Source organism: Elephas maximus, chromosome 1, assembly GCF_024166365.1.
Source record: "Elephas maximus indicus isolate mEleMax1 chromosome 1, mEleMax1 primary haplotype, whole genome shotgun sequence".
Taxonomy (NCBI): Eukaryota; Metazoa; Chordata; class Mammalia; order Proboscidea; family Elephantidae; genus Elephas; species Elephas maximus.
In genome coordinates, this window is record NC_064819.1 from 55,211,157 (window position 1) to 55,355,335 (window position 144,179).

Genomic DNA, 144,179 nt, shown 5'->3' on the forward strand with positions numbered 1-144,179 from the left:
CCCACTACTCTGTCCCTCAAAGTGTTTAATTGTGTTCAGGAAACTTCTCAGCTTTTGGTTTAGTCCAGTTATGCCGACTTCCCCCTTTTTGTGTGTTGTCCTTCCCTTCACCTAAGATAATTCTTTTCTTCTATCTAGTTAATGAATTTCCCTCTCCCTCCCTTTCCACCCTTGTAACCATCAAGGAATGTTTTCTTCTGTTTAAAACTTTTCTTGAGTTCTTGTAATAGTGGTTTCATACAATATTTGACCTTTTGTGACTCACTGATTTCACTCAGCATAATGCCTGCTGGAGATATTTTAGTTAAGTTGGTTTGAACATAACATTATTATCACCATGAATCTAATTTTCAGCTTTAAGTTCCTAGTTCTTTGAGGAAGTAAATGTGGAGGAGGTAAGGGAAGCAGGAATACATTTTATAAAATATTACAATAAAAGCTTAGAGCTGACCTTTATTTTGTTGTTCTTAGCTGCTGTTGAGTTGGCCTTCCCCAGGATTGGTTGTGGATAGGACTATTGTGATCCACAGGGGTTTCACTGTTTGATTTTCGGAAGATCGTCACACCTTTCTTCCTAATCTATCTTAGTGTGGAAGCTCTGATGAAATCTGTTCAGCATCATAGCAACACACCAGCCTCCATGACAGCTGGATGGTGGCTGTGCGTTGAGGAATTGAACTTGGGCCTCCTACATGGAAGGTGAGAATTCTACCACTGAAACACCAATGACCTCAGGTAGGTGTTTAATATGTTGTTAAAACTTTATAATGAACAGTTAAGGAAATTACCAACAAGTAGCAAAAAGTAGGGGGCTCATCAGAGATTTCAGTGTAGATTTTGTCTTCATTAAGTGACTGCCAAGAAGAAACTTGAAATTTGAATAGAAGAGTACTCCATTATTGTCCCACATCTGGTTGTTGCTGTTTACACATCTTTGTTACCTTCCTTAACTGGGTCATTAGCAGTTCAGCAGGTATACATGGAACCCTTCTGTTTCATGGTCAAAACAGAATTAGAGGCCAAGGATAGTGATAACTAATTTGACTGTTTTCTTTCCATGACGATATCTATTGCCTTGTCTTGACTTATAAGCATAAACTGAAAAAATAGGAGTTGTGTGGTTTATATGAGAATAATATAGAAGTTATTGCTATTATTTTGTTGAGAAAAATGAACTTTGTACAATGTATTTTAATCTACATGTGATTTTTTTTTTTTTTTAAGCAAGCTATAAAGCAATCTTCTTCATGGTAGTAGTTGCAAAATTCTTTTTTTTTTTTTAATAATTTTTATTGTGCTTTATGTGAAAGTTTACAAATCAAGTCAGTCTCTCACACAAAAACCCGTATACACTTTGTACACACTCCCAATTACTCTTGCCCTAATAAGACAGCCTGCTCTCTCCCTCCACTCTCTCTTTTCATGTCCATTTCGCCAGCTTCTAACGCCCTCCACCCTCTCATCTCCTCTCCAGGCAGGAGATGCCAACATAGTCTCAAGTGTCCACCTGACCCAAAAAGCTCACTCCTCACCAGCATTCCTCTCTAACCCATTGTCCAGTCCAATCCACGTCTGAAGAGTTGGCTTCAAGTGTCCTGGGCCAACAGAAGTTCTGGGAGCCATTACCACAAGGTCCTTCTAGTCTCAGTCAGACCATTAAGTCTGGTCTTATGAGAATTTGGGGTCTGCATCCCACTGCTCTCCTGCTCCCTCAGGGGTTCTCTGTTGTGTCCCCTGTCAGGGCAGTCATTGGTGGTAGCCAGGCACCATTTAGTTCTTCTGGTCTCAGGATGATGTAGTCTCTGGTTCACGTGGCCCTTTCTGTCTCTTGGGCTCGTAATCGCCTTGTGTCCTTGGTGCTCTTCATTCTGCTTTGATCCAGGTGGGTTGAGACCAATTGATGCATCTTAGATGGCGCTTGCTAGCGTTTAAGACCCCAGATGCCACTCTTCAAAGTGGGATGCAGAATGTTTTCTTAACAGATTTTATTATGCCAATTGACTTAGATGTCCCCTGAAACCATGGTTCCCAGACCCCTGCCCCTGCTACGCTGACCTTCGAAGCATTCTGTTTATTCCAGGAACTTCTTTGCTTTTGGTTTAGTCCAATTGTGCTGACCTCCCCTGTATTGTGTGCTGTCTTTCCCTTCACCTAAAGTAGTTCCTATCTACTATCTAATTAGTGAATGTTCCTCTCCCACCCTCCCTCCCACCTCTCGTAACCACAGAAGAATGTTTTCTTCTCAGTTTAAACTATTTCTCAAGTTCTTATAATAGTGGTCTTATACAATATTTGTCCTTTTGCACGTAGTTGCAAAATTCTTAACAAAATATTGGCAAATTAAGGCCAGTAATATATGAAAAGAATAATATACTATGACAAAGTAGGATTTTTCCCAGGAATGCAAGGTTGGTTTCAAATCCAAAAATCAATCAGTGTAGCTCATCAAATTGACAGAATAAAGGAGCAAAACCATAGGATCATGTCAATAGATGCATAAAAAGCACTTGACAAAAAACCCATTCATGATTAAAGAACAAAAAACCTCAGAAAACTAGGAATAGAAGGGAACTTCAGCCTGATAAAGGCTAGCTATAAAATCCTACACCTAATATAATGGTCAACGGTGAAAGACTGTGTGCTTCCCTTTAAAATTGGAAATAGGACAAATGTATCCACTCTTAAATATTGCACTAGAGGTCCTTGCCAGTGGAATAGGGCAAAAAAGCGAAATAAAGTCTGTCTTAGTTATTTAGTGCTGCTATAACAGAAATACCCCAAGTGGATGGCTTTAACAAAGAGAAATTTGCTCTCTCACAGTCTAGGAGGCTAGAAGTCTGAATTCAGGGTGCCAGCTCCAGGAGATGGCTTTTCTGTCAGCTCTGGGGGAAGGTCCTTGTCATCAATCTTACCTTGGTCTAGGAGCGTCTTGGCGCAGGGATCCTGGGTCCAAAGGATGCACTATTCTCCTGGCTCTTTTTTCTTGGAGGTATGAGGTCCCCTTGTCTCTCTGCTCACTTCTCGCTTTTACATCTCAAAAGAAATTGGCTTAGAACACAACCTAATCTTGTAGATTCAGTCCTGCCTCATCAACATAACTGCCGATAATCCCAACTCATTAACATCATAGAGATAGGATTTACAACACATAGGAAAATCACATCAGATGACAAAATGATGGACAATCACACAATACTGGGAATCATGGCCTAGCCAAGTTGACACACATACTTTTGAGAGACACACATATTTTTGAGGAACACAAAGACCATGTTTGTGTAGAAAAGTCTAACGAATCTGTAATAACTACAAGAACTAACAGGCAAAACGAGCAATGTTGCAGGGTACGTGGTCAATATACTAAACTTGATTCTTCCGTGTACTGGCAGCAAACAACTAGAAAATAAAATAAAAACCAATTCCATTTATAACAGCAATTTTAAAAACATAAAATACTTAGAAATAAATTAAACAAAAAACATGCAAGACCTCTACACTAACAACTGAGATAAAGCAAAAAGATATATAGCATATTTATCCCTAAATAAAGGGAGATAGAAGCCCCAGTAGTGCAATGGTTAAGTGTTCAGCTGCAAACCAAATGACAGTTTCAACCCACTACTGGCTCCGAGGGAGAGAGACCTAAAAATCTGCTTTCATAAAGATTACTGCTTAGGAAACCATACGAGGCAGTTCTGCTCTGTCACATTGGGTCTCTGTGTCGGAAACAACTCTACGGCACCTAACAACAACAACAACAAAAGGAGAGAGAGACCATTTTCTTCTTTTAAAAATAACTTTTTTTTAAATGATAAAAGTAACAGGTTTTCATTAATGACGGCTCTGAAAATAAAATATAAAGTAAACAAGAATTACTCATGATCATACACCCCCTGGTTAAGTGCCATCGAGTTGGTTCAGACTCCTACAGACCCTACACGACAGAGCAGAACCGCCCCGTTAGGGTTTCCAAGGAGTGCCTGGTAGATTCCAACTGCCAGCCTTTTGGTTAGCAGCCGAGCTCTTAACCACTGTGCCACCAGGGCTTCTATAACCTAGAAATCACCAAAACTGACATTGAGGTTGTCTTTCAAAATACAGACACATAGGTAGGTAGATGGATGGATGGATGGGTGGGTGGGTGGATGGGTGGATGGACAGACCAATGGATGGACAGATAAACGATACCTAAAAATAGAAATATCTATATAAAATTTGTATTATGTATTTTTAACTTAATATTAATTTGCATGTAATTTTCCTTTCACAAAATTCCTTGAGAAAAAATTCTTTTTGTGTGTCATATGACAATATTTGCTTTCATTTCAACATGTTTTCATCACATTTGTAATTGCATTTTCTGAAGATACAAATTTTAACTGCAAAGCTATGTCCACATTGCACTTCCAACAGACATCTAGTTCTGGGGTATCAGCCAAACTCATAAAGGCTGTCTTTCACGGAAATTGCCCATCTCACAATCCCCTATCCAAAATGTAACTTTAATGTTAAACAAGCATGACTCAGTGAAGTAATCATGGAACAAATTTATTTTTGTCTTCTACTGTTACTTAAAGTTTATTTTGTGTGCTTAGTTCTTCCCTTGTCCCTGATGAAATTTAGGGCAGGTTGCAAAATAGAGAATTACAAAACTACATTTAAATTTCCTGTTAAAAAGAACCACAGAGCAGTATCCCAGCAGCCACATTTGCAGCAGATTATTTATTCTATGGCCGTGATTGACTGCTCAAGGTCTGGCAACCTGATCTAAGATTTCTCACTCAGGAATTTCAGAATTAAGTCCAAGAGGAAATGTATCCCTTCACATGGCCTGCTACTAGAGCCCAATTTGCAGACCAGAGGAAGTCATGCTTCAGAGAGAGAGAAAAGACAGAGGGAGATGGAAAAAAGATATGACATGAACAAAGAGCACTTCCTGGATGCTGTCAGCTTTGCAAGTTGCTGGTTCCACTTCCTCCCTGTTGCATTTCTGCCTCTGGGTTCTGTGAAACCCCCCAATCACTGTAATATCCAACCTTCCCCTTTGCCCCCCAAGATGAGTTTCTGTTAAAGAGAATCAAATAATACAAAATTGAATATGGCTTGTGGAAGGTTTACTCCTGTAAAGAAGCAATCCTATTTACGATGTGTATATTCTTAGCTTTACTCCTGGAGAAGCCTTATCTCGTCTCTTAACCTATGGGTCCATTTCAGCTGCAAATTTATAGTGTTCTTGCTGCTCCTCCACTAAGGGTGCTGAACGTAGAGTAACCAAGGTAATCGCTCCTTCCTTGAAGCTTTAGTGTGAAACATTTATGCCTATCCTCTTGACTTGGGATTTGTCATGGATTGAATTACGTCCCCCCAAAAATGTGTGAATCAATTTGGCTGGGCCGTGATTCCCAGTATTGTGTGGTTGTCCTCCATTTTCTGATTGTAATTTTCTGTTAAAGAGGATTAGGATGGGACTGTAACACCCTCACTAAGGTTGCATCCCTGATCCAATGTAAAGGGAGTTTCCCTAGGGTGCGGCCTGCACCAGCTTTTCTCTCTCAAAAGATAAAAAGTAAAGGGAAGCAAGCAGAGAGTGGGGAACTCATACCACCAAGAAAGAAGCACCAGGAGCAGGGTATGTCCTTTGGACCCAGGGCTCCTGTGCAGAGAAGCTCCTAGTCCAGGAGAAGATTGACGAGAAGGACCTTCCTCCAGAGCCAACAGAGAGAGAGAGCCTTCGCCTGGAGCTGACGCCCTGAATTTGGACTTTTAGCCTACTTTGCTGTGAAGAAATAAATACTTCTTCGTTAAAGCCATCTACCTGTGGTATTTTTGTTGTAGTAGCACTAGATGACTAAGACAGAATTGTACAAAAACAACTTGGATAACTGGTGAGTGCTTAACTGTCAGAAAACACCTAGGATTTGATACTCAGTGACTCCTTCGGATTAGTTCTTAATTATAATACTTTTGTATTGTTCTTGGAAAGGAAGTCAAGTTTTACCTGCCTGGCTATTTATTTCCAAGGTAGTCAATAATTTTAATACTCTGAAAATGACACATTTGATTTTTTTTTTTATACTTCTGAATGTCAATGAACTCTTTTCAGAAATTTGCCTTGGGTTCAGCATATATTACATTACATATTTTTAGTGTTTAAGACAAAAAGAATAATATCCACTCATATTGCCAAATAAGAATTTTCCATTATTACCAGTATAATTTCTATTGGTTATTGTAGCTCTAAGAATATGTCTAGAAAGACAAAAAATAGCAGAGAATTAATACAACTCTTGATATCCTGATGATTGATTTTTCTTTACATGACTGAGAAAATTATCTTTAAAATTCATTTTATGGACTCTCTTCACTTTGGGTCATTTATTTTCAGCTTAGAAAATCAGTTTCTAGAACATATTACCAGCCAATTGTCATTGAGTGGATCCTGACTCATGGCAACCCCAAGTGTGTCAGAGTAGAACTGGCTTCATACGGTTTTCAGTGGCTGATCTTTCAGAAACAGATTGTCAGGGCGTTCTTCTGGGGCACTTGATATAACCATTTGTCAGCTTGGAATTGGGTCACATGACCTTGGCTATGAGGAAGCCTCTAAGTCATCCTATCTTATTCTTATAATTGGCTTAGAATTTATAGATTATATATTACCTGTTGCTATGAGTCAGAATCAACTCGACGGCAACGGGTTTGATTTTTTATATTACCTGTGACTAAATATACAATTTATATAATCTACACATATATGTATAATATATGCATATATATGCATAAATGTTGCCCCGTCCTGTGCCATCCTCACAATCACTGGAATGTCTGAGCCCCTTGTTGCAGCTATTCTATCGATCCATCTCATGGAGAGCTTCCCTCATTTTCACTGACCCCCTGCTTTACTGTGATGTCCTTTTCTAGCAGTTGGTCTTTCTTGGTGATGTACTCAACGTAAACAAGATGAAGTCTTGCCATCTTCACTTTTAAGGAGCATTTTGACTGCACTTCCTCCAAGACTGATTTGTTTGCTTTTCTTGTAGTTCATGGTATATTCACTATTCTTCACCAACATAATTCAAATGTGCCAATTATTCTCTGGTCTTCCTTTTTCATTGTTCAGCTTTTACATGCATATGAGGTGATTGAAAATACCATGGTTTAGAGATATATTTTTATATATACACACACACACACACACACATATATATATATACATATATATAGAGCCATGGTGGCACAGTTGGTTAAGGGCTCGGCTGCTAACCAAAAGGTCAGCAGTTTTGATCCACCAGCTGCTCCTTGGAAACCCTATGGGGCAGTTCTACTCTGTCCTATAGGGTCATTATGAGTCAGAATTGACTCTATGGCCATGGGTTTTGGTTTATATATACATGTTATGTAAATATATTCAGTCACAGGTTTTTGGTTACCTGTTTCCTTCTTGTACCTAATGCAATATGTTTGATTCTCCCTTAAACTGATGTTAAGGTCTTCAATAATAATGTTTCCTATTTTTAACACATAATGATCAGTATAATGAAAGAAAAATGATAAAAATTATAAGCCTGAGTTTAACCTCATATTTTAAAATGCGCCAGATATTCTCACTATATTTCCAATTATCCCAGATACTCACTCTATGGGCTTGAAAAAGTTGTATTATCTAAGATGGTGTCCAACACGGCCATTGGGAAAATATATGTTCAGAGTTTTTTGTTTTTTTTTAACGCATCCAAATATTTCTCATTGAGTTCAATTTATGGTAGACTGGTTTATGTAACTTAACTGGACAGAATATTAAGTTCAAGTGGAATAACGGGATGAAGTTCATTATGTATGTGATATCTCAAAAGGACATTCCCAGTAAGTGGCATTTCCATAATGAAGAACACTTCAATCTCTGTGGTTTTGCAACAAAACCTGACCGTGGAAGTTTTTATAATTGCATCCAGCTTCGTGTCACAGAAAACTCAAATAAGAGTGGCTTATATTTTTTATACCAAATATGTGTTTATTTTCTTTCACATAACAAGAAGCCTAGAACTAGACAGTTCCAGGCTGGTACTGTGGTCTGAAAATTTCGGGACCAAGCTCTGTACAGTTGTCTTGGGCATTCCCTCAGGTAGGTCACAGGATGACAGCTACAGCCTTACTTTACATGCTCGCATCTTCAGGAAAGAAGAAGCAGATTTCCCAGAAGCCCCTCTCAGCCACTTCCCCTTGCCTCTCATTGACGAAAACTGTGTCACATAGTCACTCCATCAAAATCATAGTTCCTAAGAGTCCCTGGGTGGCAAATGGTTATGTACTTGGCTACTAACTGAAAGGCTGGCAGCCTGAATCCACCCAAAGGTACCTTAGAAGAAAAGCCTGGCCATCTACTTCCAAAAGATTACAGTCATTGAAAACCCTATGGAGACAGTTCTGCTCTGCAACACATGAGGTTGCCATGAGGCAAATTCAATTTGACGGCAGCTGTTTTCTTTTTCTGACTCTAAAAGAAAATTGCATAGTTGGATAAATAACTAGCAGTCTGTACTGCAGAGAACCACAAAACTTCTAAAATTTCCACAGATTCTCAGCTACTGGGCCGATACCTCTATGTCCTTTAATTATATCTTTTTCTTCTAATATGTAAGCCAGGCACACCTGGCCTGGATCGCTTTTGAGAGAGTGCTGAGGGTCTCTGAAAGTAGATATGCTCTAAACAGAGGATTAAGTGTATGTCTATTATAGTGACAGAGAATACCATTAAAACAACAAGAGAAACCAGAACCAACCGTTTTCCATTATAAGGAACACATACACAAACCAAAGGAAAAACAAACCATACCATAAAAAGAAGCAACAAAAATAGAAAGAATACTATAAATATGATAACATATATGTTATATAATAAATTATAACAACATAGTAATATATAATAACAAATACCTATTATTCAACAAATGGAAATGGCCTAAATTATTCCATTAAAGTAAGAATCTCATATTGGATCAAAAAGTCTGACTGAACAGGTGAACCCTTAATACAAAGTGGTTCAGAAAGATTGAAAAATCAAAGGATGGACAAGGACATACCAGGCAAATGCAAACAAGAAGACAGCAGGAGTCATGCTCTTAACATTAGACAAGACTAAATTAAATTTCAAAAGCATTATATGATGCAAATTAAGATACTTTTTTAAATTAAAAAAGGTAAGATCATAATTAAAAACTAACATACACTATGAGTCGGAATCGACTCAATGGCAGTGGGTTTATACACGTGAATATTTGCTCACCACAAAAATACAGAATTAAAATTCATAAAGCCAAAACTTCAAAACTACAGAGAATAAAAATCAATGAATTAAGCAGCTAATATAAAATTTACAGAAAATAACAACAAATAAAATTCAAAGAAACGTAAAGAACCTGGTAATGATAAAAGCCAAAAAAAAAAAAAAAAGATGAATTATAGTCGTATACAGAAAAATGGAAAACTGATAAATACATTTAAGACCTAGTTAATTTGGGACAAAATATAAAATGTTTAGCAATCATAATTAAGATAAAATGAGGAAAAGTACAAATCCACAAAATAAGCAATGTGTTGGAGAAGTTAAGAGAATTGTAAGAAGCATTGAATAACACCATAAGTTATTTTTAAAAACTGTACAGATAGATAAAAATCAGAAAAGTATAAAAAAGGACTGAAGAAAAGAACAAAAAGCTAAACTGATTGCCACACACACAAAAAAATACTAAATAGAAGAAACTGACAAACAGCAGCCTCCCCCACAGCACCGAGAGCAGTTTCACAGCTGAATTTCACCAAACATTTTTAAAAAAGCTAAGTCCAAATAAGGAAAGTTTCCTGATTATTTTGTAGAAAGCCAACACATCATTAATTGAAAAACAACTATATTAAACATTGCCCCAGAGAGAAAACTATAGCTCAATCTCACAATATTGATGCAAATATCATAGTAAAATATTATGCTATGGAATTAAGTAACATCCAAAACCCCAAAACCAAATCCATTGCCACTGAGTTGATTCTGACTCATAGTTACCCTACAGGATAGAGCAGAACTGCCCCACAGGGTTTCCAGAGTGGCTGGTGGATTCAAACTGCTGACCTTTTGGTTAACAGCCAAGCTCTTAAGCACAACACCACCTTAATCTATGTTTCTCTAACTCCAGTTAACAATACTGGAATAGTATTTCACAACAAAAGGAAACGAGCTAGCAAGCCACAAAAAGGCGTAGAGGATTCTTAAATACATATTATTAAGTGAAAGAAGGCTGTATGAAAAGGCTAAATACTGTATCATTGCAACTATATTGACATTCTGGAAAAGGCAAAACTATAGAGACAGTAAAAAGATGAGCAGTTGCCTGTGGTTCAAGGGGAGGGGGAGAGAAAAACAGGTGCACCAGAGAGCATTTTTAGCATATCAAACTATTCTGTATAATAGTATAATGGTAGACACATGAAATTATGCATTTGTCAAAACCCTTAGAACTGTACAAGACTAAGAGTAAACCCCAATGTAAACTATGTTGTTGTTATTAGGTACCGTTAAGCCAGTTTCAACTCATAGCGACCCTACGTACAACAGAACGAAACATTGCCCAGTCCTGGGCCATTCTCTCAATTGTTATGTTTAAGCCCGCTGTTGTAGCCACTGTGTGAATCCATCTCGTTCAAGGTCTTCCTCTTTTTCGCTGACCCTCTAATTTACCAAGCATGATGTCCTCCTCCAGGGACTGGTCCCTCCTGATAACACGTTTGAAGTGCGTGAGATGAAGTCTTGCCATCCTCTCTTCCAAGGAGCACTCAGGCTGAACTTCTTCCAAGACGTTTGTTCATTCTTCTGGTGGTCCATGGTATAGTCAATATTCTTCACCAACACCATAATTTAAGGGCATCAATTCTTCTTTGGTCTTCCTTATTCATTGTACAGCTTTCACATGCATATGAGGTGATTGAAAATATCATGGCATGGTTCAGGCACATCTAGCCCTCAAAGTGACATCTTTTCTTTGCCCAATGCAGTAAGTTGTTTGATTTCCTGACTGCTACTTCCATGGGAGGAAACCCTGGTGGCATAGAGGTTAAGTGCTATGGCTGCTAACCAAAAGGTCGGCAGTTCGAATCTGCCAGGCGCTCCTTGGAAACTCTACGGGGCAGTTCTATTCTGTCCTACAGGGTCGCTATGAGTCAGAATCGACTGGACGGCACTGGGTTTTTTGGGTTACTTCCATGGGCGTGATTGTGGATCCAAGTAAAATGAAATGAAATCCTTGACAATGTCAATCTTATCTCCATTTATCATGATGTTGCTTATTGTTCCAGTTGTGAGGATTTTTGTTCTCTTTATGTTGAGGTATAATCTATACTGAAGGTCTTTGATCTTCATAAGTGCTTCAAGTCCTCTTCACTTTGAGTAAGCAAGGTTGTGTCATCTGCATATCACAGGTTGTTAATGAGTCTTCAACCAATCTTGATGCCACATTCTTCTTCATATAGTCCAGGTTCTCAGATTATTTGCTCAGCATACAGATGGAATAAGTATGGTGAAAGGATGCAACCTTGACACACACCTCTCTTGATTTTAAACCATGCAGTAGACCCTTGCTCTGTTTGAATGACTGCCTCTTGGTCTATGTACAGGTTCCTCATGAGCACATTTAAGTGTTCTGGAATTCCCATTCTTTGCAATGTTATCCATAATTTGTTATGATCTACATAGTCGAATGCCTTTCCATAGCCAATAAAACACAGGTAAAGCACTATCTAGACAATAGGTAAATGGTAACTTCGGTGAAGGGTAAGACAGTACAAAATACTGGGGAAGTCAGCACAACTTGACCAAGGCAAGCTCATGGCAGCTTCACAGACATATCCAAACTCCCTCAGGGACTAAATTACTGTGCTGAGGGCTGGGGACCATGGTCTCGGGGGACATCTAGCTCAACTGGCATAACATTGTTTATAAAGAAAATGTTCTACATCCTACTTTAGTGAGTAGCATTTGGGGTCTTAAAAGCCTGTGAGTAGACATTTAAGATACTTCACTGGTCCCACCCCATCTGGTGCAAGGTAGAATGAAGAAAACCAAAGACACAAAGGAAAGATTAGACCAAAGGTGTAATGGACCACAAGTACCACAGCCTCCACTAGACTGAGCCCAGCACAACTAGATGGTACCCGTTTACTGCTCTGATAGGGATCACAATAGGGGATAGCTCCTGGACAGAGCTGGAAAAAAATGTAGAACAAAATTTCTAACTCACAAAAAAAGACCAGACTAAATAGCTTGACAGAGAGTACGGCCCCTGGACACCCTTTTAACTCGGTACTGAAGTCAATCCTGAGTTCACCCTTCAGCCAAAGATTAGACAGTCTCATAAAACAAAACGAGACTAAATGGGCAAAGCAGTCCAGGGCCAAGGACAAGAAGGCAGGAGGGGACAGGAAAGCTGGAAGAATGGAAATGGGGAACCCAAGTTTGAGAAGGGGAGAGTGTTGACATGTCATGGGCTTAGCAACCAATGTCACAAAACAATATGCGTATTAATTGTTTAATGAGAAACTATTCTGTAAGCCTTCATCTAAAGCACAATTAAAAAAAAAAGATGATAAAAAATCACTTATAATTCCATCAAAAAAATGAAATAAAATAAAACACAGGTAAACACCTTTCTAGTATTCCCTGCTTTCAGCCAAGATCCATCTGACATCAGCAATGATGTCCTCCGTTTCATGTCCTCTTCCAAATCTAGCTTGAATTTCTGGCAGTTCATTGTTGATGTACTGCTGCAACTGATTTTGAATGATCTTCAGCAAAATTTCACTTGTGTGTGATCTTAATGATATCTTTTGATAATTTCCACATTCTGTTGGATCACCTTTCTTTGGAATGGGCACGAATATGGATCTTTTCCAGTCAGCTGGCCAAGTAGCTGTCTTCCAAATTTCTTGGCACAGATGAGTGAGTACCTCCAGCGCTGCATCCATTTGTTTAAACATCTCAATGGGTATTCCATCAATTCCTGGAGCCTTGTTTGTCACCAATGCCTTCAGTGCAGCTTAGACTTCTTCCTTCACTACCATCAGTTCTTGATCATATACTACCACCTGAAACGGCTGAACGTTGACCAATTCTTTTTGGTACAGTGACTCTGTGTATTCCTTCCATCTTTTTTTAATGCTTCCTGCACCGTTTAATATTTCCCCAATAGAATTCTCCAATATTGCAACTCGAGACTTGAATTTTTTCTTCAATTCTTTCACTTTAAGGAATGCCTAGCGTGTTCTTTCCTTTTGGTTTTCTAACTCCAGGTCTTTGTACATTTTATCATAATATTTTACTTTGTCTTCCTGAGCTGCTCTTTGAAATCTTCCGTTCAGCTCTTTGGCTTCATCGTTTCTTCCTTTTACTTTAGCTACTGGAGGTTCAAGAGCAAGTTTCAGAGTCTATTGTGACATCCATTTTGATCTTTTCTTTCTTTCCTGTCTTTTTAATGACCTCTTGCTTTCCTCATGTATGATGTCCTTGATGTCTTCCCACAACTTGTCTGGTCTTCGGTCATTAGTGCTCAATGCATTGAATCTATTTTTGAGATTGTCTTCAAATTCTGGTGGGATATATTTAAGGCCGTATTTTGGCTCTTGTGGACTTGTTTTAATTCTCTTCAGCTTCAACTTGAACTTGCATAGGAGCAACTGATGGTCTGTTCCATAGTCGGTCCCTCGCCTTGTTTTGACTGATGATATTGAGCTTCTCCATTGTCTCTTTCCACAGATGTAGTAGATTTGATTTCTGTGTTTTCCATCTGGAAAGGAACACGTGTATAGTTGCCGTTTATGTTGTTGAAAGAAGGAGTGGTAGTATATAGGAGCTGTCTGTACTTTCTGCTCAATTTATCTGTAAACCTAAAACTGCTCAAAAACTAAATAGTCTATTAATTTAAATAAAAACTAGATCTAACCATAAAGGTTTTGATAGTACTAAAACCAAAAAAACCAAGCCCATTACCATCAAGTTGATTCCAACTCATAGAGACCCTGGTAGGGTAGTAGTGAAGAGCTACAGCTGCTAACCAAAAAGGTTGGCAGTTCAAACCCACCAGGCACTCCTTGGAAATTCTATGGTGCAGTTCTACTCTGTCCTATAGGGTCACTATGAGTCGGAATCGACTCTATGGCAATGGGCTTGATAATACTGGGTTAAAAAAAAAAAAAGGTTAAAAGGCAATTGACAAACTTGAAAAATAGGAAACAAACATCACAAATGGTTAATTTGTTAAATATATACAAAGCTCCTACACATAATTTTTTTAAAGATCAATAACCCAAAGAAAATAGCCAAAAGTCATAAAAAGTCAATCCCTTGACAAGGTAATCCAAATGTTCCTACACACATGAAAAAAATGGGTAACCCCACTTAAAATCTGAGATATGCTCATTAAAATGCAGTCAAAGTCCATTTTCACCATTTTGTTCTTGGCATACAATGTTTTCTTATGTTTAGTTCAATAATTAAATAATTTCAAACTTAATCTAGTGTGGATTATGTATCATGATCTCCAGGTGATGTTTAATCAACCTATTAGTTTACATCTTGTATGTTTCACCTCTGTCCATACCACGACAATGGTGGCTGCCAGGTAATTTTTAGACACACTTTCTTAAGTGGAGCTTAGTACGTGTCTAAAATGCAAGATTTTTTTTTTTTCCTGTCATTTTAGCTCTTTCACTTCTTTTGCTAATGTTGAGACTTCACAGTATAAGTTCTTAGGGTTCAGATGTCATGCATTCTCTAAGATTTGTGATAATACTCACAATCGTGCCCCCTGACCTTCCATGCTGTCATATCTCATGATTGTCGTATCCCACAGCCAATACGGAATAGTTCCCCTCTCTTTCTTGTGCAGGACTGAATCCCCCAGCTGTCCCAGGAAGGCAGGTTGGCACTGTAGGTGTGCCATTTTTTATCTGAGAGGCAAAACAGGGTATGCCAGTGTACTCCGTGTACCAGAAATTTCAGCTTTTTAAGCTCCCTTGGTGGGCAATTTGGAACAATTCTACTTTTGGTGAGTAGATTAAATACATTTAGAACATCAATTTCCAGAATGCTATTTTACAACATCTTCTTAGAATTGGGGCATTCAGAAAAGGAAAATACTTTTTAGCTTGTTTCTTTGATTTATTATGATGGAAATGTTTCTTGACTCTGATAGGAGACGTTAGAGTAGTGTACATTTTAGAATAATATGCGTGACGCTTTCTTCCTCCTATTTCTGATATTTCTCTCAACTAGATTTTATTTTCTTTTTCCAAAAACAACCAAAGGAGCACTCGTTTCTATGTTACTGTGTGTGTGTGAAGGATACAAGATGTGGGCAGAAGTGTGGGTGTGTGGCATTTGAAAGATAATTATTTTAATGGTGCTGGGAAACATAATTATTTTAATGGTATTAATGGTCCTTGTGAAGACGAAATGAGCTAATGTATAGTACCTGGCACAATGCCTCTCGTGAGGAAAGAGCTCTATGTTGATTATCACTATTATTTAAAAAAAAAAAAAAAAAACTCTGCTGTCGTAGAGTCGATTCCGACTCATAGTGGCCCTATAGGACAGAGTAGAACTGCCCCCATTGGGTTTCCAAGGAGCACCTGGTGGATTTGAACTGCTGACCTTTTGGTTAGCAGTCGAACTCTTAACCACTACACCACCAGGGTTTCCAAAAATCTGGAGAGAGGCATCATTATTATTTCCACTTTCCAGCTAGTAAGCATCGGAGCCAGTTGCCATTAAGTCTATTCTGACTCATGGTGACCCCGTGTGTGCCGGAGTAGAACTGTGCTCCACAAAGTTTCCAATGGCTGATTTTTTGGAAGCATATCACCAGGTCTTTCTTCTGGGGTGTCTATGGGTGGATCTGACCCTCCAACCTTTAGGTTAGCAGCCAAACTCACTGACCGTTTGCACTACCGCCATGAATCAGAATTGATTATTTGACAACTGGTTTTTAAGTGCTGAACGAGTGTTCAAACCATATTTCCAGATGATGAATCAATTCAAACCACCTCACTACCCAGTGCTTGGTACCACTGAAAGGTGTAACAAGATCAAGAGGTAACCTAATGTAGCCTACGATATACTGCCATATAGCAAAAAAGGAAGATATAAGGTAGAGAAATAACTACCCTCAGTAGTTAATGCTTTTCTCAAAGGATCAATATCATTTTATTTTCTAATTGATTTTGAGAGATTTCTGCCAGAGTCCTCTCTGGAAAATTAATAGAATGCCTGAGGTATATGGCTGTTCCCTCACAAAGAACCCCAAAAGACCAAACCCACTGCCATCGAGTTGATCCCAACTCATAGTGACCCCATAGGGCTTCCGAGGCTGTAGATCTCCACAGGGGCAGACTGCCACATCTTTCTCCCATAGAGCTGCTAGTGGTTTCAAACCTCCGACCTTTCAGTGAACAATCGTTTTAAACACTGCACCATCAGGGCTCCTCAGCTTACATGTAAGAAATAAATCAGGAACTGCTTGTGAGTTGTTGTCTATGTCAGACTCAAGGGCACAGGGTTGAAAGGGGTCTCTAGCATTCATTTGTGGTATTCTCTGATTTCTGACAGTAATGTGACTAAACCATTCCTGAACTGGTGGATTAACTCAATACAAACAATCTGTGAGGAAAGAGATTCCCCAAGTTTCATTTACATTAACTCAGTTTAGGGTTTCACAATTCTTGCTTTGGGGAAAAGTTCAATTCCCCTAAGAATATAGGCTTCAAACACAATGGGTATCGTTAGATTTATCAAGGTAAACACAAGTGGGAAAGGCAGTGAAGTAGTCTAGAGAGTAGGGATCTGCCTTATTAATTTTCACAACCTGTATAATGCTGAGCATAGAACATTACAGACAGTGGGTGTCAAATAAATGCTCATTAAATTGAATTGAACTGAAAGGCAGGGGAAAAGTTGTCAGGTTAGCAAAGGGCTTTATTGACTTCAAGCTTTATTGCTGTCTTACTTTCTCATTTGCTGGCATAAACGCTTGGACAGCATTAAAAAAATTTATGTAAAACACAAAAAATGCTGATTTTTCTAAGGAGATCATTCAATTATTTGTTCTATAATACTTTATTGAACACCATATGCCAGTCACTACCCACATTCTGAATGTTTAAGATGGGCGTGCTAAAAAACCAAACCCACTGCTGTGGAGTTGATCTCGACTCATAGGGACCCTATAAGAAAACTAGAACTGCCCCACTGGGCTTTCTAAGATGAAAATCTTTATGGAAGTAGATTACCAGGTCTTTTATCTCACAGAGCCACTGCTGGGTTTGGACCACTAACATTTCAGTTAGGAACTGAGTGCTTAACCACTATGGCACCAAAATCCACCAAAAAAACCAAAGCCACCGCCGTCGAGTCAATTCCGACTCATAGCAACCCTGTAGGACAGAGCAGAACTGCCCCATGGATTTTCCAAGGAGCAGCTGGTAGATTTGAACTGCTGACCTTTTAGTTAGCAGCCTAGCTCTTAACCACTGCATCACCAGACTCCTCATTATGTGTGCTACTATGTTTTAAATAAGAGTGTTATAATAGTAACCCAAATTGATTCCATGTGATGTGGCAGAGTGTTTAAGTGCTGGGCTGCTAATCAAAAGGTCAGTGGTTTGAACCTACCAGCTGCTCCATGGGAGAAAGATGTGGCAGTCTGCTTCTGTAAAGGTTACAACCTTGGAAACACTATGAGGCAGTTCTACACCGACCTATAGGGTTGCTAGGAGTCGGAACTAACTCGAAGGCAATGGTTTTGGGTTTTTGAAACTAATTAAAAGTTCCTGATGCAAGTAAGATTTAATGAGCTGCTCAAAGTTTGGAAACCCTGGTGGTGTAGTGGGTAACTATGGCTATGGCTGCTAACCAAAAGGTCAGCAGTTCGAATCCACTAGGCACTCCCTGGACTCTATGGGGCAGTTCTATTCTCTCCTATAGGGTCACGATGAGTCAGAATCGACTCGACAGCAATGGCTTTCGTTTTGAGTTTGGCTCAGAGTTTGCTATGAACCCTTCAACAAATGTGGTCCTGTTGCTCAATACCACTAAACATATAATGTCAAATCCCTTGATGCCACCGTTAGGTAACCTATACCTTCCTGTCCCCAACCTTAACATTACGGCATTAACAGTGGGTTAAGAAAGGCAGCATGGTGGTCAGAAAAAATAATGGACTAGAAATTCAGAAACCGAGGCTCTGAAGCTGTCATATCACTTAATTCAGTGGGAATCAGTTTCTCTGTCTGTAATATAAAGTGAATTATAAAAATGTTAAAGCCTCTTTTAAGTCTGATAGTCCAAAAAAATAGTCTTAAATTAACAAGCCTAATTAAGCCTAACTTCTAGGAGGGAGATATTAAACTTTACATTATACAAATTTTGGTTCAATTCCTATTAATGATGCAAAAACTTCCCTTTCCTGTGTTGTGACATCAAAAGGACTAATAGCTCTCTATATGCATACAAATATATATATTTACATAAATGTCATTACACATATCCACCACTCACCTGTCAGTTTGTTGTACTGTATGGTTGACATGTTTCTATGATGCTGGAAGCTATGCCACCAGTATTTCAAATACCAGCAGAGTCACCTACAGTGGACAGGTTTCAGTGTAGCTTTCAGACTAAGATAGACTAGAGGATATGCCTGGTAATCTACTTCCAAAAATAAGGCAATGAAAATCCTGTGGATCACCACATAATATTGTCTGATATAGTGCTGAAAAAATGAGCACTAGGTTGGAAGGCACTAAGAACACACATGGCCAAAACAATGGACTTGAGCATACCAAGATACTGAAGATGCCACAGGACCAGCAACAGTTTCCTTCTGTTGTACGTGGAGTCACCATGAGTCGGAGTGGAATCCAAAGTAAATAACAACAATTACATATACATGTAATCTTTTTTTTTTTTTTTAAAGTGGTCACCAAGGATACATTTTACAAGTTATTCACCCTTCTGTGCTTTACCAAATATACTTGATGACCTGGCTACAGCATGAATTTTTTCACTTCCCTTTGTAAATTTTCTTTTCAGACGCAAGAGGGATTGAAAAAGGATGGGGGTAGGAATGGCTAGGAGCCCTGGTGGTGCAGTGATTAAGTGTTTGGGTGCTAATCCAAAGGTCGGTTCAAACCCAACAGCTGTTCCAAACCCTCCAGCTGCTCCGTGGGAGAAAAATGCGGCAGTCTGCTTCCCTAAAGATTATAGCCTTAGAAAAACTATGGGGCAGTTCTCCGTTCTTTAGGGTCACTATGCATTCAATCAACTCGAAGGCAGTGGGTGGGGGTGGGGGGAGCAATAGCTAGTGTGTATGTTATCGCCAAAACCTAATTTTTATTTTTAAATTTAAGTTAAAATGGTCCCTCAAATAACCTTTGTTTGTGATTGTATCATCCTTGTGTCGCAGGAAGTCAAAAGGCTTCAAACCTTAAGGAAGAGTTTAATTTACTGTAGTTGAATTTTAGACATCTCCTCGGGCTGATGTTGGACATGAAGGCGGAGAGTAAACCGTGGGAAGTGACGTCTGGTGAAAGTCCTAGGGGAGAATGGTCACTGGAAGCCCAATTCCTGCTGCAGGGAGGAAGGGATGAGTGAGAAAGCGAACTTACGTCTGTTTTGGTGGCTTTAAAATATACTGTGCAAGCAGCGACCTACCCAGTTCACCTGACTCAACTCTCAGAAAAAATAAGACCCTCAAGTTAAGAAATCTAAAATGTTGAGATATTTGCACCTTTAAAAAGTTCTATGCAAACATCCTTATGAAAAGCATTTCATTCGAAGGCAAAGGTCTAACCTGTCACAGAACCCATCCCACGGAGTTTGGCACGCCCACGGTATCTTGGGGCTGCTCCTCCAGCAGCGCCACGCACCGTGCACCGCACATCGCACGCCGCGAGCGGTGCCCAGTGCAAAGGCACCAGGTCTCCCAGGGCGCGTGCCCGGTGTCTGAGTTGGGAAGGCGTGGAAGTGGTTCCCTAGGAGCATCCAATCAGCAGCGAGGCTCGGCGGTGGCGCTACTGACGTTTCCCGCGCTTCCCTCCGCCCCACTGCGGGACGACGGTCGGCACCTTCAGCCACGCGAGCTCAACCGCGAGGGGCGGGGGAGGAGGAGCGTTGTGGAGCCTGCCTGTTGTCCGAGGGCGGCGGGGCGGAGAGTGAGCATGCGCAGCGGGCTCTGGGCGCTGGGGACGCCGGGGGTGGGGCCCCGCGCGCGCGCACGAGAGGCCAGCCGGCGGCCGCGGGTGGAGGGGGCGGTTCCTCAAGTGTCGGCGGTCGGAGGGCGGGCAAGCTAGCGGCTGGTGCCGCCGCAGCCGGAGCCGCAGCGTCTTCGTCCCGGCGCTCCTAGTCCTCCGCCGGCGATGAGCTCCTTGTCAGGGGCTGCACCTGCCGGCTGCCCATCACCCCGAGCCTCTGGGCCTGACCTCGGCCTGCTCCTCCGCCCGGCCCCCGCGGCGCGCCGCGGCCCCTGAGGGACAGCGGCGGCGGCCTCCTCGGCCCCGAGTCCTCGCTCGGGGGCCGCGCGGGGAGAGCGCCGACCCCTCCCCTCCCCCGTCCGCTGTCCTCAATGTCTCCCCGGCGGGGAGGGGGCTGCCTTGGAGAAGCGCTGAGCGGCACCCCCCGGAGGCCCGTCGGCGGCAGCAGCAGCAGCAGCAGCGCCGGGCCCGGCGCCCCGCAGCCTCCCCCGGCGGCGGCGGCCTGGAGGAGCCGCGCACCCGCCGCCGCCCCCCGAGCCTCGCCGCCGCCGCCCGGCACCCGAGGAGAGGGCGGCGGGCGCCCCCCAGGGAAGATGAAGGCGGAAGGGGGCGACCACTCTATGATCAACCTGTCGGTGCAGCAGGTCCTGAGCCTCTGGGCCCACGGGACAGTGCTGAGGAACCTCACGGGTAATTGATGGGCCGGCTGGGGACCGGGCTGCGGTGCCGCCTCTGGCCTCATTGCTCTCCAGGGAGGGGGCGACCGGCTCCTGGCTTCCTCCCCGCCCCCAAGCGTGCTGACCTGGGGAGCGCAAGGCCCCCGGTCCCGGCGAGAAGGGTGTTAATCGGCTCCCCTCTGTTCGGGTTCCGGGGGCGCCGGCGCCCGTCACCCCCTCCCCGACTCTGAGGCTCCTGAGTTGCTGGGGGAGCGCCCAGGACCGCAGCCTCTTGCCCCGCACGGGAGAGCGCACGGCGGCCCTGGCCCTGGAGTGCGCCCGAAGTAGCGCTCGTGCTGAGGCTTGAGCTCAGTTAGCTATTATTTCAATCCCTCTCCCGGTGCACACGACGCCGCTTGCTGCTTGGATTTTTTCTGGTTTAGCGCTTTTTCTCTCTGGCACATCTGAAAGTGAATGCAAGACTTAAATGCCCTGCTCACGGTGATCAGTTTGCATCAACCATTAATTTTTTGGCGATATAGATGATAAGTAGATTATAGGGAGTGAGGGGCTGGGCCGAGGTCTAGGGTGTTCTAAATATTTTAGTTTTCACGGTCTGTCCTCCACCTCCACCCTGATTGTCTTTTGTCTGTCTCTGGCCTCAAGCTGCTGCTTCGGTGACATTTGATAATTTTGTGTATTTCTCTTCATTCCTTAAGGCTTTCGGGAATTGGACTTAATTACATTACAGTAATTAACATCAATTTTTGGTTGCAAAAGTGAGCAGTGTAGGTTTGCTTTGTGAAGAAACTTCTGCTTTTGTTAATGTGGGAACGCTTACGTTATAGTTTCTGACTTCTGAATTGAGAAAAATACTGTGAAAATAGTGTTTACAAGAGAGATTCGTTTGCAGTTTGATAACTCCTCAGTTCCTGCTCCTGCGGATTTAATTCCTAAAAATGCATAGGTCAGTTTATTTTTATAGAACATTAGTATTTAAAAGTGCATTATGTTAAACTGGTTGAGAGTTAAGACTGTTTACAAGTACAGAGATACTGTCTTGACAGTATAGATAGGTAGATATAAAGATACTTGACAGCATAGATGGGTGTAAATCTATACACATTAGACAGACAGATAAACACACACTGTAAAATCTGGCACGGTACAGATTCAGTTTTCTTAAGGGTGGGTATGGAGATGTTCATAGAGAAAAAAATATTGGAATTACATCCAAAGATGACTAAGGAAACTGGTTTCCTTGAATATAGAAACTGGAAAATTAATGTAGATTCTAGACTGATTCCTGGTATCCTCACTTTTAAGCTGTGGTGGTTTAATTAGGAGCAAACTGACTTTAAATAATGGCTACAGGTAAGGAACATGGTTTTATACTTCTGAAAAACTAAATTGCATAAAGATCATTTCATGATTCAGTTGAATTTAGAGATAGACTAGTGTATCTTACTTACAACTTTACTGTTTGCTATTTCAGATGCTTTATCAGTTATGTTTTTTGGAGTGAAATGAAAAGTAAGAATTTAGTAAGTGTGCATGTTGATGACTGACTTAGCTCATCAAAGGGTATTTAGAGAAAATTCGTTCTGGGGACTGTAGGGTAAATGTAACTTACCTTTTGGCCAGATTTACCAGTATTTTAAAATATATTTCTTAAGAGTGTAATCTTTATAGTGACGTCCAGTTCCACAAGTAAACCAATAGGTTGATAATAGTAGTTTCAACCCAGGGTTACCCAAACACCCAGTGCCGTCGAGTCCTAATTATCTCACATTATAATCTTAGTATTCTGTCAGTTGGTCACCTGACTTTGTCATTTCATAAAGGATATGCTGAATATAAAAAGATTAGTGACAGTGGAACTAAGGAATGTGGAAACAACCTCTAATAGGAAGACGAGTGTCTTAGGAATATACAGTTCTGTTTGTCAAGGTAAAAATGCAGAAAGAAACAGATTAGAAAAATGCTTCCCCAGTAGGGGAGTGTTTCACATACTGGGAACTACATCACTTCTAAAAAGTGGAGGTCTGTAAGTGGTAACACTGGGATCTGGTACATTGTGGCCTCCTGCACGTGTGGTATGGTCATTAGTCAAGAGTTACTACCTACGCTGCCGTTCTTAGAATTCTGTCTCTTAAACAAACAACTCCGTGCTTCTAAAACAAGGCAGCTACCATTTATTGAGTGCCTGCACTGTCTCAGGCACTTTACATGTGTTATTTCTAGTTTTAGAGTAACTCTTCAAAGTCGATTTATAGACAAAGACGCTCAGAGAGGTAAATTCAGTTGCCCAGATCATATAGCTAGTAAATGGCTGACCTGGGCCTCAAACCTGTCTCTGCCCACAGAACACCTGCTTTTTGTGCTTTAATAGGCCGTTTTGTTTTGTTTTTTAGCTCCTGCGTTTTTGACCCCTTTAAACTGGCTGCAGTAGAATCAATTCGGACTCATGGAGACCCCATGTGTGTCAGAGTGGAACTTCTAAGACCATCCATAGGGGTTTCCAGTGGCAGTTTTTTTTTGCCTGACTTTTATTCTGAAGTGCGTCTGGACAGACTTGAATCTCTAAACTTTGAATTAGCAGCCGAAGGCACTAACCGTTTGTACCACACACTGATTTCTTGGCCTCTTTCAAAAAATCCCAAAACTCTGCCTTCGAGTTGATTCCAACTCATAGCGACCCCATAGGGTTTCCAAGGTTGTAAATCTTACGGAAGCAGACTGGCAACATCTTTCTCCTGCAGAGCCACTGGTGGGTGTGGACTGCAGACCTTTAAATTCTCAGCTGAGCACTTTAACCACTGCATCACCAGGGCTACCTCTCGTGTGTACTTTGTTATTATAGTTTTACGTTATGATTTTTATTGTCTGTTCTAGACTCCGAGTTTCTCTTTTTTTTTAATACAGGCAATTTAATATTGATGCAATATAATATCTAATATACAGTTTATACTAAAATTTCACAGTCTCAACATTGTACTTCATAGCAACTTTTTTTTCCCCCAGTACAGGATTCAATCTAAGATCCCACCTTGCATTCAGTGGTCATTTCTCTTTAAAAAAAAAAACAAAAAAACTAAACCCATTGCCCATCAGTAGATTCTGTCTCAGTGACCCTATAGGGTAGAGTAGAACTGCCTCAAAGGGTTTCCAAGGAGTGGTGAATTTGAACTGTCCACCTTTTGGTTACCAGCAATAGTTTGCCTTAGCTCTTAACCACTGCGCATGTCTTGCCAAAAAAAAACAAAACAAAACCAACTGCCGTTGAGTTGATTCTGACTCGTAGCGACCCTGTAAGACAGAGAACTGCCCCACAGGGTTCAAGGAGCGCCTGGTAGATACGAACTGCCGACATTTTTTGGTAAGCAACCATAGCTCTTAGCCACTACACCACCGGGGTTTCCCATGTCTCTCTAAATTACAAAAAAAAAAAACCAAAAAACCATTGCTGTCGAGTCGATTCCAACTCATAGTGACCCTATAGAACAGAGTAGAACTGCCCTATAGAGTTTCCAAGGAGCACCTGGTAGATTTGAACTGCTGATCTTTTGGTTAGCAGCTGTAGCACTTAACCGCTATGCCACTAGGGTTTCCTCATGTCTCTCTCTAATTGCCTTTAATTTGGAAGTTTCTGTTCCTTTCTTTGTGTTTCATGGCATTAACATTTTCAAGAGTAAAGTCTCATTGTTTTGTAGGATATCCTTCAATTTGTGTTTGTCTGATTGTTACCTCATGATTTGATTTTGTCAAGCATTTTTGCAAGAATACCATGTAAGTGATATCTTGTCCTCCTGGGGGCATCAGCTCTGGTGACAACTGGTGTCAATTTATCCCATTATTATTATTATTAATTTTATTGTGTTTTAGGTAAGAGTTTACAGCACAAGTTAGTTTCTCATTCAAAAATTTGTACACAAATTGTTTTGTGAAATGGTTGCAATCCCTGCAGTGTGTCAGCACTCTCCCCTGTTTCCTTTACACTCTGGGTTTCTTGAAGGTGGGACCATTGTTTGAATCTATCTTTGAATTTTCAGACCTTAATATTATAGTACCTGGCACATAGTAGGTGCCGAATATATGTTTACTGAGTTAAATTTTAAAAATGGTATTTAACAGTTGCATAATTTAAACATTCTACTTTGCATCGTTTTTCAGTTATATCTCTTGAAGTAAACCAAAACTCAAAACCAAAACCCACTGCCGTCCAGTCGATTCCAACTCATAGTAACCCTATAGGACAGAGTAGAACTGCCCCTTAGGGTTTCCAAGAAGTGGCCGGTGGATTCAAACTACAAACCTTTTGCTTAGCAGCTGTAGCACTTACCCGCTACGCCACCAGGGTTTCCTCTTGAAGTAAATGCGCTGTCAAATAGGCATGCTATAAATACGCTCCTGCTACGAAATGAGGTGCTTAAGCAACTTCTGTAGATAATAATTAACATACCTTTAAAACATACAAACACCTATGGAGTGCACACTTTTGTGCAAGGCACTGTGCTTTCATGTATTTAATTTAATTTTTCAACAATAATTTTTTTTGAAATTTAAAAATTAATTTAGATGGTTTACAGAGCAAACTAGCTTCTCATTAAACAATACATACACATACTGTTTTGTGACAGTGGTTGCCAACCCCATGACATGTCAACACACTCCGTTTCTCAACTTTGGGTTCACCATTACCAGCTTACCTGTCCCCTCCTGCCTTTTCCCTGGCCCTGGGCTGGTGTACCCGTTTAGTTACGTTTTGTTTTATGGGCCTGTCTAATCTTTGGCTGAAGGGTGAGCCTCAGGAGTGACTTCAGTACTGAGTTAAAAGGGTATCTGGGGGCCATACTCTTGGGGTTTCTCCAGTCTGTCAGACCCCTAAGTCTGGCCTTTTTTTGTAAGTTAGAGTTTTGTTTTACATTTTACTCCAGCTCTGTCTAGAGATCCCTGTGATCCCCGTCAGAGCAGTCAGTGGTGGTAGCCCGGCACCATCTAACTGTGCTGGAGTCAGTCTGATGGAGGCGTGGTAGCTGTGGTCTATTAGCCTTTGGACTAATCTTTCCTTGTGTCTTTGGTTTTCTTCATTCTCTCTTGTTCCAGATGGGGTGAGACCAGTGGAGTATCTCAGATGGCCGCTCACAAGCTTTTATCAGAGACTCCAGATGCTACTCACCAAAGTAGGATGTAGAACATTTTCTTTATAAACTATGTTATGCCAGTTGAGCTAGATGTCCCCTGAGACACAGCCCTTAGCCCAATAATTTGGTCCCTCTGAGAGTTTAGATATGTCTGTGAGGCTTTCATGACCTTGCTTGGTTAGGTTGTGCTGACCTCCCCAGGATTGTGTACTCTCTTACCCTTCACCAAAGTTACCACTTTATTTATCGTTCTAGTTAGTGTTTTTTCCCTCTCCATTCCCCCGCTCCCTCATAACCATCAAAGATTATCTCTTTTCTTTGTGTAAACCTTTTCCGGAGTTTTTATGATAGCAGCCTCATATAGTATTTGTACTTTTGTGATTGACTTATTTCACTCAGCATAATGCCCTCCAGGTTCCTCCATGTTGTGAGATGCTTCATAGATTCATCATTGTTCTTTATTGGTTCGTAGTGTTCTGTTGTGTGTATGTTGTGTGTATGTTGTGTGTATCCGTTCATCTGTCGATGGGCACTTTGGTTGTTTCCATCTTTTTGCTGTTGTGAATAGTGCTGCAGTGAACATGGGTGTGCATATATCTATTCATGTAACAGCTCTTATTTCTCCAGGATATATTCCTAGGAATGGGATTGCAGGATTGTATGGTATTTCTATTTTAGCTTTGTAAGGAAGCGCTGTATCGTTTTCCAAAATGGTTGTACCATTTTCCACTCCCACTAGCAGTGCATAAGAATTTCGATCTCCCCGCAGCCTCTCCAACATTTGTTATTTCCTGTTTTTTTTGATTAGTGCCAGTAATGTTGGGGTTAGATAGTATCTCATTGTACATAGTTTTGATTGACGTTTCTCCAATGGCCAGTGATCGCATTTCCTCATGTGTCTCAACGATAATTTTTTAAGAGATTATTGTTTATTTTGTAAATTTGAATATTGAAGCAAAGAGTAACTTGCTTAGATCTGATAGCTAATAAGTGAAAGGGCGATGATCATTTTTCAGATTATGATAACGCATACTATTATGTCAAAAGGCATTTTTGCCATCATAATAAACTTGGGAATGACACAAGTAATAGGAAGGAACATTATGTTAGAGCAGACTGACTTGGATTTCAGTAATGACGGTGTGAAGGATTTGCAGAAATCTGATTTTGGGAGATCTGGCTAATGCAATAAAAGGGAAATGTGCTCTCATCTCTGTTTTGTCTGTATACAGACTAATATATGTGATGTTATTCTTCTCTTTTTGTCTTGCGGATGATGTGGGAACATGTATTGACCTTTTTATCTTAGAGATCAACCTTTAGAAAGTACTGTATGCATTATTGTGATAGAAATAATTTTTAAAGTAATAATTAAACACTTCAATGTTTTAGAGCTGGAAGTTATATAGTTCAGCTACTTCATTTAGAAATATTGAGATAACACTATGTCACTGAAGTATCTGGGGTCAAATGGTTATTTAATGACAGAGGCAGGACTAAAAAAAACACAAACCCGTTGCCATCAAGTCGAGTCTGCCCTAGAGGGCAGAGTAGAACTGCCCCATAGGGTTTCCAAGGCTGTAGTCTTTAAGGGGAAGCCCTGGAGGTGTGGTGTTTAAGAGCTATGGCTGCTAACCTAAAGCGGTCAGCAGTTCAAATTCGCTAGGTGCTCCTTGGAAACCGTATGGGCGGTTCTACTCTGTCCTGTGGGGTCATTGTGAGTCGAAATCGACTCTATGGCAATGGGTTTCATTTTTTTTTTTTTTTTTTTAGTTTAATCTTTAAGGAAGCAGTGGCTGGTGGGTTTGAACCGCTAACTACTGCACCACCAGGGCTCTTTTGAAGGAGGACTAGAACCCCCTTTTTCAGACTCCTGGTTTCGTGCCTTTCTCTTCTATCCCACATAGCTTCTTAGCCCAAGCAGATCAGGTACATGATAAAGCTTACAGTACTTAAGATTAGCTTGGTATGTTTTTACTCAGTGAGCCAGAGTGTGAATTGAATTAATTTGCCCAGCAGTTAGAAGCTACTGGGAAATGTAAGATATTACTGAATAATGATGCTTTCTAGAGTTTTGACGTGCCATTGCCTATGTAAAAGTTAGTGATCCATGTTTATTATAGATCTAGTTCTAGAAATTCTACCAAAGTCATCTTGCTGTTTTTTCCCCCCCTCCTTTCTGGAAGACAGTGTGGGGATTTCGTACAGAGCAGATTAATAGCTGCAGGCCTGATGGCTGTCACTTAATAGCCATTGCCACAGTTCTCTGTCACTCCCCAGAGTGTGTAATTCGCAGGTTTTTTGTTTATTAACTTCATTTATATTGTACACTTCTTCAGCTTCCTGAATGAAATAAATGGCTTCTTTTCTTTCTTAAATAGTTTTTCTTTCTCTGAATATATTCTAAATCTTCCACAAATCCGAAATTAAAGTCAATGTTGTATATACTCCCTCAGTTTTATGGATAATGACTTTTTTTAATTATCTAGAATTAAATATATTATTTTGCTGTGCTTTTATTTTCTTTAGCTACTTTGGCTCTCAACTATGTGTTCTGACCCAAATTTGGTTGCTAAGGGTTTAGAGAAGAATTTTTAGTTAGAAAAAGACTCCCTAACCCTGGGATAAACACAGAGCCGGCTGGTGTTGGGTAAGAGAAAAGGTAAAGGCTGGTGTCAGACTCCTCCCTTCTCTGTGTCAGCAGCAAATGGGCAGGTGCACCCCTCTTTGTATTGGTAAGAAGTATGGGGAGACTGGGAATTCAAACTGGAAAGACAGTTAAGATCTTTGGTATTGATGTGTATATATGCACACACATTCATACACAGACGCATGCGTATACATGTTATGTATATATATGTATAAAATTTGCTTGCATCTATTTAGGATATACATACACACATTATTATAGTTCCCTTTTAGACTTTACAACTGTAAGCCATTTTAGTGTTAATGTTCAGCGTCAGCAAAAAGAGAACAAAAATGTTAGTACCCACTTTGTACACTTGGAATTGTTCACACCTCCTCCTGGTACTATAGCCAGGCACCTTTCTTAAGTTGTGCTCCCAAGCAGGCATGCCTCAATCAGTGTCATCCTGTGTTCTAGCTTACTGTTAAGTTCTTTTTCCCAAATGCCCTATTATAGTAAGTGAATTTATGCAGATGAAGTAATTTCAAATGCTCACTTCTAGGTATTTATGTTTTGTAAATGTAGCCCTAAAGATATGTGCTACTTTTCAGTATTTGTGCCAGAGTTGAAAATTTACTTTTTCTTATATATATATATATATATATATATATATATATATATATATATATATATATATATATATATATTTAAATATATGTGGAAAATTCCTTACTGTTTTGTAGTACAGAGCAAATTAGTGCTGGTATAGGATTTAACTTCTTATGAAGCTTGACTATCTTATTCAGAATGAAGCATCTGTAACTTTTAAAAATCAGAATTATCATCGTTAGGTTTTTACTTATTTATCATCTCATTGTCTTTGAATTGTAAAGGAAAGCCTAAATGGGAAAGGATGAAGGAGGTGGGGATGGGAAGAAGGAATTAGAACCAGGGAAAAATAAAAAACCCATTAACTTGCAGTCAATTCTGCTCATAGCAACCCTGTATGACAAAGTGGAACTGCCCCCATGGGATTTCCAAGCCTGTAATCTTTATGGAAGCAGACTGCCACATCCTTCTCCTACAGAGCGGCTGGTGCGTTTGAACCACTGACCTTTTGGTTAGCAGCTGAGCACTTTAACCACTGCACCACCAGGGCTCCTATGTGAAAGGAACCAGGTGAGGAAATTGGAATTAAGAATGGTCAGATTAAGAGATGAGCCTGGAGAGTGTAACATGCTGAATTTATTGCAGCATCAGGTGAGTAATCCTAATAAAAACCAAAAACCAAGCCAAGTGGATTCCGACTCGTTGCAACCCTATGTGGCTATATTTATTGAACATTCACTGTCAGGTGCCAATCATCTCCTTCCTGTTCCCTGTTTCATTTCTAAGTTTATTATGATGACAGCAATGCCTTTTGATTTAATAGTATGTGTTATAATTTGAAAAATGGTACTCTTTCACTTTTTAGCTGTCAGATCTAAGCAAGTTACTCTTTTAAGTGTCCAAATTCATAAAATAATTTCTCTCAAAAAAATTGTTAAAGAAATTACATGAAATGCATGAAAGCATAGTACCTTACACAAAAGTGTGCATTTCATTGATGTTTGTATGTTTTAGAGGTATGTTAACTATTACCTATAGAAGTTGCTTAAGCACCTTATTTGGTAGTATGAGCGTATTTATAGCATACCTATTTGACAGTGCATTTACTTCAAGAGATATACTGAGAAACAATGCAAAGTGGAATGTTTAAATTATGCAATTGCTAGGTATTACTTTTAAAAGTACAACTCAGTAAACACATATTCAGTACCTACTATGTGCCAGGCACTATAATGCTAAGGTCTGAGAATTCAGGTGCCCTGGTGGTGGTGATTAAGAGTTTGGCTGCTAACCAAAAGGTCAACAGTTTGAATCTACCAGTCGCTCCTGGAAAACCCTATGGGCCAGTTCTGCTCCATCCTGTAAGGTCACTATGAGTCAGAATCAACTCTACGGCACCGGGCTTGGGGTTTTTTTTTTTTTTTTTAATTTGGTTTGGTGCAATGCGTTTTGCATGCCTTTTCTTACTCCCTGTAATTAAAGTGACCATGTAATTTATCATCTTATTTAACATGTACAGGTGTATTAGGTGTGATTGGCTAATTATGTATTTTTAAAGACCTATAATTTTAGTAATAAAATTAATCAGTTCCAGAAGAAACAGTGGCAGTAGCAATGCATTTGAAAAAGGCCTCTTTTTGACTTCAAAATTCTGTCTACTGACCTTAGCTAATAGACTAAGCCTAGAAAGAAAAGGAAGTTTTTCACTAAACTTCATATGAATAGGAAGAAATAAAACTTTAATCTGAGTTAAATTGCTTATAGTCTTGGAATATAATCTTTGAACATAACATGTACCTAGAACGTGAAAAAACAAATAATTTTGAGAAATGTGTTTACTAGACCAATTAAAATCAATTTATTAACATATTTTATTGCCTTTCATTTGATATACCAATTATTCACATTTTCTAAACTTTTTCATAATCCTGTTTTGGCTTAAAAATTTTTGCATGAAAAAATTTCATATCCATGATTTCATACTAAGGAAGTAGAGGGATACATTTCCTTTTCAGACATTTCACTTTTAGTAGTTAACAACATTACTCTAACTTTTTTGTGTGCTGGGCATTGTTCTAAGAACTTAACATGTGTTCTTTTATTTAATTTTCACAATAATCCCAGGAGGTAGGGACCCTGATTTTTAGAACTGAGCAAAGAGGCACAGAGAGGTCAAGCATCTGAACCATGTTTATATAACCTGTAAGGGGTAGAGCCAGGCATTGAAAAATGCTCAGTGCCAGTCCCCTTCAGCAGGCATTTGAGTAACTACAATGGACATGGTGCTCTTGGAGATACAAAGGTAAACAGTACATGGTGACTATTTTTAAGAAATTAATATTCTAGTGAGTATTAACTTGTAAGTCTGTACTAGATGTCAATGCTGAGTAACAAATCACCCCAATATTTAGTGCCATAAAATAAGAAACATTATCTCACACAGTTTCTGATGGTGAGGAACCTGGGTGTAGTTTTGCTGGTGGTTCTGACTCAGGGTCTCAGGAAGCTACAATCAAACTATAGACTGGGACTGCAGGCTCTGCAGACTTACCTGGGGCTAGAGGATCACCTTGCAAGCTTTCCCATGGGCTGTTGGTGGGAGGCTTCAGTTCCTCTCCATGAGGACCTCTCCATAGGCCTGCTCACCATATGGCCTCCCCCAGAGTGAGTGATCAGAGACAAACAAGCCATAGTGTCTTTTATAACTGAGTTTTGGAAATGAGATACCATTGCTTCTGCCATATTCTTTTGGTCACATAGACCAACTCTGGGACAAGGCTGTGAGTACTGGTGTTGGGAATCATTGGGGGTCATGAAGAAGCTCACTCTCACAGTCTTAGAGGTAAGTATGGGGAGAAAGGAATGAGGCTTTTAAAGGGGAAGCTAAGGGCAGCATAGTGGGTGGTCAAAACCAGTTACCATTGAGTCTGCTCCAACTCGTGGCAACCCTGTGTGTGTCAGAGTATAACTGTCAGTATGGATTACACCTTAGCGTAAAGAAAACAAAAATCCTCACAACTGGACCAATAAGCAACGTCATGATAAATGGAGAAAAGATTGAAGCTGTCAAGGACTTCATTTTACTTGGATCCACAGTCAACACCCGTGAAAGCAGCAGTCAAGAAATCAAACGATGCATTGCATTGGGCAGATCTGCTGCAAAAGACCTCTGTAAAGTGTTGAAAAGCAAAGATGTCACCTTGAAGACTAAGGTGCGTCTGACCCAAGCCATGGTGTTTTCGGTCGCCTCCTATGCATGTGAAAGCTGGACAATGAATAAGGAAGACCGAAGAAGAATTGACAGCTTTGAATTGTGTTGGAGAAGAATATTGAATATACCACGGACTGCCAGAAGAATGAACAAATCTGCCCTGGAATAAGTACAACCAGATGCTCCTTAGAAGCAAGGATGGCGAGACTCTGTCTCACATACTTTGGACATGTTGTCAGGAGGGACCAGTCCCTGGAGAAGGACATCATGCTTGGTAAAGTAGAGGATCAGCTAAAAAGAGAAAGACCCTCAATGAGATGGATTGACACAGTGGCTGCAACAATGGCCTTATGCATAACAATGATTGTGAGGATGGCACAGGACTGGGCATTGTTTTGTTCTGTTGTACATAGGGTCACTATGAGTTGGAACTGACTTGATGGCACCCAACAACAGCATAGGATTTCCAATGGCTGATTTTTTTTGGAAGTAGATGACCAGGCCATGTGAGGCACGTGTTGGTGGACTTGAACCTCCAACCTTTTAGTTAGCAGCGGAGTGCATTAACAGTTTGCATCATCCAGGTCATAGTAGGTGAGAGGATGAAGCATTTGTAAGAGAAACATAAAAAACAAAACACTGTTTTTATACCTAGAAGAGTTATATTTAATAACAATGTCTAGCATTTTCAAGGGCTAATCTTGAGGAATATTTCTTGATTGTGAGTCGTGCCGGTTTCTGTGGTAAAACACTGATGAACGAAGTTGTAAATGTCAGTCATTGTTTGTGGTCTAGGTTTTGTGGTCTAGGGAATCTAACCTTCAGGTTAAGTAGTTCTTTTGACTGGGTAGCGTTTAGTTCTATTGTATATGGGGTTGCCATGACTGAATCCATGGTAGCTAACAACAACAAACTAGTTGAGTTGGAGGTCAACTTGACAGCAAATGGTTGAATTCAGGGAGGATCAGGTAATGGGATTTTGAAGAGAACAAAAGGAGAAGTAGAGAGAGGAGAAAGAACCTGATGATGGGATGACGGGGCTAGAGGAGAGGTGAACTACTTGTGGGATGGTCCAGGAGTACTGCCAGGGCTTGATTACTTTTTTTCTTTTTTAAATTAACTTTTATTGAGCTTCAAGTGAACGTTTACAAATCAAGTCAGACTGTCACATATAAGTTTATATATACCTTACTCCGTACTCCCACTTGCTCTCCCCCTAATGAGTCAGCCCTTCCAGTCTCTCCTTTTGTGACAATTTTGCCAGCTTCCAACTCTCTCTATCCTCCCATCCCCCCTCCAGACAGGAGATGCCAACACAGTCTCAAGTGTCCACCTGATATAATTAGCTCACTCTTCATCAGCATCTCTCTCCTACCCGCTGTCCAGTCCCTTTCATGTCTGATGAGTTGTTTTTGGGAATGGTTCCTGTCCTGTACCAGCAGAAGGTTTGGGGACCATGACCGCCAGGATTCCTCTAGTCTCAGTCAGACCATTAAGTATGGTCTTTTTGTGAGAATTTGGGGTCTGCATCCCACTGATCTCCTGCTCCCTCAGGGGTTCTCTGTTGTGCTCCCTGTGAGGGCAGTCATCGATTGTGGCCGGGCACCAACTAGTTCTTCTGTTCTCAGGATGATGTAGGTCTCTGGTTCATGAGGCCCTTTCTGTTTCTTGGGCTCTTAGTTACCGTGTGACCTTGGTGTTCTTCATTCTCCTTTGATCCAGGTGGGTTGAGACCAATTGATGCATCTTAGATGGCCGCTTGTTAGCGTTTAAGACCCCAGATGCCACATTTCAAAGTGGGATGCAGAATGTTTTCATAATAGAATTATTTTGCCATTTGACTTAGAAGTCCCCTTAAACCATGGTCCCCAAACCCCCGCCCTTGCTACACTGACCTTTGAAGCATTCAGTTTATCCTGGAAACTTCTTTGCTTTTGGTCCAGTCCAGTTGAGCTGACCTTCCATGTATTGCGTATTGTCCTTCCCTTCACCTAAAGCAGTTCTTATCTACTAATTAATCTTTAAAAACCCTCTCCCACCCTCCCTCCCTCCCTCCCCCCCTCGTAACCACAAAAGTATGTGTTCTCAGTTTATACTAATTCTCAAGATCTTATAATAGTGGTCTTATACAATATTTGTCCTTTTGCCTCTGACTCATTTCGCTCAGCATAATGCCTTCCAGGTTCCTCCATGTTATGAAATGTTTCACAGATTCGTCACTGTTCTTTATCGATGCGTAGTATTCCATTGTGTGAATATACCACAATTTATTTACCCATTCATCCATTGATGGACACCTTGGTTGCTTCCAGCTTTTTGCTATTGTAAACAGAGCTGCAATAAACATGGGTGTGCATATATCTGTTTGTGTGAAGGCCTTTATTTCTCTAGGGTATATTCCGAGGAGTGGGATTTCTGGGTTGTATGGTAGTTCTAACTGTTTAAGATAACACCAGGTAGATTTCCAAAGTGGTTGTACCATTTTACATTCCCACCAGCAGTGTATAAGAGTTCCAATCTCTCCGCAGCCTCTCCAACATTTATTATTTTGTGTTTTTTGGATTAGTGCCAGCCTTGTTGGAGTGAGATGGAATCTCATCATAGTTTTAATTTGCATTTCTCTAATGGCTAATGATCGAGAGCATTTTCTCATGTATCTGTTAGCTGCCTGAATATCTTCTTTAGTAAAGTGCGTGATCATATCCTTTGCCCACTTCTTGATTGGGTTGTTTGTCTTTTTGTGGTTGAGTTTTGACAGAATCATCTAGATTTTAGAGATCAGGTGCTGGTCGGAGATGTCACAGCTGAAAATTCTTTCCCAGTCTGTAGGTGGTCCTTTTACTCTTTTGGTGCAGTCTTTAGATGAGTATAGATGGTTGATTTTTAAGAGCTCCCAGTTATCTGGTTTCTCTTCGTCATTTTTGGTAATGTTTTGTATTCTGTTTATGCCTTGTATTAGGGCTCCTAAGGTTGTCCCTATTTTTTCTTCCATGATCTTTATAATTTTAGTCTTTATGTTTAGGTCTTTGATCCACTTGGAGTTAGTTTTTGTGCTTGGTGTGAGGTATGGGTCCTGTTTCATTTTTTTGCAAATGGATATCCAGTTATGCCAGCACCATTTGTTAAAAAGATTGTCTTTTCCCCAATTAACTGACACTGGGCCTTTGTCAAATATCAGCTGCTTATATGTGGATGGATTTATATCTGGGTTCTCAATTCTGTTCCACTGGTCTATGTGTCTGTTGTTGTACCAGTACCAGGCTGTTTTGACTACTGTGGCTGTGTAATAGGTTCTGAAATCAGGTAGAGTGAGGCCTCCCACTTTCTTCATTTTCAGTAATGCTTTGCTTATCCGAGGCTTCTTCCCCTTCCATATGAAGTTGGTGATTTGTTTCTCTATCACCATAAAAAATGACATTGGAATTTGGATCGGAAGTGCATTGTATGTATAGATGGCTTTTGGTAGAATAGACATTTTTACTATGTTAAGTCTTCCTATCCATGAGCAAGGTATGTTTTTCCACTTAAGTATGTCCTTTTTAATGTCTTGTAGCAGTGCTTTGTAGTTTTCTTTGTATAGGTCTTTTACATCCTTGGTAAGATTTACTCCTAAGTATTTTATCTTCTTGGGGGCTACTGTGAATGGTATTGATTTGGTTATTTCCTCTTCGGTGTTCTTTTTGTTGATGTAGAGGAATCCAAGTGATTTTTGTATGTTTATCTTATAACCTGAGACTCTGCCAAACTCTTCTATTAGTTTCAGTAGTTTTCTGGAGGATTCCTTAGGGTTTTCTGTGTATAAGATCATGTCATCTGCAAACAGAGATAATTTTACTTCCTCCTTGCAATCCGGATGCCGTTTATTTCTTTGTCTAGCCTAATTGCTCTGGCCAGGACTTCTAGCACAATGTTGAATAAGAGTGGTGATAAAGAGCATCCTTGTCTGGTTCCCGTTCTCACGGGAAATGCTTTCAGGCTCTCTCCATTTAGAGTGATGTTGGCTGTTGGCTGTGTATAAAAAAAAAAAAAAAAAAAATTTTTTTTTATTATGTTGAGGAATTTTCCTTCAATTCCTATTTTGGTGAGAGTTTTTATCATAAATGGGTGCTGGACTTTGTCAAATGCCTTTTCTGCATCTATTGATAAGATCATGTGGTTTTTGTTTTTTTGTTTTATTTATATGGTGGATTACATTAATGATTTTTCTAATATTAAACCAGCCTTGCATACCTGGTATAAATCCCCCTTGGTCGTGGTGGATTATTTTTTTGATATGTTGTTGAATTCTATTGGCTAGAATTTTGTTGAGGATTTTTGCATCTATGTTCATGAGGGATATAGGTCTGTAATTTTCTTTTTTTGTGATGTCTTTTTTTTTTTTTTACCTGGTTTTGGTATCAGGGAGATGGTGGCTTCATAGAATGAGTTAGGTAGTATTCCGTCATTTTCTATGCTTTGAAATACCTTCAGTAGTAGTGATGTTAACTCTTCTCTGAAAGTTTGTTAGAACTCTGCAGAATAGCCATCCGGGCCAGGGCTTTTTTTTTTGTTGGGAGTTTTTTGATTACCGTTTCAATCTCTTTTTTTGTTATGGGTCTATTTAGTTGTTCTACTTCTGATTGTGTTAGTTTAGGTAGGTAGTGTTTTTCCAGGAATTCATCCATTTCTTCTAGGTTTGCAAATTTGTTGGAGTACAATTTTTCGTAATAATCTGATATGATTCTTTTAATTTCAGTTGGGTCTGTTGTGATGTGGCTCTTCTCGTTTCTTATTCGGGTTATTTGTTTCCTTTCCTGTATTTCTTCAGTCAGTCTAGCCAATGGTTTATCAATTTTGTTAATTTTTTCAAAGAACCAGCTTTTGGCTTTGTTAATTCTTTCAATTGTTTTTCTGTTCTCTAGTTCATTTAGTTCAGCTCTCATTTTTATTATTTGTTTTCTTCTGGTGCCTGATGGATTCTTTTGTTGCTCACTTTCTATTTGTTCAAGTTGTAGGGACAGTTCTCTGATTTTGGCTCTTTCTTCTTTTTGTGTGTGTGCATTTATCGATATAAATTGGCCTCTGAGCACTGCTTTTGCTGTGTCCCAGAGGTTTTGATAGGAAGTATTTTCATTCTCGTTGCATTCTATGAATTTCCTTATTCCCTCCTTAATGTCTTCTCTAACCCAGTCTTTTTTCAGGAGGGTATTGTTCAGTTTCCAAGTATTTGATTTCTTTTCCCTAATTTTTCTGTTATTGATTTCCAATTTTATGGCCTTGTGGTCTGAGAAGATGCTTTGTAATATTTCAGTGTTTTGGATTCTGCAAAGGTTTGTTTTATGACCTAATATGTGGTCTATTCTAGAGAATGTTCCATGTGCACTAGAAAAAAAAGTATACTTTGCAGCAGTTGGGTGGAGAGTTCTGTATAAGTCAATGAGGTCAAGTTGGTTGATTGTTGTAATTAGGTCTTTGTGTCTCTATTGAGCTTCTTACTGGATGTCCTGTCCTTCTCCGAAAGTGGTGTGTTGAAGTCTCCTACTATAATTGTGGAGGTGTCTATCTCACTTTTTAGTTCTGTTAAAATTTGATTTATGTATCTTGCAGCCCTGTCATTGGTTGCATAAATATTTAATATGGTTATATCTTCCTGATCAGTTGTCCCTTTTATCATTATGTAGTGTCCTTCTTTATCCTTTGTGGTGGATTTAAGTTTAAAGTCTATTTTGTCAGAAACTAATATTGCTACTTTTTTTGCTTATTGTTTGCTTGATATATTTTTTTCCATCCTTTGAGTTTTAGTTTGTGTCTCTAAGTCTAAGGTGTGTCTCTTGTAGGCAGCGTATAGACGGATCGTGTTTCTTTATCCAGTCTGAGACTCTCTGTCTCTTTATTGGTGCATTTAGTCCATTTACATTCAGCGTAATTATAGATAAATAAGTCTTTAGTGTTGTCATTTTGATGCCTTTTTATGTGTGTTTTTGACAATTTCATTTTTCACTTACATTTTGTGCTGAGACGTTTTTCTTTGTAAATTGTGAGATCCTCATTTTCATAGTATTTGACTATGTTTGCTGAGTTGTTATGTTTTTCTTGGTTTTTATTTTGAGTTCTGGAGTTGTTATACCTCTTTGTGGTTACCTTATTATTTACCCCTATTTTTCTAAGTAAAAACCTAACTTGTGTTGTCCTATATCGGCTTGTATCCCTCTCCATATGGCAGTTCTATGTCACCTGTATTTAGTCCCTCTTTTTGATTATTTTTTTTTTGATTATTGTGATCTTTTACATATTGACTTCAATGATTCCCTGTTTTGAGCTTTTTTTTTTTTTTAATTAATCTTAATTTGTTTTTGTGATTTCCCAATTTGAGTTGATATCAGGATGTTCTGTTCTGTGACCTTGTGTTGTGCTGGTATCTGATATTATTGGTTTTCTGACCAAACAATTTCCTTTAGTATTTCTTGTAGCTTTGGTTTGGTTTTTGCAAATTCTCTAAGCTTGTGTTTATATGTAAATATCTTAATTTCACTTTCATATTTCAGAGAGAGTTTTGCTGGATATATGATCCTTGGCTGGCAGTTTTTCTCCTTCAGTGCTCTGTATATGTCATCCCATTGCCTTCTTGCCTGCATGGTTTCTGCTGAGTAGTCTGAACTTATTCTTATTGATTCTCCCTTGAAGGAGACCTTTCTTTTCTCCCTGGCTGCTTTTAAAATTTTCTCTTTATCTTTGGTTTTGGCAAGTTTGATGATAATATGTCTTGGTGTTTTTCTTTTTGGATCAACTTGATTACTTTTAAAAGCATCATTGTGCTGCTCTTGGATAGCTATGTCCAGCAAAGATGTTTTCATCAATAATGTGAAACTGGATTTCAGAATTCTGCCCCTTCACCTATCCTTTACTGTGAATTACTTTCATCTGTCATGGTTTCCGGAGTCCTGGTGCATAGTGGTTAAGAATTCAGCTGCTAACCAAAAGGTCAGCAGTTTGAATCCACCAGCTGCTCCTGGAAATGCTGTGCAGCAGTTCTGCTCTGTCCTGTAGGGTCACTATGAGTCGGAATCCACTCGACAGCAATGGGTTTGGTTTTTGGTATTATGGCTACCAAACCTTAGTACATATCAGAACCACCTGGCCTGATCGAGGGTATAGACGCAGAGCCCTAGTCCAGATCTACAGAATCAGCATTTTGGAGAACAGGGCAGAGAAGTTACATTTTCACCAGTGACTTAGGTGATTCTGCAGTAGAGAGCTTGGCTTGGAAATACCGGATTTAAAAAAAAGTTGTTTGTTTGTGATCAGGTTTTACTTTTGTTGTGATATATAATAAAAGTTTATATGGAATATTTAGTGTAGTTGAAAACTTATTAAAATTTTAACATAAATGGTTCATTTATTTCCAAGAGGATGATATGAAAATCCAGTTTTTTTAAGTGATTGCCTTTTAAAATAAGATGGTTATATTAGCGTGTATCTTTTTTTAAAATGTTTTCTTTATTTTCATGAGCTTTTTGTATGGAAAATGAGTCTTATGATTGTATTTTAAAAATTCTAAAAGGTATAGTTATGTCTGAAGTATATGGGAAAACTAACCATTAAAAAGTTCATATAAATACTTTCATAAGTTAGCAGTTACTGAAAATGTGTGTTTTGCCTTGGATAATTGGGATTCTGCTAGATTTCTCTGCAGAAAAAGAGTCTAAAGGAACAGTAAACCAAAACCAAACCAAACCACTGCCATAGAGTTGATTCCAACTTACAGCAACCCTGTAGGACAGAATAGAACTTCCCCACAGGGGTTTTCGAGGCTTTAAATCTTTACGGAACCAGACTGCCACATCTTTCTCCCTCGGAACAGCAGGTGGGTTCGAACTGCTGACCTTTTGGTTCACAGATGAGCTCTTTAACCGCTGTGCCGCCAGGGCTCCTTAAAGGAGTAGTAAAATATAAAAAAAAAGAGTAAAGTCTAGAAATTGAGTGTTATCCTTGACTGTCACTAGCTAGTGTTTTTACTTCAGACAAGTCTCACATTTCCAGGCCTTGGTTTCTTCGTCTGTAATACATTCTAATGCCAACAGTTCCATATGGTTGTTAAGGGAAAGCTGATCTAGAAATTTTAATGAGCTAAGGGGAAAAAAAAAGTTTAGAGATTTTACTATCATTAAGAAAAATATTTACCTACCTGCATATGAACAGGTTTCTTTAATCTTTAAAGTTAATTAACTTCTTTTTTTAAGTGGAGCTTCTTCTAAACCTTAATGTGCAAATTTGTAGACTGAGGTTTAGGACCAAGAAAACCTTTGTTCTCTGGACACCACTTAATAGCTTTTAAAATTAGGATTCTTTGAAATATGGCCTAGGAAACTCTGGAATCAACAAGTAAAGGTCCCTTCCAGCTCTGAATTTCTCTTTTGTACCCCAGTGCGGAATAGCTACTTCCTCAGGCTTACGGTCAGAATAACACTCAGGTGTAACTATTCTGACCTTGCTTATGCATGATCAAGTATTGCCAGGTTTTCCTGATTGTGATTTTATTTCCTGATGTGTCATTCATACCATCCCTTATTTAGATTTAATTTTAGGAATTTGTTATATTTGGAGTTTCATTATAAATTATTCTCATTGATGTAAAAAGCTCATTTTCCAGCATTCACTGTAAATATCTCTTGGAGATACTGTATTATGAGATTGTGAAACATTTTATCCACCTTTGAAAAAATATTTTAGATCAACGTCTAATTAAAAAAAGTTACTATTACTGTTTTTTTTGTATGATGGGTAATTTAAGATGCTTAGGTATTATAAGCGCTATTGAAAGTATTGTATAATTGCTCTGCTAAAACTTAAGAGATTTAGGTTGTGACTATTATATTTTCATAACTGTTTTTGTGTTGTTGTTGTTAGGTGCCATCGAGTTGGTTCCGACTCATAGCGACCCTATGCACAACAGAACGAAACGCTGCCCAGTCCTGCACCATCCTTAAAATCGTTGTTATGCTTGAGCTCACTGTTGCAGCCACTATGTCAGTCCACCTCGCCGAGGGTCTTCCTCTTTTCCGCTGAACCTGCACTTTGCCAAACATGATACCCTTCTCCAGGGACTGATCCCTCCTGACAACATGTCCAAAGTAGTTAAGATGCAGTCTCACCATCCTTGCTTCTAAGGAGCATTCTGGTTGTACTTCTTCTAAGACAGATTTGTTCGTTCTTTCAGCCGTCCATGGTATATTCAATATTCTTCGCCAGCGCCACAATTCAAAGGCATCAACTCTTCTTCGGTCTTCCTTATTCATTGTCCAGCTTTCACATGCATATGATGTGATTGAAAATACCATGGCTTGGGTCAGGCGCACCTTAGCCTTCAAGGTGACATCTTCAGTCTTCAACACTTTAAAGAGGTCTTTTGCAACAGATTTACCCAATACAATGTGTCTTGATTACTTGACTGCTGCTTCCATGGTTGTTGATTGTGGATCCAAGTAAAATGAAATCTTTGACAAATTCAGTCGTTTCTCTGTTTATCATGATGTTGCTTATTGGTCCAGTTGTGAGGATTTTTTTCTTTATGTTGAGGTGCAGTCCATACTGAAGGCTGTGGTCTTTTATCTTCATTAGTAAGTGCTTCAAGTCCTCTTCACTTTCAGCAAGCAAGGTTGTGTCGTCTGCATAACGCAGGTTGTTAGTGAGCCTTCCTCCAATCCTGATGCCCTGTTCTTCATATAGTCCAGCTTCTCGGATTATTTGCTCAGCATACAGATTGAATAGATATGGTGAAAGAATACAACCCTGATGCACACCTTTCCTGACTTTAAACCACTCAGTATCCCCTTGTTCTGTCCGAACAACTGCCTCTTGATCTATGTAAAGTTTCCTCATGAGCACAGTAAGTGTTCTGGAATTCCCATTCTTCGCAGTGTTATCCATAGTTTGTTATGATCCACACAGTCAAACGCCTTTGCACAATCAATAAAACAGAGGTAAACATCCTTCTGGTATTCTCTGCTTTCAGCTAGGATCCATCTGACATCAGCAATGATATCCCTGGTTCCACATCCTCTTCTGAAACCGGCCTGAATTTCTGGCAGTTCCCTGTCTGCTGCAGCCGTTTTTGAATGATCTTCAGCAAGATTTTGCTTGCGTGTGGTATTAATGATATCGTTCTGTAATTTCCACATTCAGTTGGATCACCTTTCTTGAGAATAGGCATAAATATGGATTTCTTCCAGTCAGTTGGCCAGTTAGCTGTCTTTCATATTTCTTGGCATAGACAAGTGAGCACCTACAGCGATGCATCTGTTCGTTGAAACATCTCAATTGATATTCCATCAATTCCTGGAGCCTTCAGAGCAGCTTGGACTTCTTCCTTCAGTACCATCGGTTCCTGATCATATGCCACCTCTTGAAATGGTTGAATATCGACTAATTCTTTTCGGTATAATGACTCTGTGTATTCCTTCCATCTTCTTTTGACGCTTCCTGCGTCGTTTAATATTTTCCCCATAGAATCCTTCAGTATTGCAAGTCGAGGCTTGAAGTTTTTCTTCAGTTCTGTCAGCTTGAGAAATCCCGAGCGTGTTCTTCCCTTTTGGTTTTTCATCACCAGCTCTTTGCACATGTCATTATAGTACTTTACTTTGTCTTCTCGAGCCACCCTTTGAAATCTTCAGTTCTTATACTTCATCAGTTCTTCCTTTTGCTTTTTTTTTTTTTTTTAACTGAGTAATCAATTACAGGGAAGAGCAGATTGGCTTCTTTTAGAAAGATAGCACTGTAACTTAAATATAGTGGAATTTTTGAACTGTTTTTAGTAGTTTAACTCTTAACCTGATTTCATTAAAGCAAATGATATTTTGATAGTTTTAAATTAAAAACCTGTTCTAACAATTTTCTTTTACTAGTTGTTGATGAGTATTGTAATTTACAGTTTGAAATTCTATAAATAACAAAGAAATGGGTGCTTTAGTTTAAGTGGAGTTTAAGTGGAGCCCTGGTGGTGCAGTGGTTAAGAGTTTGGTTGCTGACTAAAAGGTTTGCAGTTAGGATCCACCAGCCAGTCCTTGGAGACCCTATAGGGCAGTTCTACTCTGTCCTGTAGGGTCGATATGAGTTGGAATCGACTCCATGGCAATGGGTTTGGGTTTTTTTTTTTTTTTTTGGTTAGTTTGGAAACCCTGGTGGAATAGTAGTTAAGTGCTACGGCTGCTAACCAATGGGTCAGCAGTTCGAATCTGCTAGGCGCTCCTTGGAAACTCTATGGGAAGTTCTGCTCTGTTCTCTAGGGTCTCTATGAGTCGGAATCGACTCGACAGCACTGGGTTTGGTTTGCTTGGTTTAGTTTAAGTGAACAGTGAACAGTGTTGCCATAAGTTTTAAGAGAAGGCATTATATTAAAGCATCTGTCAATAGCGTCACAACAAAAACTAGTGTTTTTGCTCTCTTTTAAGAAGCAGAAACAGATAATGATTAAATATCTGTAATAGTTTCTCCTCAGGAGGAAGACCTGGCGATCTGCTTCCATGAAGATTATAGCCAAGAAAACCCTATGGGACAGTTGTAATCTGTCACATGAAGTCGCTGAGGCAAAATTGAATGGCACCTAACAACAAAAGCAAATGTTAAAGTTTTAAGTGGACAAATGCAGCAATTTATTTTTGAACCTGGTTAAAATGTTGTCATTGTCAGGTGGCATCAAGTCACTTCCAAATCATAGCAACCCTGTATACAACAGAACAAAATACTGCCTGGTCCTGTGACATCCTCACAGTTGTTGCTCTGCTTGAGCCCGTTGTTGTAGCCACTGTGTCAGTCCATCTCCTGGAGGGTCTTCCTCTTTTTCGCTGATCCTCTGTCAAACAAAATGTCCTTCTGCAGGGACTGGTCCCTCCTGATAACATGTCCAAAGTATGTGAGATGTAGCCTCACCATCCTTGCTTCTAAGGAGCATTCTGGCTGTACTTCTTTCAAAACAGATTTGTTTATTCTTCTTGCAGTCCATGGTATATTCAGTATTCTTTGCCAAGACCATAATTCAAAGGATTTTTGTTTTCTTTATGTTGAGGTGTAGTCCATACTGAAGGCTAGTCTTTGATTTTCATCAGTAAGTGTTTCAAGCCCTCTTCACTTTCAGCAAGGAAGGTCGTGTCATCTGCATATCACAGGTTGTTTAATGAGTATTCCTCCAATCCTGATCCTGTGTTCTTCATATAGTCCAGCTTCTTGGATTATTCGCCCAGCATGCAGGTTGAATATGTACAGTGAAAGGATACACCCCTGATGCACACCTTTCTTGACTTTAAACCATACAGTGTCCACTTGTTCTGCTTGAACGACTGCCTCTTGATCTATGTACAGGTTCCTCATGAGCACAATTAAGTGTTCTGGAATTCCCATTCAAAATGTTATCCATAATTTTTTGTGATCCCACGTAGTCGAATACCTTTGCATGGTCACTAAAACACAGGTAAACATCTTTCTGGTATTCTCTGCTTTTAGCCATGATTCATCTTACATCAACAATGGTATCCCTCATTCCATGTCGTCTTCTGAACCCAGCTTGATTTTCTGGCAGATCCCTGTCGATGTACTGCTATAAGCGCTTTTGAATGATCTTCAGCAAAAATTATTTGTGTGTGATATTAATGATATTTTTTGGTAATTTCTGCATTCTGTTGGTTCACCTTTCTTTGAGTATAAATATGGATTTCTTCCAGTTGTTTGGCTAGGTAGCTGTCTTCCAAATTTCTTGGCATAGATGTGTGAGCACTAATAGTGCTGTGTCCATTTGTTGAAACATCTAGATTGGTATTCCTTTAATTCCTGGAGCCTTGTTTTTTGCCAGTGCATTCAGTGTAGCTTGGACCTTCCTTCAGTACCATTGGTTTTTGATCATATGCTGCCTCCTGAAATGGTTGAATGTCAGCCAGTTCTTTTTGGTATGGTGACTCTGTGTATTCCTTCCATCTTCTTTTAATGCTTCCTGCGTCGTTTAATATTTCCCCCCATAAAAAAAAAAAAAAACAGTGCCATCGAGTCAGTTCTGACTCATAGCAACCCTATAGGACGGAGTAGAACTGCCCTATAGTGTTTCCAAGGAGTGCCTGGCGGATTTGAACTGCTGACCCGTTGGTTAGCAGCTGTAGTTCTTAACCACTACACCACCAGGTTTTCCGCCCATAGAATCCTTAAATATTGTAACTTGAGACTTGAATTTTTTCTTCAATTCTTTCAGATTGAGAAATGCTGAGTGTGTTCTTCTCTTTTGGTTTTCTATCTCCAGATCTTTCCACATTTCACTGTAATACTTTATCTTCTTGAGCCATCCTTTGAAATCTTCTGTTCAGCTCTTTTACTTCATCATTTCTTCCATTTGCTTTAGCTACTCTGCGTTCCAGACTAAGACAGACTAGGAAGAAGGACCTGGCAGTCTACTTCTGAAAAGCATTAGCCAGTGAAAACCTTATGAATAGCAGCGGAACATTGTCTGATACAGTGCTGGAAGATGAGCCCCCCAGGTTGGAAGGCACTCAAAAGATGACTGGGGAAGAGCTGCCTCCTCAAAGTAGAGTCGACCTTAATGACGTGGATGGAGTAAAGCTTTCGGGACCTTCATTTGCTGATGTGGCACAACTCAAAATGAGAAGAAACAGCTGCAAACATCCATAAATAATCAGAACCTGGAATGTATGAAGTATGAATCTAGGAAAATTGCAAATCATCAAAAATGAGGTGGAATGCATAAACATCAATATCCTAGGCATTAGTGATCTGAAATGGAGTGGTATTGGCCATTTTGAATCAGACAGTCATATAGTCTACTATGCTGGGAATGATAACTCAAAGAGGAATGGTGTTGTATTCATCGTCAAAAAGGACTTTTCAAGATGTATCCTGAAGTACAGTGCTGTCAGTGATAGGATAATATCCATACGCCTACAAGGAAGACCAGTTAATACGACTCTTATTCAAATTTACACACCAACCACTAGGGCCAAAAATGAAGAAATAGAAGATTTTTATCAGCTGCTGTAGTCTGAAATTTATCAAACATGCTGTCAAGATGCATTGATAATTACTGGCGATTGGAATGCAACAGTTGGAAACAAAGAAGAAGGATCAGTAGTTGGAAAATATGGCCTTGGTGATAGAAACAATGCCAGAGATCAAATAATAGAATTTTGCAAGACCAACGACTTGTTCATTGCAAATACCTTCTTTCACCAACGTAAACGGCGACTGTACACATGGACCTCGCCAGATGGAACACACAGAAATCAAATTGACAACATTTGTGGAAAGAGATGATGGAAAAGCTCAATATCATCAGCCAGAACAAGGCCAGGGGCTGACTGTGGAACAGACCATATGCAAGTTCAAGCTGAAACTGAAGAAAATCAGAGCAAGTCCATGAGAGCCAAAATATGACCTTGAGTATATCCCACCTGAATTTAGAGACCATCTCAAGAATAGATTTGATGCATTGAACTCTAGTGACCGAAGACCAGACGAGTTGTGGAATGACATCAAGGACATTCATGAAGAAAGCAAGAGGTCACTGAAAAGACAGGAAAGAAAGAAAAGACCAAGGTGGATGTCAGAGGAGACTCTGAAACTTGCTCTTGAGTGTCGAGCAGCTAAAGCAAAAGGAAGAATTCATGCAGTAAAAGAACTGAACAGAAGATTTCAAGGGGCCTCTCGAGAAGACAAAATAAAGTATTATAATGACATGTGCAAAGAGCTGGAGATGGAAAACCAAAAGGGAGGAACACGCTCGGGATTTCTCAAGCTGAAAGAACTGAAGAAAAACTTCAAGCCTCGAGTTGCAATACTGAAGGATTGCATGGGGAAAATATTAAATGATCCAGGAAGCATCAAAAGAAGATGGAAGGAATGCACAGAGTCATTATGCCGAAAAGAATTAGTCGATATTCAGCCATTTCAAGAGGTGGCATATGATCAGGAACCGATGGTACTGAAGGAAGAAGTCCAAGCTGCTCTGAAGGCTCCAGGAATTGATGGAATATCAATTGAGATGTTTCAACAAACAACAAACGGATGCAGAGCTATAGGTGCTCACTCGTCTATGCCAAGAAATATGGAAGACAGCTTCCTGGCCAGTTGATTGGAAGAGATCCATATTTATGCCTCTTCCCAAAAAGGTGATCCAACCGAATGTGGAAATTATAGAACAATATCTTTAATATCACACGCAAGCAAAATTCTGAAGATCATTCAAAAACGGCTGCAGCAGTATATTGACAGGGAACTGCCAGAAATTCAGGCCAGTTTCAGAAGAGGACGTGGAACCAGGGATATCATTGCGGTTGTCAGATGGATCCTAGCTGAAAGCAGAGACTACCAGAAGGGTGTTTACCTGTGTTTTATTGATTATGCAAAGGTGTTTGACTGTGTGGATCATAACAAACTATGGATAACACTGCGAAGAATGGGAATTCCAGAACACTTACTGTGCTCATGAGGAACCTGTACATAGATCAAGAGGCAGTTGTTCGGACAGAACAAGGGGACACTGATCGGTTTAAAGTCAGGAAAGGTGTGCGCCAGGGTTGTATTCTTTCACCATACCTATTTCATCTGTATGCTGAACAAATAATACGAGAAGCTGGACTGTATGAAGAACGGGGCATCAGGATTGGAGGAAGACTCATTAACAATCTGCGTTATGCAGACGACACAACCTTGCTTGCTGAAAGTGAAGAGGACTTGAAGCACTTACTAATGAAGATCAAAGACCACAGCCTTCAGTATGGATTACACCGCAACACAAAGAAAACAAAAATCCTCACAACTGGACCAATGAGCAACATCATGATAAACGGAGAAAAGATTGAAGTCGTCAAGGATTTCATTTTACTTGGATCCACAATCAACAGCCACGGAAGCAGCAGTCACGAAATCAAAAGACACATTGCATTGGGCAAATCTGCTGCAAAGGACCTCTTCAAAGTTTTAAAGAGCAAATGTCACCCTGAAGACTAAGGTGCGCCTGACCCAAGCCATGGTATTTTCAATCACATCATATGCATGTGAAAGCTGGACAATGAATAAGGAAGACCGAAGAAGAGTTGACGCCTTCAAATTGTGGTGCTGGCGAAGAATATTGAATATACCATGGACTGCCAAAAGAATGAATAAATCTGTCTTAGAAGAAGTACAACCAGAATGCTCCTTAGAAGCAAGGATGGCAAGACTGCGTCTTATATACTTTGGACATGTTGTCAGGAGGGATCAGTCCCTGGAGAAGGACATCATGCTTGGCAGAGTACAGGGTCATCGGAAAAGAGGAAGACCCTCAACGAGGTGGATTGACACAGTGGCTGCAACAATGAGATCAAGCATAGCAAGGATTGTAAGGATAGCGCAGGACGGGGCAGTGTTTCGTTCTGTTGTACATGGAGGCGCTATGATTTGGAACCAACTCGACGGCATCTAACCACAACAACACTCTGCGTTCAGGAGCAAGATTCAGAGTCTCCTCTGATACCCATTTTGGTCTTTTCTTTCTTTCCTGTCTTTTTAATGACCTTGTGCTTTCTTCATGTATGATATCTTGATGTCTTCCAACAACTTGTCTGGTCTTCAGTCTTTAGTGTTGAGTGTAACAAATGTATTCTTGAGAGAGATGGTCTCTAAATTTAGGTGGCATATACTCAAGGTTGTACTTTGGCTCTCATGGACTTGTTCTAATTTTCTTCAACTTCAGCTTGAACTTGCATATGAGCAGTTGATGGTCTGTTCCACAGTTGGTCTCTTGGCTTGTTCTGACAGATGATATTGAGTTTTTCCATCATCTCTTTCCACAGATGTGGTCGATTTGATTCCTGTGTATTCCATTTGGCAAGGTACATGTGTGTAGTCGCTGTTTATGTTGTTGAAAAAAGATATTTGCATGAAGAAATTGTTGGTCTTGCAAAATTCTGTCATGCGATCACTAGCATTGTTTTTATTATCAAGTCCATATTTCCCAAGTGCTGATCCTTCTTCTTTGTTTCCAACTTTCACGTTCTAATTGCCAGTAATTATCAATGCATTCTCATTGTATGTTTGATCAATTTCAGACTGTAGAAGTTGGTAAAAATCGTCAATTTCCTCATCTTTGGCGTTAGTGGTTGCTCTGTAAATTTGAATTATAGTTGTATTAACTGGTCTTACTTATAGGCTTGTGGATATTGTCCTATCACAGACAATGTTGTACTTCAGATAGATCTTGAAATGTTCTTTTTGATGATAAATGCGATGCCATTACTCTTCAATTTGTCATTCCCAGCATAGTAGACCATATGATTTTCTGATTCAGAATGGCTAATACCAGTCCATTTCAGCTCACTAATAACTAAGATATTGATGTTTATGCATTCCATTTCATTTTAGATGACTTCCAGTTTTCCTATATTCATGCTTCATACATTCCGTGTTTCAATTACTAATGGATGTTTGCAGCTGTTTCTCCTCATTTTTAGTAGTGCCACATCAGCAGATGAAGGTCCCAAAAGTGTAACTCCATCCACGTCATTAAGGTCGACTCTGCTTTGTGTAGGCAGCTCTTCCCCAGTCATATTTTGAGTGCCTTACAACTTGAGAGGCTTTATCTTCCAGCACTATATCAGACAAAGTTGTACTGCTATTCATAAGGTTTTCACTGGCTAATGCTTTTCTGAAGTAGACTGCCAGGTCTTCTTTCTAGCCTTGGTCTGGAAGCACCAGTGAAACCTCTCCACCAGTGGTGACCCTGGTGGTGTTTGAAATACTGGTGGCAAAGCTTCCAGTATCACAGCAACACACAAGCCACCACTGTATGACAAACAGACATGTGGGGAGTTAAAATGTTAGGGCAATTAAAAGTAACAACAAAAACTGTTTTGTAATTTACCTTCATTTTAACTTTCTTAGTGCATATTACTTTGTGTAAAGCTAAGTTTCCGTCTAGTATCATGCTCCTGTCTAAAGCATATCTTTTAATATGCATTGGAGCATAAATCTGGCAGTTCTTCCAGATTTTTTTCCTGAAAAAATAAGTATTTAGCCCTCATTTTTGAAAAATATTTGCACTGAATATAGATTGCTGTGTTTACAGATCTTTTTCTCTTTCCATATTTTAAAACTGTCAGTCTGTTTTCTTTGATAGTTTCCAGTGAGAAGTCAGCTGTAGTTTTTATCTTTGTTCCTCTATGCGTAATACGTTTTCTCCCCACTCTACAGCTACTTTCAATATTTTCTCTTTATCTTTAATTTTCAGTCATTTGACTGTGATGTTTATAGGCTATGTGGTTTTTGTTGTTGTTTGATGTTTGGTTTTAGATTTGTGATTTGATGATTTCATTATTTTTAGAAAGTTTTTAGCGACTAAGTCTTCAATCAAATCAACAACAGTAGATTTTTTTTTCATGTCTTTCTCATGTCTGGTGGCCAATGGTAAGTGCTTGGCTAACTGAAAGGTTGGCAGTTCAAACCCACCAGCCACTCTGTGGTAGAAAGATGAGGCAGTCTGCTTCCATAAAGTTTACAGCCTTGGAATCTCTATAGGGCAATGTGCTCTGTGGTATAGGGTAGCTATGAGTTGGAATCGACTGGATAGCAATGGGTAATCTTTTCAAAGATCTTTTCCTACCGTACTGTTTTTCTTTTCCTTCTGGGACTCCAATAACATTTAGATAAACCATTTGAAATTATTTCATAGGTCTTGGATGGTGTTTTCTTCCTTTTTCCCCCCTCTTTCTCTTCCTCCTCCTTTCTTCCCCACTCTTTTTTCTTTGGTGTTTCTGTTTGAATGATTTCTATTGGGCTGTCTTGAAGGTCAGTGATTCTTTCCTCAGCTGTGTTGCTTCTGTTCATTGAAGGAATTCTTCATCTCTGATTTTTTTTTTTTCTGGCATTTCCTTTTCAGTCTTTCTTTGCGTTTCCATCTCTCTGCTGAAATTTCCCATCTGTTTATGTGTGTTGGCTACCTTTTCCACTAGAGCCTTTACCATATTTATTTTGGTTATTTTAAAGTTCCCATTTGGTTTTTCTAAAATCTGGGTCTGGTTCTTTTGATTGGTTTATCCCTGGATAATGGGTTATTTTTCCTGATTTTCTGTGTGCCTTATAGCTTTTTTTTTGAATGGTGGACATTGATTGTATGTAGAAGAGTAGAGTTTGAGGTACATAGTATGTAAGTCTGGAAATGGGCCTTTTCTGTCGGGCCAATACTGTGAGGAATTGATTTAATCTACCCAGAGGTTGAGCTGAGTTGGAGTTTTGTTGTTGCTGTGGTTACCACCAGTACACCACAGACTTCAAACTCCTCTAGAGGCTACTGCTGTTGCCTTGTGCTTAGGGTGGGGACTGCGTGCTCCAGGCTTGTTCTCAATGTTAGTGCAGCATTGTCAGCTTTTAGCCGTTCCTACCTGCCTGCGCCAGAGAAGGGGCCTCTTTTCTACGCCCTTGTCTTCCCCCAGTGGTAGACTTTTCCTGTTGCTTCTTACTTGGTGCTGGGCTTAAGGTGAGAGTAGGGAGAATTCACTGCTGTCATGGTCCAGTTTCAGTTGTAAGCATCCCTTGTGTGCTGGAGTCTCAAAGGTGGCAGCCAAATTCTCCCTTGTATTTGTGATTGACATTGGGGAGAAGTTTCCTGTTCTTACCTCAGGGGTAACAGACTTCTTCTTGGAACAGGATTCCAGGTCCTACATGGCTTTTTACTCCTCCCCAGGTTTTTTTTTTTTTTTTTTTTTCCCTTCTACCCATCCCACAGCTAGAGCTGCAGTGGGTATTCCCTGTCCCCTGAGGGTGACAGGATTTACTGTCCATCCCCAGTGGTTTAAGGCTTTGCTTTGAATAAGACAAGGGTTCTAAGAAACAGGTTTCTGGTGTTTCCCCTAGAAGCCGTTGATTGCTTTACACAGGCCTGTATCACCAGTGGTGATCCTGTAGTCTCCTGCCCAGGCCCCAGTCTTTCTCAGATGCAGCACCCAGTGGACACCTGTGGAAGAAAAGAGCTTGTAAGTGAGCCTGTACTTTCCTTTGCTTGTGGTTCCAGTTTTTCAAGGCTGACATGTTAACCCACACTTAGTCATTCACAGTCTGTTAAAATTTTAGCTGTACATTTGCATGATGCCCACCTCTTGCACCTGTGCCTTGCCACAGGTGAGACAGTCATATGTCGTCACCCTTCCTAGAGGGGCTTTTCCCTCTTTGGAATTCAGGTTACTTGGTTGCTTTGCAACCTTAGCTCACTGATGGGGTCAAGAAAAGTTATGATTTTGTAATTTATGTATCTTTTTCTCGTTGTTAGGGTGGAAGTGACATTCTTTGCAGCAGCATTCTAAATTCTGATTAAAATTTAGATTTAGTAACAGAACCTTTTTAGTAATTATAGATTTTAAACCTGACAAAATAAATCTACATTTAGCAAAAAATTTGGAGACACCACAAACTTGAGATTTACTGCATTTTATTAAACATGGTCTGTACTATAAAGGTGTGGGTAATCTTTACATTTTCTGCTTGATGTTTTCCTGGTTTTAGTTTCTTTACTCCTTGCTTCTCTCCAGCATTGAACAGTATTGCAGAGGTACTAAACATGCTCTCCCATGCTCCCAAACCTGATGGCATTGTCATTTATCCAGCCATCCACACCGGAAATCTCTTCACCTCCATCATCCAGGCCATCAGCAAGTCCTCCTAAATCTTTCTCAAATTCTTTTTTAGTCATAGGGTGAGTGCCTAAGTCCTGGCCTTAATTTCTCACTGAACTCTTGAAATATTCTTAGGAGTCTCTCAACTCCTTTCAGTCCTATTTTGACATATCTACCAGGATATATCTTTTACAAAGATAAATCTAATTGTATCACTCCCTTATTTCAAATCTTTCTGCAACTCCCCAACCTTCTGTCTTCCCAATAAAGTTCAAATTCTTTAGGGTATAAAGGCCCCCAATAGCTGCTCTAGGTTCAGAACACCTCTGTAATCTACAGCCTCATTTCTCTACCAAAACCACTAAACCCAATTCTGGCTCACAGTGACCCTATAGAACAGTTGGGTGGCAGTCGAGCACTTAACCATTGCGTCACCAAGGCTCCTTCATTTCTCCTCACTCGCATATTCCTTGGCTTTTGCCAAACCAGGCTTCTTGCAACTTGATATTCAGTATTCCATGATTTGAGCAATTCGATGATTTGAACATCATGTCTTAGAACAGTGCTTTCTCAGTTGTGGGTGTGCGTGAAAATCACTGGGGAAACCTTTAGACATTCTGTTACCCCATCCCAGACTAGTTAAATCAGTGAAGTCAAGGCATCATCATGTCTTTCAGGCTCTCCCAAGTGACTTCAACATACGGTCATGGTTTTAGAACCTTTGGCTTACAGTACCCCATACGCTTTTCCCCGTCCTCATCCCATCTCCTGTATGTTTATTGTTTGGTTAAATCCTGTTTGTTTGCAACTATTATAAACACCTGAAGTGTCAGTGCTTGATAGTATTTGTGTAAGTACTGTGACTATAATTTTCCTTGGGGGCGGGGGCGGGGGCGGGGGCGGGATAACCCAGCTCTCTGGGAAATATATCACCATCATGTAGACCAGGTGTCATCAGACTTTTTTTTGTATAGGGTCAGCACTCAACATACTCATCATATAGGAAATGCATAGTCAACGTACAGCAAATTCTGTTTTGTGGACCACTGTGGTCTGTTACAACTCCTGATCTCTGCCATTGTAGCCAGAAAGCAGCCACAGACAAGAAGAATGAGCAAGTCTGTGTTCTCATAAAACTTTATGGGTATTGAAATTTGAATTTCATGTGATTTTTTATATGTCATAGATTTTGCCCTTGATTTTTTCCCCAAACGTTTAAAAATGTAAAAACCATTCTTAGCTAACAGGTCACACAGGAATAGGTGGAGAGCTGGATTGGGCCCATGGGCCTTAGTTTGCAGATCTAGGGGACTTTTTCGAATTACAAATATGTCATCTCTCTGAGAGTTGAATAAGTCCTCTGGGTGGGATATGAGCCCACATTGAGACGTCACTGCTGTTAGAAACAACTGGGAATGAGTTCCACACCTTAGGTTTGCTGGGGTGAAAAAAAAAGCTTGAGATAACTTAATCTTTACACAGATTATTTAAACATGCATAACATGGACCATTTTTTAACGAAGGTAGAAAATTATGAACAGCACGAAGGTAGAAAATTATGAACAGCCCTAAAAGGTAGTGTTTTATTGGTATCGTATTTTCAGTTTGAGGCCCAGAATATGCTGAAAGAATAGTAAGTTTTTAGTACCTACTTCCTAACGATATTATTAGAAGAGTTAGATACTCTGTATTTGAGTATTAAAAAATGTATTTAGTATTTAATGAGACGGGTGTCATTGTTTTTATGACTTTGGGATTTTTTAAATAAATGCATTATATAACTTTAGCCTAGAGTAGTGGTTTAATTGCATCTCTGTTATACACCACATTTAGGAGGTTTGATAAAAGTATAGTTATTTAGGCCCCACTTCCAGAGATTGTTTTAGTTGCTCTAAATATAATTTTTTGATCAATTAGTATTGAGAACCATTGGCCTAGTAAAACATCTTTTCCTTTAATGCACTGAACAGTAGAATAAAAAACTATTTTTTAAAATAATGTAGTCCCAGTAAAAAAATTTAAAAGTATTTCAGGCTGGTTGTTAAAAATAAACAGCAAAGAACACGTAAAATAATTTCACTCCACTGCCTATGTTACCCCTGAAAGATAGCCATTAAGTGTTCTGTTTATTTACGTATTTTCTGTACGTATGCAAACATACACTTAGGATCATATAATATGTATCTTTTGTTGACTTTTTTCCCCAATTAATATTTCTTAGACATCTAGAGTAGTTCATTTCTCATAAACAATATTGTTCAAAGCTTAAAAACAAAAAGCACATAAGATAATTTTTGAGGGACTTGGCAACCAGGGCAGATGAAAAATGCAGACTGAGAACAAGGCTATTTCTAGTACTGTTTGGAGACTGGAAGGAAAATCACAACTCTCTTGCCGTTTATCCAACCAGAAAGTAAATTAACATACAGCAACAATAAAGGCAAAATTAGTTGAAGATGCAGATCCCAGGCAGCTTTGAATGGCAAAAGTAGTGAAAGGACTTTATGAGACCAGCCAAGGAAGAAGGGACAGCCCTCTTCTAGTAAACAGAGGTGATTGTATGCATTGGGAAGCTTCGAAGCTTTTGTTTTGTGTTTTGTAAATTTTATTACTTGCTTTGCACTAGCGAAGTCACCTTCTGACTCCTTCCGCTTACTCTTACCCATTTGCTAGAAGGTTGGATTAGGTGGGGTGTGGGTGGAACGAGAAAACCGTGGACCTCCAGGGTATTCTCTTTAGTTTACTGCCTCGACAGTGTAAGAAAGAAAAACTGATATTACACTCCTGTGCTCTTACAGCTTCTGCTTCATCTCTTCTCCTCTATTTTTAGGATTCTGCAGTTTGTTTCACCTGAACTAGTCCAGTAGGTTTCATTCATTTGCCAGTAGTGAGTAGTATGGTAGACAGACGCCCTTGTCCAGAGTGGATCAAGACTTTCAAAGGCCTTGTTCACTGATAGATAGATTGAGCTAGCAGGTGACTGAAAATAATAGTAATAATGCAAAACCTAAAGGAATTGTAAATGTTCTTAGCAGAGAGCAGTTTTTCTCCCGTGAAAATAGTTTTTTTTTTTTTTTTGAAAGAAACGTAAAAGCAAGTTCGAGTTTTAGGTAGTTTGTGCGTGTTCAGTCTATTTAAGAGATAATCCAGTACTGTCCTTGCTCCTTTGAAAATCCTAAAAATAGGACTGGTCATTGGAGGGCCATTTAGAGACTATTTTAAGTGTATGATTCTTTGATATCTTGTGGTTTTATAAAACATTAAACTGTAAAATGGACTCTTCCTTACTATTAGCTGAGTTTATTATTGAAATAATGGTAGCTTTACTTACAGTTGTAAGAAATGATACAGAGGGCTCCTGTATACCCATTACTTTGTTTGCAATAATGGTAACATCTTACAAAACTGTAGTATAATATCATAACCAGGATACTGACAGTGATACAGTTCACCAGCCTTATTCAGATCTCACCTGTATTGTACTCATTTGTGTGTGTAAGTGTTTAGTTCTGCAGAGTGTAGTTACCCACCAGCACAGTCAAAATTCAGAATAGGCCCATCACAACAAACATCCCTTATCAGGTTGCCCTTTTATAATGGGATCCTTTTTTAATGAGAGTTTTTTGTTTTGTTTTAAATACTTAATCACTTATGATCACAAATTAAAATCATTATCTTTTAAATTTATTATCATACTTTAATAATGTTTGGATAAACACATTTTAGTTCATTTTTGTTTTTTATGACTACTTTGTTGACATTTACCTTACACTTGCCAGAGGTGGCATTGTGGTTAAGAGCTACAACTGCTAAACAAAAGGTCGGCAATTCAAATCCACCAGCTGTTCTTTGGCAATCCTATAGGGCAATTCTACTCTGTCCTGTAGGGTTGCTCTGAGTTGGAATCGACTTGGGAGCAATGGATTTTTTTTTTTTTTTGTAATTTTTATTGTGCTTTAAGTGAAAGTTTACAAATCAAGTCAGTCTCTCACACAAAAACCCATATACACCGTGCTACACACTCCCAGTTACTCTCCCCCTAATGAGAAAGCCCGCTGTCTCCCTCCACACTCTCTTTTCATGTCCATTTTGCCAGCTTCTAACCCCCTCCACCCTCTCATTTCCCCTCCAGACAGGAGATGCCAACACAGTCTCAAGTGTCCACCTGATCCAAGAAGCTCACTCCTCACCAGCATCCCTCTCCAACCCATTGTCCAGTCCAATCCATGTCTGAAGAGTTGGCTTCGGGAATGGTTCCTGTCCTGGGCCAGCAGAAGGTCTGGGGGTCATGACCACTGGGGTCCTTCTAGTCTCAGTCAGACCATTAAGTCCGGTCTTATGAGGATTTGGGGTCTGCATCCCACTGCTCTCCTGCTCCCTCAGGGGTTCTCTGTTGTGTTCCCTATCAGGGCAGTCATCGGTTGTAGCTGGGCACCATCTAGTTCTTCTCATCTCAGGATGATGTAGACTCTGGTTCATGTGGCCTTTTCTGTCTCCTGGGCTCGTAATTACCTTGTATCCTTGGTGTTCTGCATTCTCCTTTGATCCAGGTGGGTTGAGACCTATTGATGCATTTTAGATGGCTGCTTGCTAGTGTTTAAGACCCCACTCTTCAAAACGGGATGCAGAATGTTTTCTTAAGATTTTATTATGCCATTTGGGTTAGATGTCCCCTGAAACCATGGTCCCCAGACCCCTGCCCCTGCTACACTGACCTCCGAAGCATTCAATTTATTCAGGAAACTTCTTTGCTTTTGGTTTAGTCCAATTGTGCTGACCTCCCCTGTATTGTGTGCTGTCTTTCCCTTCACCTAAAGTAGTTTTTATGTACTATCTAATTAGTGAATGCTCCTCTCCCACCCTTCATCCCCTTCTTGTAACCACAAAAGAATGTTTTCTTCTCAGTTTAAACTATTTCTCAAGTTCTTATAATAATGGTCTTATACAATATTTGTCCTTTTGCAACTAATTTCACTCAGCATAATGCCTTCCAGGTTCCTCCATGTTATGAGATGTTTCACAGATTCCTCACTGTTCTTTACCGATGCGTAGTATTCCATTGTGTGAATATACCATAATTTATTTATCCATTCATCTGTTGATGGGCACCTTGGTTGCTTCCATCTTTTTGCTGTTGTAAACAGTGCTACAATGAACATGTGTGTGGATATATCTGTTCATGTAAAGGCTGTTAATCTCTCTAGGATATATTCCAAGGAGTGGGATTGCTGGCTCGTATGGTAGTTCTATTTCTAGCTTTTTAAGGAAGCACCAAATCGATTTCCAAAGTGGTTGTACCATTTTACATTCCCACCAGCAGCGTATAAGTGTTCCAGTCTCTCCAACATTTATTATTTTGTGTTTTTTGGATGAATGCCAGCCTTGTTGGAGTGAGATGATATCTTCGTTGTAGTTTTGATCTGCATTTCTCTAATGGCTAATGATCGTGAACATTTCCTCATGTATCTGTTAGCTACCTGGATGTCTTTACTTTAGTGAAGTGTCTATTCATATCTTTTGCCCATTTTTTAATTGGGTTGTCTTTTTGCTGTTGAGTTTCTGCAGTATCATGTAGATTTTAGAGATCAGGCGCTGATCAGAAATGTCATAGCTAAAAACTTTTTCCCGGTCTGTAGGGAGTCTTTTTACTCTTTTGGTGAAGTCTTTGAATGAGCATAGGTGTTTGATTTTTAAGAGCTCCTAGCTATCTTTTTTTTTTTTTTTCTTGTACATTCTTTATAATGTTTTGTATACTGTTTATGCCATGTATTAGGGCTCCTAACGTTGTCCCTATTTTTTTTTCCATGATCTTTATCGTTTTAGATTTTATATTTAGGCCTTTGATCCATTTTGAGTTAGTTTTTGTGCATGGAGTCAGGTATGGGTCGTTTCATTTTTTTGCAGATGGATATCCAGTTTATGCCTGGCACCATTTGTTAAAAACGACTGTCTTTTCCCCATTTAACTGTTTTGGGGCCTTTGTCAAATATCAACTGCTCATATGTGGATGGATTTATGTCTGGATTCTCAATTCTGTTCCATTGGTCTATGTATCGATTGTTGTACCAGTACCAGCCTGTTTTGACTGCTGTGGCAGTATAATAGGTTCTAAAATCAGGTAAAGTAAGGCCTCCCACTTTGTTCTTTTTCCGGGCCTTATTTATCCGGGCCTCTTTCCCTTCCATGTGAAGTTGGTGATTTGTTTCTCCATCTCATTAAAGAATGTCATTGGGATTTGGATCAGAATCGCATTAAATGTATAGATCACTTTTGGTAGAACAGACATTTTTATAATGTTAACTCTTCCTATCCATGAGCAAGGTAATGTTCTTCCACTTAAGTAAGTCTCTTTTGGTTTCTTGTAGAAGCGTACTGTAGTTTTCTTTTTATAAGTCTTTTATCTCTCTGGTAAGATTTATTCCTAAGTATTTTATCTTCTTGGGGGCTACTGTAAAAGGCATTGATTTGGTGATTTCCTCTTTGATGTTCTTTTTGTTGCTGTAGAGGAATCCAACTGATTTTTGTATGTTTATCTTGTATCCCAATACTCTGCTGAACTCTTCTATTAGTTTCAGTAGTTTTCTTGAGAACTCCTTAGGGTTTTCTGTGTATAAGATCATGTCATCTGCAAATAGAGATACTTTTACTTCTTCCTTGCCGATCTGAGTGTCCTTTTTTTCTTCATCTAGCCTAATTGCTCTGGCTAGGACTTCCAGCACAATGTTGAATAAGAGTGGTGATAAAGGGCATCCTTGTCTGGTTCCTGATCTCAATAGGAATGTTTTCAGGCTCTCTCCATTTAGGGCGATGTTGGCTGTTGGCTTTGTGTAAATGCCTTTATTATGTTGAGGAATTTTCTTTCTATTCCTATTTTGCTGAGACTTTTTATCATGAATGGGTGTTGAACTTTGTCAAATGCCTTTTCTGCATCAATTGATAAAATCATGTGATTCTTGTCTTTTGTTTCATTTATGTGGTGGATTACATTAATTGTTTTTGTAATGTTGAACTATCCCTGCATACCTGATATGAATCCCACTTGGTCATGGTGAATTATTTTTTTGATATGTTGTTGAATTCTATTGGCTAGAATTTTGTTGAGGATTTTTGCATCTACATTCATGAGGGATATAGGTCTATAATTTTCTTGTGGTCTCTACCTGGTTTGGGTATCAGGGATATGGTGGCTTCATAGAATGAGTTTGGGAGTATTCCGTCCTTTTCTATGCTCTGAAATACCTTTAGTAGTAGTGGTGTTAACACTTCTCTGAAAGTTTGGTAGAACTCTGCAGTGAAGCTGTCTGGACCAGGGCTTTTTTTTTGTTGGGAGGTTTTTGATTACCCTTTCAATCTCGTTTTGTTATGGGTCTGTTTAGTTGTTCTACCTCTGTTTGTGTTAGTTTAGGTAGGTAGTGTGTTTCTAGGAATTCATCCATTTCTTCTAGGTTTTCAAATTTGAGTATAGTTTTTCATAGTAATCTGATATGACTCTTTTAATTTCAGTTGGGTCTGTTGTAATATCGCCTCTCTCATTTCTTATTTGGGTTATTTGCTTCCTCTCCTGTTTTTCTTTTGTCAGTTTGGCCAGTGGTTTATCAATTTTCTTGATATTTTCAAAAAACCAGCTTTTGGTCTTGTTAACTCTTTCAGTTGTTTTTGTGTTTTCTATTTCATTTAGTTCAGCTCTAATTTTATGATTTATTTTCTTCTGGTGCCTGTGCGTTTCTTTTGTTGCTCTCTTTCTATTTGTTCAAGTTGTAGGGATAATTCTTTGATTTTGGCCCTTTCTTCTTTTTGGATGTGTGCATATATTGATATAAATTGGCCTCTGAGCACCGTTTTTATTGTGTACCAAAGGTTCTGATAGGAAGTGTTTTCATTCTCATTGGATTCTCTGAATTTCTTTATTCCATCTTTAATGTCTTCTATAATCCAGTCTTTTTTGAGCAGGGTATTGTTCAGTTTCCGAGTGTTTGATTTCTTTTCCCTGCTTTTTCTGTGCCTTGTGGTCAGAGAAGCTGCTTTGTAATATTTCAGTGTTTTGGATTCTGCTAAGGCTTGCTTTATGACCTAATATGTGGTCTATTCTAGAGAATGTTCCATGTGCACTAGAAAAGAAAGTATACTTGGTTGCTGTTGGGTGGAGTGTTCTGTAAATGTCTGTGAGGTCAAGTTGGTTGATTGTGGCATTTAGATCTTCCGTGTATTTATGGAGCTTCTTTCTGGATGTCCTGTCTTTCACTGAAAGTCGTGTGTTGAAGTCTCCTACTATTATTGTGGAGCTGTCTGTCTCACTTTTCAGTACTGATAGAGTTTGTTTTATATATCTTTCAGTCCTGTCATTGGGTGCATAAATATTTAATATGGTTATATCTTCTTGATGTCTATTGTCCCTTTTATCATTATATAGTGTCCTTCCTTATCCTTTATGATGAATTTAACTTTAAAGTCTATTTTGTCAGAAATTAATATTGTCACTCCCACTCTTTTTTGATTGTTGTTTGCTTGATATATTTTTTTCCATCCTTTGAGTTTTAGTTTGTGTCTCTAAGGTGTGCCTCTTGTAGGCAGCATATAGATGGATTGTGTTTTTTAATCCATTCTGCCACTGTCTCTTTATTGGTGCGTTTAGTCCATTTACATTCAGGGTAATTACAGATAGGTATGAATTTAGTGCTATCATTTTGATGTTTTGTGTGTTGACAGATTCTTTTTCCCACTTGATTTTATGTGCTGAGTAGATTTTCTTTATATTTTGTCCTTTCCTCATATTTGTTGTTGTTGATTTTGTTTCTGCTGAGTCTGTGTTTTTCCCTTGTATTTTATTTTGATGAGTAGGATGGTTTGTCTCCTTTGTGGCTACCTTATTATTTACTCCTATTTTTCTAAATTTAAAACTAACTTTGATTTCTTTGTATCACCGTGTCTTCCTCTCCATATGGAAGGTGTATGATTACATTTTTTATTCCCTTTTTATTATTTTCATGTTGTCTTCTTTTATATAATAACATCGCTGTTGCCCTGTTTTGGACTTTTTTATTATCTTGCTTTGTTTTTTTGGATTTCCGTCTGCGTTGACTTCTGATTGCTCTGCCCAGTGTTCTAGTCTTGGGTCGATACCTGATATTATTGATTTTCTAACCAAAGAACTCCTTTTAGTATTTCTTGTAGTTTTGGTTTGGTTTTTACAAATTCCCTAAACTTGTGTTTATCTGGAAATGTCCTAATTTCACCTTCATACTTAAGAGACAGTTTTGCTGGATATATGATTCTTGGCAGGCAGTTGTTTTCCTTCAATTTTTTTAATATGTCATCCTATTGCCTTCTTGCCTGGATGGTTTCTGCCAAGTAGTCCGAGCTTATTCTTATTAGCTCTCCCTTGTAGGTGACTTTTTGTTTATCCCTCACTGCTCTTATAATTCTCTCTTTATCTTTGGTTTTGGCAAGTTTGATTATAATATGTCTTGGTGACTTTCTTTTTAAAATCTACCTTATGTGGAGTTCGATGAGCATCTTGGATATCTTCTCATCTTTCACAATATCAGGGGAGTTTTCTGCCAACAAATCCTCAACAATTTTCTCTGCATTTTCTGTTATCCCTCCCTGTTCTGGTACTCCAATCACTCGTAAGTTATTTCTCTTGATAGAGTCCCACATGATTCTTAAGGTTTCTTCATTTTTTTTAAATTCTTTTATCTGATTTTTCTTCAAGTATATTAGTGCGCATGATTTATCTTCGAGTTCAGAAATTCTAGCTTCTACTTGCTTAATTCTGCTCCTCTGACTTTCTATTGAGTTGTCTAATTCTGTAATTTTATTGTTAATCTTCTGAATTTGTGATTGCTGTCTATGGATTTTTCCAGCTTATTAAGCTTTTCATTATGTTCCTGAATAATCTTTCTGATTTCTTCAGTTGCTTAATCTGTGTGTTCCTTGGCTTGTTTTGCGTATTGCCTCATTTCCTTCCTGATGTCTTGAAGGGTTCTGTATATTAAACTTTTATATTCTGCATCTGGTAATTCCAGGAATGCGCTTTCATGTAGAAGATCCCTGGATTCTTTGTTTTGAGAGCCTGTTGAGGTGATCATGGTCTGTTTCTTTATGTGACTTGCTATTGACTGTTGTCTCCGAGCCATCTATAAGTTATTGTATTAGTTTATGCTTGCTTACTGTGTCGTAGTTGCTTGCTTTGTTTTGTTTTGGTATACCCCTATGGGTTGCTTGAGTGAGCTAGCTTGATTATTTTCACCTTTGGAGCTCTGGTGTCCTGTCCCCAGCTGGCTAGAGCTGTTATCAGGTATATCAGTCTAGGAGTGCATTCAGTTTTCTTGTATGAATTCAGCTTAGGTTTCCAGGTAGCTGATATCATGTGTGTGGTACAGGCTCTGTCCTACAGTCTTAGAGGGGCAGGGGTGATTGGCATATATACCGGTATCTGATTGCAGCAGGGGGTCATGCTATGAACAAGGCAGGGGACTGAGAACCGACCCCCAAGTGTCTCTGAAGAAAACGTGTCTCTGTTCCCTAGAGCGTGCAGGTGGGTGGGTTCTGCAGAGGGACCGTGGGCACCCAAAGTTTTTGGTTGTGAGGACTGGGAGGTACCAGTTATCTTTGGACCCCTGTTGTGGGTGGCTGGGTGACTTGAGTGGAGCTGCCAGTCCTTAGGTCCCTGATGTGGGTAGGCGAGGACCTTGTTTAATAGGCAAAGCAATGTCAAACGTCAGACACCCACCACAGCTGAAATGGTTGGAGTTTGCCAACAAGGGCCTATTCTCCCGAAATAGGCCCACACAGGTCCATACAGAAGGGAAGGGTGCTCAAGGTCCACAGACGGTTTATGCCTGGACAGGAGCCGCTTCTGTCCTGAGTTCCCCTGGTTAATGGAGTTAGCAAATTATCTTTTCCCCCCAGTTGCAAATTTTTCCCTTCCCCAAGGCCGGGAGGATGGCTCTGGGTGCTCACCAGGGTCTATCTCAGGCCCAGGCATTTGGCCGCTGAAGCTGGCTTGGGGGTGGGGGGGGCACGGTAAAATATACTCAAGTACTTAGCTTTTGTCGAGAGCACCATTCTTCTCAGGTTCCGGAGGTGCGAGTAGGCTGTGTGGCTGGTTGCTTCTCCCTGAGGAAACTGCGGCTGAGGGTAGTACCAGCCCGCCGCTGCTGCAGACGCTGCCACTCCAGGAATGGTGCCTGAGGGCTCCCTGTGATTCAGGTCCGGTAGCTCCTCTCCACTTCTGAACGGTCTCTTCTTCCCCCTGCCCCTCAGTTCATTGTCTAAGCTTGCCTTTAATGCGCAGGGCTCCCTGCTTGTCACAGATATACTCATTTCACTTGTTTTTTCGGGTCTTTGTTGTAAAGAGGGCTCACCGGAAGCCTCTGTCCATTCCGCCATCTTGGCTCTGGTCTCAGCAATGGCTTTTAGAGAGTAAACCCCGAGTATAAATAGCAGATGAAATTTCTTTGCATTATAGAATGTTTGCATAGAAGAACCATTCTCAAGTTGACACCTAAACTTTTTGGAGTCAACTCTTTTAGGTATAAATAACAGAAACTTTACCTGAATTAGTTTAAATAAAAATAATTTTATTACAAGGTGTATTCATGAGGCGTAAGAATCACAGTCAGCACAAAGCTGGTTGCTATGAGGCAGACGTCAGGTGTATTTCTGCCATCCCACATCTCCATTATTTCTGATACCAGCTGGCACTCCCACAGCACTCTCTACTTCTCTGCGGTGTTTGATAATTCATTGCAATGGCCATGTAGAGCTCATAGACCATACTCACAGTTATGTGGCTTATTAGGGGAAGTAACAGGCTACAACTCCATATCAGGATCAACTTGGAAGTAATATGAACAACTTGGGATCAGCATCAGGAAGCACACAGGCAAGATCCAGAAGGCTCCCCCAAAGTGGAGAGTACATCCCTCTCTTATTCAGTGGAGCACAGCTCTCTCAGTTGCTTTCTGCCATCAGGCTTCTCTGCTGTTGGTGTCTCCACTGTTAACTGGCCCAGCTCATATCCAGTGTAGCACCTGCTAAGCTCTGTCAGCTGCTGTCTGCCATCAGATCTCTCCACTGCTTAACTGGCTCAGCTCATAGACAGTGTAGCAGTCTGCTTATCTCTCTCAGCTGCTTTCTGCTGTCAGACCTCTTTGCCATCAGGCATCCCCACCATCACCTGCTGCTGATTGGCCTAGCTCATAGCCAGTGTAGCAGCTTCAGGACTACTCTGCCCCCTCATGGGTCTGCTTCTCTGCCAGCCCAGGCCTTAGCTGGCATGTCTAAGCTGCGGCTTTGTCAGCTAACAAGCCCAGCTCTTAGCTGGCAGCTTTCTCAGCTGCAGCCTTTTTTTTTTTTACCAGGCTTGGGTCAGGCCTCTCCCAAAGGACATGCTCCCTTCCTGGCTTCTGTCAACCAGGAGACCTCCTAAACCTCTGCATTTCAGCCATTAATATATCATAGTCCTCATCAGTTATAAGGCATGAGCTCTCTCACCAGACCAGATTTCATTCAGTCCTCAGTTACCTATAAGGTGTCAGTCAAATCAAGTCTTGTACAAAAGTGACTTGTTCTACAGGCAGGGACTTGCTCTTCCTTTGGGTAACAGTAACAACCCTTCGGGGTAGAAAGCAGCCTGAGAGGTCCTCCAAATTGCTTTTCCAAACAACTAGGGCAAAGGTACTAATTCCTCAAGGCTTAGGGGGAAAATCTCCCAAGCTGTTTTTCCAAATAACCAAGGAGAAAGGCTACACAAAAAGGAACTCATTACATCACACAAGGAAATTGGGATTTTGCGTTGAATTCAGTGTGGGGCCGGTCTCTTATCTTTCTCTAATGGATCTGTTTTTCTCTCTTCTTGTATCATGGTTTTCATCATTTAACGATGAAATGGCACACAAAATCCTGATCCTTTCAACTTTAGCTACTAAAGACTGAGGAGACTCAGATGCTGCCAACTCAGAAATTCTCAGGGAAAGGGAACCATTGGACTAGCTTGATCAGTTGCCTGCCCTGTTGTACGTCACCACAGGTGTGGCCAGGGAGTCGGCATCAATGCAAGGGCAAAGCAGTCTCTCTGGAATGATGTGGATTGATTGGGAGGCAATGGGGTGTCCAGAAGGAAGGAGAACAAATACTAGAACAAAAAACTGGCTGTAAGTCTAAAGTTTCAATGAACAGTTAATTGAAAATTTCTGGGCAAGGACAACTAAAATGACCAGAGGCAAAGAATTAAAAAGAACAAAAAAACACCTGATTTCTTTTGTGTAAAAAGTTGAGGTCCAGGGGAGACTTGTCTGAAATTCTTAAAAGAATGCAGTAACTGATTTCTGAGATAATTTGTATTAGGGTTTTTTGGGGGGAGAGGGGATAGTTTGGAGCCCTGGCGGTGCAGTGGTTAAGAGCTTGGGTGCTAACCAACAGGTCAGCAGTTCGAATCTACTCCTTGAAATCCCTATGGGGCAGTTCTGCTCTGTCCTATAGGGTTGCTATGAGTCGGAATCCACTCGATGGCAGTGGGTTTTCGTTTGTTTGGTCACTGGTATTTAGTGTAGAAAATAGGAAATTATACATCTAACATAATTTATAATTCCAGGAGGTTTGAAAATACTATATCAAGGGTTTATTAGCCAAATTGATGGTGGATAGCCAAATAATGGGGACATTTAGGGGAAATTAGAGTACAGCCTTCACCTTCTGAAGTCATGGACTGAATTATTTCCTCATTAAGCGTTAGTAATGATGGTAATTATTAAAATTTATTTAGTATGACTGTGTGTCAGATGGAGCCCTGGTGGCACAGTGTTCAAGAGCTCAGCTGCTAACCAAAAGGTTGGCAGTTCGAATCCACCAACTGCTACTTGGAAACCCTGTGGGGCAGTTCTGCTCTGTCATAGAGGGTCACGATGAGTCAGAATCGACTCAACAGCAATGGGCTTGGTTTCTGGGTTATGTGTCAGATACCGTGCTAGGCATTTTTATATCCACTATCTCATTTAATTTTTCCTAAAACATTTGCTGAAATGAATTATATGAGATGTATTTCAACAGCATTGTTAACACTTTCCCTTTTCGTTTCAGAGATGTGGTACTGGATCTTTCTCTGGGCTCTCTTCTCCTCTCTGTTTGTCCATGGTGCTGCAGGAGTGTTGATGTTTGTGATGCTACAGAGGCATAGGCAGGGGCGAGTAATCTCTGTCATTGCCGTCAGCATCGGATTTCTGGCTTCTGTAACTGGAGCAATGATTACTAGTAAGTTGATTTTGTCTTGTTTAAGGATATAATTTTTATGTACATATGGTTTTGGTGACTTTATCCTTATTGTAAATGTAACAGTAGTATAATCTTTCATATAGAATATTTTTCAGCATTATACATACTTCACCTCAGAGGTGAAGATTAGTTCATTTATCCTTTGAACCTGTGTGTGATGTTTAAGGTTGTGTGTCAACTTGGCTGGGCCATGATTTTCAGTAGTTTGGCAATTCTGATGTAGTTTGGCAGTTATGTAATGTTCTAATCACCTCCATGATGAGATCTGATATAATGTAATTACTTCCATGATGAGATCTGCTATGCATAGTCAGTCAATTGAAAGGGAATTAATTTCCTTATGGTGTGGCCTGCATCTAACGTATATGGACATTCTGGCAGAGCTTGCTGGCTTTTGCTCGCTCTAGATCCTGCAGCTGGCTTGTCATCATCTGACTGATCGTTCTTGGAACTTGAGCCAGCAGCTTACCTGCCAATCTTGGGTTTGTCAGCCCTTGCAGCTATGAACTTTGATTTGTACGTATGATTTTTATACTTCTATGTGAAGACTCAGTATGTAAGGTTTTGTTGGAAATTAAAAACTTTGTAAAAATTGGCAAGGGACAAAGCAATTCAGTGGGAAAATTTGTATCATAAAGTGTAATTATAAGTGAATGTAATTTGTTTTAAAAGAGGTCACTATTTAGTAAAGGAGAAAGGGAAAAAATATGACAGCAATAATTGTTTTAAAAAAATAAAAAATATTGCCCTTAGGCCTTTGATGTCATCTGTCTGTGACTAGAAAATAAAATCGCATTTGACTCTTTATGTACAAATTATGATGGCATACATCTCCCCTTGCCTAATAGAAATAAACCACGTTAGAGTGTCCTCTAGTTATTTGCAAGTTTTCTGCTTTTCTGCCTCGTGAGCCTTTTCCTCTGAGTCTTGCAAATTCATTCCCTTGGGCCTTCTCCTCTTGACGCTACACTTAGGCCCCATCTCCAGCCTTGGGTTCAAAGGGATAATTCTGCTTGTTTCTGCTTCTAGTTGGATCAGAACTAAGATTCATCCTGTTGAGACTGGAGGGTGCCACAGCTGCTGCTTTTGTATGGCTGTGCCCCAAACTGGCTGCTTCTCTCTTCTGCTGGTGGTTCTGTCATGGCTTAGAATGCTGTTCACTTCTGGTTTACTTCCATATATCTGGGTCAGTTCAGTCCTACCACTGGCTCTGTTTTGGGATTTTCTAATAAGGGTTTCTTCCTGTCTGGTTGGTTCTTAGCTCCAAAGATAAGAGGACACCCTTGTCTACTGCAGTTCAAAGGCCTCCCTTCTTTTCCATCACAGGACATACCTGGCCTTGAGAGGAAAGCCTTGCTCTTGTATCTCTGAGTATGGTCTTGTCTTATGGCACTAATAAGACAACAATAAAATAGTGGTGAGAAATAGTGAGTAGTCTCTTTTCTCATCCTTTCTTCATTTACTATTTGTTTTTTCTGTATTGTGCTGTGTTAGGTTTTTGTTGTTGTTGGGTACTGCTGCATTAAACCTGTAACTTTATCCTGTGGTACCTCATCCATTGTACCATAGGTTGGGTTTTAAATGAGTACTCAGATTGAGCTGAAGCACAGGATATGTGTAGTGGATAGTTGGACATTCTGCTAGAAGGATTGAAAAGAGCCAAGTTCTAATGGGTCATGGAAGACCAACCAGAATCCTGCAGGCCATGGAAAGCAGGGGGATTTTGAGTAGGGTTGGCAAGGGGAAAAGCAGTTCAATGGGAAAATTTGTTTTATGATGCACTGCCATCAAGTTGATTCCAACTTGTAGCGACCCTATAGCCATCCTATAGGACAGAGTAAAACTGCCCCGTAGGGCTTCCAAGGCTGTAAATCTTTACGGAAGCAGACTGCCACAAAGTTCTCCTGCAGAGTGGCTTATAGATTCGAACCACTGACCTTTTGGTTAGCAGCCAAGTACTTTAACCACTGCACCACCAGGGCTCCTTAATTTTTTTTTCTTCTTATTAACTAAAGTCCACACTTTATTCACGTTTCCTTAGTTTTTCAGTTCTAAGATCCCACCCAGGACACCACACTACATTTAGTCATCATGTCTCCTTAGGCTCCTCTTGGCTGTGAACAGTTCTGTCCATGTTTTTAGATGTGTTCTTACCCCACGGTGATACATGTACGTAATTTTAAAATGTTTACTCAAAAGCTTAGAGTGAAAAGTAGCACTTTCTTACTCCTCACAGCCTAGTCACACTCACTAAAAGCAACCACTGTAAATACCTGTTTCTTTTGATATTTATCTCCATGTTTCCAAATAGTATGTTTATACTAATATTTCTTAGGTTATCAATTGTAGACATTATATATATGTATCTCCATCCCATTATTGGTGGCTAAGAACTTACTTAACACACCCTTTTCCCTTTCTCTAATTTTCCTAATGTAGGTTATTATGTTTTACTTACCTCAAATATTATTGTACATGTTGTTACACGTATGTAAATAAACACCAGAGGAATAAGTAGTGTATTATGATTGTTTTACCTGTATACCTTTTTTTTTTTTTTTCTGGGTAAACTGTTACCTTATCTCTTCTTTTTTAATATAAGCATTTAAGGCTGTAAATTTTCCTAAAGTATTCCACAAGTTTTGATATGTAATGTTTTTAGCATCCAGTTCTAAAATAGTTTTAATTTACAGTGATCTGTGAGTTTTTAGAAATGTGTTCTTTAAATTTCTGAATACATAGGTTTTTTCTAGGTATCTTTTTTCTTATTTCTATCTTAAGTGCGTACTAGTCAAAGAAAATAATCTGTAAGATTCCAGTACTTTGACAGTTGTTGATATTGCTTTTAGGACCCAGTATATAAAATGTTCTATGGATGCTTAAAAAGAACTTGTATTTTTTTTGTTAATTCACCCATTTCACTTTGTTGATAATGCTCTTTTTGTTTTCTGTTAATGGAAAGCCTAATTATTCAGATGTTGGTCTTTCTGAAATGGTCGTATCATATAAGACTCTGATCTTTACTCCTGTTTTGTTCTACTATTCTATGATAGTAGAACATTCTATGGCTTTATATTTTGTACTTTCCATTGAGTTTTTAGTTTTAGATACAATATTTTTTACTTCTAAAAGCCTTTTCTTGTTCTTTGATTTTTTTTTTTTCATTCCCAATGTAGTTTTTTTGTGGATATAATTATCTTCTCTTTGAGAATATCAGTTATTAAAGTTTTTTTTTTTCTTTTTTTTCCGGTAAGTTCTCTCCTTCTCCAGGCATCACCTCTTTTCCCCTGACACTTTTTTCTTTCCCCTTATGTTTTTGTTGGCATCCCTCTCTTACATGTTGGAGGTTTTCCTTAAATGTTTGTGACCTTTGCTTGCTGTTCATACTTGAGAATGAAACATGAAAATATTTCATGTCTGCGGTTGGTGTGTGAGTGAGATTTTTATGTTCCAGTATCCCCACCATCACTTGGAATTATATAGCTGTCTTAATTTAACCAGTCTAAAGATGTAAAGTTACATCTTAATGTTGGTTTAATTTGAGTTTCTCTGTTTACTAATGAGCATGAGCATCTCTTCCTATCCTCATGTGTTGGAATCGACTGAACAGCATCGGGGTTTTTCCTGTGTATTATTTGTTTGAATTCTTTGCTTATTTTTGATGTTTCTTATGTATTAGAGATATTGGTCTTTTGTTGGTTTTGGACTCTGCAATAACTTCTCTGTCTTTTATCAGTTACCTTCATCCATAATGTCATTTATTGAACAGAAATCTTTAACTTTGATGTAATTAGAATTGATGAGTTTTTTTGTTCATGGTTTATAATTTAGGATTTTGTTCAAGTAATTCTTCCCCACACTAAGGTCAAAAGATATTTTGATATATTTTCTTCTGTTAACTTAATAGTTTTACCTTTTAATTCATCTAGAGCAGGAGTCAGCAAACTTTTTCTTAATGGGCCAGATAGTAAATATTTTAGGCTTTGCAGGTTAGATGGTCTGTGTCAGAACTGTTCAGCTGTGTTATTGTAAAGCAGAAACAACATACAGAAATTAATGGACATGGTTTGTTCCGAGAAAACTTTATTTGCAAAAACACGCACCTGACTTTCAGGCTGTAATTTACCCCCTGGTCTAGAGTCTACATTTGCATTTGGTGTTAGACATGATTCCAGGTGATTTTGTTTCCCTTCTCATATACTGAGTCAGTTTTTACCACACTGTCCGCTAAAAATCCATCAAATCCTCATTGATCTGACACCTTTATTGTGTTTAAAGTTCTCAGAGTACATAGATCTGTTGCTGCACACTATTTGGATCCATTGGTCTTCTATCTGTTCTTGTTGCAAAAGGGACTTTTTTTTTTTTTTTAATTCCTATGGTTTTTTGTAGTATGTCTTAATATTTAGTGGGGTAAGAGCTCTCTCTTTACTTTTTTTCTCAAAGTTGACATAACTACTCATGAACCTTTGTTCTTCGTATAAATTTTAGAGTATGTCTTTTGAGTATCTTAAAAAGTTTGAAAATGATTTTGGTTAGCATTCTATTGAATGTAGAGACTAATTTGGGAAGAATTGATGCATTAAATTATCCAGTCCAAGAATGTGTAATATATTTCTATCCAGATCCTCTTCCATGTCTTTTATTAGCATTTAAACATTTTGTCTCAATGGAGGGTTGTATATTTTTGGTTATGTCAACCCCTAAACATTAATTGTGTTATGATGTGGTGCATAGTGTCTTTTTTATGACATTGTCTAGCTTTACTGATACAAATACTGTTAAGTTTTGTAAATTGAGCTTATGAAAGAGTAACCAAACAAAAAAACTGGTTCTTTGGGAAGATGCTGGCAAACTAAGAAAACAGAGGCTTGGGTCAGATGCATCTTAGGCTTCAAGGTGACATCTTTGCTTTTCAACACTTGAAAGAGGTCTTTTGCAGCAGATTTCCCCAATGCAATGCTTCTTTTGATTTCTTGACTGCTGCTTCCATGGGTATTGATGGTGGATCCAAGCAAAATGAAATCCTTGACAACTTCAGTCTTTTCTTTGTTTATCATGATGTTGCATATTGGTCCAGCTGTGAGGATTTTTGTTTTCTTTATGTTGAGGTATTGTCTTAGTCATCTAGTGCTGCTATAACAGAAATACCACAAGTGGATGGCTTTAACAAAGAGAAATTTATTCTCTCACAGTCCAGGAGGCTAGAAGTCTGAATTCAGGGTGCCGGCTCCAGGAGAAGGTGTTCTCTCTCTGTCGGCCTTCTTATCAGTCTTTCCCTGGACTAGGAGCTTTTCTGCACAGGGACCGCAGGTCCAAAAGACACACTCCTCTCTCGGCACTGCCTTCTTGGTGGTCTGAGGTCCTCAACTCTCCACTTGCTTCCTTTTCATCTCTTGAGAGTTAAAAAGTGGTGCAGGCCACACCGAAGGGCAACTCCCTTTACATTGGATCAGGAATGTGACCTGGGTAAGGGTGTTACAATCCCACCCTAATATTCTTAAACATAAAATTACAATCACAAAATGAAGGGCAACCACACTATACTAGAAATCATGGCCCAGCCAAATTGATACACACATTTTGGGGGGGACATAATTCAGTCCACGACAGGTATAATTCATACTGAAGGCTTTTGTCTTTGATCTTCATCAATGAGTGTTTCAAGTCCTCCTCATCTTTCAGCAAGCAAGATTGTGTCACGTGTGTAATGCAAGTTGTTAATAAGTCTCCTTCCAACCCTGAAGCCCCCTTCTTCATATAGTCCAGCTTCTCAGATTTTTTGCTCACATACAAATTGAATAGGCATGGTGAAAGGATACAACCCTGACGCATACTTTTCTTACCTTGACGCACTATCCCCTCGTTCTGTTCGAACGACTGCGTCTTGACCTATGTACAGGTTCCTCATGAGCAGCAATTAAGTGTTCTGAAATTCCCATTCTTCATAATGTTATCCGTAATTTGTTATGATCCACACAGTTGAATGCCTTTTCATAATCAGTAAAACACAGGTGAACATCTTTCTGTTACTCTCTGCTTTCAGTCCTGATCCACCTGACATAGCTTGAATTTCTGGCAGTTCTCTGCTGATGTACTGCTGCCACCACTTTTGAATGATCTTCAGCAAAATTTTACTTGTGTGTGATATCAATGATATTGTTTTGATAATTTCCACATTTGATTGGATCACCTTTCTTGGGAATAGGCATAAATACGGATCTCCTCCAGTTGGTTGGCCAGGTACCTGTCTTCCAAATTTCTTGTATAGACGAGTGAGCACCTCCAGCACTGCATCGTTCGTTGAAACATCTCGATTGGTATTCTGTCAGTTCCTGGAGGCTTGTTTTTCGCCAGTGCCTTCAGGGCAGCTTGAATCTCTTCAGTTGCATGGGATCTTGATCATATGCTGCCTCCTGAAATGGTTGAATGTTGACCAGTTCCTTTTGGTACAGTGACTCTGTATTCCTCCCATCTTCTTTTGATGCTTCCTATGCCATTTAGTATTTTCCCCATAGAATCCTTCAATATTGCAATCAAGGCTTGAATTTTTACATCAGTTCTTGCAGCTTGAGAATGTCGAGCATGTTCTTCCTTTTTGGTTTTTTATCTCCAGGTCTTTACACATGTCATTAAAATACTTTGTCTTCAAATCTCTGACATCCATCTTGGTCTTTTCTTAATTTCCTTTCTCTTTAAAGACCTTGTGCTTTCTTTATGTACGATGTACTTTATGTCATTCCACAACTCTGATCTTCGGTCATTAGTGTGCAGTGCATCAAATCTGTTCTTGAGATGGTCTGTAAATTCAGGTGAGATATACTCAGGGTCATTCTTTGGCTCTCGTGGACTTGTTCTAATCTTCTTCATCTTCAACTTAAACTTGCATATGAGCAATTGATGGTCTGTTCCACAGTCGGCCCCTGGCCTGCTTCTGACTGATGATATTGAGCTTTTCCGTCGTCTCTTTCCACAGATGTAGTCAATTTGATTCCTGTGTATTCCATCTTCCAAGATCCATGTGTGTGTAATTGCCATTTATGTTGCTGAAAAAATGTATCTACCATGAAGAAGTCATTGGTCTTGCAAAATTCTAGCATGCGATCCTCTGGGGTTGTTTCTATCACCAAGGCTATATTTTCCAACTATCAATCCTTCTTCTTTGTTTCCAACGTTCACATTCTAATCACCAGTAATTATCAATGCATCTTGATTGCATGTTTGATCAATTTCAGACTGCAGAAGTTGGTAAAAATCTTCAATTTCTTCATCTTTGGCCTTAGCGTTTGGTGTTGAAATTTGAATAATAATTGTATCAGTTGGTCTTCCTTGTAGGTGTATGGATATTATCCTGTCACTGACAGTGTTGTACTTCAAAGTAGATCTGGAAATGTTTTTTTCGATGATGAACGTGACGCCGTTCCTCTTCATTTGTCATCCCTGGCATAGTAGGCCATATGATTGTCCTATTCAAAATGGTCAGTACCAATCCATTTCAGCTCACTAATACCTAGGGTATCAATCTATGTGTTCCATTTCATTTTTAATGGCTTCCAGTTTTTCTAGTTTCATACTTCATGCATTCCACATTCCAAATATTAATTGATGTTTGCAGCTGTTTCTTCTCATTTAGTCGTGTCACATCAGCAAAAGAAGGTCCCAGAAACTTAACTCCATCTACGTCATTAAGGTTGACTCTACTTTGAGGAGGTAGCTCTTGCCTGGTTGTATTTTGAGTGCCTTCTAACCTCAGTGCCTCATCTTCTGACACTGTATGTCAGACAGTGTTCTGCTATTCATAAGTTTTTCACTGGCCAATTTTTTTCAGAAGTAGACTGCTAGGTTCTTCTTCCTAGTGTGTCTTAGTTGGAAGCTCTGCTGAAACCTGTCCACCAAGGGTGACCCTGCTGGTATTTGAGATACCAGGGGCAAAGCTTCCAGTATCACAGCAACACACAAGCCACCACAGTACAACAAACTGACAGACGTGTGGTGGTCTACAGTAATAATAAACATATTTTCTTATATTTTATGTTTACTTTTATAGATTTGTTTTTAACATTTAGCTGAAATTTTTCAGCTTTAATTCATTTGAAATTTATCTTGGGGAATCACGTGAAATAGGAGCTAAATTATTTTTTCCAGATGGCTATCAACTGTTCCAACAGCATTTACTGAATGGGTGAATCACCGATTAGAAATATCCTTATCGTTTACTACTAGTATAACTACTGGACAAAACTTGTAGAGTACATTCTAGGATCAACACCTTACAAGTATTATCTCTTAATCTTCACAACCATCATTTTACAGCAGAGGAAATGAGGCCCAGAAAGGTAATGGGGCTTGCCTTTTAATCCAGGAGTCTAATTCCAAAACCTGTCCTCTTAACCTATGTCACAGGAAGTTTAAATTGACAGATTCGTCTGCCATTTTTCCATGCAGCCTGAGCTAGTAATTGCTTTGATTTTCCTTCTTGGATCATGATTGGAAGTTTAGTGTCAGAGATGGAGGCCAAATTGTGATTTTTAAAATTGAAGATAGTCATGGAAACCTAGGGTAAATCCAAATAAATGCAGAGTATTTATCATTTCTGGTAATAAAGAAGGCATAAGGCCATTGAGGGTTTTTAAGAATGTCATCTGATTTTTAAAATTTGGGGATATGAACAGTTATGCTAATGAGTCCATTACTTGATTCAGTACGTATTGATGCCTCTGTGTCAATCCATCTTGTTGACAGTCTTCCTCTTTTTGCTGACCCTCTACTTTAGCAAGCATGATCCTTCTCCAGGGAATGATTCTGCCTGATGATGTGTCCCAAGTATGTGAGACGAAGTCTCTCCACGCTTCTAAGGAGCATTCTGGTTGTACTTCTTCCAAGATAGATTTGTTCGTTCTTTTGGCAGTCTGTGGAATAGTCCATATTCTTTGCCAGCACCATGATTCAAAAGCATCAATTCTTCTTTGGTCTTCCTTATTCATTGTCCAGCTTTCACATGCATATGATGCGATTGAAAATAGCGTGGCTTGGGTCAGGCACACCTTAGTCTTCAAGGTGACACCATTGCTTTTCAGCACTTCAAAGAGGTCTTTTGCAGCAGATTTGCCCAGTGCAATGCATCATTTGATTTCTTGACTGCTGCTTCCATGGGTGTTGATTGAGTAAAAGTGAAATGAAATCTTTGGCAACTTCATTCTTTTCTCTGTTATCATGTTGCTTATTGGTCCAGTTGTGAGGATTTTTGTTTTCTTTATGTTGAGGTGTATGTATTTTTTTTTTATGTAATCCATACTGAAGGATGTGGTCTTTGATCTTTATCAATAAATGCTTCAATTTCTCTTCACTTCAAGCAAGTAAGGTTGTGTCATCTGCATAATACAGGTTGTTAATGAGTCCTCTTCCAATCCTGATGGCCCGTTCTTCATAGAGTCCAGCTTCGTGGATTATTTCCTCAGCATACAGATTGAATAGGTATGGTCAAAGGATACTACCCTGACGCACACCTTTTCTGACTTTAACCACGCAGTATCCATTTGTTCTGTTCTAATGACTGCGTCTTGATCTAGGTACAGGTTCCTTATGAGAACAATTAGCTGTTCTGGAATTCTCATTCTTGGCAATATTATCCATAATTTGTTAAGATCCACGCAGTCAGATGCCTTTGCATAGGCAATAAAACAGGTCAACATCTTCCTGTTATTCTCTGCTTTCGCCCATGATCTATCTGACATCAGCAGTGGTATCCCTGGTTCCATGTCCTCTTCTGAATCCAGCTTGAATTTTTCCAGGAATTGATGCCACTAGGAGTTTTCTTTATTTAATATCAGTTACTTTCTTGTTTTCTGAATTCTTTATTCTTTTTTCATTTAATATAAATATGACATGGTAGAATGGTTTGGGGATTTATAGCCAGACTAACCTGGATTCAAATCCCAGCTCTTGTACTTATTTCTTTGGGCTCATAGTAATTGAACCTCTGTTTTTTCAGCTTTAAATTAGATAATATTGTTCAGCAGGTATTAGGATATTTGAATAAGATAGTATTTGTAAAGTTCCTAGCAAGATACCTAGTATGTGGTAAGCACACTATAAACTTTAATTTCCTTCTATTTTAAAACATGTATATGAAAGCCCTTGGCTTAGATTATTTGCTTTACCCATTTATATCTTTTATAGAATACAGTTACTTTTATTTGGGTGATATTAAGTGAACTACAAAGAATCTTCAGATAATGTTGATGAATAGGTTTCTAACTCAAGTAATTGTCAATTCAGCATCTTGGAATAGTTTATTTCTGTTCTTTTTCTTGTTACTTTTTGTTTGACATTCTAGAATATGTAGACAGTTTTATCTAGAGAAATAGCTTTAAGGCCGGCTCACCCTCTGAAATGAAATACTATAACTTAAATGTTTTTTATGACTTCTTAATGTCCTTTTAAATCAGCCATTTAGCTACCACATTATTATATAGCCCATCTTAATAAGATGAAATGTTGAACCACATGGCCTTCTTGCTCTGAGATTCTCTCTCCTTCTGGGAAGTGCATGCCATCTAAAAAATTTTTCCTAGAACAGAACAGATGTCAAGTTCATCTTTCATTTGTACTAGCTGTCAAGTAAGACTAGTTTCAACTTGACAGTTTATGCTTTATTTAGAAGTTCAATAAACTTTTTATGGTAAGATTGAGATACTGATTTGCAAATATTCTTAATTTTATATGTACTTAAGAGTTCATTTTACTCAGTGAAATAAAGATATCTTTAATATAAAGATTTTCTTCAATAATTTAGAAATTACATTCAGTTGTATAGTTTTTCCTGCATTATTATTTGTCATTATCAATACATGTGTTGTATGTTTATAAAAATGGCTGATGAGGTCTGCCCAATTGAATGCCCAGGTGAGAGATTACAATAGTGAATTACTAATTTCTTATGCACATACTTGATGTCAAATATGTAGTCCCTGGGTCGTTGAAACAGTTAAGCATCAAGCTACTAACCAAAAGGTTGGTGATTTGAGCTCATGCAGAGGCACCACAGAAGAAAAGCTTGGCAATCTTGCTTCCGAAAGGTCACATCCACGAAAACCTATGGAGCGCAGTTCTACTGTGCAACACGTGGGGTCTCCATGAGTTGGATTCAACTTGACAGCAAGCAATTTAGTTACTATAAATACATAGCTTGAGGTTGAATAGATAATCCTGCTTCTCAATTAAATGATTCAAAAGTGGCATGGCAAGGTGTAACTTTTACCAATCACATGAAAACTCATGATTTATAAAGTGAGAGCCAGTGCCGATTTATTGTTTTGATAAAATGCAAAGAGCTCTTAAGTTAGTATAATTCATTGTGTTTTCCAGTGAGTTCACGTGTCATTTGCTTTCTCATCCCTGTTTCCGATGCAGGTGCAGCAGTGGCAGGCATTTACAGAGTAGCAGGGAAGAACATGGCCCCTTTGGAAGCACTGGTATGGGGCGTTGGACAGACTGTACTGACATTAATCATCTCCTTTTCAAGGATCCTCGCCACACTTTGAGGCTTCTGTGGGAATGGCTTACTTCACATAAGGAAACAGATGTACAGATTCCCTGAGAATGGCATTGTTAACAAGCAGAGATGAGATTGTACAAGAATGTGGAATGAGCAGGTTAAAACACGGCCTCCAGTTGTGTGGGAAGACTGCCCTCTGGTGTTCAAGCGATTGCACTACTGCACCGCACCTTACGTGCCTCTTTCCAGGCAAGGTGCATCCATACACTCTGTGAAGCTACAAGAAAAAGCACCTTGTTTAGCTGCCAATCAGGTTAACATTGGTGTTGAAATCATTGTTCTTAACAGTGTTGTGTTAAATTACAGGGACGTTTTGAGGAACTGATATATGTGCCAAACTTTTTTCTTTTTTTTAACATTGATCATGTGACAGTTTGCCAGTATAGATGTAGATGAGTGCTGTGAATATGTGACATGAATTCAGGTTATGTAGTGAGAATCGTGTTTTGCAAAGCAAAATCCCGAATGAGTGCTGAATATTGAATCATTTAATATGACAGAAATTATTTGGTTTTTAATGTTGAGCATTTCTGGGGTTTAAGGCTTTAATATGTTTAGGCATTATTGTTATTTATGTGGAAAATACAGTAATACTTATGGAAAACTAGCTAAACTGTTTTAAGGACTCAAAGTAGATCTACAGGGTGCATAATTTTCACCAACTTAAATAACACCCTTTTAATAGTTTCCCTCATGCATAAATATTCTATTTATATGAATTCGGAACTTTATGGGTTACACACATTGATTATAATTTGTGTATCATAAAAATATAATTTGAAAATTTTCTTAAAAAGTCTGAAATGCATGTTGCATTCTTTATCCCTGCTGAAGAGTTTGCCATGTGTCTCATAACAAAAGATCTTTATAATGAATATCTCAGTGGGATGATATCACTTGTATTTATCTTGATTCTTGACAAAACATAAGGAATCTTTTATTCTGGGGTGTTAACTGTCTTTAAAGAGTGGCCTAAATTAGGTTGTGGAGACAAAAAGCCTCACTTGCAGATAAGTAACAAGCAAGTTATATAGCAAGAGTAATAACTTAAGCTGTCTTACTTTGGATATGTGATAGCGTTATAAGCTCGCTAACTAAAAATTGGGGGATATAGTAAGTAATTATAAAATATGAAAATTAATCTCAGCATATCAGTACAGTATTGAGTGATTTTTGAGTGATTCATTTTAGTTGTTTAGCTCTTGATTCATTCTTCTCTGTTACTGAAGTTTACCAGAATCTATATGATGTTTTTTAGAAATTGAATGATACCTGGTATAAAACATTTTGAGAAGTTTTAGAAATATGTAATTATTTGTAAGAGTACAGGAAGTAGGGAAAACACAGAGCCTGGTTAAACTTGTCTCCTAATGAGATTTTTTTTGTACCACCATTTCAGGTAATATGAAATTAACGACAATCCAAAAAATAACCTATAACCCGGTTTGGTAAAAGTAGATTTTTATTGGGCCCCATTCAGATTTAATATCTTTGTTACCCATACCACTTTTTCTCTACTAAAAAATAGAGTGTACCAAGCCCTCAACAGTGAGGAGTTGGTGGGGATACTTTTACCAGTATAGAAGCCAATTTCAGGGATTTAATAACATCGTGGCTTGAAAATTTGCTAAATGCAAACATAATAAGCATCTATGCATTCTTGAAGACCTTGGAAGTGATATCTTTAATTTGATTATTTTTATCAGGCAAAAGCCTGGAATTATTTTCATGTGTTCTTTATATCGCTGATATTTTCTCAAATTAAATTTAGGCATAAATTTTCCAAGTCAGTTTTACTTCTCCTTTTCTATTAGAGTTGAGTTGTGTTCTTCCTTTATTTGGCTGTTGTACAGATGATTTAGGGCTCATATTCTTCCAGGAGAATTGCCCATGACATGTTGAGATTGTTTCAGGTTTACAAAATGAATGTTTAACAAATGGTTAGTTTATGAATTAAGAAAGTTTTCATGGTAAGGTAATGTGGAGCATATGATTCATATTCCCGAATTATTCAGAAAATAACTTGGACACATTAAATGTATGAATGCATGGACCAAAGAGGTTTAAACTCCTGATTTTACTCTGAAATGGAGGTGTTAACTGGATGATTAATACTTAGTCTGTAGAATGTCCTGCAATTATTACCAAGTTACTTTAAGTTATGAATTGTGTGTGTGTGTGTACTTTTAACTTTGGGGGGAATTTTTGGTTTCTTTGCTGTTTTCAGATATTTCCATTGAGATTTTTTTGCAAATGTTGCTCATTTAATGTTTGGAAATACAATTGAATAGTGCAAATTTATGAAATTGTCTTAATAGCTATTTATATGCTGAGATTTTCTTAAAAGTTAGTGTTTTTTCTATAGAGGCAAGAAACATTTAATGATATATATACACACGTATATCATTATGTATATACATATAAAGCTGCTGTATATGAGTACAGTCTAATTGGAAAGCTTTTGTTCAATGAAAGAATTTGATATATTTGTTCAGTTGAATGCTCATTCAAATACGTTTGAGAATGTTTAAGATTTTTTAATTTGGGAAACACTTCTTGGCTTAATAGTGTTAGATAACCTTGCTTGTGATATGACAAAAGCCCTTTTGACAGATTGCATTGTTACACTTCCTTAGAATTTGTATGTTGGTCAGCAGTAGGTTCTCTTTGTGATGAATGCAAGAAGGAAAGGGAGAACCCCCTCCTGTTTACACTCCTTTCCTTACACACTGTTCAGTTAAATACTGTGAAATCAGCTCCCCAAGGAAGAGATTCCTGTATGTCGAAACTAAGTATTATTTAATATACTGTTTAGAGATGACCATAGATCAGAGTCAAGGGACCTTATGCAAGCTACAAAATGTTTAAAACCCTTAGATGAGGGAGGTGTAAATAATCTGTCCCATGGGACAATTCCGTTGGTTGCCTGGAATGAAGACAGCCCCTACTGACGGCTGTATTCAGTGCGTTCAGCTTAGTGTTTCTTATTTTAGATCTTAATGTTTGCCGAACAGTGTTATAGTTTATACCCAGTGTACTTTCTTAGTATTTGTAGTGTACATTTCCACAGCCCCCAAAAAGTCTAAGGGTTTTTTTGTTTGTGCTTTAAATGAGAGAAGTAAAGAAATGAGCTGGGCTTTATATCATTTATTTGTGATGTAAGGAATAAGGGGTAGTTTAAAATCGAAGAATGTTGTTAGAAAGGTCTTTGGAGAACATCTAATTAAGATGAGGAAAGTGGGGCTGCCACCCTAAAGTACCCAAGCTGACACCCCCATGTCAACTAATTCAAGTTTATAAACGTTCCCTGTGGGTCTCCTAGAAAGTGCTGTACTATTTCCTGTAGTAAGTACAAAGATGACCAAGACGTGGTTCCTGCCCTTGAGTTCACCAAGAACTAGCAAGGTGATTTTAAATCCTGAGATTGTTGAGATGATATTTTGCTTCCCGATTTTAGTTGCGTGTTCAAGTCCTGTTTTTCTGCCTCAGATTCTGAGTTTCCCAGGTCATCCACTAGGTGGGATTTCAGTAACTGAGGTATCATTGCTGTGCGAGTGAAGAGTACTGGAATCCAGGCCAGTGGCAGAGATCTGAATCCAGGCCCTGTCCCTTGTCGACTTTTTTGATCTTGAGCGAATCACTTAACCTCTGTGAGCTTCAGCTCATTCTCTGTAAAATGAGATTAATAACTTCCTGTGGTTATCGTGAGGATTACATGGGTTGTTTCTGAATGACAGAACAGTACATATTTGACAGTAAGTGATCAATAGATAGTCATTAAAATTCTTGTGAAAAATTATATTTTGCAATACAATTGAATATGTTGATTTGTAAAATTCACCTGTTTTCTTCCATTTCCTAATTCTCCTTACATATATTTTGGGAAGGAAACTAAAAAATTTCTCTTGTAATCTTGGTTTCCTTCACCCCTCTGTTTTTTTAAACCAGCAGATACTTGCCAAGCTAAGCAGGATTAAGTTACGGGTAGAGGAGCCAGCATCTTATACTGCTTACTTCCCAGGGACCCTAGGTAATGCAGTGTTTAAGTGCTTGGCTGCTGACAGGTTGACGGTTTGAACCCACCAAGGGCTCCAGGGGCGAAAAGACCTGGCTGTCTGCTCCTGTGAAGATTACAGCCTTGGAAACCCTATGGGCTAGTTCTCCTCTTCATATAGGGTCACTGTGAGTCAGCAGCAGCAGCAGCAGCAGCACTAACTTCCCTTGAATTCATTCGGTCAACATCCATTGAATCTCTACTATATGCAGCTCACTGTCCCTCTTTTAGGGATGGAAAAGTGAATAAGATTGAGCCCTCTGTCCTCGTATCTCTCTCTCCTGCTGCCCTGTGCACTTGGCTCCAAGTGTAGTGTCAACTCTGAAGGAGTATAGAACTGGGGTGTCAGTGGCAACAAAGTCCTTTTTTGTATAGAGCAAAGGCGCTTAAGTCTAAGTTGGTGTTATTGTTTTTAACTTAAAAGGAAATACCGATGTTTTTAATTTATGTCCATTTCATTATTTAAGAAGTAACAAGATACTAAGAGCACTTTCAGAAATATTCTCAGAAACTACTTCACTCTCAGGAATTCTCAATCAGAATCTCTTCATACAGTCTTGAATTTGTTTTTAAGATGGAAGGAAAGTGAAAAATTATTGAAGAAATTCTAGTTGGCCTAGATTGCAGAGAAGTTTGGCAATACTTGCTGGGTAACTGGGTGAAATACTGTTCCTGCAATAATCAGGGGTCAGAGTCTCAGTGGTTAAAACTGATGGGAAATCAAACTGTTTCAAAATCTCCTGTAACTTCCCAGTCCTCTTCATAACACCTTGGAGGGAGATTCTCCAAGATAAACAGGACAGTATTTGATTAGCTATGATTAGATTTTTCAGACATGTGGTACTGTTTTGTAGCAGATGGAATCAAGGTAAATTAAGTCTTTAAATGTTAGATTTAATTTACCACAACGCATTCTGAAGTCACTGCCTTTTTTTGGGGGTGGTCAGTTTTGCTGTGTTCTGTGTAGGCAATTCATTGTTGTTGAGGTGAATTAGTTATCTAAAAATATATCTGTGAAATTTGCCTGGGGGAATTCTTAATACATGAAGCATTTTCAGTAGATATGGAGATGTTCCAGCTAGTACTTTATTAAATTAGTGAAAACAGATTTCTGAGTGAACTGCGCTGTGAACTGTGGCAATTTCCTTCTCTGAGGTGAGGGGACTCAGCTTCACATTCTTTACATTCATTGCACATAAGTTGAACTTAAGTAATAACCCTTTTAGGATCTTGAGAACTAATTTAGCAATTTCTCGAAAATCTCCCTCCCCCTTCTGTATAGATTTCATATGTTACAAAATAAACATATGTACAGTTTGTTGGTAGAATCAGAAGTGCTGGTTTAGAAGAGACTACTGTTAATACCTTGTGATTATGCAGCCAAAATGTTATTAAAAACCTAATACTGTAGGCAAGTCAAGAGGGCAGGGACTTGTTACACATTTCTTTGAGCTGCTATACTGCACCTCTACATAGCTACCCTTAACAGTCGCCTGACTGTCGCCCTTGAGGGGATGGATTTAGTCATGTGACAGAAACTGGAATGCAGTGTGACATAAATGTATAGAAAGAGGAACTATAGTGCATAATTACCCGAATCCCATAACTAACACTTTTACTCCTAAATATACTTAGGTTGCTCATTTCTAAAAAGCATCCCTTTTTCTTTAGAGCCCTGATGAAACGAATGTTAACTTGACAGTATCACTGATGATGAAAAGTTTCCTTTGTTTTTAAATTATTTGCACATTATCATTAAGTATCTTTGGGAAGGACAGTTACAAAGTTAACTCCATAGAAAGCAAAACAGAGGTACTTCTTGGAATAGTAATAAAAATGATGTACTTTCAATGCTGAATAAACTGATGGTCTCATTGGCGTTTCTTAGTGTATCTGATATTGGATGCATTTACAATGGAGGAAGCTGTAAAAATTCTAGCCCTCTCCCCATCACACCCCTTCACACCCACACACACATGCACGTTCAGACATGAACTCTACACATTTAGATGAGCAAATATGAAATTCCATCGTATTTCTCATTTCAGTGTGTAACTTGGTAAAATTATATGATTCTACCGTAAGTATTCGCCCTTGATGCTAGTCATTCTGGGATGAGGGAATCAACTTTATCTTAAAGTTAACTGGTTAAAATATCTTGATTTAAATAGCAAAAATATAGTTTTCTTAATAGGTATTAAAGGGGCCCTCATGGGGCAGTGGTTAAGTATTTGGCTGCTAACCAAAATGTCAGCAGTTCGAATCCGCCAGCTGCTTCTCGGAAGCCCTGTGGGGCAGTTCTGCTCTGTCCTATATAGGGTCAGAATGGACTCAGTGGCAACAGGTTTGGGTTTGTTTTGTTAATAGGTATTAAAAGACTCACTTTCAAATTGTGTTAACTCTCAGACCACTGATGAATCATTTAGTAAATCACAGAACAGTTTTTAAAAGCTAAATGATACCTTAGTGCCTTGAAAGTTAAAATACTTTTGCAAAGTGAATTTAGCTAGATTCAGGATTGGTACAGATGAATTGGCTTTGTACACATTACCTATAACTTGGAATTAGAAGTAGGAATGGTGTAATTGAAGCAAATCTTAGCTATTGACTTCTTACGGTTTAATGTAAATCAGTGATTTAGCCATTGGCTATAACAGAGAACAGCTACTTTCGTTATATTTTCATGATGTGGTATTTTTTTCTTTTTCCAAGTAAGTATGGAATGGGGAAAAATGTAGTCAAAAAAATTAAATGTGGGATTCTGGAATTTAGTTTTGTTGTAAACTAGAGATTCTAGTGTGAACAGTATTAGTTTTCTATTGTGGCACAAGGGCAGCCACTTTATGTATGTAACTGTTAGAAATATGTTTATCATCAGGGATTTATTTTTACTACAAAGATACTTAATGTACTGTGAAGTGTAAAGACAAGAAGAATAGACGCTGGAAGGTAATGCACAAGAACAAAGGCGTACTTGACGCGCAGTTCCCTATGTTACGTGAACACGATTCCCCGTTTGTTAAGACTGTAAACTACACTGTGTGAGTATGTGTACTGCATGTTTACATAATACTTTTTAATTTTGAAGGATTATTTAAAAAACTTTATGTATAATACCTAACAAGCTGTAAATATTGTATACTATTGATTTTTAATTTTATATAAACAATTTTTTTATTTCCCAATTCATGTACAAATCTCATTGTGTATATAACATAATTCCCTGGAGAACACAAATTTTACAGTGAATTTCAAGTATTTCAACTGTGGTAAGCATCTTAGTTTAGCCTTAGAGGTGTTGATCTTTATTTTATTTCACACCACTCTCATTTTCTTCAAAGGGCAGCAATAAACATATGCAAGTTATTTTTAGTTACAGAAAGTTGGTCTACAAGGACAAGATCCAGGTTCCAATTCATTGCTTTAAGAAAAGATGCACAATTAATATCATTCAGTGTCTAATCACAGGGCCGTTTCTGAGGTCCATGTGTGGCCCTCCTCTTTGTTAATATACAGGGTGAACTCTTTACCAATACACACAAAAGAACTGTTCAGAGTAACTCCAGCACTTAAATGTCGTTACACAGAATTTATTGGGTTAAAAATTTGTAATGTACAGTATTTTAATAAAGTTTCTGTATTCAGTTTCATGCACTTATATATAAATAAACCTCTCTTTAAAAGCTTTATGTGGTGGTTATACATCTTTTCAGCATGCGCATCGTGGACACCAGTGTCAGTTTTTTGGGCTAGTTTTACATACAAATCTTGGAGGTAGTCCTGAAAACGGTAAGCAGGAATCCTAAAGACAAACTTGGCCTGGTTTCTAGTTTTACCCAGGACTAGTCCTGGGCTACCATAAGAACAGTCTACTTTTGAGATTTTTTTATAAAGCATGCTATCACTTTTAATAATAAATAATTACCATTTATTGAGTGTTTATTATGTATTAGACACTTAATGTGTATCCTTTAACACTAAAGGTAACCCTTCCAATTATGTGTCTTATACTCATTTTACAGATGAAGCATTTGAGGTTTAAAGGGGGTAAGGAATTTTTCAAGGTCATATGGCTAATAATTGAGCTGCAGTTTTTCTCAATTTTTTTCCCCCCACTATGCTATGTTGGTTTCTACAGAATATTCTGGGAGCTCTTACTTGTAATAAGATCTCATTACTGACAAAGGCAAGATGACATTATGGGGATTTGAAAAATTATCAACTCAGGATTTGTGTTGTCAAATGTATATGTATTTTGAATTTTTCTTAGAAGCTATTTTTGAGTATTTTGGTATTTGCTGAGCCCTGAAAGAAAGTTTGAGTTTCAGATGTCCCACCACCTACTTAGGACAAGAGCAGAGGGAAAGGTGACTGAGAATAAAGTCACTGAGCCTTTCTGATGGGAAATGAGTCCCGCTGAGACTTGTGGGGGAAGAGCATCTCAGAGTTATTAAAGAGCTATTTATGTCATCGATGTTTTGAAGTTGAACCCTCTTTAATTCATAAGTAACAGAAAAAAACTAAATGGGACCCATGGCTGATCTTAAAGGAATAGAACTTTGGTTTTCCAGCTTCTAATGGAACTTAAACAGAAGAACTTTTCTCTTCTTCATCGTCACCAGGCATTCTTCTTTTGACCAATTTTATGAACATTCGTAAGTCTCAGCGAGTTCTGGGGCTGATTGGCAAAGTGGAATTGTGTCTGGTGGTTTTCTTGCAAAGCGACAGTTTCATCACTAGGTGGGGTAGTAGTACTTTCTATTTTCTCTCCCTTGCTTTTTGGCTCGGTCATCAGTTCTTACCTATGAACGCACATTAACTCAGTCTGTACTTTTGGACTCAGTTTGATAGGATATATCTGAAGTTATTTTTTTCTGATAGAAATACATGTAAGAAAGTTAATTTAGGTATGAGAAAAATCCAATTTCTGCATCTCATCACAAGCAAATTTAACTTCCCCCAAAATGTTAACATACAATGTTTAGGGGTTGTTCGCAATTCAGAAAATCACTTCTTAGTTGTATGGTTTTGGTAAATCATTAATTTGGACTTTGGTTTATATAATTTTCTCAAATTAGTCGCTCCAGCACTTAAAATAGTATATTATATGCATAATGGTTTTATCTAACTTAATAGTTCCACTTTCTTAGTGACGTTTAGTTACATAGTTGGTCAGCTCGCTGAAATAAAAGGGAGTGTACCAACATAACCCCATCAGCCTTATTGTATCGTGAGACTTGTTTTTAACTTCCTGCTCTATTTAATATTCAAACTTGGCTAACTCATTTAACTTCTGTGATCCTTAGTGCTCCTATCAGTGTAGTAGGTATTCAGCAAATGTTTCACTTGGTCCTGCTGACCTTTTTCCATACTGTGTGCACACAGTGGAATGATGTAGTTCCAGACTCTGCTACAGGTCTTGTTGGTAAGTTCACACACCCGATTCTGTTTCTGTGCAGAGCACAGTGCATTTTTAGAGAGGAATTGTTTTGGGTTTAAATAATCCCATTGAACCGTGGACTGCTTTTGCAGCAAACCCCCTGAGGGGACTTTTTTTCAGAAACATACCCCTGTGGAAAACAGCCTGCTTAGAAAACAGAATGGATAAACCAGCTCAGCTAGCACATCCCTTGCATTCTCTAAACCAAATGTGTACAGGACAAGGAAGCCAAAGCAGCCAACATAAGTCCCTCTGAAATACAGTCATAACTTGCATATCAGCTGTGCACGCAGCCATTAGCTATCTCAGGTCCTGCTGCGAATGGCCTTCTCATCTTTGCTTATTTTTCTACAGAGACAAACTATAGTTCAAACTCAAAGAAGGGTTGGTCTCCTTTTCAGCTCCAGAGTCTTTGGCTTTAAAAGCACAAGTCATGTTATGCAGTGTGGCCTGTAGCAGCCATGGAGTCAGTGTCTTAAAGAACTCAGGGGTGAACTAGAGAAAAGGGTCAAAAGAAATTTCTTAAAACTACACATCTCCTGTCTCTTTTGCTTATTTTTTGTGGGAATTGATGTTAGTGGGTATCTTCGTTATCTAGTGCTGCTATAACAAATACCACGAGTGGATGGTTTTAACAAAGCGAAATTTATTCTCTCACAATCTAGGAAGCTAGAAGTCCAAATTCAGGGTGCCAGAAGGCTTTCTCGCATTGGGGGAAGGTCCTTGACATCAATTCTGCTGGTCTAGGAGCTTCTCAGTGCAGGAACCCCAGGTCCAAAGGATTCGCTCTGCTCCCGGGGCTGCTTTCTTGATGGTATGAGGTCCCATGTCTCTCTGCTGGCTTCTCTCTTTTATATCTCAAAAGAGATTGATTTAAGACACAACCTAATCTTGTAGATTGAGTCCTGCCTCATTAACATAACTGCCTCTAATCCTACCTCGTTAACATCACAGGGCAGGATTTATAACACATAAGAAAATCACAGATGACAAAATGGTGGACAACCACACAATACTAGTAATCAAGGGCTAGCCATATTGACACACATTTTGGGGGGGGGAGGGGACACGATTCAACCCATAACGGTGAGTGAAGCCAAGAAGTGATGCAAGAAGTCAGTTTTGCTATCTTTGATATGGAAAATAGGAGAAGGTACAGAGATGGGTGCAAGAAAATGCATGGTTGAAGGAACCACAACTTTGAGAGACTTGGGACTTCTGAAAGCCCCAGGTATGTGACTGAGTGTGGAAGATGTCACACCTAGGTCTTTGTGGTTCTCACCCCTTGTGCATATGAAAGTTAGACCTAATCTCTCTATGCCAATTTCTTTTCTAATAAATGGGAGAGACGAGCTGCTCTTATCTTAAATTCACATTAAAACTTTTAATGGGACAATATCAGTGCAGGTCTGTTATTCTGGACTTTTCTAGTCCAGAACCAGTTTAGCATCGTGTACTTGACCCTTACTGTGTCCATTGTAGTTCTAAGTTAATCCATCTCCAGATCTCTTATTTAAAGCTTGTTTAACTCAGGAACTTTTTGCAAGGTGAATGAGAAGAATGAAAATCTCAAATCTAAACTGTAGCTTCTGTTTGTTTTATAAGTTATTTGGGGGGAATATGTAAAGGTGCTATATATTCTTGATAATCATTGTAATAATCTTGGTACTCAACTTTTACTCTCAAACCATTTTCACAGCTGTAATCTCATCCTTACAATCTGTTCTTATTTGGGAGAACGGTAGAATGCTTTTTGATCAAAGCTATTTACCTGGTTAAAGAAATTCTTTCATGAGATCTGGACAGCCGTTTGGACAAACATCAGTTCTGAGAACACACTTGAAATGGTCACAGCAGCCTGGTTGTCTGCAGTCAGGTAATCCTCAGACGTCTGACAGCATCTCCTTGGTGACTGGTCACTTCCTGGGTAACCCATGACCAGGTTATTCTCCTGCCACAATGCTGTGGCTTATGACTTTTGACGGAAAGATGCCAGTTAAAAACCTCTTACCATCGAGTAAACTCTGATCATGGTGATCCCATGTGTGTCAGAGTAGAATTGTGCTCCATAGCATTTTCAGTGGCCAATTTTTCAGAAGCAGATAACCAGGCCCTTCTTCTGAGGTGCTTCTGGGTGGACTTGAACCTCCAGCCTTTTCAGTTAGCAGCCAAGTATGTCAACCATGTGTACGTCCCAGGGCTCCCTCAAAAGGGTACAAAAAGGCTCCAGTGTGTTCACATGGACTCTTATTGAGGGGCGAACCTGTTTACTTATATCAGCAATGCCTGACTTGTGATGAGCATCTTCATGCATAAGTGTTATGTGCCAGTATCCACAGAACGTTCCTATCGATCGGTGTCACTAGGGTTGGTGTCACCTAATGCAGTAACTCATGGTGTCACTCCCCTGTGCTAATTACCAGAACATTGTAGCTAAAACACCAGAAAATTTGACAAAATCAGCGACTATAGAAAGCACTGGCAGCAACAAAAACGACAGCACATGCTTGTAGCGCATGTGGACGAAATCATGTGATTCACAGTGTCGTTGTAATTGGTTCATAATGACAACTCTGACCAGGGCTCATCAGAAGGTTCAAAAAGTAAATTAGCCTTGCGTTTTAGCCTTGTAGGTATATTGATACGTGTAAGCTGGGCTTATGAAAAATTTTTTGGTTACTGTAACTAATTACAGGGATATTTTTATAAAAAATAAATTTCTACTGAAACACTGCACAAAAATTTTATAGACAGTCATTTTGGCGTCACCCCTCTGACTGTCACCTGGTAGAGTCTGCACCCCTGTATCCGCCCTAGTGGCACTGCTGCTATTAATAGAAATGCCACCATGTTTAACCAAGGTTTTTCAAGATTTAGCTTAACCAAGTAGACTATTTCTTTGTTAAATACAGCAAGGCGATTTTCAGAGATCTTGTTTTACCTTAAATGGTTCAACACACGCCACCAACAACCTGGACAGGAAAAGCTGCCAAGTCAAAACAAAACATGAAGTCTTCCTGGACATTTTGAATCCAAAACGGACAAAAGAAAAAAAGTGTAATTTGGGTATCACAGAAGTGGGAATCCATGTCTGAGGGTCATCCGCAGGCTAGACCTGAAGTGTGTCAGCACCAGGTTCGTTGGCTAATAGAAGAAATGAACAGCTTACTGATTAATCTCAGAATTAGGACCAAGTATTTTTTTTTTTTTTTTACAAACACATCCGTCCATGACATCAGGAATCCGTTGGTGGTATCTGAGACTATATGGGGGACGCTATTTAAGGCTGAACTGAAATTTAGATTACAGTGGTGTCCATAAATAAAGTCCAGATCAACATCATTATGTCAACTCCTCCACAAGAGAAGGCACGAGAGGCAGAGATAATAAGTGGGTGATTAACCCAAAAAGAATTTTTCCTTTACATTGAAATGACAAATAACACTGTATAAATACTTTAAAGCATTTCTTTCTTAAACATATATAGACTTTGTCTTCCTGCCCTGTCTCTGGAAGAGGGCAGCTGGTCAAATGCCAAGTATTTCTCTTCCCAAAGAGCTGATAGAGAATTAAGACGGGAACGAAGTAGATGACATTTTTTTCAAAAGCAAGCCTTTTCCCAGAAGTTACAATGAGGACAATCAAGGTCAACATACCTAAGAATTGGTTTATTCTTAAATATTCATTCAGTGATTTTAATATTGGTAAATATCAGATGTCAAGATGAGAAACATCAAATCATTTGGTAGGATTCCAGTTTGTGATGAACAACTCAAAGAATTCTATGATTATCTTGGCTGTTACTGATCCAGGCTGGACTTGCTCTTTTGTTCCAAACTAGCAAAAACTCCTAGTTTTTAATGCAGTGGTACATTTGGTAAAATAAGGCCTCATCTCTCTCTCAAATTTCCCAGTCTTCCCACTTTTTAAGCCTCAATGAGACATGCACCAGACTGGATATAAATCGGATTTATTACCTGTCTTCCAAGTAACACTATTTGGGAGGTGCTCTTGAGAAAAACAATCTCATGGCCAAATAAATTTGATAAAACTGGCCTTCTATATTCTTGTCTGGAAACCCTGGTGGTGCAGTGGTTAAGAGCTACGGCTGCTAACCAAAAGATTGGCAGTTTGAATCCACCAGCAGCTCCTTGGAAACTCTATGGGGCAGTTCTACTGTGTCCTATAGGGTCACTATGAGTCAGAATCAACTCGATGGCGACAGGTTTTTTTGTTTTTTTTTTAATATATTCCTGTCTTAGAGAGTCACAATTCATAGTACCATATTATAGAGACCGGAGATTATTAGTGGCTGCCAGGGGTGAGAGAGAGGGGAAAAGAGGGAATTTTTGTTTAGAAGACATTGAGTTTATGTTGATGGTGGTGGAATGTATTGGAAAAGGATAGCGAGAATGGTTGTACAACTTGAAGAATGTAGTCAGTGTCACTGGATTGTACATGTAGAAGTTAAGATGGCATATGCTTGTTGGATATATTTTCACACTACATGCCCCAGGATTTCAGCCAAGAAAAGTGGCCCCTGGAGGGCAAGAGGGTCAGGGCCAGCTTTACAGGGGGTTTGGCAGTAGGGAGACCTTGAAGGATGAGCCTCTGAAAGTAGGAGTGGTGGCCCATGGTAAACAGGGACCATGGAAGAAACACAGGTGAGGGCGTCAGGATGCACGTGGTGAGCCTACAGCCACGTGAGATTGCAGCTGCAAATAGTAGGAGGTGGGGCTGGAAGGTAAACAGGCACCCGTGTTGACAGCCCTGAATACTAGGCGTATAAATTTGAATTGTATCCTACAGGCAGAGGAGAATCACGGAAAATGTTTGAAGAAGAAAAGTTTCCCTCCACCTGAAATTAGAAGGGAGGTGAGTGATGGAGTATTGTTATCTGCTTTAGTGGCACAATTTTAATGTCTGCTTTTTTAGGTAAAAACTAGGGCTTTTAAGTCAGAATCCTTGATCTGTTCCCACTTTTACCATTTAACTGTGTGATCTTGAGAAAGTTACTTGATGTGTCTGAACCTCAGTTTCTGTAAGGATAAAATGGCTTAAAAAGCTACCTCATCAGGTTGTTGTGAGGCTTAAACAGTACAATACCTGTAAAGTGACTGTGGCATTGGAACAAAAGATGTCTACAGACAGACCTAGTAAAGCTGTGGGCTCAGGGACCCCTCGGGCCTGCACTATAACAGCACCATTGTCCAGGGCATTCACAGGCAGGCTGCTTGCCCTCCTGGGATCCCTATGCCCTCACCACCCTGACGGCCCATGATAGAGAGAAGGAAGCTGCTGATACATTCTTCCTTCTTAACCTGAGTTGCAGCGCTGTCGTGGTTGCCATCGAGACCCTCCTGTGTGGGTTTCTTCATTCACGGGCAAGGCATCAGCCTCAGCCCTTGTCAAAAGCGAAGTAGCCACCGGGGCTGGCTCTGGGAGTGAGACCTAAGACCCTGAAACACAATCTGGCCAGCTACCTCCTGTGCAAAAAAAGACCATCAGAGGAGGTGAAAGCAATTGACCCCAGTCAGGCAGCTTTGCCCAAGGTCTAAAAGCGAAAATTCCCTTTGTAGTGTATCCCTTTTTTCTTTTAAAGCTAGTTAATTGGGGGAGGGAATGCCTGATGAGAATTCTGTGTAATGTTTCTTACCTGGACACTACATGAGCCCAAGGCATTGCAAATAAGTAAAAGTAAATCTTAATAATATGACAGCTTATTTTAAACCATACGACGCTTAACAAATAATTACTATTGTCATTGTTATGTGCCGTTGAGTCTTCCAACTCACAGTGATCCTGTGTCCTGTGTACAACAGAACGAAACACTGCACGGTCCTGTACCATCCTCACATTCGTTGCTATATTTGAGCCCATCGTTGCAGCCACTGTGTGAATCCATCTTATTGAGGGTCTTCCTCTTTTTCGCTGACCTCAAGTATGATGTCCTTCTCCAAGTATGATGTCCTTCTCCAGGGACTGGTCTCTTCTGATAACATAGTACCAAGCAAAAATGTGATTGTTTATGTCCCTTGATCTACTTTTTCTATCCTTACCCTACCCCTACACTTTGGGATTTTATAGCTAATTTCCACCTCCTCAGCCTCTCTTTTTTGACTGAAACACTGTCTCACTTTTCTCCTCATTTGGAAGCTCCTCCGTCATGTGTCCCTTTGGTCCCCTGTGTCTGAACATCTTTCCTGCACACTCCGCCTTCCCCGAGGCACAACAGCCCACACTGCTGCCTACACCAAGTGGGGCTGCATTGGACTGATGGGTTTGGTGCCTGGGAAAACACATGAGTAGTTTCCCTAGTCATAAGAGGAGAAGCTAGTGGAGAAGGAGGAGAGATTACAGATAGGAAAGAGAGAGAGAATGTGCTGGGTCAACATCTCAGGAGAGAGAGACTGTATGTATCGGGTCAAAGTTTCAGAGGAGAGAGACAGAGAAAAAGAAAACTGTTGGATCAGAATCCCAGGAAAGGGAGAGAAAAACCATGTTGAGTCAAAGTCTTAGGAGAGAGACAGAGACTCTTGGGGCAAGGTCTTAAGAGGAGAGAGGAGGGGAGGAAATAGCCTCAGAGTCACACGTGGTAAACCAAAAAACCAAGTCCAGTCGATTCCAACTCATGGTAAAAAAAGGGGAAATGACCTATTCTGATAGGACATCCCTTCAGCTGAGATGGAACAATGGGAGGTATGATTGAGTGTGGCTGCTGATAAATAAAGAGGTGCTATAGAGCCCCTGGTGCTGCAGTGGTTAAGAGCTTGGCTGCTAACCAAAAAGGGCGGCAGTTTGAATCCACCAGCTGCTCCTTGGAAACCCTATAGGGCAGGTCTACTCTGTCCTATAGGGTCACTGTGAGTTGGAATGGACTCGAAGGCAATGGGTTTGATTTTGGTTTTATTGCCACAATAGCTACATTACGTTATTATCACATGAACACAGAGAGAGTGGGGTGCAGCCTCACACTCTTCCCTAGTCAAAGAGAGGGAATTCCGGCTTCACAGGCTTGGTCCAGGGACTCCTGGCTACTGGCTCCTGGTGGGGCTGTTGACTGAGCATTCCCTGGTCTTGTGAGGACAGGGGTCGTATTTTCATAAACAGCATTCTATTCCACGTAGTAATTCTTATATACTCCAGAAGCCCGAATCCTGTCAAGATCCTTAAAGGCTGTATTTTACACTCTTGAACTTTCCTACTGACTAATTGCATTTGTAATGAAATATCAGACCTTTCAAATCAATTCTGTGCCAGCAGGACTGTCAGAATGTCTTCCTGAACTTTCAAATCTGTGCTGAGAGGCTTTGAGCGCTAAGCAATAAGCAAACTAAAAATATCTATATCAATAAATAATTTATGGAACAAATGATTTGTTCTTAGGATACATTGGTGGGAAGGCTTTCAAATGATCTCTGCAGTGAGTCAAACATTTTCCTTTGTTTTATTAAAAACATCAAATAGCTTAAAGCTGCACTAAGACTTTTGGGATACACCGTAGCCATATTTCATGAACCGTGGACTAGATGACAGTGTTGAATCAATGTTAAATTTTCTGAGTTTGATAACTATACTGGGGTTTGTAAGAAATATTTCATTCTTGGACAAACATGGGTGTATTCACAGGTAAAAGGGAATGATGTATATTAGCTACTTACTAACGGTTTAGAAAAATACACACTGGTACTTAGAGAGAGATTGATAAAACAAATGTGTAATGCTAAATTCTGAGTGTACAAGAGTCCTTTGTGTTATTCTAGCAACTTTTTGTAACTTTGAAATTATTTCAAATAAAAAGTTTAAAAATATGTGTATATATGTCTATAATGGAAGTATATAATATTGCCACACATTATGTATGTATATTTATAATAGAAGCCCTGGTATCGAAGTGGTTAAGCGTTGGGCTGCTAGCAAGAAGGTTGGCAGTTCAAATCCACCAGCTTCTCGTTGGAAACCTTATGGGGCAGTTCTACACTGATCTATGGGGTCGCTATGAGTTGGAATCGACTTGATGGCATCGGGTTTTGGTTTTATATTTATAGTAAACCAGTTGCTGTTGTCGACTCTGACTCCTGGTAACCCCGTGTGTGTCAGGGTAGAACCGTGCACCATAGGGTTTTCAGTGGCTGAGTTTCTGGACCTAGAATGCCAGGCCTTTCTTCTGAGGTATCTCTGGGTGGGCTCAAACCTCCAGCCTTTCTTTTAGCAGCTGAGCACGTTAACCACCCATGTATAATATATCCATATTTTAAATTTAGCTGTTAGATTGAGGTAGCTCCCTCGGTTGGTATCTAGAGTCAAGAAACTGAGGGAGTCAGGCGACTCTAGTCTACCATTAAAAAAAACCCTGAGCGGCTGGTGGATTTGAACTGCTGACCTTTTGGTTAGCAGCCGAGGTCTTCAACTACTTTAACCACTACACCACTAGGGCCCCTTCTAGTCTATAGTTTATTTGAAATCTGCGCTGTACAGTCTGGTGGCTGCTCCCTCCCAGGCCATGAGAGCGCTTCCACTGTGTTTCCCATTGTGAGCTGAAGCTTAGTTTCCATCACCCAGCTGTGCTAAATGATTATCATGGAGTGAGAACAAGCAAGAGCCTTTCTCCCTGCCTCTACTAAAACGCAAGCAAAGTTTACAAATTACCAAAAACAGCCACTAAGTTATTTCTACACAAAAACTCCTGTGTAAACAAAGTCCACAGAACTTTGGGATTGAAATGAGTGAGCTGATGTAAAAGTCACTTGAAAAGGTAAAAGTGCTCCGCTCTGTTAAGGAGAAAGCCTTGCAAAGTAGACAGGGCTTTGGATTTGATCCTGCTGCTGGAAAGCTTTGGGACCTTTAGCCAATGTCTTCACCTCTGTCTCAGCCTCACTGGCTTCTGTCCTTCCCTCCCATCCTTCCTTCCTTCCTTCCCTCCCTCCCACCCTGCCTCCCTCCTTCCTTCTCTCTCTCTCTCTGCCCCTCCCTCTGTCCTTCCTTCTACCTTCTTCCCTTTCTCCCTTCATCTCTCTCTTCCTCCCTTTTCCCTTTCTTCTTTCCCTCCTTCCTTCCCTCCTTCCCTCCCTCCCCTCCTCCCCTCCCCCTTCCTTCCTTCCTTCCTCCCTTCCTTCCTCCCTCTCTCTTTCTTTTAGGCTTTGGCATGCCAGGGATACATCAGAAGACCATCACACAGCTCTAGAAACTCTGAGGAGAGTGCTGTGCTAATAGGAAGCTCTTTATGGAAGGAAATGATCCTGAGAGAAATAGGCTAGGAACAGAACTTATCTTTTACTTTCAACCTTACCTGGTCACCTCCATTTTCTACCTTTTAATCCTGGTCGCTCACGTTTTGTAACCTAAAAAAAATTTCCATGGGGATTGCTTTTGGGCTGAAAGATATTCTCAAAACATCAAAGGCCTTGACACAAAAAAGTCAGGCTGCTTTTTATATTGAAAGTGAAAAATTCTAAACAGCAAAAAACATGTTTAAAAAATTAAAAAGAAAAACTCCTTTCCTAGGTGGTAGTAACAGGTTGAAAGTTTAATTGGCTCTGAAAAGAATTTGACATCTTGCAGGCAAGGGTAATTGTACGGTAGGTGAAATGGGTCTTTAGGGAGTCTCTGGGTGGTGCAAACAGTAAATAGGCTCAGGTGCTAACCTAAAGGTTAGAGGTTCAAGTCCACACAGAGGTGCCTCAAAAGAAAGGCCTGGCATCTACTTCAGAAAAATCAGTCACTGAAAACCCTATGGAGCACAGATTTGACTGGATGGCAACTGATTTTACCTACTTTCTTTGCCCTGCCCCTCAGGGAGCTCCTGCCCTCAGGCCACCTGCCCAGAGTACCCCCACCCAGACTGGTCCTCCCAGTCCCAGATCAATGCCCTAGGGTACAGCCCACTCTCAGAATGGCCAGTAATTGTTAACAGAGGGAATGACTTGAACAGGATTGAATAACAAGACCATGTCACTTCTTCCACATTACATCCTTTCATTGAATAAACTCTTTGGCACCTATTAGATTTGAGGCTTATATTTATAGTGATAGTAAGACCGATCTTTTCCTGAACTTAAGGATCTAATAGGGAGAGAGGATTTGCTGTGCGAAGACAGGCATGTAACCAAATAAATAGCACGTTGAGTTCTAGAACAGTGAGAGTAGCTCTCTTAGCCATAAAGATGACTAAATGAATCTTTAAAGACAGAACAACGGGCACAGAGAACCTAAAGGTTGAGCTGTGTACTAAAGAATGAGTGGAATTTTGCCAGGCAGAGAAACAGCACAATTTGCCCTCTTAACCATTTTAAATGTACAATTCACTGGCATTAATTAGACTCAATGTTGTGTATCCTTCACCAACATCCATTTCCAAAATTTGTGACCACCTCAAACAGAAACCCAGGACCCGTTAAGCATTGACTCCCTCTTCCCTCTCCCCGCAACCCCTGGAAATCTACTTTCTATATTTATGCATTTGCCTATTCTAGATATTTCAGGGAAGTGGGACCATACAATGTTTGTCCTTTTGTGTTTGCCTTGTTTCCACTCAGCATGATGTTTTTCAAGATTTATCCACATGTAGCATATATCAGGACTTCATTTCTCTTTATGGCTGAGTCATATCCCTTTGGAGCCCTGGTAGCTGCTAACCAAAATGTCGGCAGTTTGAATCCACCAGCTGCTCCTTGGAAACCCTACGGGGCAGTTCTACTCTGTCCTACAGGGTCATTATGAGTCGGAATCCACTTGACAGCAACAATTTTTTTTTTTTTTTTAGTATTTCATTGTATGTATAAACCACGTTTTGTTAATCCATTCACCCGTTGGTGGACATTTGGGTTGTTTCCACCTTTTGGCTCAACGAGGATCTTCCATGTCTTGGCCCAAACAAGTGATACAGGCTGTAAGAATTTCAGGCACCATTTTGGGGCACCCCCAGGGGTGAATTCACCAGTAAGCAAGGTATGAACGGTCTTATATTAAGTAAGGTGTGCACGGGTTTACTTGTGTTTTCTTACTAACCTGCAACGCACGACTTCACTTGGGTTTCACCACATCTTTGATGAGGTGAAGAATAGGTGAAATTGTGTGCTACAGATTGGTAAATAGGCACAAGTAAACCCGTGCATACCTTGCTTATTGGGTAATCTGTCCCTGGGTGCCCCTCAATTACTCTTTGTGGGTGCACAGTCCCTGTGCCTACCCATGGAACAATCAGGTTACCCTTGGCACCAGGAGGCCCAGCCCCAAGGAAAATTCTCATTTTCAACATCTCACATGCAGCAACTCTTTGGCTTTGCTATTTTAAAGGGATTTATTAAAAATAAACGTGGGCCTTTTGGCTTATGATGGCCAAGAAAGCACTCTCTCTTTCTTTAAAAATAAAATCTGTTTGCTCTTCTGAAAGTTACTGATAACACCAGAGGGGGTGAAGCAGGGAAGGAAAAGAGAGAAGAGAAACATTGGCACACATGCTTGGAAAATGAATTCTCGTGGATGGAAAATGTTTCAGTCACTTTCTCGTAGGCAAGACTAGAAGCAAAGAAATCATGCAGAAAAGCACATGGAAAATCCAAGTAAAATATTTTTAGCCAGTTGGCCTTTTAATAAGAGTAGTATCTCCTTTAAAAGGAAAAATTATCGAAAGAATGTTATGTTACTAATACTTGAAGAGAGGTAGGAGGAGGAATAAGCCGGAGGTCAAAACATTAGAACTCGTGGGACCTGGGTGCCCAGGCAGTTTATCTTTCTGAATTAGAGTTTACCAGCAAACTCTGCTCTTACATCTGGCCTGCAAGTTGGAATAGTTCTGTGGAATGATTTCTCCATTTTCAAAATGTCCCCACACAATTACTTGAGACTGCATCAAGTTGCAACCCCTTGGTTCCTTCTTGATTTACTGGAGACTAGACTTCTCAGAAGACAAAACTCATCTCAGCTTGCTGCCTTTGGCATCCTTGCCCCACCCTGACTACAGCCAGTCCAGATGTTCCTCTGGTATATGGTAGGCTTTAGTTCACATGTTACCAGAAGATGCTGAATGTGCTTGAAGGAAAGATAAAGATGGACAGAGCTAGCAGATATATGGGTAGGAGAGAAGGTGAGGATGCAACCAGAGAGCAATGGAAGCAATGTCTCATAGACTTCTCAATAAGGAAGGTGAGAACTAAGGAGGGACAGTGACGTGGGAATGTGCAGTCCAACTGGGAAGTCTTCCATGTTTTGAGGGAAGGGATTCTCTCTACCTTGTTGAATAACGGCAAGGGTGGGGACATAAAGAGTCATCCTTGATTGGATGTGCATGGGAAAAGAGGAAGTCTAAGATGACTTCAGGGTTCTCAGTTGGCCAAATCACTTGGGACAATAGATTGGTCATTAAATTCAGGCCCTGAGTAATTCAGTCAGGTCAGAGGGAAGAGGTGAAGTAGGCAATGAATAGGGAGAGCTGAGACTGGGAGGGAAGAAGGGAGAGAATGTCAGCCTCCTCGGAGCAGTGACCCTACTTTAGGCAAAAGGAAAATTTGGTAAAAAGGGACGATGGAACCAGGCTGTGGAAAGAATGGAGACACCATTCAATTGTCCTGCCATTTTAAAACATAAAGCCACAATCACCAACTTGCCCTGACTTATCAGGATTGATTGGTAGCCACCTCTATATTTTTCCCACCTTGTGTTGCTTTTAGTTTCCCTAAGGATTTGACAAGCTGGGACTGGTTTGTTTAGGAAAGTCTAAATTTTCCTCACTTACAAGGAAGTCTGAAGCTCCTCGTTCTTTCCCCGGAGAAGTTTGAGAAATGACAGAGATACCTAGTTCTTAGTAACTAAGGTATGGCTCTACCTTGGAACCAGGAGAAATGGCTCCTCAGGGGACTTCTGAAATCCTAAGGGGTAACTCCCCCATAGAATCATTACATTGAAAGAGATCTGAGAACATCTCTACTGTCCAAATCTGTCCTGACTTTTAAAACACACCCTTCTTGATGTGTTTGTTCCACTACACTTTATGGCTTATGTTCCCCTGGGCTTGGCTGTCTGGGAGAACACGGCCAGCCCTATCCGTGTTACCCTCTTTAGTGATTTCTCAAATGCCTTCCCCCTACCCACCCCAGTGCAGTGTCGTCTGTAAACCAGGTGCATTTCTGGGCTGCTTTCTTGTTCTTGGGTTTTCTGGAACATGGTCTCTTCCTTGTTTAAGTTTTCTCTTATAAGCTTCTCAGAGAACAAGTTATCATATTTATATTCTTTTCTTCACCCTTCCTTTCCTTTCCCTCTCCCCTCCTCCTTTCTTCCTTCTTCCCCTCCCTTTCTTATTTCCTTCTTCACTTCCTTCCTCCTTCCTGTTTTCTTTACTGTATCCAGTAAAAAGCAGAACCCAGGAGGTGGTAGAAGTTCTGGTTAAAAGCTCAGACTTTAGAGACTTCATATTGGCCTGCATCTGAATCTGGGCTCTGCTACTTACTACCTGTGTAACCTTGGGCAAGTGACTCCTTATCTCCGGGCCTCAATTTTCTCATCAGTAAGATGGGAAGAATAATAGTACCCACCTCACAGGGTGGTTGGGATGATTAAGTGAGAGAATGCTTATGACATGCTCCAGAAAATTGAATTATCAGGAGCAGGGGTGGAGCGGGTTGGAAACTTTCTGATTGTCTGCCTGATGAACGATGAGTGTAGGATAAGACAGCTGGTGAAGACTCCTGACTCAGACCCCATTTGATCGTCCTACTTTCTGATTTCACTCTAGTATCCCCAGACCCTAATTTTATTCTGTTGTTCTTGGGTGGATTGCTTTTGTCAGAATAAATTCTGAGCTCTTCCCGTTCTACAATATTCTCTGATGGTAAGTTCTTTCTCAGGATGCTCCATTGCCCCCAAAATAAAGTCAGCTCCAAGTAAAATTATAGAGCAGGCAGTTTTCGTTGTTGTTGTTCCTCTCTACCTCCTCTTCCTGTAGGCTTCTCATCGCCATTTCTTTTCCCTCCCACCAGAGTCTCAAGTGCCCAGGGGTCTTGTTGTCTGCAAGTCCTTATACAGTAGTCTATCCATTTCCAGGCTTTTCTTTGTTTTCCAGTAAAACAAGTTGCCACCAAGTCAACTCTGACTCAGGGCAACCCCATGTGTGTCAGAATAGAACTGTGCTCTACAGGGTTTTCAGTGGCTGATTTTTTAGAAGCAGATCACCAAGTCTTTCTTCCGAGACACCTCTGGATGGACTCGAACCTCCAACCTTTTGGTTAGTAGCAAATGTGTTAATTGTTTTCATTGAGTTACCGGATGGCAACTGGTTGGTTAGCCTTGTTTTCCGAAACAGCCTCTCCCAGAGACCTTCCACCATTCTCATTTCTTTGGAGATCTGATATCTGCTAATTTTTAAGAATAATCATAGGGTCAAACCAATTCACAGGTGACCGTGATGACCCATCTCCCTCTTTCCTGTAGTTCTCTTCCCATTGTGATTTTAAAGGCACATCTCGAATGGTGAAATATCTAGACAGAAATTCCAAAGCACAATAAAGAATTTCCAGCACACTTCTAATTGTACCGATTATGTAAGGGATTCCCCGCTCTTCCTTCCTGTTAGGCTGGCTTTGGCCATGACGTGGGGCCATGACTCCCCAGAGACTCAGAGCTGGATGGGGAAGCCGGCTGCTGAGTTTAAACCTTCCAACAGGCGTGGCAGTGAACCAGGTCACAAACGAACAGAGGTAGAAGGGAGGCTGGTCACTCCTGTAGGGGGCAATCTGGTCACCCAGGGTATCCTATTCACCCTAACTTTGCTGCTTGGAACAATTCTTGGCATGGATGCAAAGTCTTTTCCTTTTCTCAGAAAGAATTGTTGAACACACATTCTTCTGGTTCAAGATTGGGCCACTGAGAAGGAACACAGGGTCTGCATTCTTTTTTTAAGGTCTCCATGGGGTCCAGACTTCCTGTGAGTATTAACAATCTTTCCCATTTAATCAAAGAGGGATTTCCAAACTTTTACACTCTCGCCAAGACCCAGCTCCACCTCCACTGCCTCCCCTGATCAACGCCCCCAGCCCCACAGTGACCTTGCCTCCTGTGTGGGCTCCCTGGATCTCTCACCATCACAAAGCATCTGCTGTCTCTACCTCTCCTTCCACCCTCCGTTGAGGGATGATGCATCCTTTTTCGTCTGGGGGCTGATGCCCCTTTATTCTGACCGAGATGTGGAACCCTCTTGCACTCTCCATTGACTGTTGCATGGCTTGTATCTTTTCCTCCTTATTGTGGGTCCTGCCCTGTAGATACAAACAATCTTACACCTCCCCAGACATCTAGACTGGAAAAAATCCAAACTTCATTCTTCCTTGGAGCTGTCCTCACGTCTTCCCCTCTCTTCATGTCACCATGCTTCCTAAGTGTGTAGCCCACACTCCTCGCCTACACTTGCATTTGTCTCTCATGCCAACTTCCACCACCACAGCTTCCTGGATGCTGAGTCCAAAAAACTTTTTCGCAGTCACTATCCTCATCGCATCTCCTTGAACCTTCCTGTTCTCTAATTTTTATGGCACGCCTCTCTCTTGATTTTTCTCCTACCTTGGAAAACATTCTGTTTCTTTTATACATCCTCTTCCCCCTCCTCCCTCACTTCCCCTCATTTCCAATGCACAGGCTCTGTCCTGGTCCACATTCTGTTTTACCTGTCTTTTTTTTCTTTACTGACTTCATCTGTCATCTCTGTGAATGGCATATAAATTGTCACTTCTAGGCCTTACCTCTTTTCTGAGTTCCAGGTTTTCCTTCCTCCCTCCCTCCCTCCCTCCCTCCCTCCCTCCCTCCCTCCCTTCCTTCTTCCCCAGTACTGCTATCTCAGCAGAAGTCCTGTCTGTTTCTTTTCCCAAGCCTCTGTGACACCATATCTGGCTCCTCTCTAGTTTATCCCCCACATTAATTGCACCTTTACAACATCTTTTCCCACCCTCTCCTTCTGTCATTTCCATTAAAAATTTTCAGGCACTTCTAACCCTTCTCTCTTAGCTGAGACCGCCAGTGTCTTCCTAATTCCATGAGCCCACAGACTTCTGCTTAGAGATGTCTCCTGAAGTATATTTTGAATCATTACTCTCTTCCACAAAAATGGTCAAATAACTATAGAAAACTACAACCTGTCACTGTGTTGTACTGTGGTGGCTTGTGTGTTGCTATGAAGCTGAAAGCTATGTTGCATAGTATTTCAAATACCAGCAGGGTTACTTAGGTGGACAAGTTTCAGCAGAGCTTCCAGACAATGACACACTAGGAAGAAAGGCCTGGCAGTCTACTTCCAAAAATTAGCCAATAAAAACCCTATGGATCACAAAATATTGTCTGATATAGTGCTGGAAGATGAGCCCCCTGGGTCGTAAGGCATTATAATAGCCACAACAATGGATTCGGACGTAACTACGGTCATGAAGAGGGTGCAGGACTGGGCGACATTTTGTTCTGTTCTACATGTATTGCCATGAGTTGGAGTCGACTTGAGAGCAACTAATGACAATAACCATGCAATAATGTACCCAACTCTGATACTGTGAACATCCACCGTTTGACCCAACATTTCAAATTCATCTCTCACAATTCATTTCCAAGATACGGTCCAGGCAATATCATACACAAGACATAACAAGACCAGGCACTCACTCTGCTTTTCATCTTCCAGGCTGTTCCATCTCCTGGGATGACCTTCTTTTCCACTACCTCCTTTTGAAATCTTTATATGCCTTTAAAATTGATAGTTTTTGTACCATTATTATTTACTTGTAAAAGTAAGACTTACTCATTAGAACAAGTTCAAAGGTCCTCTTAAAAAAAAAAAAAAAAGGCAACAATCACTAGAGTAGCTGTAACAGTACCGTAACCTCTGTCATAGGGTTCTCAGAGAGACAGAAAGAGAGATTTACTTCAAGGGTCTGGTTCATGGAATTGTGGAGGCTGGCAAGCCCAAAATCCATAGGTCAGGTGGCAGGCTGGACACTCTGGGCCCACCATTTAGACAACGTCATTTAGAAACTACATATGAGGACTGCTTCTTGGGGTCTCTCTGCCACCAAAATCATTTCCCAGGCTAGGCCTTCTTAAAGAGGGGCCCCAAGAGAAGAGAGCATGGCAGTGGGGGAATCTGATTTCCCTGCTGAGATCATGCCATTTTTGAAGCCTTTTCCTAAAGGCTCACCAAGGCTGAGGCCCAAGAGAGTCCTGGTTAGAACTCACAGCAGTGAGGCCCCAGTGTGGCCTGCTTATCCATGGTGTTAGTGATCAGGCCTTGGGCTGCCCCACTGGGGAGTTATCTGATAGACATATTATGAGGGATACTCCAGGATCCTACCTTGGAGAGCTGGGCCAGACCACACAGATCAGGTGGTCACACAGAGCAGAAATGGCGAAGTATAAGCACGTCCAAGAAATTGCCCTTCTAAATTGAGTAGTGCCTTAGTCAACTAGTGCTGCTATAACAGAAATACCTAAGTGGCTGACTTTAGCAAAGAGAAATTTACACTCTCACAATCTAGGAGGTTAGAAGGCCAAATTCAGGGCACCAGCTCCTGGGGAAGGCTTTCTCTCTCTGTTGGCTCTGGGGCAAGGTCCTTGTCAGCAATCTTCCCCTGGTCTAGGAGCTTCTCAGCAAAGGGGCCCAGAGTCCAAAGGACATGCTCTGTTCCCAGTCATTCTTTCTTGTGGCATAAGGTTCCTTCCCCGTCTGCTTGCTTCTCTCTTTTATATCTCAAAAGAGATTGACTCAAAATATAACTTTATCCTGTAGATTGAGTCCTGCCACATTAACATAACTGCCTCTAATCTACCTCATTAACATCATAGAGGCTAGGGTTTACAACACATAGGATTATCTCATCAGATCACAAAATGGTGGACAACAACATACCACTGGGAATCATGGTGTAGCCAAGTTGACACACACTTTTTTTTTTTTTTAACGTTTTCCATTCTGTTTCTTTCTTTTTTTTCTTTAATAATTTTTGTTGAGCTTTAAGTGAACATTTACAAATCAAGTCAGTCTGTCACATATAAGCTTATATACACCTTACTCTATACTCCCACTTACTCTCCCCCTAATGAGTCAGCCCGCTCCCTCCTTCCAGTCTCTCCTTTTGTGACACACAGTTTTGAGGGACACAATTCAATCCATAACAGGTAGTGACCAGATAAATGACCCGTAATATATTATGGACAAACTGAATACGTAGGACATGCTATCTGGGATTGGACAAACTGTTTCCACAACTATGGGGAAGCTGTCTACACAAGATATTTGATGGCTTAGCACCAGCTACTATGGGACTGGCTGTGCAGTTGAGATAGGTGCTTGGGGGGTTCCCAGGACCACCCTCAGGTTTGATAATTGGCTAGAAGGACTTAGAGAGCTCACTGAAAACTGCTGTACTCATGGTTTTGATTTAGTGCAGGGAAAGGACACAGATTAAAATCAGCCAAGGGACGAGGCACAGAAGGCAGAGTCCAGGGCAGTTCCCAGTGTAGAGCCTCTGTGTCTCCTCCCTGTGGAGCCTTGGATAGGCAACACTGTGTGACAATATGCATGGAGTATTGGCAACTGGGGAGACTTGCCCGAGCCTTGGTGTCCAGCGTTCTTACTGGAGCCCAATCAAGTAGCCATCCTTGACTACTCGTGCAGTTGGCCTTTAGTCTCCAGCTCTTCCAGAGGTAAATCAGATACGTTTAGTCTCCAACCCCTCTGGAGGTAGAGCGATACCACGTGGTCCAAAGCCCCCATCATAAATTGCATTGTTAGACTGTCCAGTGTGACCCAAGGCCTCCTGGTAAACAAAGACATGCTTCTTAGAGATCACCTCCCAGGAGCTGAGGGCAAAGGCCAGACCTCTCCTTGGGTAATGTTAATCTCTTACTGCACAGCTGGGAAAATGGGAAAGAGAGGGAGACGTCGAGGTAGCAGATGATGGAATGGCTCAGAATCTGTGCTGTGGTGCTTCATTCTATTTTTACTGATCATGGTTAGAATGGTTTGAGGTAGGAGAGTCCCAGCATCTTTTCCCTTTCCATTCCCTGCATCTCTGCCTTGTCTTTAAATTTCTTCATATCCTTTTAAAACCTGCATGGGGGAAAAGAAAATAGTATAAAAAAACCCATTGTACACCTAAGCCTAAAGAAGTTAATTTTTATCAGCTTCCAGAAGCTTCCTTTTGCAATAATCTCCTAAGCAATGCATCACCTTTATTATAAAAATAATTTAACTTGGAATGGACAACATAACTACAAGAGACTCATCAAAACACTACTGATAGGGCTTACCAATCACCGGGGAAGCCACACACCAAACTGCCACCCACGGAGGATTCTGGGACAAAGGCATAACAGGCCCCATTTGGGGCCTTCCAGTCAAGAAGCAACGCCTAATGTGACCCAACTTCCCCGAGGGTGGGGTGCACGGGAAGCCCTGGAAAAGGAAGAAAACAGGATTGCCACACCACCTATTTTGTTCCTCCGAACACCCTCCTTCCCCCCGACTCAATGTGGTACTCGCGGGCACCAATTGTTCTAAAACAGAGGAAAAAATATATCTGTTGTGAGTTCCCGGTGTGCCTGACTCAATTACCTGACATTGGGATGGTTTGTTTCCTAAGATGCCTAAGGCATACTTGGTTCTTTCTGGGGTATTTTCTATAGACATAAACAACCAACTCGGCTGCAGGGAATCAGCCATGTAGCTGACTTTTCTTTCTTCAGAGCCACATTCCTGCAGAGATAAATACACAGAAAGAGAGACAGATTATAAAGGAGGAAGGCCGCTGTGTTAGCATGAGGGCTCCGAAGAGAACAAAGGGTTATCATACATGGAGGCTGAAAATAGAACATGAAGTTATCAATGCTGGGGAAACAGCTGGTGCCTCCCAGGGAACTATCTGCAAAGAAAACTTGAACCTCCCAAGAAAACAACTCTGGCAGGCTTTGGTGAAACCGAAAGTTGAAAATTCATGTTGAGTAATACCATTTGACGGTGGTAGAGAGAGGCCACTACCTTCAAGGTTTTGCTCTAAGTCAGGTTCCCTGGCCTTGGACAGAAAGTCGCATTTAGGAGCTAACCCCAGTTTAATGCAGTGTAGCTGGGGCGGCGGGGGAGGGGGGGCCATGGTTCTCTGAAATGAGCCACCCTAACCTTTCAAATGGAGCCAATGGTGGTTTGGTGGTAGAATTCTCACCTTCCATGTAGGAGACCTGGGTTCAATTCCCAGCCAGTGCACCTCAGGTGCAGCCATCTGTCAGTGGATGCTTGAATGTTGCTAGGATGCTGAACAGGTTTCGGTGGAGCTTCTAGACTAAGACAGACCAGGAAGAAAGGCCAGACTAGGAAGAAAGGCCTGGTGATCACATTCTAAAAAATCAGCCATTGAAAGCACTGTAGATCAAAATGGTCCTTTCTGTGTGTGATTGTGGGGAGGGTGCAGGACGGGGCAGTGTTTAGTTATGCTGTGCACGGGATCACCATGAGTCAGGGACCAACTCGACGGCAGTTAACAACAACAATAACCTTTCAAACAGAAAGATTGCATTATAGCTGTGCTTGAGTACATGTTTTTAAAACAAGATATGGTACATTAGTTTTACATTTAAGGCTCTTCTTAAGAAACGAATGCTCTCCCCTACCCTCTTCAGTTTTTTTGGCAAGCTTGCTAAAATCTAGTGACCCAAGGCAACACCATCTGCTAACCACAAGGGACCTTATCTTGTGTGGCATCTCTGTTCCTTTGCAGATCCAGCATCTAATGAAAACCAGGCTTAAGAAAGGTCATGGCTCATTTTAGACTTCATTTCAATGGGTAGTTAACCTTTGAGTCAACTGACTCTGCACCAGTGTTCAGCTTCCTCCCCCGGCACAGGCTTCCATTTACCCTCCTTTCCTTAGAGTACATCTTGTTTACAGTCCACAGAGCGAGTTTAAGCTATAATTGGCCACTTGCCTTCTCATACCAGAGACAGCCCACTGAACTGTGCTGAGAACGGTCAGCTGTGCACACAGAGAATTGTATGAAAAAAATTACGGAAAGGAAGTTGCTTTTAAGAGACCCCAACCTTCTGATTAAAGTAATAATTAAGTCATTATGGCTGCATTAAGAGCTTCTTTGGGCCTGCCTGATAACTTTTCCAAACACAATCCCCTGTAGAGATTCAAACCTGGGAACTCATCATCAGTGTGCTGAAGCTGAATGCCAGGACCAATGTTCAGCCTGAGCAAAATCCTTTAAATTTTAAACATCCGTCCTCTGCCTCCCACCACCACTGCCTGTTGCCATGGAGTTGATTCTGACTCACGGTGACCTCATATGTGTTAGAGTAGAACTGTACTCCATAGGATTTTCAGTGGCTGATTTTCTGGATGTCAGTTGCCAGGCCTTTCTTTTGAGGCAACTCTGGGTGGATTTGAACCTCCAACCTACTGGTTAGCAGACACTTAACCATTTGCACCATCCAAGGACTCCACCACCTACCTACCCAGGTTTAATATTCATGTTCAAGGTGAAAAGTGCCCCAAACAGGAAGTGAGTCTGCCTGGTTCTAGACTTGCCTTTCAAAACCAGCAATGCCTCTGCGAATTCAATTCTAAGTTTAATTTCAAGCTATGTCTGAATAGATTTGTGTAGACTATGAATAGATTTGTATAGACTTCTCTTATTGCTGTTTGTGAGGATGGTTATTTATGATTTAATTAAGCATGGTCTGCATTCTTAACAAAATTACTGTCTCAAAGGTAAGAAATATACAGATGTTCTACCCACAAAAAAAAAAAAAAAAAGCCAAAAGAGACCCCCCCGCATGCTTATACGACCTCTTGACACAGAGAAACCCACGTGCACGCCCACGGAAGTACCTCTCAGAGAACCGGAGGAAGTTTAAGGATCTGGACACTCGCCATCTTGAAGCAAAAACAACCTACCGCATGGTGAGGAGGTGAGACTAGATAGCACAGATGGCATCTGATGATTTTTGGGGGGGCGGGGGGTGAATGGGTTAGGGATTTAGTAAACTGGATGAAATTTAAGGTAGCAGCTCATGGACTCAGTCGCAACATGACATCAGCTCTTGTGCCCTGTGGCTCCTCAAGGCCTACAGCTTACATCAGAGTCCACAGAGACAGCTGCAAAATGAGTTGGGCTCCTTTTAGAAGTCATCTGGGTGTTGCCAGGAAAAGACTTGCTGCAAAGCTCTGCAGAACCAAAGTCTGCCTGGTAGAAACCAGTGCAATAGAGATGGGCAAAGCTAGCGCTCTCCGAGCCTGTTCTGCTGTTCGGCCTCCATCTTTTCTGGATCCAAGTCCAGAGCCTCTTTCCCAGCAGTCTGGTGCCAGCACTGTCAGGAGGCTTGATGTGGTGTGAATTCCTGTCCCTGGGCAATGGGCTGAGAAATTCACAGAATCTCAGGAAAGGATGGAAGATGTGAAGGAGGTTTTCGGGTCAGCCTGCCTCCCCCCAGGCTGGCAGCCTGAAAACCAGTCCCTTTGGATAACCGGCTTTCAAGCCTTCTGAGGGTGGAGACCCCTGGGTCTTCTTCGGTGGCTCCTATCTGTGCTTTACTCCAGGTGGTCTGAGTTCTTCCATTTTTCCTGTTAAAATTTAACCTCTTTGTTCTATACCTCCTATACTTCTTTTGTCAAATCTTAATTATGTGTCTGAGAGTTTGAGCCCTGTTCCTGAAAGCCCTCCTCCCTGATACTAACCCAACCTTCCTTTTAGATCCAGACTTGTCAGGAGCGTTAATTGGCACCTTGTAAATATTTAGTGCTTTCGAATTTTAGAAATAAGGACAGATGTGGTCATTCATTTAGAAAAAAAAAAACTTTTTTTGTCAGTGTGTAGTATATGTCACTATTCCGTGTACTTGGGATACATAAGAAAACAATAACACAAGCCATTGCCTGGAAAGTTTACATTATAAGGGAGGGAGGGAGTGTGGGAGAGAGATTATAAACTAACGAGAAATTACGCGGTGCTTTAGAAGTTATAAATGCTATAGAAAACATAGAGCAGGAAAAGGCGGGTCTGGTGTGCAGGTGGGGTGGGGAGGAGGATTGCAGTAAAATTCCCAAGAGCAATTTTACTGGACAAGTGACAAAAATGGCAAATGAATCTCTACTCCTTCTTATGAAGAATGGGTCTTACCAGGAGACAATGAAGTGTTGGGATACTGAGATTTTATATATATATATATATATATATATATATATATATATATACACACACCTGTTGCTGTCAAGTCAATTCCAAATTATAGTGACCCTATAGGACAGAGTAGGACTGCCCCATAAGGTTTCTAAAGAGAAGCTGGTGGATTCGAACTGCTGACCTTTTGGTTAGCAGCCATAACTATTAACCACTGTGCCACCAGGACTCTCTCTTTCTCTCTCTATATGCATATGATATGTATATATACACAAACACATAAGTATATGTATACATGTATAGCTGTTAACTTAAAGATATGTCCCTCAAGGAGCTTTGATTTAAGGCAGGTAGATATATAGGGGACTTGCCTGAGTGCTGCCGATGGTGAATGCGCTTGGCTGCTAGCCAAAAGGTTGGGCGTTCACATCCACTCACAGGCACTTCAGAAGAAAGGTCCGGCAATCTACCTCTGAAAAATCAGCCATTGAAAACCCTGTGGAGCCCAGTTCTACCCTGACACACGTGGGATCACCACGAGTGGGAATTGACTCTAAGACAACTGGCTTGGAATTATTTTAGAATCAGAGGAGATTTTTAGTTCCCCAAATAGTCTTTTTGTTTATTCAAGGAGAACTTTCCGACCCGACAGATTTACATCTCTTGGTAACAGGAACTACCTGAGCTTCTCCCCACTCTGTAACGCTGATCAGACTGAAAGCTACTCCATGCTGGCCTTCCACCTAAGACAGATATTGGGAGCAGCAAGGAACCTGGGCAGCAGTGGGTTGGCCTGGGAGGGGGGATCACTCTCCCAAAAGCGGGGCTGCATTGTGGAGCAAGGCTATGGCCCGCACACGCTTCTTGCACACTTCATTCCTGCTCTGAAGCTCAAGGCAGAACTCCAGTTTCTGGTTTCTTTGAAAGTACTTGGTACACAAATAAGCAAAGGGGGGATCAGGAATGTCCAGTCATTGTTTGAGGATTTTCTGGAATTCAGAGCATTGTTACCCTAGTTGTTTAGAGAAGGCTTTGGTTGCCTGTTTATCATTCGGTGCAGGCCCATGAATAACTTCCTGGGGCACTGGCCCACATTCTTGGTCCTGTTGGCGTCTCTTGCCCAGCAAGGCTTGTTCAGGATGTCTTCCCAGCATCCTGTCTGAGACTGACCTTCTTTTCTCTGCTTATTAAGCTCCCAGTCCTTATTGAAATGACCCTCTGCACAGGAAGGACCGCAGTGGCGCCTGGCAGGAGAAAACAGCCTGGTTTCTAGGAAGTCACACACACACACACACACACACATGCTGGAAGTCTCCTTCGGAAAAGGCAACGTGTTTATGTTCCTCCACGGCCGACATTCCAGCAATGGGCAGAACAGAGGCCACAGCAGGTGCAGAGGACACAGCTGGGAAGCAGAGAACGTGAGGAGCCATGTGTCTATCTGCACTGCAGCCTCTAGTGACCACACCGGGCTGACATGGAGCTGAGCCCTCTGTGGGCCAAAGAGGAAGCCCAGGGGACATGTGTGTCCGTATGCGAGGGCCCATGAGTGCAATCATGCTTCTTCTTGTTTCGTGCTGTCGAGTTGATTCCAGCTCATAGCTACCCTATAGGACAGAGTAGAACTGCCCCACAGAGTTTCCAAGGAGCGGCCGTTGGATTCAAACTGCTAACCTTTTCGTTAGCAGTCTGGGCTCTTAACCACTTGGCCACCAGGGCTGGATGCAATCATGCTTAAAAACTACCTATTGGAAAACCCGCCAAGCCCTTGGCACTTAAAGGAAAAGTACCCAGGGATTTTATCTTAGCATCTAGAAAGAATTTTGCTTTTGCCAAATACGTTCTAAAGCTGGTACCAGTGAGAGCAGGGGGACCACAAAGAAAGGGACAAGTATGTTCTTTAAAGTCACTGCAGATCTTTAGTAAGACTTGCTTGAAAACAATAAAGAACTTTAAGAAGCCCCCCCACACTGCTAGAATAAAATTTTAGTAGTACAATCTTTGTAATTATTATGCACATAAATAAATAAATAAATAAACCCATTGCTGTCAAGTCAGCTTTGACCCATGGTGACTCCATGTGTTATAGACTAGAACTGTTCCATAGGATTTTCTTGGCTATAATCTTTATGGAAGCAGATTGCTAGGCCTTTCTTCCATGGCACTGCTGGGTGGGATCAAACCACCAACCTCTAGGTTAGTAGCTGCTCAGGGACCTTATTATGTACAAGATTTTCATTTTATAAGGACTCTGATGACCAAAGACATAAATGCCTTGCCCCTGGCCATCCAGCTGGGTGGAAACATAATTGTAACACAGAATCTTGCTTCACTTCAGAGTATTCAGTGTGTGACAGTCTCCCTGTCTGTGTACCTGGTGATCAGGGCCAGCTTCATGGGTGTGTGACTGGTACAGTTGTACAGGCCCCCGTGCTCAGAGGGGTACCACACCTGGTTTAACGCTCTGCTGTAGCTGTCTCAAAGTCCTTAATAATTTTATCTTTGATTTTGTACTTCGTGAGTCCAAGCAGACAATGGAGCATTCAAGTGACTGGAGTGGTTAAAAGAAATATGTGTGTCCACTGTTCCTTGCTGCCCCATCCAAGTGTAGTGTTCATGGTGCCCCCTGAACACAGAATTCCAGTGAACCCACAACGTGTGGGAGTTCAGAGAGATGCAAAGTAAGTGAAAGTGCAAGTGCAAGGCAAACACGTCTACAACTGATGAAGCGTGGGGTGGTGGGAGGCACGGATCATCCTGAGAGACCATGTTTTCCATTTTGACCAGAAACTTGCTGTGAATGTAAAATTAGGGCAATGGTATTCTAAGAAAGGCCAGTGAAGAAGGAATCCTGTCATTTCATACTCATGGCAAGTCCCTGAATTAGCCAAGCACTTATGCTGAAAATGAAGACACAGAAGGAAAGAGAAAGAGAGGGCAACTGATGGGCCACTTCCCTGTTAGTCTTTCCTCACTCCTCAGCCAGCCGGAAGTTGAGACTGGTGCATGTCAGGAAGTGAAATAGAAACAGTTGTGTTTTGTGTGACAGTTTCACTGTTCTGGTCAGAACAAAATACATATGCACACATAAACTACAAAATACGAATTAGTAATTTTAATTTTTTCTGTATACAAGTAATTCGTATTTAAGATAGATGTTGCACAATTAAAGGTGAATGGCAAAATTTATGTGAACAATTTAAAATGTTAATTTTTACTGGAACATTAAAACCAGTTGCCACCGAATCGAGTCCGACTCTTAGAGTAGAACTGTGCTTCTCAGGGTTTTCAATGGCTGACTTTTCAGAAGTATGTTGCCCGACCTTTCTACTGAGGTGCCTATGGGTGGACTCGAACCTCCAACATTTTGGTAAGCAGCCAAGTGTGTTAACCTTTTGCACCACCCAGGGACTCTTTAACAACAGGTGCCTTTAACAGCATACTTTCCTCCTGCTTTTAAGCAATGTTCTTTTTGCACTGGGCCCCTCACGTTACGTAGCTGGCCCTCCTAGGGATAAATTCAGATTTTTTTTGAAACACCTTAACACGGATGTTAGTCTTAATCCTGAGATGTGTATAGCTCAGGTCTACTAAGTGTTCGCATCACATTTACTCAGCATTTTCTTTTTAGTAGTTGTCTTTCTTTGGGTTTCCCCAGGAGCAAACACTGAGATAAAGATTAGCGTGGAAGTAGTTTACTTGGGAGATGATCCCTGAAAACACCAATAGGAGAGAGAGAAAGTAAGGTGGGGAAGAGAAGGAAGCCAATTAAGTAACAGTGTGCTAACAAGCCAACCGAGGTCCCTGGGTGGTGCAAATGGTTTGCATCCAAATTCTAACCTCAAGTTTGGTGGTTCAAACCCACCCATGGATGCCAGGGAAGAAAGTCTTGGTGATCTGTTTCCATAAAGATCACAGCCAAGAAGACCCTGTAGTGCTATTCCGCTCTGTAACACTTGGGGTCGCCACGAGTCAGAATCAACCTGACAGCAATGGGTTTGGGCTTCCGGTTTCATACCAAGCCATTTACCACTGTAAGGGACTGGAGCTCAGTCCTGCTGGGTCCTCTGGGAGCAATGTCACCCCAGAATTGTCCCAAATGAGGACGGAGTTTACCAGGGCCAGAAGAAGCTCAGAGAACAGAGTCACAGGTATGGGCAGGATGCCAAGAGCGCCTACCATATTAATCAAGCACAAAATAAATTGCAGATACTTGTTGAAGACTAGTACCTCACCCCTCCCCCCAGCAGCCATTCTTGGATCAGAGGATTCAACAGAGGATTGAAGCTCCTTGTGTGGCTGCTTCTGAGAGACTGCTAGTCCTTTCCCTACTGGGATTTAAACAATGAAAGAGGTGGTGATGCCTGAGAAGTCAATTTGGCAGCATCCAGGATCGATGGAGCCTAATGATTTCACAAACTGACATGGTATATTTGGAGACAGCGGGGTAAATAGCAAGACCCTAGAGACATTGAGAAGCAGAGACATGAATTTAAACTCCAGGCCCTCAAGTTAAAATTTGCATAGACTTCTCCGACTACCATTTCTGCCCCAGGTTTATCTTCTGGAGAATAAATTTATTTAAATTTCGCTGTCTCTCTACAAGCAACTGTGTTATTTAAAAAAAAAAGAAAGAAAGAGAAAAAATCCATTGCCATTCAGCCAATTCCACCTTATAAGCAACTGTTTTAGGTGTTATAGAACATACAAAGATGTAACAGAAATGGCTTCTGCCCTCAAGCACACACTTAAAATGACAGAATAAGCCCCCCCCCGTCTCTCTCCCCTTCTCTCACTTGCTCCCTTTCTGTCTTTATCTGTCTCCCACCATACTCACAGATAGGTGAATACCTTCCAGCTTCAAGCAGTAAATGACGCATGTCAAAGAAGGGATAACAAAAAAACCAAACCTGTTGCCATGGAGTGGATTCCACCCATGGAGTGGATTCCGACCCATAGCAACCCTATAGGACAGAGTAGAACTGCCCCCATAAGGTTTCCCCGGAGCCTCTGGTGGATTTGAACTGCTGACCTTTTGGTTAGCAGCCTGAGCTCTTAACCACTGCACCACCAGGGCTCCAAAGAAGGGATACAGACCATTATTTCCGAAGCAGAAGAAAGGAGGTTCCTTTTATGGATGAAGGAGGTTTTGAGCTGGAAGGAGGATGAGACTTGGAAAAGTGAAGATAAAGAATAGGTACAGCATTTCTGAGAAGATAAGGAGTTTATTGGTAGATCCGTTGGGCTTGAGGGGTGGATTTTACCTGCCTTTAAGCAGGCTGTTTTATTTCCAAAATAGACTTGATCAAGAAGGAAAGGGAAACCATAGATACGTAAACAAGTTGTCATCAAGTCAACTGTGACTCATGGCAACTCCAGAACTGTGCTCCATGTGGTTTTCTATGGCTAAATTATTTGGAAGTAGATCACCACATCTTTCTTCCAAGGTGCCTCTGGGAGGACTCAAACTTCTAACTTTTTGGTTAGCGGCAGAGCTCGTTAACTGTTTGCACCACCCAGGGATAATCTCCCACCTGGATGAGGTAGAAATGGGAGAAGGGCTGGAATGTCCAGTGTGGAAATCTGAATGCAGAGCCCTGAGAGGCAGGGGAGGAACCAGGGAGAGACTGCAGGGAGCCCAGGAAGTCAGTGTCAAACCTCCAGAAAGGCACAGGGTCCAATGATACAAACAGGGCCTGAGAGCAAGCCACTAGGCTGAGTGAGTGAAATGGAGCTGGAGAGAGAGTATTTGAGGAGAAAGGCAGATCTCCAGGGGCAGAGGAGGGGGTGAACGCGGAGGAAGCAGAGGCAGGGCCACGGGAACCTGAATGGAGACTTTGGGCAAATTAGAAAGGCACCCATCTGTGAAGACCAGTCAGAAAAACAAGCTCCTTTGAGTGAAGAAAAAGGCAGCCCCTTTGTGGTACAAAAGGTTTGTGCCTGACAGCCTAAAGGTTGGCAGTTCAAACCCACCTTGCATGGCTGTGGAAGAAAGGCCTGGTTATCTGCTCCCCTAAACCTTATAACCAAGAAAACCCTATGGAGCACAGTTCTACTCTGTTAACACATGCAGTCACCATGAGTCAGAAACCACTTGATAATAACGAGTTTGGGTTTTGGTTTTTTCTTAAGAAGATGTGGCCTTGGGCTCCCTGGGCTGGACTCAGCCATCCTTCACTCCCTGCCCATGCCTCTTGGGCAGAGCATCACCTACAGAGTGAGCCCGTGGTGTCTGAGCAGAGACAACCAGTATAGAGCATGTATTGGAGGATAGGGATGAGAAAGGAAATGAAGAAGTAGTAAAACCATTCAAGGGGGAAGGTGCGGTCATGGAAAGGTGCTCCAGGAGAGATCTGTGCATTTTTCTAGGCAGAGGATATGTCCCCTGCTCTTCTCCCTTCCCTTTCTCCATCATTTCTGGGCCCCTAGATTTCAGAAGTTGTTTGAAAGGGTATACACATTTGTGGCAGTGATAATAGGGCCTGGAACAAGTGATCTGGGGGTCAGAGAAAAGGGTGTGAAAAGAAGGCAAACATATAAACTTCACTTAAAAGTGGGGCGAGTCTGAAGGTCAGCCCTGTCACTTAGCAGATCTGTGGCCTTGGGTAAATTGCTTCATCTCTTTGTGTCTACGTATCGTCAACTGGACGTATAGATGGATGGACGGATGGACGGGTGGATGGACAGATAGATAGCTGTTGAGTTGACTCCAGCTCATGGCAATCTTATGTGCAACAGAATGAAACGTTACCCAGTCCTGCATCATCCTCTCAACTGCCTGCATGTTTGAGTCCATCTTTGCAGCTATTATACCAATCCATCTCATCGAGGGTCTCCCTCACCCTCACCGGCCCTCTACTTTCATCAAACATGCCTTTTCCAGTGACTGTCCAAGGCAAGGGAGTCAGACAATGTTTTGTTGTGACCCATAAGTTTTTCATTGGAAATTTTCAGAAGTAGATCACAAGGACTTTGTCCTTCTTCATCTGGAAGATCGCCTGAAACCTGTCTACCATGGGTGACCCTGCTGGTATTTGAAATACTGGTGGCATAGCTTCCAACATCACAGCAACAGGCAAACCACCACAGCATGACAAGCTGACGGAGGGTGGTCCTCAAATGTAAGATGAGCTTAATAGCATATGCACTATAGAGATGCCATGGGGATTAAATGAGATAATACGTGCGAAGTCTTTAGCATGAGGTTAGCCCGTCTTCTTGTTTTTCTGCAAGCACTAAAGCTCCTTGAGGGCCACCATCAAGTTCTCTTCTGCTTTTGAAATAAACTGAAGCATTTACTGAACGTCTCCTGTGTGGTAGCCTTTCACTTCAACGGACCAAACCTGTGGGGATGTGGAAGTCTAGTTAGAGAAAACTAGGTACACAAATGACCCCGGAAGAATGCAGAGCTGTATTTTGGAATGCTTTCTATGTGTACACTTGATTTAATTTTTATCTCATTTTGATCCTCCGCAAAGTTATGTGATACAAGTAGTAGCCTCATTTTTGAAGATATGAAGACTGATGGCCACAGCGGTTAAAGGTTTGTCCCAAATCCACTGGCAGTGAGTTGTGGAGCAGGGCTCAAACCCAGTGTGGGGACCTCAAACCATTCGTGCAATGACAGAATAAAGCCTCCAAAATTACCTTCCTAATAACCTTCTGAGGCAGGAGAGGACCTATTGTTAATTCTGTTTTGTTCTTTTTCGTTGTGGTAAAATATACATAACAAGAATTTTGCCATTTTAGCCGTTTTACATGTACAAGTCAGTGACATTAATTACTTTCATCATACAGTGGGACCATCACCACTCTCTATTTCCAGAAGTTTTCTATCACTCCAAATAGAAACTCTTTACCCATTAGTCAATAATTCTTCCGTCCAGCCCCCGGTAACCACTGTAAAAACGGCGGGGGGCAATGTCTGACCTCTTTAACTTCAGGAGGGGGAAGAAGAATCAAGACCAACAGCCCAAGGCTGATTCCTACAAGGTGGAGGTCAGACATGCCTCCTCTCTCCGCCATCTTTACCAAGTCCGATACCAACTGTCCCTCCCATGACACTTTCTACTTCTCTGCTGGGTTGGATAATTCATTGCAATGGCCACACAGAACTTGTAGACAATACTCATGATTATGGGGTGTCGCTCCTAGGAAACTCTATGGGGCAGTTCTACTCTGTCCTATAGGGTTGCCATGAGTCGGAATCGACTTGACAGCACTGAGTTACTGGGTAGGGAAGTAACTGGTTACAGTTCAGGTTAAGGAACGCTCAGGATACAGTTCTTCCATCAGGACAGCCTCTTTTCAGCTATGCTCACAGGCACACCTCACTCTGGCCCTAGGCCTCTGCCCTGCTTGGGCAAGTGTTAACAAAGCTCTTTTAGCCCCTGCCAATAAGTCCTCAGAGGCACCCCAGACACTCAGCTTTCTAGCTCTGTGGGCCAGGAATCCCACCGCACAGTCTCCTGCAGGTCTCTCCTCCAGCCGTTTCTCTGCTACCGGTTCCCTCTGTCTTCAGTGTTGCAGCTCTCTGTCTCCTGTAGCATGTATCAGAGCTTCGTTTCTGTTTATGGCTGAATAATATTCCATTGTATGCATATACCACATTTTGTTTATTCATCAGCTCATGAACATTTAGGTTATTTCCACCTTTTGGGTATTGTGAATAGTGCTACAATGGACATTTGTGTACAAGTAGCCAATGCCATTTTACATATTAGGAAAATATGGTCCAGAAAATACTGGATCATCCAAGCGCGTGCGTGCACACACACACACAATATTAGCAATAAAGATAGTTCTTGAACCCATTGGAGTTTTTTGGCTATTAACCTGGTGATATGTAGATACTCCGTGAGTGATTCTTGAGATGATGTCTACACATCTCAGGTGGATTTGATTTTAAAGGAAGTTTTGGAACGCTGGGGTCCCTGGGTGGTATAAACAGTGAATGATCTCAGTCAATTGAAAGGCTGGAAGTTCGAGCCCACCCAGAGATGCCTCGGAAGAAAGGGCCAGCAATCTACCTCAGATAAATCAGACATTGACGCACATGGAGTTGCTGTGAGTTGTAATCGACTCCATAGCAACTGGTTTGTTTTGTTTTGTTTTTAATGCCACTTTTCCTGCATGGGATGGGAGACCCACTTGGTGGCCGGCAGTGATCTGTGGGCAGGTGGAGGGTAGTGGATTTAGCATTGGTTCAGGGGTTAGAAGACCAGGGTCTGCTCTGCAGTGAACTGGTGGATGACCTTGGGCACCTCGATTTTCTTGCCTAAGGTTTCCTTGTGTGTGAATTGAAGAGCTTGTACCTGATGATTTCCAAAATCCTTTTACAATCTGATTCTGTGAATTGGCATCTCTAGTGCCCATGAACTAAGTGGCCCTAAAAGACTAAGAGCCCAGAGACACATGGAGGGAGAGATTTGCTTTTGCTATATCGGCAAGAAGGAAAAACCCCATGTTGGACAATGACTTCCTATGACTGAACTTGCAGGGGAGCAATGGAACAGACAACACTGGGTGGCCAAGTCCTTATAAAAGTCTTGGTTCCAGGAACAAGTTTACTAGGGACTTACGGAATTCAATTTGCCCTTTAAGGATCAGGAAGTACAAATCCTTCTTGAACTGCTTGGCCACAAAACAGAGGCCTAGAACAAAGCCTGTTTTTATCCTCTGTCTTGGTTAGAGGTGAAACCATATCTCCAGCATAAACTACCAAGCTCGTATTGTTTGCGCGCCGGTAATAAAAAAGGAAAACACAACCTCATGGTTTGGTTAGTTTTGGCATGCACAATGCAGGGTGGGAAATTCCCTCAAACTCTGGCTGATATTAATTTTTTACTAAGCATTTTAGTTGCAAAATACCAGAGGTCCTCGTTGAAGGGTAATCACAAAGAATTGGACAGCCTGGTATTTGAAACAAACATTCCGGCTCTTTGGCATCACGGCTCTTACTGTAATATCAGCAAGAACAGCAGTGACCAAAACAAGAGTCTGTGTGAGGTCCCTTGGGATCTCCCAAGGGCAGCGTGTCCATTTATGGTAAAAGGCAGTGAAGAAGTGGAGATCTGCTCTTTAAAAATAGACAGTTTGTGCTTGTGGTAGCACTTCCTAAAGGTTCCAGTGTTTGGATTAGAGGTCCTCAAGGTGGAACTGCCTTCAGCTCAGGGTCCTATAACCATGACCATTAGTTATCCCATCTGGTTTTAGGAGTCAAAAGGTCAGCACTTCATATCCACCAGAAACACTATGGGGCCATTCTCTTCTGTCATATAGGGTCTCTATGAGCCGGAATCGACTCCAAGGCAACGGGTTTAGTTTGGGCGGTGCAAATGGTTAACGCGCTCAGCTGCTAACTGAAAGGTTGAGGTTTTGAGTCTACCCAGATGTGCCTTGAAAGAAATGCCTGAAAATGTACTTCCAAAAATTCAGCCATTGAAAACCCTATGGAATACAGTTCTACTCTGACACACATGGGGTTGCCACAAGTTGGAATTGACTCCATGGCAGCTGCTTTTTTTTTTTTTTTGGGCGGTGGTGGGGAGGCCTGGTCTTAGTTTGACCTTAATCATAGCTTTGGGAAGCTTCTGACGTAATGGTTTGAGGTCCACATTGTTGTGGGGTTTCTGAACTCTAAATCAGAACATCTGACCTGACCCCTGATCTGATAATGGCTTGGTCTCTTGCTACTCACAGTGTGATCCATGGAGCAGCAGCATCAGCCTTACCTGGGAGCTGGTGAAAAATGCAGAATCTCGGGCTCCACCCAGATGTGCTGAGTCACCACCTGCATTTCAGGGCGATTCTTGGGTGATTCATTTGTGCATTAAAATGTGAGAAGCTTTGTGCTGGAATACCTGAATCTGAGCGGAGCGAGCGACACCACCCTGCACATCTGGGATGTAGATGAGTCATTCACTGCTCCAGGAGACTCCTGCTGTGAGAGGAAAGGATTTACTTCAGGAAACTCAAAGGGCACAATCATAAACTTATCTGTTTTCTGCTTTGCATATTTCTTTCCTTATAAAAAAATTTTTTGAGAAAAAGCTGAAACAATACACACAAAAGAAACAAACTACCTTTAATATCACCACTTTGAACGTATGAATTGGTGATGGAAAATTTTGCAATGGATACTGGTGGTGGTTGCACAAGATAATTAACGTAATTGATATCGCCGAATTGTACACGTAAAAATGTGGATTGAAGAATCTTGTGTTACGTGTATCTTTACCACAGTAAGTTTTTTTTCAAATCATATGGATAAAGAAGTGTAGGTCTCCCTGCAACGTTTCTAACCCCACCCACAGAAGTCACCACTATTACTGATTCCTCTCGCTTCCTACTCAAGAAATTCCTATGCTTGTGTGTGTGTGTGTGTGTAAACAAAAAAACACCAAACCTGTTGCCATTGAGTCGATTCTAACTCATAACAATCCTTTAGGACAGAGTGGAACTGCCCCATAGGGTTTCCAAGGAGTGGCTGGTGGCTTTGAACTGCCGACTTTTTGGTTAGCAGCTAAGCACTTAACCACTACACCACCAGGGCTCCATGTCTGTGTGTGTGTGTGTGTATGTATATATATATATATACACATATACATGTCTACACACACACACACAAGGAGCTCTGGTGCCATAGTGGCTAAGTGCTCGACTGCTAACCCAAAGGTTGGAGGTTCGAAACCACCAACTGCTCCACGGGAGAAAGATGGGGCAGTCCGCTTCATTAAAGATTTACAGCCTTGGAAACCCGGTGGAGCAGTTGTACTTTGTCCTATAGCATAGCTATGAGTCGGAATCAACTCAACGGCAATGGTATGGGTCACACACACACACACACGCACACACCCATACATATACACACATTAAAGAATCATTCTTGCTTATTGTTTTTCTATACGCTTTTGAGCTGGCATGATTAAACAGTGTTAATGGAACCCTCTGAAAGGCCCTCCGTGTTGAGTAGACTGGCAGCTCCGTTTGAAAAGCATTTTGCTTAAAGGATGGGAGCAGAGGGTCTTTTGCACAGGGAGACAACGCTAACCCAATGGACATTAAATGGCTAGCTCCTTCTGCTTTCCTTCCTGTCCCCTTCAGTCTTCTCTGCCAGCTCAACAGGACACGTGGAAAACTCTCAGATGACTCCTGTCCTTCTGGAGTTTACGATGTGGCTCCAATGTGGTGGGCAGAGACTCCTGCTCTATGCCTGGTGAGGTCATGCAAGAGCCCCAGTACTGCTGCCAGGAGAGGCTTATTTCTTACCAAATCGTTCCCAGTGACCTAAAACAAGATCCTCCGTGTGTTCTAAGCTGGAGCTTTTAGCCTTTCTTGGAAGACTAGGCCGTAATTCAGTTGAGGTCATTGTTTTCTAATTCCTTCCTAATATTTATTTGAATAACTATTTGCTTAGTTCCCTTGACCCACTTAAAATTGCAAAACTCTGAACCTTTCTAAAATTCAAAACATATATATGATGTCGTTGTTGTTAGCTGCCGTCGAGCTGGCCCCGAACTCACAGCGACCCCATGCACAACAGGATCATACTGTTGTGATCCATAGGGTTTTCAATGGTTGATTTTTCAGAAGTAGATTGCCAGGTCTTTCTTCCTAGTCTTAATCTGGAAGCTCTGCTGAAACCTGTTCAGCATCATAGCAACACACTAGCCTCCACTGGCAGATAGGTAGTGGCTATATATGAGGTATATTGGCTGGGAATTGAGCCCTAGTCTTCTGCATGGAAGGCAAGAATTGTACTATTACCCCACCCCCCAAATATATCTATAGGGAGTCCCTGGGTAGCACAAGTGCACAAAGGGTTAAGCACCTGGCAACCAAAAGATTGGTGATTTGGATCCGCCCACAGGCATCTTGGAAGACAGACCTAGAAATTTGCTTCCAAATGGTAACAGCCTTGCAGAGTTCTACTCTGCATACACAGGGTTGCCATGAGTTGGAATTGACTCAATGGCAACTAACAACAACTATACACACACACACATATACACACGCACATATGTGTGTGTGCAGGTATGTATGTATCTATCTATACATACATGTATCTCATCTGAGTTCAAAAATGCTGATGTTTCACAACGTTTTTTATATACTAAGCGATTGGCTGCTTGCCTTCTTCCTGTCATATCCCTTGACTGAAGTCATAGTCTTGGAATGGTTGGGGTCCATTGGTGACGAGTCCTTTCCTGCTTTGGAGAAATCTCATCTGAGGAAGTGACATAGTCATAGACCCAGAAACTGTAAACTCTTCAAAACTCCTTCTCCTGTGTGGGGTTTGAAGAGAAAGGATTGCTTTTCTCCTGGGACTCATCACTCATGTTTTATTGTTTGTGTCTCTATTAGCTTCATATTGCTGGTGTGGCAAGTTACCACAAACTTCCTCATTTAAAAAAACAATTTATTCTCTTATAGTTCTGAAAGTCAGAAGTCCAGAATCTGTCACACTCGTATAGAGTCAAGGTGTCGGCAAGGGTGGTTACCTCAGGAAGCTCTGAGAGAATCCGTTCCTTACCTCTTTCAGCTTCTCTAGGCTGTGGGCATTCCTTGGCTAGTGGACACATCACTCTGACCTCTGTTTCTGTCATCACATATCCTTCTCTGACTCTGACCCTCCTTCTATCTTCTTATAAAAACCTGTGTGATGACATTGGGCCCACCCAGATAATCCAGAATAATCTTTCCATGTCAAAATCATTAACTTAATTACATCTGCACATTCCCTCATGCTGTGTGAGGTAACGTAGTCACAGGCTCTGTTGATTAGACTGTGAATCTCTCTGTTGAGGGGGGGTATGATTCTGTTTACCACAGCCCAAAGGAAATCAAACCCATTGCAGCTGAGTCGATTCTGACTCATACCGACCCTACAAGACAGAGTAGAACTGCTTCATAGGGTTTCCAAGGAATGGCTGGTGGATTTGAACTGCCGACTTTTTGGTTAGGAGGCAAGTGCTTAACCACTGCACCAGGGATCCTACCACAGCCCACAAGACAAAAGGACTGAAATGCGACCCGTCAACATGCCACCAGCCAAGGGAGGTTTTACCTCATTGTAATCATGGCACATCACAATTCCCAGATACCTCGGAGAGAAGGAGCCAGAACTGTACCTTTGATAGATTTTAGAGATCTATTTTGACTGGAATGGAGTGAGAAGGTAGCACAAAGGGATGAGGGGGATTAAAAGAATGTAATAATCCTCATAACATCTACCATTTAATGAACTTTACCGTGCTCTAGGAGCAGTGCCAGGCACTCTGTACATAATATCCTTTTTAATCTTCACAACAGACTAGCGGAGCAGGCTTTGGTGCCTTTGTTTTAAAGATGAGGAAACCGAGACTCAAAGAAGTCAAGTGAAAGCCACGAGGCTCCAGAGCCCATGACAGGCAGGGGCTGGATTAGATGCCCGATACAGCTGTCTCTGTAGCCTGTTCTTCTTCCATCACGCCAGGCAAGGCCAGAGAAGTGCAGGAGCTAGAGCAGGAGATTGAGTGGGTATTCGTTGAATAGATCTGCATTGCAACTCCTGCTTTGCCTCTTAATGTTACCTAATCTGACTCTTGGGCACAGTGGTTTAGAGCTCGGCTGCTAACCAAAAGGTTGGCAGTTCGAATCCACCAGCCACTCCTTGGGAACTCTACGGGACGGTGCTACTCTGTCCTATGGGGTTGCTATGAGTCAGAATCGACTTGACCGCGGTGAGTTTGTTTTGGTTTAATCTGACTCGGACTTGGGATCCTCATTTGGGAAAGTGAAGCTCATAACACCACCTTGCACGGTTGTGGTGAGGATCTCGATAATGTAAGCAGATGTTGGATGCAATAAGCACCCCTTGTTACCCTTGTTGTTGTTCTACAGCCACATGGCGCCTGTGGCTCCACATACACATCTCTATGTCCCTCTGAACAGTTTCCCAGTAATGCTATCTAAGTGATTGGCTGCAGAGTTATGCAAGTATTATGAGCTCTTCCTGCAGCTTCCAGCCCTGGTAGGTGTCCAGAGACCACTGCTTGTCAGGAGAGATGATGATCTTTCTGAATGTGGTTTTTAATAGCTAGAGTTACCTTCGCTGAAGGAAGTATGCTTGCAGACTTCCCAGAATGCCTCTGCTGTTGGTAAACTTGGCCTTACCCTAGAGCATCAGCAGAATGAATCCAGACATCGTTACAGAAAACAGTATGTATCTTGCTTTCTGGGGCACCACTCATTACTTCCCTTCCCCACTCAATTAGACAACAGCTTGTTGGATATATTTGACTTTGACCAGAACAGAAACCATCAAATGTATTAATGCTTGGACCCTGTTATAGAATACATTTGTATTTGATCAGTGTTTATTGAATACCTATCGTGGACGATATGTTGTGTTGGGTTCCTGGCACATAGCTCAGTTAAGTATTTGATGGAAGCTGTCAGTATAGGCTACTAAAGTAGTTAAGTGGTCAAGTGGCTTAGAGTAGATGAGAACAGCTCCAAGGTCTGGCTACCTCTATCATTCTCCGACCTGTGGAAGCTGAGCTGGATGACGACTCATCCTGGCTTCAGTATTTTCACCTCCTATTCTCTAATCCCATGGAGGTTCAGTTTCAAAATATGTGTCTGTCTATAGTTAGGCTAGGTTCATTTTTTGTATGTCCTGATGAGAAAATAGGAAGTAGAAAAAAAATCATGATATAAGAATTTAAGCAGACTCGACTCGACGGCACTGGGTTTTTAGCCAATCTTGAAATGTCTTACATTATATCCAGTTAGTTGTTTGCTGGAGCTGCTGTGAACTGGAACGTGAGAGCCGACTGTATGCATGTCTTCCCAACCCCCTGCTCCGTGGTTCAGGGACATCAGATTGGTAGCTCGAAATTGGCCATAGTAGGACTATGTACACCATGAAAATCTGCAAATCCTACAAATCAGAGCTTTCTTTCTTTTCCCCGAAAGAACTGGTTTACAGTGTACCACTGTCCCCAGATACACATTTTGTGAGGGTGATAACCATAATCAACTAAAATAAATAATCAGTTAAGTACGTAAAGGAATATGTTTGTTAGCATTCATTGTTTCATAACGCTTAAGAGAGCACTATGTTAAAATAATAGATCTGTGTGTTGAAGGAGAGGCTAGAAACCAGCCAGACTATTTGCCCTGTTGACAGACGAGGAAACCGAACTGAGCCTGAATAAGAACGCTGTATCCCTCTCCTTGCAAGATCCAAGACAGATCCCTTGGGAGGTGCCTTTTTTTCTTTTCTCCTCAAAGTCCCAGGCTTGGGATTCAAACTTAGTAGGTATCATGAGGCACAGGACATTCATTATAGCAGGGGGCTGGAAGAAGGCAGAGTGAGGGGGTAAATCAGTATGCAGGGGTTCGGGGGTTATATCCGAGATGGTTTGCCTCTGCCTAGACTTGTAATGAAGTCCAAATGATTAATGTGCTTGGCTTCTGACCAAAAGATTGGAGGTTCAAGTCTGTCCAGAGCCCCTTGGAAGAAAGACCTGGTAATCTACTTCCAAAAAAACCAGCCACTAAAAACCCTATGGAGCATAGTTCTACTCCGACACACATGGAATTGCAATGAGTTGGAGTCGACCCAATGGCAACTGGAGAGTTCATATGTGAGCTGTTAATTACATGAGTCTTTCCTGTTCGTTTATTTTTGCAAGATTGTTAAAAGATGAGGTGGGGTTAGGGGTAGAAGGGGACATGTGGAAGCCAGAGGGACGTGTGCTCCCAGGAACACAGAGTATTTGCCAAGAACTATAATCCTAACCTTCTCCCTACACGGTTCAGCAGATTGTGGGCTGGAAGGAGGAAAGTGACATCTGTGATTTAGTCCACATGAGATGCTTGACCTCCCTGGCGTCATGCTTCAACAGGCCCAGTATGGGGCTGAGGCCAGCAAAGCCAGGAAGTGCAGAGCAGGGCAATGTTGACAAAAGAAACATTTATGTGTTCTTCTCTGGATGTTAATTACCAAATTCATGCCCTCCTGCAGGCCGTTTGTGGTAGATTTTCTGTTTATGCAAATTTTAAAAATAAATTAGTCCATTTGGTTCAGTTAGCCATGGGAGGATGATTTCTTGAACAATACTGGCAGAATCAAAACACCTTCCTTCTGCCCTGGATTTTTTTCTGAGAGGCTAGGTGCATGCATATGCCATAAGCGTTTCTCTAGCTGAGGGTCCTGGAGTGGCCAAAGGCCTTCCTCAACTTTGGCCCTGGGATCTTTGTGCTTGACATGAAAGGCAGCCTGGAATTAATAACGGAGTTGTGAAAAACATGAATTGGTTTTCTTGCTGATTTTACAAGTTGCCAGCTGCTGTGAAGTCCATTCCGGCTCATGGTGCCTCCACGTGTTTCAGAGTAGAATTGTGCTCCATGCCGTTTGCAATGGCTGATTTTTCAGGCCTTTCTTTTGAGATGACTCTGGATGGACTGAACCTCCGGCCTTTTGGTTAGCAGCCAAGTGTGTTAACTGTTTGCACTCCCAGGGACTATAGCATGAGAGGAATCCCAAGATTGACTAAAAAATCCAACATTAAAACAATTCCAGTTCCACTTTAGCTCGTCAAAAATAATCTTTCTCTGAGGATTCTTCTGGACTCCATTTTGAGAACAAGATTCTTTTTGTAGAATATCTTCCCTGTGTCCCAGTTACCTGAATCTAACTCCGAGACTTCTCTGGACACCACTCGTGGAATTTCCCTGAACCAAACTCAACATTACTCTGATCATATTTCCTAGGTTCAAGTCCCTTGTACTGAGCTCAATATAGTGTATTTTTCCCAAATAATGCACCCACGTAAACAACGCACCCACACGTGTAACGTGCGGAAATGATGAAATTAAGTAAAACAGTTCTGACACAGAGCGTGCATTATTTGTGTAACAATATGGTAAAGCTTTCTCATTTTTCTCCAAATTCAACTTTCTCTGTAAAATCCTTAAATATCTTTGTAACTCTTTCCTATTTTACTTTCTTCTTTACCCAGAGTTCCCAACCCACCTGGGTGACATGGAGTTCAAATCCGTAGTTCCGTGACTCAGACAAACATTGGCACAAAATCACCTTATCTAAAACCCTATTATGTAAGATTACTCCAGCCCTAAGCATGGTACCTCTGATTATGGGAGAAAGTGTGTATCCATGTGAAGTATTTTCTTCTCAAAGGATAAATCCCATGAGCTTACTAGGTCTTTTTTATTTGTTTTCAAATTCCAATGTCCCTGGCTGAGTTGCCAACAAAAACAGATCTTTTTCAGGAGGGTTGGCAAACGTATTTAAAAACCCATAAAAGTCACACAATGGATTGTTAATGTTTAAGCCAAGTGGTAAAAAGTTGAAAGATCCTATGGAGAGCTAATAAGTCACTTCGAGGCCCTTGTTGCCAAGCCAGTGTTGCAGAAGACCTGGCTTGGTGTTCATGCTATTTGTGTAAGACTATTCAATAACTCGATTATTTAAGAGAAAAAAAAGTCATTTCCTTGTAAAATTGAAGGTGCCCTCGTGGCTCAATGGTTAAGTGCTCAGCTGCTAATCAAAAATTTGGCAATTCCAACCCACCAGCGGCTTCATGGGAGAAAACCGGTTGACCTGATGCCATAAAGATTAAAGCCCAGGAAACCCTATGGGGCAGTTCTACTCTGTCCTATAGGGTCACTATGAGTCAGAATCGACTCAATGGCACACAACAACAACCTCTCCTCTTTTATAAGGACAACACTCATACTAGACTAGGGCCTGCCCTACTCGATATTACCTCGTCCTAACTGATGACATCTTCGAAGACCTTATTTTCAAACAAGGTTATGTTCATAGGTACCAAGGATTAAGACTTCAACATATGTTTTGGAAGGACACGATTCACCCCATAACAAGGAATTTGCAGGTAAAAATTTAGGAAAATCACTAATAAACTTTGGTCTCTATGCATTTGCCTCTTGTCTTTTTACGTAAGTGAAGTCATACAATATTTGTTCTTTGGTGATTGACTTAGTTCACTCAGCATAATACCTTCAAGCTCCATCCATATTGTAGCAGGTAGCAAGACTTCATTTCTCTTTCTGGCTGAGTCGTATTCCACTGTATGCATGTATGAATGTACCTCAAAGATTCTGTAGAAGAATCCTGACAAAAGGGAGAAAACGCAGAACAGAATTGCAAATGCTCATGGAATCCAGGCTTTCTGGAACCATTGAGGCTGGATGAGTCCCCAAAACTATTGTTGAAGTCCTAACCCCTGTACCTGTGAATGTGACCTTATTTGGAAATAGGGCTTTTCTTTCTGTATCAGTTAGGTTGGAAATGCTGGTGGTGCAGCAGTTAAGTGCTACAGCTGCTAACCACAAAAGGTCAGCAGTTCAACTCCACCAGGCGCTCCTTGGAAACCCTATGGGGCAGTTCTGCTCTGTCATATAGGGCTGCTACAAGTTAGAATTGATTCGATGGCCAAGGGTTTATTTATTTTTTGGTTTATCAGTTAAGTCAAACAAAGTATACCAGAGTAGGGTGGGACCTAATCCTAGTCGCTTTTGAGTGCATATTGTAAAAGGGGAGTCACGCATAAGGAGGAGGAAAGACACTATGTGATGAGGAAGGCAAATGCATCGATAAGCAGCAAAGGAACCCCAACGATTGCTAGAAGCCACCTCAGAGCCTTCGTAAGCAATCAACACAGCTGACACCCTAACTTGGACTTCTAGCCTCCAGAAAGGCGAGAAAATAAATTTATGTTTTTTAAAGCCACCCCAGGAAAGTAAGACAGGAGGCCAGACCAGGGCTGGCAAATGGCCCAACCATGCCACCAAAAACTCGACCCTCTGTCTTTGCACTGTGACATCCTCGGCACACAGGGCTGCTTCTGTGTACTCACTGCCCCTTGCTCTGCATGTGGTTGCTGTACCTCTAGACTGTATAGTAGTAAGCAGGAGGAAGGGAGGAAGAGGAAGATGTCATGGATTGAATTGTATCCCCCAAAATTTTATGCTGAAGTCCTAACTCCTGGAACCTGATATGACCTTGTTTGGAAGTAGGGTCTTTGCAGATGTTATCAGTTAACCTGAGGTCATACTGGCACAGGCTAGATTCTAATCAAATCTTAGTGCTGTAGAAAAGAAAAGAAAAGACCCAGAGAGGCAGACAGAGACAGGATGGCCGTGTAAAGGTGAACCTATATGCCAAGTGATCCCTGAGACTACCAGAAACCAGGAAAGACAAGGAAGGCTCTCTCTCTAGTGCATTTATAGAAAGCACGAACCTGGCGACACCTTTATTTCAGACTCCTAGCCTCCAGAACTTTGACAGAATAAATTTCTGTCCTTATAAGCCACCTACTTTGTGGTACTTTGTTACGGCAGCCCTAGAGGAATCAAACAGCGAAGGGTAACAGAGACTGAAGAGTGAAGAGCTTGCTCTTAGCCAGGCTGTGTCCTTGGATTTGAAAAAGGTCCTCCTTCTCCGTGACCTCTGCCTACATATTACCAGATAGAATTGTGTCCTAGCAGATTGCTTCCCTAAGGAAGAAGGTTGGAGAGGGAGGAAAGAATATTGATAAACAACACTGCTTTAGCCCTCTTCCAGGTGTTGGGCTGAGTATAGAAGAGAAAGTGCCTCGTGGCCTGGGGATATCAGAGAGGGCTCATGGATGGGGATTTGGGCTGGAAACTCAGCAGGGTCAGTATTTCAAGTAGTCTTTGTTTCCTAAAGATTGGAGGTTTAAGCTCACCCAGAGGTACCTCAGAAGAAAGGCCTGGCTGTCTGCTTCTGAAAAATCAGTCATTGAAAACCCTATGGAGCTCAGTTCTACTCTGACACACATGGGGTCTCCATGAATCAGAGTGGACTCCATAGCAAATGGTTTTGATTGTTTCCTATTAGGTTGATCCTTGATGAATTAGTTCCTTCTTCATTTTGCTTGTGAAGTCTTAGGAAGAGCTGGTTACTATTACTGTTAATAGAAACCATGATAATAATAATGATGGTAAAAAATAGTTATCAACACCTATTTACTCATTAAAATTTTTTCTAATCATTAACATCACTGTATATTAGATGGAAACAAAGACAATAAATATGTTGCTGGCATTAAAGTGAGATGGTTGAACCTCTGACATTTTTAGCCTCAAAAAAAAAAAAAGAGGAAAGCATTAAGGGCAAATATTTTTGATATGTTGTTTAAAAATTAATATCTCAGTCTCTGTGGCTCATGAGAACCAGAAAAAAAGTAATCTGAAAGCTATTTTGTTTTCTGCCCAGTACTGTAGTTTGCTTTGCTATGAAATTTTCAGAGGTCAAGCAGAAATGCTGAATAAACTTTGTGCTCCAAAAATAACATTCCATTTTTCTGGAGACCCAGTGACAGGCTGGGGAGCTCGGTTTGGGCACATGTGCCCGGCCAGTGCTCAGTGGCAACCCACTTTTCTGCCCTTTCACTTTCACAGGTGACCAAGTTATAGGATCACTGGAGGCTTGTGTGTTGCTACGATGCTGGACAGGTTTCAGTGGAGCTTCCAGACTAAGACAGACTAGGGAGAAAGGCCTGGGTATCTTCTTCTGAAAGTCAGCCAATGAAAACCCTGTAGACCACAAGGGTCTGACCTATAACCGATCATGGTGCAGGACTGGCAGTGTTTTCTTCTGCTGTGCATGGAGTTGCTATGAGTAGGGGACCAACTCAATGGCAGCTAACAACAGCGATATGCCCAGGGCCAGGGCTCAACAGAGTGGCTGGTAAACAGTAGGCCAAAAACTATTTGCTAAACCCCTCTCTCTTTCTCTCACATGCACACACACACACACACACACACACACACTGTCCCCCTGGCATCTCTTTGATAAGACTGTTATAATGGGGGCCTCCTTGATCACATTTCTTCCTGAGAGTGTGGGGCCTCCGTGATCACATTTCTTTGTGAGGGTGGGTCCTGCCTTTGTGCAGCTGCAGCTGGTGATTACCGACAATGTTCAATTTTTAGGGAAATCAGGCAGGATTCCTGCCCTCTACTTCCCCTTTATCACTGCTTATCTCACCATGATAGCTTTGTTCTTTTGGATTTGAGAGTTTTCCAGATTTAAGTCCCACCTTTAAAATGTAAATACGGTACCTCAATTATCAATGAATTCTTTAGCGGGAAACTCAGGAGAAGAAGACATTGGACACCACGAGTAAGATGGGAGGAGTGGAGGGGAGGCGGCAACAGAAACAGAGACACACGCTTGCTCCATGACTGCCCAGGTCCATTCCTGGGTGACTTCTGAGCTTTGGGGCCCAGGCTCACACCCCAAAAAGCTGCAAGGCTGGCAGAAGCAGCCTTTGGTACTGCCAGCCTGAGAGCAGATATTCGGCTGGAAAAAGTCAATGGAATCCCACACCTGGACTGCTGTGCATCTTGTTTGGCTTCTGGTTACCTAGCTTGAGATGGTAGCTTGGTACCTGTACTAGTTTCCTATGGTTGAAATAACAAAATACCACCAAGTAGGTGGCTTTAAAGAACAGAAATTCATTTTCTCACAGTTCTGGAGGCTAAAAGTCCAAATTAGGGTCTCAGCTGTGTCAAGTCCTTCTTCCGTCCTTGTAGGTAGTCCCAGGCATTCCTTTGTACCTTGGCTTATAGATGATCCTCACGTGGTGTTTACCTCCACTCCATCTGTGTGTATCTCTGTGTCTAATCTGCTCTTTCTATGACTCAGAAGTGATTAGATTTAGAACCCAACCTACTGGGTATGATCTAATTAACATAACAAAGAAAACCCTATTTCCAAACAAGATCACATCCACAGACATAGGGGACAGCATTCCAACACATATTTTTGGGGGATATAATTCAACCCATGACAGACCCTATTTCCAAACAAGACCCTATTCACAGGTACAGGGATTAGGATGTATTTTTTTGGGAGGTGCCACTCAATCCATAGCAGTACCCATGTTGACTTCTACAGCCCCACGTGCCTGTTTGAGCAGGAGTGCTGAAGGGGTGGCTGCTCTTGCTTGCCCAATGGGAGTCTCTGCCAAAGAACCCCAACTCAGCAGGGATGTGTTGAGCATCTGTTCTGTGCCAAGCATGTCTCAGGGTGCCATGAGTCAGGCTAGGACAGGTCAAAGGCAGTTGGGCTGGAAACTGGAAGCTGAAGAGCAGAAGGGCCAAAGTTTAAAGCAGAAGATGTCTTGGTTTGGCCTCCTCACCTCCTATAGGCTCCATGCTTAACCACCAGGTAGCAGAGTTCTAGCTGTGCACGCCAGTGGCAGGTGTCAGGTGGGCTCTGTTTCTACCTTTTATTTGATTCCAGCAGTATGCTCTGTGCCTGCTCAGTTTTGTCTTCTGATCACATAGCATCCTTGTCTTTTGACAATGGAAAAATAAATAAAAGGGACAAAGGAGTCCCAGGGGACTCTGAAAAGCAACCTATAGCAGTATACATTATACCCAGGAGTAACACCACCGTTTTCTTGTCTGTTTTGGATGCCACTGACACACCTTATTCTTTTCACTTCTGTAAAATTGGAATATACCCTACTTCATGGGATTTTTTTTAAATGAGGATCACATGAGATAATTGGCTTTCAGCACAGGACTGGGCATATGGCAAGCCTTGGGAAAAACAGAGTCAATAATGTAAAAAAAGTCATCATGAATTAATAAATTATAAATAAATTAAATTATTCACGCAATAAATATGTTATAAAAGTTTATAAAATAAGTTAAAAAATAATTAATATTTTTATTTGAAATAATTAGTCACCAACATTCCAATATTCCCAAAGGAGGCCATAGTGACGAGAGGGCCACGCGGGGAATTTCTAAACTGAGTCAGTTTTGTCTGGCAGCCAGGGGCTTGTCCATTTCAGGGACTTCCAGAGGTATAACATCAGCTGGCTACTTAATGACTCATTTGTGAGATTTGTGTGGGGAGAAAAGCATTTCTTTTTCATGTTATAGGGAAACCAAAATATATCAGATCTCGATTGTCCCGACAAAGTCTACCCTCTTATTCACGCTCAACACTCCAGACCCCACCCCGGGGCGTCAGGCCTTCTGAAATTCCTTTTCTTTTAGAGAGCACCGTCCCCTGCTAGCCCTGGCCTGTAGGCTGACGCCAACGGTAAATTCCAGATGGCAGATGAGATAGCAAGGGGAGCTTTTGCAGCCTGCTGCAAAGTTAAAGGAATTTCAAAGTTAAACATAGAACGCCCACACCCAGCAATTCCACTCCTAAGTATATACCCAAAAGAATTAAAAGTAGGAACATAAACAGGTCATTGTACACCAATGTTCATTACCGTATTCTTCACAATAGCCAAAAATTGGAAGCAACTTAAATGTCCACCAAGAGAGGAATGACTAAACAAAACATGGTATATCCATACAATAGAATATTATTCCACTGTAAAGAGAAATGAAGTCCTGATACGTGTCACCACATGGATGACCCTTGAAAACATTGTGCTGACCCAGGGCAGGTGGGAGGGAGGAGGAAGAAGGGCTTAGGGAACCCTGAGCTTCCGTTAAGGGAGATGGACAAGTCTGGGAATGGAATGGATAATGGCGATGGATGCACACCATGGTGAACGTCATTAACGTCACAGAGCTGTACACATGAAGATTGCTGAAATGGCAAATGTTTTGTTACATACATAGTTACCACAATTTTTTTTAAAAAGGCAAGCACTGCTGGGCGCTGACTGCTCAGTTAGCTCTGACCCCCCTGTTTAAAATGTAAAAGACAGAAGGAAGTAAATTCACGTAAGAGTTAAGGGGAAAAAAACTAAAGGAATTTCAAGCTTTCACGCTCAGGCCGGGGCACAGCCGGAGCCCTCCACAGACAGGTGCCCCCTTGCTGGAGGGCAGGGCCAGCTCTTAGTGACCTGGTCTGTCATTGTCCGACACCTGCTCAAAGCGCTGACCCTGAGCTTGCAGGACGACACAGAAGGCAGGGCCCAGCACAGTCTCCAGCCGCCACAGGAGCCTGTCTGGACTTGAGGGCTTTGGCCAGAGTGGGAAACTTTTGGCTTTGAACCTGCCTGCTTTGGGCTCTGACAATGATGATTCTGGCATCTCTTTGCCTTCTGTGTCAAATATATGGTGACATACATGGAGGTGGAGAATATTTTTAGTTAAAGCCTAAGCCTGTGTCTTCATTAAAGACGAAATGAAAAGAGTAAAAAGGGGCATCAGAAACCCTTTTTCCTTTTACTCTCAATAACGGCAGCTCTTTCTGTAGGAAAGGGTCCTGGCTGGCCCAGACGACTTGTGAACGTTGCGTATTTGATTACAGGTTCAACAATAACATTGCCGCTTTTCTTCCTTCCGTCAATTGTTTTTTCTTTCAATCACCAGTTACCAGTCACTTTTGAGTCACCTCCAGCTCATGGCGACCCCTTGTGTGTCAGAGTAGAACTGTGGTCAATGGGATTTCTAATGGCTGATTTTTCAGAAGCAGATTGCCAGGCCTTTCTTCCAAGGCACCTTTAAGTAGACTCAAACCCTCAACCCTTTGGTTAGCAGTGAACTTGTAAACCGTTTTTACCACCAGGGACTCCAAACCAAACCCACTGACATCAAGTCAATTCCGATTCCTACCGTATCAATTGCCAACTGTGTGCCAGGCACTGTTACAGGCACAGTAACCACCCTCAAAGAGCTCACTGTGTAGACTCAGTTGTTCCCCATTACACTGGGCATCTTATGTGCCCTTATCCCCTTAGTGACACCCTACACCTAGTTTCCCCCATCTCTTTAACGTTAATTCTAAAAGCAGACTATAAAAAAGTGACTGATATTCCCAGATGCCCAATGAACTGGCTATAAAGAAAGTGCCAAAAGAACAGTTCTAAAAATAATCTGAGCAATGACAATTTGTCCAGACAGAATGAATTTGTGGCCTTCCATGGTGACTACTTTGAAACCAAAACCAAAAACCTGTAGCCGTGGTTGAGTCAACTCTGACTCATAGTGACCCTATAGGAAGGAGCAGAATTGCCTCATAGGTTTCCAAGGCTGTGAACTTTATGGGCACAGGACCAGGCAGTGTTTTGCTCTGTTGTGCAGAGGTTCGCTATGAATCGGAACGGACTCGACAGCACCTAACAACAACAACAAGCTTCATGGGAGCAGACTGCCACATCTTTCTCCTTTAGAGTGGCTGGTGTGTTCCCACTGAGCACTTAACCACTGCCCTACCAGGGCTGCTTGACTACTTTGAAGGACACCATTTATTTGGAGAAAGGAGTTCTAGAGTTCTTTGAATGCACCAAAGGAAAGCCTGGCCTCATTGCCTAATGAGTCACACCTTGTACAGGTTAAATCCCATTATCCTGTGGGACCTGAGGGATTCTTTGGTTGAGCTGAAGACTCCTTTTGCTGGATATTGTTTCAATCTCTAACAAGTTGATCATTAACTGGTGCTAAGAAATTTTTTGCCTATAAAAATGAAAAAAAGAAAGAAACGCCCATGTGCCATTGAGTCCATTTTGACTCATGGAGAGCCCATGTGTGACAGGGTAGAACAGTGCTCCATAAAGTTTTCAATGGCTTTTTCAGAAGTAAATCACCAGGACTTCTTTTCGAGGTGCCTCTGGGTGGACTTGAACCTCTACCTGTCAGTTAGCAGCCGAGTGCAGTAACTATACCAACCAGACTCCTTTGTCTATACAGACACACATATTTTAATTGCAGTCATTTTTAATATCAGGGTCGTATTGACACTTAATTTATTTAACCTGTGTCTTCAATATATTCTTGTTTCATTGATAACTGATAAAATGAGAAGACAATCTATTAAACCTCTTCTTAGCAGTGTCTGGCAAAGAGACAAAAACCAATGGGTTTTTGAATGAATGAAGCATATAGTAAAAACAGCGTGGAGGTGGTATCTGACCTCCTGTAACTTGACAGGGAAGAAGGAAAATCAAGACCAATAGCCCAAGGTTGATTCCTATAAGGTGGAGGTCAGGCATGCCTCCTCTCTCTACCATCTTTACCATTTCTGACACCCACCATCCCTCCCATGGCACTCTCTACTTCTCTGCTGGGTTCCGTAATTCATTGTAATGGCCATACAGAACTCACAGACAATACTCACGGTTATGGGGTTTATTAGGGAAGTAACAGCCACAATTCAGGCTCAGGAACACTCAGGATGGAGTTCTTCTGTCAGAACAGCCTCTTCCCAGCTGGGCTGCAGGCACTCCTCTCCCTGGCCCTCAGTCTCTGCCCAAAGGCATTCAGCTTTCTAGCAGTGGGCCAGGAAGCCCACCAAACTGTCTCCTGCTGTCAGGTCTCTACTGCCAGGTCTCTGCCTCTGGATTGCACTGTCTTCAGTGTTATAGTTTGCCCTCTCTTTTGGTCTCCTGGTTCCAGGAGCTTCTCAGTGTAGGGATCCCGGGTCCAAAGGACAAGCTGGCTCCGGGCTGTTCTTCCTTGGTGGTGGTAGGATCCTCTCTTTCTCGCCTCTGGGGTGGCTCATTTCAAGCCCAGCAGGATGGCAACACTGACCAGTTCCTTAAGTGGGCCACAATTACCCTGTCACACAGCCCTCCCCTGTCACTTGGGTAGGAGTTACAAGACCATGCCTAGAAAGGCCACACAAACGTGGTTCATTGCACTGCACATATGCAAAGGAAAGGCTGTACCTATTTAACTTATTTTTTATAGATTTAAAAATAATATATTTATTTTTCTTATCAGTTAAATAGTTCATACAAACTCCAGAAAATTTTAGAAAAGATAGATGAGCTAAGAGGAGAGAATACAATTCATCTAAAACAATCCTTCCTTAGGGCTTTCTGTGTTTGTGCAATGTGTATATGTGTGTATGCGTTTGTATCTGTGCCTGTGTGTGCATATGTATGCTTTTCTTGGGTCCCAGATAGACTGAGCTGGAGAGCCATTCAGATGTGTTTGGCTGTGCTGGACAAACAGGTGGGAGAGGATTGCCGGGAGACTATTTCCATGAGGAACAATACAGGTGTCAGCAGGAAATGCATCCTGAAGGATGACAGGGCTATGTGTGTGTGACCCACTAAGGGGAAATTAGCTGTCAGAGGTGGGTGTTTCTGGTCCCTGGTGTCCATTGTCCAGTTAGCCTCCCACCCTGCTCCTTGATGGTCTCATGCTGCCCAGACACTGCTGGAGCAGTGGCAGAGCCACCATCCCTGACTTAGTGGTAGGTCAGGTGCCACATACTTGCTGGGACTCAGGAACTATGTGGAGGTGCCCTCAGAGGGCTGGGAGCTCCATGTTAGCAGGATTTGCTGGGTGGCACAAACAGTTAATGCAGTAGGTAGGAGGTTCAAGTCCACCCAGAGGCACCTTGGAAGAAAGGCTTGGTGATCTACTTCCGAAAAATCAGCCATCGAAAATCCTGTGGAGCACACTTCTACTCTGACACACATGGGGGCACCATGAGTCACAGTTGACAGCATCTGGTACTGTGCTTAAGGGGATGCAAAACCAGAAATTCCAGTTATTATAAGTAATGTGACTGTATTTCTGGAAACCTGGGCGGTTTGTGTGCATGTGTATGTTAAGTGTGTTTGTGTGTATATAAGAAAATGAGCTCATACTGTACTTACTCTTTTGTAACCTGTTTTCACAATGTACGGTGAGCATCTTCCTGTGGCATTCTTTCTTCCATGGCATGGCAGTGCTGTGTTATCTGATAAAAGATGGCTGCCTTTGCTTTGTGCCTGGCGGTACATATGACAGCCATGAACTTGTACAGCCTCTGGGTTTTATTGGAAAGCTACTTTCTCACTGATAGCTGGTGCTGCCACAAGGCGGGGCATCTATGACTGTTTGAAACCAAAGAAACGAGTGTGTGCTGCAAATTACTGTTTTTACAGGGTATTGTATGAAGTGTCTGAAGTTTTGGTAGGAAAAACAGAAATTTTGAAAATTTTTATTTGTTACACATAGGTACAGTAGACCCTGGTGGGGACTTCAGGGGTATAATTAGTGGTATTTCATATGTACCACCAAATACTTGTGGGTAGGCAAGAAGAAAAATCCATACTATCTACCAAAAATTCGGACACACTCAATGATTCAGCGTGCTTCCATAATGAAAACACATGGTATCAACAAAAAATTCAAAGCAGACAATAATTGGGTTACCAAAGGGTTAAGAGGAATTTAAGAAAAGAACTTTCTGGGTTTGGGCTGCTTTGGGAAGTCACCCCCACATTAGGCAGGATGGTCTTGATGCTGAACTCTCTGTTTGCCTGGACTCAATGCTCCCCAAATGTTCCTCATCAAGATCGTTTGCATCCATCAGACAAATTATTTATTATCTCTTTTCCTTCCCGTCTCATCATATTTTTAGTTTTATGGAATCATGTTTACCTTCTTTCTAAATTACAGACCTCAACTAAACATTCTATTCTCCAGGGAAACCATGTTGGATTTCATTCTTTTCTATCTCTCTGTATTTCCCAGTAATGAAGCTTCTAACTGTGTCAACTGAACTTTGTGACAAAACTCTTCTTTCTCCTCCACAGATGGACCCTCTCTGCTGACTGTCTTGCCTCCTTTACCTTGTCGTCTTGGCAGAGTTTTGACCACAGTACTCCGAGTTACTGTATCCTGTTATCTTCCTTCAGAAGGGCTAGGCAGGGAGCATGTCCAAGGCTGGGAATGTGTGAGGGATCAGGGAACCTGGGCGGCATGCAGTGAATGACACCTGTCTTAGTCATCTAGTGCTGCTATAACAGAAATACCACAAGTGAATGGCTTTAACAAAGAGAAATTTATTTTCTCACAGTCTAAGTAGGCCAGAAGTCCAAATTTAGGGTGTCAGCTGTAGGAGAAGGCTGTCTCTGTCTGTTGGCTTTGTAGGACGGTCCTTGTCATCAATCTTCCCCTAGACTAAGACCTTCTCCGTGCAGGAGCCCTGAGTTCAAAGGACATGATCTGCTTCCCTGCCCTGCTTTTTTGGTGGTATGAGGTCCCCAACTCTCTGCTTGCTTCCCTTTCCTTTTATCTCTTGTAAGATAAAAGGCGGTACAGGCCACACCCCAGGGAAACTCCCTTTACATTGGATCAAGGATATGACCTAAGCAAGGGTGTTACATTCCACCCTGATCCTCTTTAATTATAGGCAAAGATTATGATTTATAACACACAGGAAAATCACAAAATGGAGGACAACCACACAACACTGGGAATCATGGCCTAAACAAGTTGACACATATTTTGGGGAGACACAATTCAATCCATAACAATGCCTGTATGTCCTGATAATTTGAGGTTCACAAACGTTTGAATGAGAGGTCATTCCATCTTTGAAAACATAGGCACAGAGCATGGTAGGCTTAAGCTTGTGGAGAGGGAGACCATGGGGGAAGAGCAGGAGCTACCTGCTCTAGTGGTCATTCCTGGTCTCCTTTTGCCCAAGGCCTCACAGCCCTGGAGAGCCCTGGTCACCTTGGCAGAGGGTGCTGAGGAATGGCCTAGGAGAAGCAAATGACTGGAGTCTGCAAAACGGGCCAGGCCAGCCAAACACCTAGGAAGCTAAGACATGAATCGGAGTTTCCGGAAATATCTGGACTCTGCTGCTGCCACATTTCATTTAGAAAAGTACAAGAAGTTCAGGTTGCTGATTAAGCCAACAACAGACAGCCTGAGTTTTGACCCCTGCCCCAGCTTTGATAATTTAATGTCCCCTAAAACCTCAAATGGAAACCCTGGTGGCATAGTGGTTAAGGGCTACGGCTGCGCCCCAAAAGGTCGGCAGTTCGAATCTGCCAGGCTCTCCTTAGAAACTCTATGAGGCAGTTCTGCTCTGTCCTATAGGGCCACTATGAGTCAGAATTGACTCGACGGCAATGGGTTTGGTTTTTTTTTTTTTAAAAAAAAAACCTCAAATGGCAAGCTTGGTTTGTGAATTGCTCCACTGTTTAGGTCTCAGCTCTCTCATCTGTGACATGAGGCTTGCCACACCTGTTCTTTAAGTCCTTTTCCCGTTATTAAGCTCTTTCCTCCCTCTACGCCCCTCTGGCGTCTAAGCCTCATTCTCCTTGCAGCTACCCTAGATGCCCTCAGCCTACCATCTGCAATTCTTCCCCAGGACCTCAGTCAAAGGGAGAGCTGCCAAATACCTGGAGGCCTGCCACCCCCACAAAGAATGAAAATGGCACATTGTTTGGAAAGAAAGAGAGGAGGAGGAGAGTAATTAAAGTTAATTATGACAACAACAAGTTAGAAAAGTACCCTCAGAGGAAACTTCGCTTGGTAGGTAAGAAAGTCCTTCTGGTTTAGAAGCCCCAGGTCCCTAGCGAGGTGTGGGGATGACTAGTGAGAGCCAGGCAGCAGCCAAGAGTTCATCATTCTAAGCCACCACCGTATGCCCAACTGATTGAAGACCTGCAGACTCAGGGCAGAATAATATTTACAAAGCAAGCTGGGCAAACTCCATGACGGCAGCCTCATTCCTCCAAGACCAAGGCCACTGCTACAATTCCCCTGTTCCCAAGTGTGAGGGAAGAGACCTGGTTTTTATTTCAGACACAAATGAATTAAAAACATGTTAAACGCGACTTGCTGAAGCATATCCAAAATCCTTAACCAGTTTATTGACATCCTATTGCTACAAGAATCAAAAGACATTTTAGAAGTGGGAGGGTTTAAGCAATTACATAGTCCTAGCTCTGGAGCGAAACTCAAAAACAAAGCCCATTGCCCTTGAGTTGATTCTGACTCATAGCGACCCTATAGGACAGAGTAGAACTGCCCCATAGAGTTTCCAAGGAGCAGCTAATGGATTCGAACTTCCGACCACTTGGTTAGCAGTCAAGCTCTTAACCACTGCACCACCAGGGCTCCAAGTTCTGAAAACACTTCTTAAAATGAAATAAGAGAAGAAAATTTTGGCAAACCAGCTTATCTGATAAGGGTTTAATATTCCGAATATATAAAGAACTTGTACAACTTAACAACAAAAAGACAAACAACCCAATTAAAAAAAATGGGCAAAGAAAAAAAATTTTTTTAAATGGGCAAAGGACTTGGAATAGATGTTTTATCAAAAAGGATATGCAAATGGCCCACAAGCACATGAAAAAATGCTTAACATCATTAGTCACTGGGGAAATGCAGGTCAAAACTGCAACAAAATATCACTTCACCTCCATCAAAAAAACTCATAAAATAACAGACATTTGCAAGGATGCGGAGAAATTGAAACCCTCGTCCATTGCTGGTGGGAACGCAAAATGGTACAGCTGCTGTGGAAAATAGTTTGGTGCTTTCTCAAAAAAATGCACAGAGAATTACCAAATGATCCAGCAATTCCAATCCTAGGTATATACCCAACAGAACTGAAAGCAGGGACGCAAACAGAAACCCATACCCCAATGTTCATTGCAACACTCTTCATAGTAACCAAATGTCCGTTAACAAATGAATGAATGGATTAAAAAAAACGTGAATGAACTTTGAGAACACTATGCCGAGTTACGTAAGTCAGTCACAAAAGGACAAATACTGTATGATCCCACTTACATGAAGTAGGCAAAGAGATAGAGGCCAAAGCTTATTAGTGGTTTCCAGG

The 144,179-nt window shown here is 41.0% G+C and overlaps 1 protein-coding gene across 1 annotated transcript; it reads left to right on the forward strand.

The window, feature by feature from the left end:
* The first annotated feature begins 20,333 nt into the window (after positions 1-20,333).
* Positions 20,334-86,721, forward strand: TMEM170B (transmembrane protein 170B). The gene is made up of 3 exons (XM_049883868.1): positions 20,334-20,976; positions 67,230-67,400; positions 78,834-86,721. Exons 1-3 carry the CDS (start codon positions 20,658-20,660, stop codon positions 78,962-78,964), a joined length of 621 nt encoding a protein of 206 aa, XP_049739825.1. The 5' UTR covers positions 20,334-20,657; the 3' UTR covers positions 78,965-86,721.
* The last annotated feature ends 57,458 nt before the right edge of the window (positions 86,722-144,179 follow it).

What these genes read in the sequence shown, in the direction of transcription:
- TMEM170B (XM_049883868.1), top strand. Translation starts at nt 20,658, where the DNA reads ATGTCTCCCCGGCGGGGAGGGGGCTGCCTTGGAGAAGCGCTGAGCGGC. An exon ending in AGTGCTGAGGAACCTCACGG is followed by an intron (nt 20,977 to 67,229) that starts GTAATTGATGGG and finishes TTTTCGTTTCAG; the next exon opens with AGATGTGGTACTGGATCTTT. An exon ending in AACTGGAGCAATGATTACTA is followed by an intron (nt 67,401 to 78,833) that starts GTAAGTTGATTT and finishes TTTCCGATGCAG; the next exon opens with GTGCAGCAGTGGCAGGCATT.